This window comes from Mytilus californianus, unplaced genomic scaffold (genome assembly GCF_021869535.1).
Source record: "Mytilus californianus isolate M0D057914Y unplaced genomic scaffold, xbMytCali1.0.p SCAF_22, whole genome shotgun sequence".
NCBI classification, from domain to species: Eukaryota; Metazoa; Mollusca; class Bivalvia; order Mytilida; family Mytilidae; genus Mytilus; species Mytilus californianus.
The window spans coordinates 1,901,889-2,046,067 of NW_026262671.1; the positions used below are offsets into that span (position 1 = coordinate 1,901,889).

The 144,179-nt window shown below is 32.8% G+C and overlaps 4 protein-coding genes and 1 long non-coding RNA gene across 6 annotated transcripts in view; 3 read left to right on the top strand and 2 right to left on the bottom strand.

Annotated features, from left to right (window-relative positions):
• Window positions 1-3,831: 3,831 nt before the first annotated feature.
• On the top strand, window positions 3,832-43,607 carry LOC127732087 (uncharacterized). The gene is made up of 14 exons (XM_052241140.1): window positions 3,832-3,917; window positions 5,154-5,231; window positions 5,682-5,762; window positions 6,438-6,491; window positions 7,662-7,718; window positions 9,416-9,507; window positions 12,438-12,468; window positions 13,111-13,416; window positions 14,000-14,134; window positions 14,529-16,768; window positions 17,446-17,670; window positions 19,698-19,894; window positions 20,507-20,728; window positions 42,581-43,607. The coding sequence occupies exons 1-14, from the start codon at window positions 3,845-3,847 to the stop codon at window positions 43,206-43,208; spliced, it is 4,419 nt and encodes a 1,472-aa protein (XP_052097100.1). The 5' UTR covers window positions 3,832-3,844; the 3' UTR covers window positions 43,209-43,607.
• Window positions 43,608-47,012: 3,405 nt separating this feature from the next.
• On the bottom strand, window positions 47,013-66,138 carry LOC127732088 (ankyrin repeat and protein kinase domain-containing protein 1-like). 2 transcript variants are annotated; one of them, XM_052241141.1, is made up of 4 exons: window positions 66,069-66,138; window positions 55,534-55,674; window positions 49,655-49,753; window positions 47,013-48,864 (listed from the first exon to the last, which is right to left on the bottom strand). In XM_052241141.1, exons 2-4 carry the CDS (start codon window positions 55,664-55,666, stop codon window positions 47,741-47,743), a joined length of 1,356 nt encoding a protein of 451 aa, XP_052097101.1. In that variant the 5' UTR covers window positions 55,667-55,674; window positions 66,069-66,138; the 3' UTR covers window positions 47,013-47,740. The 2 variants fall into 2 exon arrangements, with proteins under 2 accessions (XP_052097101.1, XP_052097102.1); XM_052241142.1 differs by lacking the exons at window positions 47,013-48,864; window positions 49,655-49,753 and adding an exon at window positions 52,091-53,717.
• Window positions 66,139-66,217: 79 nt separating this feature from the next.
• On the top strand, window positions 66,218-98,603 carry LOC127732095 (tubulin epsilon chain-like). Its single transcript, XM_052241148.1, has 12 exons — window positions 66,218-66,328; window positions 69,693-69,766; window positions 70,916-71,035; window positions 72,387-72,502; window positions 74,786-74,907; window positions 87,209-87,275; window positions 88,662-88,782; window positions 90,914-91,110; window positions 92,407-92,547; window positions 94,404-94,544; window positions 96,694-96,868; window positions 98,369-98,603. The coding sequence occupies exons 1-12, from the start codon at window positions 66,304-66,306 to the stop codon at window positions 98,525-98,527; spliced, it is 1,458 nt and encodes a 485-aa protein (XP_052097108.1). The 5' UTR covers window positions 66,218-66,303; the 3' UTR covers window positions 98,528-98,603.
• On the bottom strand, window positions 80,651-85,178 carry LOC127732097 (tripartite motif-containing protein 2-like). The gene has a single exon (XM_052241151.1). It carries the CDS (start codon window positions 84,975-84,977, stop codon window positions 83,688-83,690), a length of 1,290 nt encoding a protein of 429 aa, XP_052097111.1. The 5' UTR covers window positions 84,978-85,178; the 3' UTR covers window positions 80,651-83,687.
• Window positions 98,604-129,418: 30,815 nt separating the features above from the next.
• LOC127732107 (uncharacterized) overlaps window positions 129,419-144,179 on the top strand; it is an 18,040-nt gene continuing 3,279 nt past the window's right edge. The window contains exon 1 of the long non-coding RNA XR_007996059.1: window positions 129,419-129,480. This is a non-coding gene — a long non-coding RNA (uncharacterized LOC127732107). The remainder of the gene's footprint in view (window positions 129,481-144,179) is intronic.

The following is a 144,179-nucleotide window of genomic DNA, read 5'->3' on the forward strand; positions in this document are numbered from 1 at the left end:
ATATGCTTGTTTACAATTTGACTAGTATATTTTGTAATCTCCGTTCCTATTATTATATACTTTGAACCTTTTAGATTCCTATGAAATCGGTTTATCAGATTCCTTTCAAAATTGTTAAATTATCGGAGCCTTTAGTAGCGATGTGCTTTCCCCGTCAATAGTACTGACTTGCTTCTACATGTTCTACTTAAATGTTCTTACCCATACAAGAGCCAAGTAGAAATAAAATGTTCACCTCCGAATTCATACATGCCGAATATTAACATAATATTCATACTACAATTTTCTGGTGAACGGGGCAGTTTTGTTTTCCTGTTGTTATTTGCTTTCAATGTCAGTTTTTCTTAAACAGCTTTTTTGAAAGTGTGCATTCCTCCGTATGTTTGATATGTCCGTGTTATTAGTCACGCTTTGGATTTCAATAAACATACGAAGGCCAAATTGTCCCTGATTCAAATATTCCAAACTGCTTGTGAATTATAAAATCAAATGATTAATTGATGTACTGTAATAAAATATAGAAATTTCCGGAACAATTTTATTGTGTTACGTCACTTTATTGGCAAAACGTCATTTTGGACGACGATTATGGTTGATTTAGTATAACCTTCCTAGTATTGACCCTTTTAGAAATTACTCTTATCAACAAGGCATCCAATATCTTCACATTTTGACAACTTTTCTTCAGAAGCTTTAACAGGTTGATTTTATATTGATCAATAATGGTGTCATACATTTCGTTTTTTTTTTCTGATAATTTACTTTGCCAACTAAATATGAAAGTGTGTCTTCTTCTTTATTACAAAACAGAGATGAATTGTATAAGAATGATTCGATCGGTTGAAATTGATTAAAAGTGGCAAGTCGCATCAACTTCTTTATGATCGAATTATTTCATTAACGTATCAACATTTACAAAATTGTTTCATCTCTTTCTCCTTGGCTTGATAGTTTTTTAAAAAATTGATAATTAATACTAAAAATCAAAATTTAGTATGGACTTTTTCGTTGCGTTTAATGATCCACACACTAGAAGTTCTTATCTGAACTACATGTCACGTGTCATTAACGTGTATTAAGTATAGCGGTCGAGGTTCTAAGATACTTAAAATCAGAAAACTAAGTGTAAGGCTATAAAGGGTAGAAAGTCAACCTTTTCAAAATAGATCCATTTTTCTTTTTTTCTTTTCTTTTTTTCTTTTTTTACTTGTATTACGTTTATCATCTGAGTGCTGATATAAGTTAGCTGAATGACCTATTACCATATATCTTGATACAGTGCATGTACAGAAGTACAAAACACTGCATTAAAAGTATGTCACTCCCACTTACGTGAAATGCTTATTTCAGATGTCAACTATGTCATGAAATAAATTTTATAAATTTGTGTAAGAATACACACAGGAGAGTGTGACATTATTCTTCAAATTGTATCTGTTTTCAATACATTCTAGACATTTCAAATAGATTTACCTTAAATTTGTATTCGATGTTTTTCATCATATAAGTGTCAATCAGCAATGTTTTACGACGAAGATATATATGTAGAAAAGCCTTTGAAATGTAGAATTTTCTGATCAATGCAATTCCATGCATTAATTCATTTTCAGTTGAGTGTTCAATTTATAAATTGACAAATGCGTAAGTATTTTGTCTACCAGTCTAGTGTTTATTGAGCCAACATATGGTTGAACTGACATTGTAATCATTAGTACCCTATTGTTAATGGGATGCGTGGGGATGCAACAATACCGTATCAATGTTCGAATCTCATTATAAATCCAGGCCTACATGTTTATTTTATTATTGCTGTTGTTTTGTTGTGATTGATGAAATTTAATTAAGATGGAGGTTCCAGATACTTAACAAATTCTGAATTTCGTCAATCGTGTCATCAATGTGTAAATATAATTGATAAATAGATAAGATGATATGATATGACTTAGCAGAAAGTTCAAAACAGTAGTGCTGTCATTATAACGCCAAATTCATATATTTAAGGGAAATTGACCATTTCCACTTTGTATTGTGTGGGGCCAGATATGAGTTGCAGCCTTAAACAAAACAAAACAAAAACATAGTTTACCTGTATCAATATCATTTTACAAAACATCCACAAGCTTAACCATTTCGTTTTGGGAGGCTTTGGCTTTCATCTTAATTACAAGGTATAATGACTGCTTTGATATCTATATCTATATCATTAACGGAAAGCTTAATACTAAAATATATGATAAAAGAGATGATTTTTCATTTCCTATCGTTAATTATCCATTTTTAGATGGTGACGTTCCCTTGTCACCATCTTACGGTGTTTATATATCTCAACTTGTACGATTCGCTCGTGTATTTAATAATGTTTTAGATTTTAACGAGAGAAATTTATGTATTACTGAAAAATTATTACACCAGGGTTTTCGATATCACAAACTAGTCAAAACATTTACTAAATTTTATCATCGGTATAAGGACATCATTCGTAAATATAGCTCAACATGCAGACTGCTTATACGTTCAGGTATTTCACATCCATTTTTTTTATGGAAATATTTTTTACAAAGCACAAAAATGTCAGTATTCACCTCTGAAGCTAACAAAACCTTTAAATAGACTTATTAAGAAGGGATATAGTTACGATACTGTTGTCAGGTCATTAAAGATTGCATATTTTGGCGTTAATATTGATTCACTTATAGGGTCTTTGCATCGGCACTAAACACATTTATTTAAAAACCAGTTGTTGGCATGACACGGGTTATGTTCTTCTCATATATGTTATGATGGTATGATACTAAACCATTAACAGGAGGGATTGTGCCTGATATTCATATGATGAAGACATAATCTTTCAATCAGTTTAATTGAAGTCTGGAGCTGGCATGTCAGTTAACTGCTAGTAGTCTGTTGTTATTTATGTATTATTGTCATTTTGTTTATTTTCTTTGGTTACATCTTCTGACATCAGACTCGGACTTCTCTTGAACTGAATTTTAATGTGCGTATTGTTATGCGTTTACTTTTCTACATTGGCTAGAGGTATAGGGGGAGGGTTGAGATCTCATAAACATGTTTAACCCCGCCGCATTTTTTGCGCCTGTCCCAAGTCAGGAGCCTCTAGCCTTTGTTAGTCTTGTATTATTTTTAATTTTAGTTTTTTGTGTACAATTTGGAGTTTAGTATGGCGTTCATTATCACTGAACTAGTATATATATTTGTTTAGGGGCCAGCTGAAGGACGCCTCCGGGTGCGGGAATTTCTCGCTGCATTGAAGACCTGTTGGTGACCTTCTGCTGTTGTCTGTTCATTGGTCGGGTTGTTGTCTCTTTGACACATTCCCCATTTCCATTCTCAATTTTATTTGGTAGGTTCACTGCTAACAAATAGCATTGTGAAGTCGTAAACAAAAAAGTGCCTTCTGATCATACATTTTTAAAGTAATAATACATTATTGTCTTTAAAAGTTTGTGTTTAAGCGTTTCCGGTGGAATCAATTTCTGAAAAGCGCTTCGGGTGTAACATATTTCTTAAGATTTTCGGGTTAATTCTGTAAATGGTAAACTAAGGGTCATCCAAAGATATCATATGTCTTAGGTCCTTTTTGGTCGTGAAGCTTTTCAACTGTTTCGGTTCTTATACATCATTGGCTTCCAAATATTCGGCTTTGACCGTTCCTGGTGGAGGTTAACCAATAAAACAGCCTCGGACGCAAGTGATTTGATAAAAGTGTTGTTTTCATTTTTTAACTTAGTAGACAATTCTTTTAAAACTAGAAAAATAATTCTATAATTTGTAACATTATCCGGCGAAAAAAATGTGAACTACGAAGAAACTGACTACTGAAGTAATGAACAAATTGGAAGACATTAGTCGAACAATGCAACTTAAATGTGAATCAAGGTCATGGAAAGAACTTAAAGGTAATATACATATAATATCCATATACTTGAAAATCTTATATTAAAATATCTTGTAGAAAGTAAACCAATAAGTTAAAAAACATTCAATAATCTTTAAAAATTTTGTTAGAATGTCTACGTTTATTTCATTTCAAGTTACCCGGAATCTGCTTTTATGTTTGCAATCAATCCCTATTTTGACCGTTGGTTAATAATATTATTTTGAAATAATGCTATATTATGTCAATTCATTTTCATCAGCGCCTGTGTCAAAGTCTTCGTGCTTCTGATCTCTTAAAAGTGTTTGATATTACAAACAGATATAAGTAAAAGAAACTCTGCAATGTTTAGGTTCAAATAGTAGACAATTTCATAAATCATTGTATATTGGCGGAAATCTATGCATTATTGCATTAGTTGTGTACATGTAATATATATAATCGTTTATAAACAGAAGGCAATATTTTTCAAAATATAGAAAAAGCTTCATTTACTTTTTCTGGGTTTTATAACAGACCAATATGCGACAAGAATTAAATCAATTTAATAAAGAAAATTACATGCAAAACAATTTGTTGTATGCATTGAAATTAGTAGCGCTAGTTTAATGCTTTAATCTGTAAAAAAAAACATCGTCAGTAGATAATTTTTAGTCCTCATTGTTCATATTACTCAATGACTCGTACATTATAAAGCTCATAGTTCTACTTCCATTTCTTATATGAACGGTCCTGTGCTTATATGTACCATTTTGGATTTATGCTTTCATCATGCGCACTGAAAAATGTATCGTAGACATGCAATATTAACTCTCAATTCGGGCTTCTGTTTTCAGTTCCCGGGTTTTCCATCGACAATGTAGCTAATATATCAATAAAGGCAACAATATAATCATACATGTTTTACTTTGAATTTTATTTATCCAATTACATAAACTCAAAGTTGCAACTAAGAAAAACGTCCTCAGAGGTTTGTATTGAATTTTCCTTTATTGTTTTCGCCTCTTCTTACTTGACTCGGATATCAACTGATTCTCGAGATACATTTCTCATGAACGCTTAAATCAGATACATACGCTGTATTTGGCAAAACGTTTAGGAATTTTTGTTCCTCAATGCTCTTCAACTTCGTACTTAATTTTTTTATTCGAGCGTCACTGATGAGTCTTTTTAGACGGAAAGCGCGTCTGGCGCAAATACAAAATTTCAATCATGTTATATATGATGAGTTTATTTATATGAACTGATTTATTTACAGGTAATGGATTCCAGGTCAAAGTTACTGCAAACGAGTCAAAGACCAACATCGATTCGTCAGTTTTGTATTTTATTAAAGGTATGTATCTACTAATAAGGAATGTAAATGTGGATTTCTCAGTTTGTTTCCCTTTACCTGTTTCATAGGTCGTCTATTGCGCAATCATGTAACTATAACTTCCATGTATTTTTCGTTGTAACTTTCAAAGTATTTACCTAGACATATGTGCATTATCATCAAACTAATTATACTTGACACATTGTAATTGTCCGAAGCGCTTTTCTGTATTAAGCTTAATTCATTCGATAAAGATGACACTGAAGTTCTATCCATAGAAAAAATACAATGTCCATTGTTATCTGGTGAATGCAGTAAAAGTTTAGCTACCAACGGCTTTTGTGAAGGGTTATGTATAATACATAAAACAGCATTCTTTATTACTAAAAACATTTGAAAAGAGTTTTGCCAATGATACTTAAAGGCAATGATATCATCATTTGTTCTATTCGGTTATTGTACATGTTGTAGATATACCTCGCCGAATCAACATGTCATATTTACACATGAAGGAAAAGTTTTATGAATGTTTCAAAAACATAAGTAGCTCAGGTTAGTATAGGTATCCTAACATTTTACTATTCTCACACAGTATAAATGTAGCTTGTAATCAAGTAAGTGTACTCGGATCATACATGTAACACTTTAGTTATGTAAGAAAAATCACAATGTGCTCTTTATCGTTCTAGTAATACTTTCATATAATTATGTCTATGATAAATATGATAAATATGTTCCGTATTACATTAATACGTTACAGGGTTCTTATAAAAAAATCGAAATATAATCGAAAGTAGCACGATGTACGTATGTATAACTATACTGCTTTAAAATATTGTTAACAGCAATTTACCGATGATCAAACCTTTCAAAATCGATTTAAAAGACAGATCAAGGTAACAAACAAAGATAAAGGAATCTCCAGAAGGAGCAAGATTGGGTGCGTCGTCATTTTAAGAGTCTCAGACATCGATCATACTGTGCAGTAGTCCAATATTATTTATTATACATTGACTTTCTTTTAAGGACAGCAACTTAGAAAGACTGTTAGTTATCGCCTTATGCATGTTATATATAAAGATACATTCAAATTGCTATATATCATGACAATGTTACTGCTTCATAAACAAGCATGTAAGTTTGAAATATATTTTATTGTATCAATCCCTGAAACTATAAGTATCGTATGTACTATAAAGTACTTTTGAATATGCAATATATTTGTAGATTATGAGGACTGCCATCAAAGTATCATCGATGTGGAAGAAGGCATTCTGGCAGGTCTATATAACACCAATGATAGTCTTACTATATTTTAGTATACAACACAAAAGGAGTAGGTCCGGTGAGGACCGATTTTGGCCTCAAAATTCAAGTACATTTGATGAAAGATTTTGGACACTTTTTAAACACTTAAGTGTCTACTTCAGTCGATTCAATCAGTTTATGTGAAAGATTTGAACTAATTTAGTCATTAAAGACGCTCAAATTCAAGCTTAAATATGAACAATCTATCAAATATGCCATAATATGTCACTTTTCAGATGGTTTTTGTCAAAAATTAAAGTGGCCGCATCGGTGTTCATTCTCAACCTTTATATATGTTATGTATTATCATCAAATACAATATACATTTAAATATTAAGAATGAACACAAATGCGGCCACTTCCATTTCAGACGTAAACCGTCTAAAAATTAACCACAATGCTAAAATTACGAAGATTTCAGTAATTTAGCATGACTTAATGATGCTAGTACCCGATACATGTGCATTGTATTGTCAACAACAGCCCATATTTATGTAACAGAAGTATTCTTCTTTCCTATAAATAGCTAAAAATGTACATTTTAACAATTTTGTAAAACTGCTATATTGTGGGGCCAAAAAGGGGTCTTACTTGGCCTACTCTTTTATACGAATACTTCGAGACTTCACAGATATAACACTCCGATAAAAATGTGCTACGGTTACGAGTTCCATGAAGATATGTAGTTTTGAAACTACATTCGTAATTGCAATATTTGGTTGGCTGAAGTAATCCACCATCGGCTCCAATACATAAAAAGACACTGTTGTCAGAAACCGTATTTTAAAACAAAAGCTTCTTTCCAATGAAAGTTAAATCAATGAAAGTATATTTTTGTAGGTGTCTAAATTAAAAGTTATCTCAAAATGGTAAATGGTTAGACGACACAAAAATATATAAATTCAAATAGATCTTAAATTGGTAATCTATGCAAATTTCTTTGACACATTCCCCATATCCATTCTCAATTTTAAATGGCAAAAGAATGTTTTATGTCACTAAATATTATGTAAAATTTGTTGAAAATAACCTGTGTGTAATGTAACAACCGTGAGATAAGCATTTGTACATTACGCATGACGTTAAACGTTTGTTCTTAATATATGAAGGCTTAGTTTTGTGTTTTTAATGTTTTGATTGTAGATGATGATACGTCAACACATGAAAATGAAGGAGTTGAAGAAGATTCTTCAGATTCAGGTTCAGCTTTTAACTTTTAATTAAAATCTTGAAAATCGCCATTAAAAACAGACGTCTACTCTCACTATACATTTTTAGCTCACCTGGCCCACAGGTCCAAGTCAGCTTTTCTCATCACTGTGCGTCCGTCGTCGTCGTCTGTCGTCGTCCGTTAATTTTTACAACAATCTTCTCCTCTAAAACTACTATGCCAAAGTTAACTAAACTTGACCACAACCATCATTTGGGTTAATAGTTTAAAAAATGTGTCCGACGACCCGGCCAGCCAACAAAATTGGTCGCCTTGGCTAAAAATAGAATATACGGGTAAAATGTAGATTTTGGAATATATCTCTGAAAAAAAAGCATTAAGAGGAAATCTGACAGAATAGAATTCATCAGGTCAATGTCTATCTGCCCTGAAATTTTCAGACAAATCAGAGAGCCCGTTGTTGGGTTGCTGCCCCTGAATCGGTAATTTTAAGGAAATTTTGCAGTTTTTGGAAATAATCTTGAATATTATTATAGATAGAGATAAACTGTAAACAGCAATAATGTTCAGCAATTAAGATCTACAAATAAGTTAACACTATCAAAATTGTCAATTGACCCCTTAAGGAGTTATTGCCCTTTATAGCCACATTTTAACAATTTTACGTAAATTTTTGTGATCTTTTACAAAAATTTTCTCCTCTGACACTATTGGGCCAAAAAGAATCAAACTTGGTTACAATCATCATTAGGTATAAGTTTAAAAGTTTAAGTATAAAAAGAGGAAATCTGAAAAGGGTAAAATTGTTCAGAATGTTGAGCTCCACCAGTTACCCATATACGTCAAAACTGTCAGACGATTTCCTGTAGGAGTTATTGCCCTTAAATGGCAAATTTTACCACTTTTTTTCTAATTTTTGCCTATTATCCTGAAAACTATAAAAGATAGAGAGAAACTTTAAATTGCAAAAATGATCAGAAGGACAAGTTCTACAAATAAGTCTTACGGTTGAAATCATCAGTTTACTCCTTATTAGAGTTATTGCCCTTTAAAACCGATTTGTACATTTTTTGCGTTTTATGATTTTTACCTTTTTATTTGCGTTTTGCCTTATATGATAAAAATTAATAATAGATAGATAGAAACTTAAATAATCAAAAATGATAAGCAAGACAAGACCTGTTAACAAGTTAGATTTTGCTGATATAATTAGTAGACTGTTACTCTTTCTAGGAGTTTTTTTACGCTCTTTGGATCAACAGTTAAATAATATCATGCAGATAGATAGAAACTAAAAAGACTTCAATGATCAGCAATGTAGGTTACAAAAAAAACAAAACAAAAAAAACAGAGATTTTGTCATTAATTCTATTCTTGTCTACAATGTTGGAGAGTGTCCTTTGTTGAATATGCATAAAGACCAAGGTGTGCGACACAGGCTCTTGAGAGCCTCTAGTTATTTACTCTCAGTTAATTCAGTTAATGATACACTCAGTTTTTTATAATTTGTACTACTACACTTTATGTTCCTTTATATGTATATTTCGACTAATGAATCTTACAATAAAGCGCTAAGTAAGCGTAAATGTGTTTTTTTTCCTCAGAAGAATCATCCGACACTCAAATCAAAATTATTTTGAAAAGTTTAAAAAAAACTCAAGGAATGTCTGTTATTACTGAGGTCAACATCGGTGTTGTCTTCTTGATCTCTTTTTTTCCATTGTAGATGATGTAGATAATGATCTGTTACGCTGTGGCAATTGTGGTGAAGAGTTCAAATCGTTGAAACGATTTAAACACCATAAAAAGTCTCACAGGGTGAGTTTCTGTTTTAACTTAAATTTCGTATATGCCTTGCAAACTTATTTGTATAAAAGTCAAGAATGTTAGGCTTAAAATAAAGGCAACAGTAGTATACCGCTGTTCGAAACTCATAAATCGATAGAGATAAAAACAAATCCGGGTTACAAACTAAAACTGAGAGAAACGCATCAAATATAAGAGAAGAACAACGACACAACAAAAACACAACATAAAAAATGTAACACACACAGAAACGAACTAAAATATAACAATGGCCATTTTCCTGACTTGGTACAGGACATTTTAAGAAAACAATGGTGGTTTTGTGGCATGCCAAACCTCCCGTTTTAATGGCAACGTCAAACACAACACCAAAACGACAACATCACATGACAGGACCACAATACAAATAAATGGGAGAACATATAGGACAAAGAAACACACGAATAATAGCTAACAAAAGGTACTAGGCTTAAAATTCAATACGCCAGACGTGCGTCTCGTCCACACAAGACCATCCAGTGACGCTCAGATGAAAAAAAGCTTAAAAGCTAAAACAAGTACAAAGCCAAAGAGCACCGAGGACCAAAACTTCCAAAAAGTTGCGCCAGGGTTTTCTGCCAGGGACAAGAATATCCTTATTATTTAGAATAATTTATAATTTTGCAAACAGTAAATTTTATAAAATGACTATATAATAGATATACATGATTAAACCGAAGTGAGGACTAACTACAGAATAAAAACGGATACATTACACAAAACAACTTAATCCAACATATAAAAATACACAGCCGAGTTAGCCAAAGCATCAACGCACAAAATGACGTCACATTTGAAATTCTAAAAAAACACACAAAGTGACGTCACATTTGAATTTGTAAAAATATTTCCCAAAAAATAAGATAGGATTAGGATTGATTCAAGATAAGATTTGTAATACTGACATTACATTTATTAATAACAATGAAAATTACAATACTTATTAATATCAAATTGTGGTAGTAATTAGATAATTATTTGTATTATCTAGCTATGTCGGTGTTTCTTCTGAATCAAACTGTAAACCAAATATATCGTACAAATTTCGTTGAACCAAACTAAAATCTAATAAATGAAGGGGGTGATTAATTATCTTTACCATAACACACGAATATAACAGAAAAGACGTTAAGACATTTGACAAAATCCGACGAGAATAACAAATATAACATAAAAATTAAATACATGAATTTGGGATAGAAAGGTACCGTGACACGTCTTATAGCAATGCGGTTTCACACTCAGCAAAACAGTCACAATCGGGAATAAGTCACGTTCGGTAATTAAAAGATCAGACGACGTAATGACAAACCACAATCTAACACGTGGTAAAAATGTCCTTAGTTAGTTTGGACAAAGACACATCGTATGGACTAACCAATTCGTGATGGTGTCCGTAAAATTTACGGAGTGTCATTTTTAATCTGTCCTCCTCATAACTTTGTTGGAGCAGTTTCTGTGTAAGGAGCACACTCCTGTATATGAAGTCCGTATAGTGTGAACAAGCACGAGTATAACGTATCAATTGAGATATGTAAACATCATACGAAGGGGCAGAGGGTATGTTACTGCTGAGAAATGGGAAATTGATAATTGGGAAGTTGAAATCGTCCCGTTTATCATAGATTTTCGTGTGAAGTCGTCCATCTGTGTCAATATTGATGAAAAGATCAAGGTATGAAGCAGTCCTTCTAGTATCAGTAGTATCCTTAATTTCAAGTTCACGGGGATATATGATATGTAAGTATTGGCTGATATATGGGTTATTACAAAACAAATATAATATAGAACAGCCATCTTATAAATTTCATGCACCCTTCTTAAAAAGACTTGAATTCACTTACAATGCTTACATTTATTTCAAGTCGGCACATTTCTTTCCGGTTGTTTCCGATACACTATTGGGGTGATATAAAAAAACATACTTGGTCTATGCAAACATTTTTTGTTTGTTTTCGACATCAATATTCATATTCAAAATTAAGAAAGTGTATTAATGGAGAACGAACTTAACAGTATTTCTAAACTAAATAGGTAGGATGCATATACTCTTGTAAATACTAATAACCTCATCTTTTTAACTAAATACTGTACGACCTCCCTTGTCTTTAAATACGTGTCACAGCATTTGTCTGTATTCCCTTTCTAACACTTATCTTACAAGTGCAAACACTTACAACAAATCGTGAATTTATTGTATCAGTTTTATCTTGTGCTGTACGACTCAATGCTGAAATGAGTACAAAGTAGACACTTTGTTTTGGAGGGTTTTGATTATGAAATCTAAGAGTATTAATTGATGTGATCTTAATGGTTCAAAGGTATGCTGTATACCTCTTCTATTTTCATATGAGTCGGAGTTCCTTCAGACACTTGTCAAAAACAAAAGGATCGAAGAAGTCAGATTATCTAATTTCACATTCAGATATGTTGATGATGTTCTTAGATGCTACTAAGACTTTATAAAATATCACCAGTATCTGAACAGCAAGTTTATGAACCAGGTATATGTCAAAGAATGTCTTGACCTTTTTCTCAAAAAGTTCATCGGAAGATACTGAAACGTTGTTGATAAATATTCCGTATCAGCTTCACAAATAAAACAATTATGGTCTTGAAGTATAGATTTTAGGTACTGACGTTGTTTATAATCTTAATGACGTAGTATAGTGTTTTTATTTATTTTATCGTTTCGTTTAGGCTGGCAGACAACAGACACGATGGTTTTAATGCAAAATTCACAATAACAAAAACTATTACAACATCAAAACAATGCATAAGAATATTCAAAACATATTCTATTAATTTTTTTCTATGTCAAAAAGTATATTTTTAGACTATTTAAGCTAAAACTACTCTAGGACTTACACAATTATCTTTTTCTGTTGCGGTGTATATTTTAGATAAGAGACCGGGATATGAGACGCCAAAAAGGTAAGTGCTTTAACAAAGAGTTTAACATGTATTGAATATTTGCTTATGTTACTTTAATGAGATTTCAATAGGAAATGCTAATTTAAAAATGATAGCATTCCACAGATTTATTCTAACGTATACATGGTATAGATATCCCAAAATCAGTAATGCGTACCTTTTAGTAAGTATTCGATGATATCGATTAATTGTATTCATTGAATCGACAAAAACATGTGTTTTTATTCATCAATTGTTAAAATTTTATGATCTATGACTATCGATAGTATTACAAATAGCATCTGGATAACTTCAAATTTTCTTTATCATATATAAAAAGATGTTCTGAGAAAGAAAGCTAAAAACTTTGATTTATTACGATAAGAGGAACATTAAATATTTGTTTTAATTACAACACACTAGAGTAATGACCTAATTAAACTACATTAGTCGATAATGATCATTTGTTTTAAATGATCTTCCATCTTCTTTCAAAAAATACAAATGTGTTTAAATTTTCAGTTCTATTACCGCCTATTAAATGTCATGAATGCTATCAAATCTCAGTAAATAAATGTATTTTATATTGAATCAATCTGAAACAGCTCTAAATACATCTGCAATGATTGTCCTATCAACATATAGTATTTCTTTTATTTTAAGCCGTAAATACCACTATAACCATAAAGGGAATGCCAAAAAACGTGGAAGAGGATATTGTTAGATTTGGTGATAAAATGCCATCATCTAGAACAAGAGATAGATCAACAGCAGAAATACAAATTATTGACGAGACTCGGGGTAGTTTGGTCATTTGGACAAAAATTTCTGTTGCTGTTTTTAAATCAAAGGACATATTTTTTAGAGCTCTAAAAGAATTTTTAGATAAAACGTTTTCCTACATTCCTTTTGAAAATGACAACGATATTGAAATGACAGTTTCTATTCAAATAGAAGAAGGACAGGATGGTAAGTCATTTCTTCGTATCAACATACATTATATCTTACCATGAATTCGATAAGTTTTGCGATGTCACATGCTAAATGTGTATATTTAATACACGGTGTGTACTAGATTTTATCGTTATTAACATTGACCTCTGTTTCATATTAAAGTTATTGATAAACATTAGGGTTTTTGTCATGCACAAGATATTTCTTATGATATCCATATTATAAATTCTACCTGTGACCTTTTCTGTAAAAGTAAAAGACGAACTTAAGTTTGATGTTTCTTCATTTAAATATGTATTTAAATTTTAAATAGAATTTTGTAACTATACATTTTAACATTGCTGTTTCAACATATTATGCAAATGATAGTTACATATGAAAAATTCAGTCTTGATACATTGCTTCTAATTTCCTAGTGTATGTTTTATGATGTATATCATCTTTTGTGTTGAACAATAGTTGAATTTATACTTTTTTACAACCTCAAAAACGTTTCTTTCTATATAGTGATTTGTTGGTCCCTGTGTGATTTTTTTTCAATTTAATTGCAAACTTCCTGTCCATATACATCAATTTAAAATGGTATTCTCATTTACAGAGGACGATATGGGTGACTTTTTCCGATGTGGAACATGTTCAAAAGAATTCTTTGCCTTAGCAGCATTTGAGTACCATAAGAAGAAAGTATGCGGACGAGAAGCTTCTGGAAGACAACTAGAATTTTCTGCCGCAGGTAAATTGTAACGAAATAGCTTGTACTTTACATTGAAAATACGTTTTGAATGTTTATGCAACAGTATTAGAAATAATTAGAACATGCCACTGATGTATAATTATCTAATTTTCGTTTCCCCTATCATTCAAAGAAATGTTATTTACTTTGATTATAATTGCTATGTGAATTTTATAGAAATGGTAGCTAATAACATTAACGTAACCAATTCTCTTGCGTCAGAAGCACATTTTAACAATTAATGTCTTTTCGGTGATGTAAGATTCCAAAACCTAATACAAATATTCAAGTGCTGTAAATGTAACAACTAAGTTCAATTCATTTTCGCTTTTGAATAATTGCAAGTTACGATATAATTAATATGACTTTATTCTTGTTGGATGTTTTACTATAGGTTTAAATGTAGTTAATGAAAATGGCGGAAACAAGGGTCTAGAGCGAAAATCAATTTCATGTAAAACAAAGGACGAGCAAAATCACCATAGACCAAAGGGTTTTACAGATAATAAGAGGAGCAACGCAGCAAGCAGTTCAGAGACGGATTATGGTTTGCATAAAGTTCCATCATCCAAAGAACTATTAGGAAACATGAGGCATGACACAGGTTTCCGGGAAGTAAACCAAACAGTTGCTGATCTTTGGTTATGTGATGACAAAGGAGAACATACAGAAGGGGAAGCGATTCTAAAATCAGATAAAATTGAGGTTGACAATACCGTAATTAGTTTCAGGGAACAGTCATACCTGCAACACGTAGCTGAAAATAGAGATGATGCTACTGGTGTACAATTGGAAACCAGACTATTGATATCGCCGGAATCGACTGCAACCAAAAATAGAAACCCGATAGAGTTAGATAAAAAAGCAAACAAAAACGATAGCAGAGCTATACATACACAACATGCTAATGACGACATCAATGTCGACATTGATGGCAGCGACTTACCAGATGTCAACGTGACAGATGTGTTACAATTCTTGATCAGAACTTTCAGTGGTGGATGTACATTTGACGAGTTTATGAGAAAGTGTAACCTCTTTCCTATGGACGCGAATATTTGTGGTTGGTTTGGAAACCATGAAAATAGTTTCAACATTTTTTGGGATGAAGAGGATATCGTATTCATTCATCCATACTTCCCAAAAATACAAATTTGTAATCAATGGAATAGCACACAATCCGCAACGCGGTGTGGCAATTCTGGCTGTCAATGTTTCCATATCTGTCGTCGCTTTGTCAGTAGCACATGTGCAGATAAAAATTGTCAATGGTCACACTCTTTCAGCGGCTCACACAATATTCAGTTGAAGGATAAACTCGGTATTTCTGATTACAGCGAAAATGATATCAAATTAATATTAAATTGTGCCTCCCCTTCAGTGTGTTTTGATTATATGTACACCAGTGGCTGCAAGGTAGTAGACTCAGAGACGAAATGTCCACAACTACACCTATGCGCACACAAATTACGTGGACATTGCCCAAACCCGTGTAAATTCAATAAATACCACTCTACGGAGGATTTACATAATAAATGGGTTTTGAAATCATGTCACATGAGTGAGTGGCCAGAAGAACTAGTATTTCAAACTATACACGTTCCTTCAGGAGATCCCATAGATGATGACGAACACTCAAATAGCTCTGATTGTAGCCAAGACGAACCTGATACTTATGATGTAGATGCCAACATATGTGAAAGTAATACAGATACTGGTTTCAAATACGGAATTCAGCATGACTCATTTAACATCGGACCAGATTTTAGCCATGACGAAGGTGATATTGATGATGCAGATGATTATACCTGTGACAGTAGTTTTCATCGTAAAGTATATTCTGGTGAAACTGCATCAAGGCAACCGAGGGATTCTGACCTTCTTCAAGGTGAAACTGATACTGATAATGCAAGTGTATCTAGTGTTGATCGTCTTTTTGGTTTAAAAGAACGCCAATCTCTTGTTTCATTACGGGATGATACTCCCTTGAGCCAAGACGAACTTGCTATTGAAGAGAACTTTAATAATAGTAACAATGACGAACTTAGTAGTGAACAACTTGCGATTTCTCTATCAATGGACGATAATTCATATGAAAGTATGATTGGCTTGGACGCTGAAACCAGGACTATTGGTGATGAAAAGGAGACAAAGAAATTGCATCATCCATTTAACATGACTGAAATGTCCAAAAACATCCTTCAATCTACCATTAGTGATTTCTTAGATCTTTCAGAAACCGAAACTAAATCTCACCCAAGCAACTCTGCTCATGACAAAGAATGTCCTCCAACGCCATTAAAACAGGAACAACACAATCTTAGTCTACCAACAAACGTTTCAGACTCATTGGTTAAACCGACCCCTAAGTCACAGTATGTAGATCCTTCTAAACCCTATTATCAAGAGAGGCGTTTGTACTTAGTAAAAGATCAATCTGACAAAACTTATATCTGTGAATTCGTCACAAAAGACAAATGCACGAGAAGATATTGCAGATATCATCATATTCCGAGTGGAATGCCTTACCTTTGGCAAATCAATATGTATGGAAGGTGGTTGTCGTTTGCTGTGGCAGAGAATGAGACAATAGAAAAGGCATTCTGTGATTTACAGGACGTTTTTGCAACTACAGTAAGCATGTTATTTTACCTAGGTTATGTGCAAATACTTAACTGCAATGCTGCGATAATTATCAAAACAATGGATCTATTTTTTTGTTTTTATTGTCAAGTATCAAAATATGCTCAGAAAAATAATAAATAAAACTTTACAGAGTAAGAAGTAAATACACTTTTGTTCAATTTTTAACTAAAACATTTAATACTTATTCAAATATTCACATATAAGCACATATTTGTAACACTACATCATTTAAACGTGTATTCCTCGTAAAATCATATTAAGGGAGTTCGCTTCTCAGTTTCAAAATAATAAGCTTTTCAAAACGCTAGTTTATATTGATAGGGGATAAATAAAGGAATCAAAAGAGCAAAGAAAATATAAAGGTAATGTGCTTTTTTTCGAGATATAAGCCATTGAAATTTTGGCGGGAAAATGTTCTCTCTTGACCTTTCATAGCTTTATCATTTACAAATTTAAGATCTCAAAAACTATTAAAAAATAAGTAAAGACTTTTACAGATGGCTTATCATTATACATGTTAAAGATTTATAAAAAGAAAAATGGGGGTCAATGGGCAAATTTTTTTAAGGTATTCAAATGGATAAAACCAGAGGATTCCGAAAATGACAAAAATTCCAAAACATGACAAGCGAACATCCTTAAATAGAAGCGTACATCTTTTTCAGGTGAGATACTACCGTAACAAATACAGTTGTCACATCCGGTTTAACCAAATGTATGCTATCATCTATGAAGTTGAGGGTCAGGCAGCAGATAATGAAGAACAGTGTAAGATACGACGTTTAAGTACAGCATCATTTGTTGAAAGGGACCCGGATGTTAGCTCCTTTCTTACAAATTGGAGGTGGTACTGGAAAAATGATGAAGGTCAATGGAATAATTACGAAAGGGTAAGAATTTGTCTTAATCAAATGTTCCGAAAACAGATTTTTACTTTGATTTACATAATTGATATTTGCGCGATGGATTATATATCACGTTGAAGGAAGATAATGGAGATGCAAAGGACCTAAAGACGGGTTGTTGTCACTATCATACCTTCCCAATTTCAATTCTCAATTTTACCAATAAATCAGACAAAACATAGCCAGGAATAAATAATACGAATGATTAAACAACATCAAAACATAAAATTGAAAACGAACGATTTAGCAACACGAAACCAACCAAATATCGTGGATGACATAAGTTACTCCAAGAGGGATATCTGCCATTGTTTTCCATTTTTTTTTTTATCTATTTTATTGAGATAACTCTCTATCAAACACGATACAAGCACGGAAGAATCAACAAACATATCATCAGCACTACATTAGGTCACACATTCACGAATTTGACACCGTATTAGCTACCGATACGAACCGGCATCATTCGTGGCAATCTGTATTGGTCCGTAGATTTCCGTATTGTAGCCGTAGTCATACGTAGTAGTGCTTGTATATCCGGGACAATTTTTGAGCATGCGTAAAATTTGACCACGGATCAAACAACCGTAGTATATTCTTACTAAACCGTATTTGAACGTACTGATCCGTTTTAGTCCTTACTAAAACCGTATTAATCCGTACTTATTCGTAGGCTCGAAGTATTTCTACGGTCTGTTCGGGAGAGCTGCGTACTAGTACGGTTGCACCACGTATTTGTCAAGGATACGCTACCATCGGTTACGACTTTGTCACGGATTGTCACGATTTCAATACGTTGCAATACAGATAGCTAGAGGTCACTAAGGGTTCTTAAAGTGGGTTTTTTACGGTTTTCTACGTTACAACACGACACACTACGGAATATTACTGCCCACGACAAACTGGCATCAGACTTCTGTATAAAAACCCTACTTCTAGGGCCCCACGTTGTCTGTGTCTTGCCGTAGAGGTATACATAACATTATCCAACATAACAATCAACAACTGATGCTTGCAATTAATAAACTGGAAATGAATATTGAAAAGGCACAAAATGCCAGGGCAGTGGTCGATCTACTTGATGACAGACGTATAGTTAACCGGCGGCAGAGGAGATGGTGGACTGGGGACAGGCTTCTCCGAACACTTAAACCTGGCCAATATTAAGCACTCATGACTGCACTTTGCGCGGAAAATCAAGCTGCATTTAAGAATTTTATAAGAAAAGACCCACATATGATTCAAGAACTGACAAATGCCGTTGGTCTAACGATAACGAAAAACACCACCTGATACAGACAGACCGATAAATGATTTAATGAAACAAAACAAAAAATCATCGATTCACTGCCATAACGAAACTATAAATCACAAGAAATGATTGACGGCTTAGAAAATATGGCGATTCATCCTATTCCGTATCCGACTGTTTTGCTCGTACTTATCCTTACTTATACCGTAGCAAACCTCTGTTTATCCGCAGTACATACGCCCCGACACGTGCTGTTGCGTATTAAACCGTGTCATTTCCGTATTAAAACGTGTCGTACCGTACGAATCCGTATCACTCATGTCGCCAAATGACCCCTTTCCCACTTCACCTGTGTTAGATACGTGTAGCCCGTAGTCACACCGTTATGCATCCGTATTGGATCCGTATCAGACTACGGAAACTTCATTTCCGGGATCATCCGCGAGATTTAATACGTAGTGGAACCGGCGAGGTGATCCGTGAATGTGTGACCTCACCATTATACCATTGTCTCAACAAGTTGTAAAAACAGAATCCATTTTTTGCTTCTGCTTTTGTTTATTGCAAACCACACAAAAGAAGTACAAAGAGTGGATACGATCGTCACAAGTTTTTTTGTAATCCTTCACTCGTAAACAAATGTTTGATAGGGAAACCCTGCTCCATCAAAAATGTGCACAGACATAAATCGTCATATGAAAAAAAAACAGCATTATTGTACAATCGATTGGTAAATTAAGTTTGTTCTTTTTTTTACTAGGATGCTTTCTTGTTTACTCTGGAAAAGAAGTATCTCACAGAACAGAAGACATATATATTCTTCAGAAAAAATTTTTCATCAAAGTTTAAAATAGACTTCCTGAAAATGATTCAAGTTAACCTTGATACAGACAAAGTTAGAGACATCATTCGACGCCCACTGTTCGTATCAAAATATGATGTGCAAAATATGAAGTTGTAAGTAGCGCAATGTGTTCATAGTCTCCTACATTTAAATAATTTACATGTGTGTTCAAAGAAATTAAAAAACCCAATCAGTGATTGCCTTTAGTGAATTTGATGTTAATAGTTCCAATGGCACGTGTACATTGAAGAAAAAAAAATCTAAATAATGTCCTTAAAATATACTAGTACATAAATACAGAATCTCTATAATAAAAATGAATGTCATAATTATGAAAAAAACCTTATCATTTCATGTGAGACTTATTTGAATAGCATTATATATCCTTTGTTAGGTCTAGAAATATAGCCACCTGGACTTTCCTCACAGTAACCCACTTTGGTAGTTCATGATGTACAAATAAACAAGCATGTACGTCGGAAAGGGGACTTCCAAGTCGACCCCTATATATCTTGGCTTGTTCTACTTTTTTTAATTGGATAATCACTGATGAGTCAATTGTAGACGAAATGCACATTTGTTTCCTCGTCCTGACCATGCATGAAATTTTTGCCACTGGGCGTCAAAAAAATACCAATTAATCAATTACACTCCCATTTAATATGTATCATTCAGTCTTTATAATAACGTATTGCATCCTAAAACGACTACATTTTAATTTTCAGTCCAGAAAATATTCCACTTCCTACTGTAATTAATGCACCAAAACCACCCCATTTCTACAGTTGGGACTATTCAAATGACTTTGAGTTCGTAGAACTTGACATGAAGGAGGAAGAATACAGTGAGGTGTTTAACTCATTGCAGGAGTCGATGAGTACTTCCCGGTTTGAGTTCAGCATAATATATAGAATTCAGAATAGGAAATTATGGAGTGAATTTGAGACGTAAGTTTAACTTGCAAGAAGATGATCACTTAAGAAAAAATATCAATCGGCAAACATCGCGACAAGTCTCGCCTGCATACATTTTACGTTTTTAATTTTTTTTTATATAATAAATAAAACTAAGACAGTCCAAAATAAAAAAGGAAAATCCAAGAATGTCCTTTTTAGAGGTAAAAATTTGCTGTTATCGTGAAAATGCCTAATTTTTCAAATTCGTATGCTAATATTCTGCTTTTGTTTGGTATTTTCTGTAGAAAATCGGTGTTGGAAGAAATTTCTTCTCTGGTAAATGGAATAAATTGACAAAAAAACACCATTAACATGACAATTTTTTTGAGTATATATGTTAAAATTACATTTCAAATTTTACACAACAGGTATATCACAATTAAATGAAGAAACAGCTATCTATGAATTAATAAATCGGAATGCAAAGTTTTCAAAACAAGTAGTTCACTACATTTTGTTCATAAAAAGATTCCGTCCTCCTTGGAAGAAATTTCTTCCTATAATCAAGAAAATGTTATTAACTTTCAAATAGGTACACAATTATTGATAATAAAAGCATCTTGTTCACTTCATGTTGTATCCTCTCTCAAATTGGAAGAAATTTCTTCCAAGTACTATAAATCAAGTTAAAATCTCTTCCAATAGATATAGATTCATAAATACTTGACTATATATTGAACGCAAATAGTTAAATTCGTTTCTATTCCTCCTTGGAAGACATTTCTTCCAACTACTTTTTAACAGTAAATCATTTTCTTTTAAACAAAAAGTTAAATTATCGCTTTCCACAGCAGGAGATTTGCTCAGGATAAAATAGGTGTAATTTCCTTTTCTCAGAACCTCTCTGGCTTCACCCATACCGGTGTCGTTATATTTTGTGTTGCCAATATAAAATGAGCTGTAGAAGGTTTCTAAAAAAATGATTTGGGGGTAAATGTAAAACTTAATTTATTTTAACCAAATCGTGTTGAAAAAGTGCAGGTGAGATGTTTAATTTTCTATTTGACATAATTGAGAGATAAGGATAAATAACAATTCTAAGGCTAAATGTTCTTTCAAAAGCAGAAATTTCTTCCCATAAACATCCTTGGTTAAATTAATTAAATAATTCATTTTAAGTTGCCCCAACCCCCCATAATTCCCTGTAGCAGTTTATAAATACTCCAGTGTATTGTCCAAGCGTCTAATTTTCCTGTAGCGGTCTATGAATTCTCCATGCAGTTTATTCCCCTAACACTCATAGTTCCCTGTTGCAACATAGGCGGGTCCAGTCATTTTTAACAGCAGGTTCCCAACCCTGGAGAAAACTGGGGGGGGGGGGGGGGGGGGGGGGGGGGGTCCAACCATATGTCCCTATTCAAATGCATTGATAGTCTAAAAAGGGGGTTTCATCCCCTGAAATCCCCCTTCCCCTGCTGGGATCCGCCACTGTGCAGTATGTGAACCTCCAGTATATTGTCCAACCCTCCTTGTTTCCTGTTGCAGTATATGAACTTTAAGTCTATTGTCCCACACTCCTAGATTCCTGTTGCAGTATATGAACTTTAAGTCTATTGTCCCACACTCCTAGATTCCTGTTGCAGGTTATGAATCATCCAGTTAATTGCCCAAACGGCTTATTTCCTGTAGAAGTCTATGAATCCTCCATTGCTGTTCAATTCACCAACCCTCCTAGTTCCCTGTTGCAGTATATGAACTTTAAGTCTATTGTCCCACACTCCTAGATTCCTATTGCAGGTTATGAATCCTCCAGTTAATTGCCCAAACGGCTTATTTCCTGTAGAAGTCTATGAATCCTCCATTGCTGTTCATTGCCCCAACCATCCTAGTTCCCTGTTGCAGTACATGACACTACTAAACGGCTCCAAATCCTAGCTATCGTCTTCCAATTATACTTGTCCTAATTTCTGAAGAAAACACATATAATCATTTTTTGTTTGTTATTGCACATAATAATAATTTTTATCCCGTTTTTCTCGGTCGATAGTTGTTTCATTGGCAATCATACCACATCTCCTTATTTGTTTTATATTAACTTAATATCCTCTTCGGCATTAAGCTGTAACTTGAAGGGGCAGGATCCTATGGATTATCATACAATATTTGTTATACAAGAAAACGGTATAGTTTTTCGAGCAGATATAAATATTTTAATCGTATTGTTGTCCGTAATGAAAACACGAATAACTTAATAAATAATAATTGTAGACAAAATTTGCATTGCAGGTTGACAAGTAAACAATTTATTTATTCGTTCCTTTCCCTTTTTCAAAATCATTTGATTGCTAAATAAGTTATCAGGCCAAAATATTGCAATAACACATATGCAAAGCATATCGTTAATATATATATATATATATATATAAAGTATGTGTTGATGTTTAGTATGGAAAAACGGCATTATTGACCCCTTGGAGGATCCTAATCGCCATAAAATTATTCTTTTCTTTAAATCAAAAATTGAACAACTTATTTCAATATTACTTAAATTATGTGTGTATACATACCTTTACATGTCTCGAAAAATCCTTTAAACATCGTATAATGCTATCTTCAGACTTTTCATCTATTACGCATTTTATTCCTTCAATTTTCCATACAACAATTTTCAAGTTGTTCCGAGCATGGAAGTAATATTACTTCCATGTTCCGAGTTATCAAATAAAGTAAAAGACAAAATTAATTATTCATAACACCAAATCCGGTGGCCATCCCGCAGATATATCACTCATCACAGCTTTACTCCTAGATTGCACAATTTACGACATGTCAATATGCGACTTTGATGTACATGTTCTTATGATGGATGTGAAAACAGATTTTATACACCTATGTTCTAATTGAAACAGTATGGAGATCAGTAAAGTAAAAAGATAAAATACAATAAAATAATTGCGAGGTTTCGGGGTTTTGCATTTGCATTTTGAATGTTGGAAATTATAGTATTATAGTGCAAGGACTTGAAAGCAACGAAAATGTTCCCTTTTTATAATAAGTACCTTACACACATGTATAACTTTCACTTTACACGAGAGAGAGAGAGAGAGAGAGAGAGAGAGAGAGAGAGAGAGAGAGAGAGCATGTGGCAAATGAGAACTATAAAACCTGTACCAAATCTGTCGTGACTAAAGATAATTTTAATACCGTTTTATAAACACAAGACTGAAAACACATGAATATATAGCGGATTTACGTTTTGATTTATTCAGTATTGTTTGTATATGTTCAGTGGCAAATATTTTATGAATATCCCATCAAAGATTTGTCGCAAGTGTTATCTAACATGCAGATAGCGTTAATTTATCGTGAATGCGCTCTGTTCTGTTATAATAGACAGATTGAAAATGAACAATGAAAAATGCAGGATAATGCAGGAAATAGTTATGAATCAGAGTGAAAATAAATTAGCTGGTGAAACTTTTTATTTCATCCTCAAATAAAATCCTCATGCCCTCTCCCCCTAAAAAATCAAATAGTTGTCTCCAGAGGTCATCGAACGACATTCAACAATGAGCGAAACCCATACCGTATAGAAATCTATATTAATATAAATAGTCCGACATGACGAAAACAATATTGTATATTTTATAACACTGCAACTTATATTGATGATTTTTTATAGATTGTTATTCGGAGAGGACTACATAAATACGATCATTTTGTGCTCAATTCATTATTTGAATTTGTTTTATTTTTTTAATACATTCATGACAAGAGAACCGGAATTCGTTTAGAATGTTGATACATCTATCATGAGATCTATAAGATAACTTTAAGAAAATGTGGCATGAGTGCTAGTGCCAATGAGACTATTCTCTCATCCAAGTCACAATTGGTAAAACTAAACCATTATAGGTCAAAGTACAGCAAGCTATAAAGGTCCCCATAAATGACTAGTGTAAAACCATTCAAACAGGAAAAAAACGGTCTAATTTATATAAAAAAACGGTCTAATTTATATAAAAAAAACGAGAAACGAGAAACACTTATGAAACACATCAACAACGACAACCACATATAAAAGTATGTTAACGTATATCCGCAATTTTCCTTAAATCAATGAAAGAAATTTCCTATATGATGTGTCTCCTATTGTCATTTCTTATCTTGTCTACTTAACCGGAAACTACAAATTAAGCAATGTAAATTTTAATGGTTTTATGGAAGTTTTAAATAGTGACTTAATAAAAGTATATTATTATTGCTGTTATTTCTGTCATAATACTGGTATAAATGGTACTTATGGATTTCTAAAGTATGACCAGGAATGTGGAAGCGGTGCATATATACTTATTTACGATGCTACTATTTTTTTTATTACATAAACTGAACTAACGTGTTAATTGAACCGAAGTCTTATCATCAAACACGTCACACTGGGTGGACAACATGCGTCCTAGCTGTGTTTCAATCAATAGGCGGGTGATACGGAACAGACGAATTTGTAAGCAATTAACACATTTTTATACATACATGTATATGTAGTTTTTGAACAGCAGTGTTCGAAATTCGTGCAAACATCGGATGCTGTATTTTTCCATTGAGGAGTTATATTGATATAATGAAATTTCTTTGTCTGCGTATTCTCAAATGGTAGCACTAAGTCTTGTGATTGCATCATATATACTAACTTGGTGAGTAAAAATTTCACTTTTGATATGAATATTTAAATTAAATTTCACCCTTGTTTGTTGACGTAACTTTTGTCACATTTGAATTTGATATGGATATCAATTGAAGAGGGCAAGACATTTATTAGTTTACCCTTTCAAAACATTAAATATCAAAAGATGAAGTATCCCGATAAAAAAGTAAAATTTACGGAAACGGTCGCATGCGCTGTCCACAACTTTTAAAAATGAGTAATAAAAATATGTATGAGGCATATATTTCTTAAAAATGAATAGTAGGCATGAGCTTTTGTCAAATTTTTCCAAAAATGTGGACAAATAAAACAAAATATTAATTATTTGATTTTACTGGTGTGAATTTAAGCCTGGATGCAATTTAGGTACTCCCGTTTCCGATTTCATTTTACGGTCACATGATGGCATGCACGAGGATAAAAGCTTATGTGAACGGTTACTGCCAGTCACCACTTATAAAAAAGTAGTGCAGGATATACCTACGCGTATTATCATATACAATATTATAGGTGCCTGCAGGTCACGCCATAATTTATCTGTATCAAATGTGCCTGCAGGTCACACCAAACTTCATCTGTACCATAGGTGCCTGCATATCACATCACTTAAGATCTGTAACATAGCCTATCATTTGAGTCTGCAGGTCACACTGCTAATGATCTGTACCATAGCCTATAATATGTGCCTGCAGGTCACATCTCCATAGATCTGCACCATACGATATTAAAGGTGCCTGCAGGTTACACTTTCATTATATATCTATATGGTATGTATGTCAGGGCACATTGCTATAGATTTGCACCATATATATAAAAGGAAGATGTGGTATGATTGCTAATGAGACAACTCTCCAAAATAGACACAATGACACAAAAATTAAGAATTATAGGTCCCGTAAAGGCCTTTAACAATGAGCAAAGCGCATACCGCATAGTCAGCTATACTAACGGCCTAATTTAAGTACAAACTAATAAACGAAAAACAAATATGTAACACAGCAACAAATGACAACCACTGAACTACCGTTTCCAGACTTAGGACAGGCACATACAGAATGTGGCGGGGTTAAACTAGTTTGAAGGACCAACCTTATCCTAACCTGAGACAGTGGTGAAACAGTAGAACATAAGAACAAAATATAAAAACCAGTTGAAAAAGTCTTTAACTCGTCAAATGGATACCAATAGAAACACATCTTACAAAACACAAAGTATGGATTGGTACTTATACATGCGAATAACAAAAAAGAAGTACAGATCTGAGAGTACTCGCAGTTATCATAGGTGCCTGTAGGTTATTTCACTTAAAATCTGCACCATTGCCTATAATAGGACCTGCAGGTCACACTGCTATTTATCAGTACAATAGCCTTTCATAAAAGCATGTAGGTCACATCTCCATAGATCAAAGCCTATCATGGGTGACTGCAGGTCTTACAGCTTTTTATCTGTACCATAGCCCATCATAGGTGCCTGCAGGTCACATCACCCTTTATCTGCACTATAGTCTATCATGGGTGCCTGCAGGTCACACTGCTTATTTATCTGTACCATAGACTATAATAGGTGCCTGCAGGTCACATCACCACAGATCTGCACTATAACCTATTATGGGCGTCTGTAAGTCACACTGCTATTTATATGTACCTTAGCCTATTATAGGTGCCTACAGGTTACATCACCATAGATCTGCACCATAGTCTATCATAGGTGCCTGTCGGTCACTTCACTACAGATCTGCACTATAGCCTATCATAGGTGCCTGTAGGTCACTTCACTACAGATCTGCACTATAGCCTATCATAGGTGCCTGTAGGTCATACAACTTTTTATCTGCACCATAGCCAATCATAGGCGTCTGTAAGTCACACTGCTATTTATATGTACCTTAGCCTATTATAGGTGCCTACAGGTTACATCACAATAGATCTGCACCATAGTCTATAATAGGTGCCTGTAGGTCATACAACTTTTTATCTGCACCATAGCCAATCATAGGTGCCTGTAGGTCACACTGCTATTTATATGTACCATAGTCTGTAGGTGACTGCAGGTCATACAAGTTTTTATGTGTAAGATAGACTATCAAAGATGCCTGCAATTCACACTGATATCTATCTGTTATATAGTCTTTCTTAGGTGCATGCTTTATGTACCGTATTCTATCATCGTGCCTGCAGGTTTATTTTAGGTGCCTGTAGTTCACACCGCTTTTTTATGTTCCATATCCTATTTGCACCATAGATCTGCACCATAGTCTATCATAGATGCCTGTCGGTCACTTCACTACAGATCTGCACCATAGTCTATCAAAGGTGCTTGTAGGTCACACTGCTATTTATCTGTACCATAGCCTATTATGGGTGCCTGCTGGTCACATCACCATATGTATGCACCAAATCCTATCATAGGTGCCTGCAGGTCCCACAGCGTTTTATCTGTACCATAGTCTATAGGTGACTGCAGGTCATACAACTTTTTATGTGTACCATAGACTATCATAGATGCCTGCAGTTCACACTGATATCTATTTGTTATATAGTCTTTCTTAGGAGCATGTAGGCCACACTACAATAGATCCGTAACATAGTCTATCATAGGTGCCTGCAGTTCAAACCACTATAGATCTGCACCATAGCCTTTCATAGGTGCCTGAAAGCCATACAACATTTTATCTGTACCATAGTCTAGCATATGTGCCTTCAGGTCACATCACCATAAATCTGTACCATAGTCTATCATGGGTCTATCATATGTGCCTGTATGTCACATCACTATAGATCTGCAACCATAGCCTATCATAGGTGCCTACAGGTCACATCGCCATATGTCTGAACCTAAGCCTTTCATAGGAGCCTGCAGGTCACAATGCTATTTATTTATACCACATCCTATCAAAAGTGCATGTAGGTCACACAGCTTTATGTACCATATCTTATCATAGGTGCCTGTAGGTCACAGCGCTTTTATCAGTACCATAGTCTACAGGTGCCTGCATGTCTTATAACTTTTTATCTGTGCCATAGCCTATCATAGGTGCCTGCAGGTCTCACGGATATTTACTTGTTCTATAGTGTATCTTAGTCAATCTGAGTGCCTGCAGGTCACTTTACTATAACTCTGCACTATAGCCTATCATAGGTGCCAACAGGTCAAATCGCCATATGTCTACATAAGCCTTTCATAAGAGCCTACAGGTCATACTGCTATTTATTTGTACCATAGCCTATTATAGGTGCCTGTAGGTCACACAGATTTTTTATTTACCAACATCCATCATAGGTGACTGCAGGTTTATCATAAGTGCCTGTATGTCACACAGCTTTTTGTATGTACCAAATAAAAGCAGAGGTGCCTGTACATATGTCATACCACTTCTTTATGTACCGTATTCTATCATAGTGCCTGCACGTTTATTATAGGTGCCTGTAGGTCACACCGCTTTTTTATGTTCCATATCCTATCATAGGTGCCTGCAGGTCATAACAAAATTTATCTGTACCACCATTGCCTTCAGGTCACACTTTTATTCATATGTAACATTAGCCTTTTGTAACTACCTGCAGGTCACACTGATATGTATCTGTACCATAGCTCATCATATAAGCCTGCAGGTCACTTCACCATAGATCTGTATCATAGGTGCCAACAGGTCAAATCACCATATGTCTGTACATAAGCCTTTCATAAGAGCCTACATGTCATACTGCTATTTATTTGTACCATATCCTATTATAGATGCCTGTAGGTCACGCAGCTTTTTTTATTTACCATAATCCATCATAGGTGACTGCAGGTTTATCATAAGTGCCTGTATGTCACACAGCTTTTTGTATGTACCAAATAAAAGCAGAGGTGCCTGTACATATGTCATACCACTTCCTTATGTACCGTATCCTATCATAGTGCCTGCAGGTCATAACAAAATTTATATGTACCACCATTGCCTTCAGGTCACACTTTTATTCATATGTAACATTAGCCTTTTGTAACTACCTGCAGGTCATACTGATATGTATCTGTACCATAGCTCATCATATCAGCCTGCAGGTCACGTCATCATAGATCTGTATCATAGGTGCATGCAGGTTTTATCCTCATAGATCTTTACCAGAGCCCACCATAGTAGCCTGCTGGTCACACTGATATGTATATGTAACATAGCCTATAATCGGTGCCTGTAGGTCACAAAGCTTTTTTTCTACACCATAGCCTATCATATGTGCCTGCAGGTCACACTGATATTTATTTATACTTTTGTGCATTATAGGAGCACTGTTACTTTGACCCGAATTTATCAAGACATCTTCCGGTTTGCTGATGAAACAAAGAAAACACTTGTTTCTATCATGAAAAGTACGCAAATACAACTCGATAAATCGACTATCTGGTTGTCTGCATATTGGTATTGTAAATCATTATGCAGGCAACCTGATAATCGGTACTTATCGTCCTTCCCTACACCTACATCACCCTGCTTAGTCGCTCCGTAATTCTCGTATCACGGCTTTGAGACCAGAGCAGACATTATCAGCGACGTCACAATGTCTGAGGAGAAGTTATCAGCGACGTCACAATGTCTGAGGAGAAGTTATCAGCGACGTCACAATGTCTGAGGAGAAGTTATCAGCGACGTCACAGTGTGTGAGAACACGTTATCAAGCTTGCTTTCGTCAAGCGTAAAATTGTCTTAGGGAGGGGAAAAAAGACCAGTAATATAACGATAAACAGATAATCGGGTTTTCTTCGTATAGATATCGTAAAAAATGTTGTGACTCGCGATAGGTGCATGAAGGTTGGATCCTTTAATACTATATGAATAAATACCATGGTGAGTTACAGGCACCTATGATAGGAAAAAGAAATAACAGGGTGACCTACAGACACCTATAATATGATATGTAAAATAACATGGTGATCTACAGGCACCTATGAAAGGAAATGTAAAATGATCTTGAATAACAAGTTGACTTACAGGCCCCTATAATATGATATGGATAAATATCATGGTGACCTACAGGCACCAATGATAGGATATGTAAAATAACCGGGTGACCTACAGGCACCTCAGATAATTATGGTACATATCAATAACAGGGTGAATTACAGGCACCTCAGATAATTATGGTACATATCAGTTAACAGGGTGAATTACAGGTACATGGGATGTTTTCAAAATTGCAACGACAGAAATTTCTTGGCATGACTTCTTATCTACCTGAAAGAACATTGATGCCACCAATGAATTCCACACGCGAACACATACATGTCCTGCTTTTAAATGAAACTACTGTGAGTTAGAAAAAGATCTTCTATGTATAAGTACCGAAATGGATATTACCAAATATAGACCAGTGGCGGATTCAGGAATTTTCATAAGAGGAGACTCACTGACTGCCTAAGAGAAAGCTCGCTCCAGTCATGCTTCAGTGATTTCCTATATTATCAACCAATGTTTTTCCCTCAAAAGGGGGAGGTAGGGTGCCCCCCCCCCCCCCTAAATCCGCCTTTGTAGACTAAAAAGTAAAAGTACTAATTTGCAAAGACAAATCAAAGAATACTATAACACGTTATTATTAATAAGATGAAATACAACGTCAGTACCTAGAATCTATACTTCAAAACCATCGTGTATTATTTGTGAAGTTGATACGGAATATTTATCAACAAGATCTTGGTATCTTCCGATGAATTTTTTTAGAAAAAGGACGAGACTTTCTGCTCAGACACTGGTGACTTTTAACAAAGTTTGAGAAGCATCTGTGTAATGTTTTCAAAATTGCAACGACAGAAATTTCTTGGCATGACTACTTATCCACCGGAAAGAATATTGATGTCACCAATGAATTCCACACGTGAACACATACATGTCCTGCTTTTAAATGAAACTAATGCGGGTTAGAAAAAGATCTTCTGTGTGGAGTAAAATAACATTTAATTAGATTTTAAAGTCCTTTAACACGACGCCACTCTTTGACATCATGATTTACCAAAAAAGGGAAAAAAACACTGCAGTTAAAACTTCGCATTCATGTTTTTTTTTTATTATAATGAAGTGTTATCTAATTGAGAATACTTTTAAGATTTGGTACATAGAGTACCCGCTTATAATAAATAAATGCCCGTGCAAATACGTTAATGAACTAATATATAAAGAAAGAAATATCATAAATATTTATTAAAAATAATCATTACATAGAAAATGATTCCAAATTGTACGTCGCAAGAGATGCAAATATTAAATGACGAAATGGAGAATAAATTAAATCTTTACTATTTAGAAGATTAAACGACAGAACAAACAGTGCCAAAAAGAGAGCAAGAAAGGCTGCATGCAGAAACGGATTTTGTAGGAGAGCAAAATATATAGTTCATGTATAGACTTTTAGCATATATACCACTCCATACGATGCCTAGTTTGTGCCCCCTTTTTTCAAAATCCTGGATCTGCATGTTGCATAAGTAAAAAAAAAAAATGCGGGATGTAACATTTATGACAATCATAAGACCATCATAAGTCATGTCATGAGGTGTATTAAGTGTACGATAAAATTTATAAATATCATGACTTGAGACCTTTTCGAATACATATCTTATGACATGTCCTTAAACCATCGTAATACTCTGTACATGTCTTATTCATAAGATACTTTCGAAATCAATGCTCATGTCTTGCTTATCAATTTCCTCCTTGTCCCTCATATAAAAAATTGAAATTCATGATAACCTGCGTGAGCAGATCTACAACATTTTAAAAGTTGGTGCTATGTAAATGTGACCTGCAGTCACCTATCATTTTGCCTGCTATGACTGTAAATGGTATTTTAAAAATTTCCAATAAACAGTAATTTTCAACGTAATTCGAAGAGGATAATCAAAAGATAAAAACGGAAAATCTAAAATTAAAGGAGAAAAGATACATATTATAGAGACTGACAGACTTTAATTATGAAGTTAAGCACCAACTGAGTCACTTGGCATATAATAACATCGTCGATTTTAATCTCAATTTTTTGGCGGAATTAATATTACTTGTAAATCACAGGCTATACTACAAATGTATTGATAATCAAGAAACCTTGCACTTCAATGCAATGAATTTATTGCAAATTGCTCAATTATGTTTCCTTTAAGATGTTTAGATCTATGTTTTTGGTTGGGACTACATTAACTTGCGCATACAATTTTCGTAGTGCAACGTTTTTGACGTTGGGTGACTGGCAGTAACCCTTCACATAAGCTTTTATCCTCGTGCTGATGGCATCGATATCAAAACCCTCTAATCATTTGGTGTCATCATTGGGGTGATGGAATTAATATAGAAAGGTATGGGCGAATTTCTCTTAAAGAAATCTATTTAAGGTTCAGATTTCTCTTTAAGAAATCTATTAAGATTTATTCTGAACCTTAAATAGATTTCCTTAAGAGAAATTCGACCATACCTTTCTAAGGGTCTTGATAGGAGACAGTCATATTCTGTAATTGTTCAGGTAATTTTTCCCTATTCTTTATATTTTTTGACAATTTTTTTCTATTCTTTTATTTTTAGGTAAATTTTACTGTAGATTTGGTCCATTAGTCTGTTTTTTGTATACCCCATCCATACCCTCTTTTACATCTAGCGGACTCGGAGACAAATTTCTCGGGTGGAACCTATAGCCGTATTAGTCCAAATAATTATGACGTCTTTTAAAAAAAGCTATTTTATTTTTTTGCTCTGACTAGCATTTCAAGACGTCATAATTATTCAAAAGGAATAGAAACGCGGCTCGAGATCAATCGGGACTCCCGTGGAGCTATAATCTATATGACTCGGTCGGAAGTTAGTATGATTAATAATATAAAGATTCATGACGGAGGTCCATTCCCTGTCATATATGTCGGTCATCTAAATTCACTTGCTTGAGAAGACAACAAGGAGAGAAAAAAACCAAGTCAAGTAAGAACTATTATACCATGTAAAAGCTAAGGCCTTAGGTATCCTTTTGATTACTCTTCTGACATATGTTAAATTTGCAATAAATTCTTATGAAAAGCTTTATTAAAATAGACCTCGGTTTGAAATTTGCGAGAGTTTCATCCGGATTATAAAAAAAAAAATGCAGTGTTTTGATTTTTTTCTGAAGGCTCGACAACCATGAAAGGCAAAACAAAATAGTTGATATCATTATGAAGCTGGGACTTTTTTTAAAACGTTGGCTATTTTTTATGTTTCTTGCAAAATTTCTGAATTTTCTACGATTTTCAAAAACTTTAGATTGGAATTTCATTATTCTGGCAAAACGTGTCTTTCAATCTGGCAGCGTAATAAGATTGTTTTTCAAATGTTGAAAAGTAGAAAGAACAAAGTGACATCCTGAGATATCATTTTAAAGAAGAAACATTTTCCTACAATTTGGTTTAAATAACGAATGCTTAATTTAATTAGTATATTGTAAATGATTCTATTTCGAAACATACTGAAAATTTTAAGTAGTGTGTAAAAAAAATACACCAACACACAAAAAAAAAAACTCCGTGAAATAGACATGACATTGAAATACAATTCAAAAGCTTAATCTTTTTTGTATACCATGGTGTTGGTTTTATGAAAATGGTGCTAGAAACGAATTTTTCTATGATTTTCAAAATCCCTTGTTTATAGTTTACATTGACGCCATTTTGTTTAGTCAAGTTCCAGACCAAACGAAGTCTGAAAGTACAGACAACAAATGTATAGACTTCCACTTTGAAATCAACTGTCGTTTTAAATACGATTTAATTCATTTTTTTTTTCAAATACTACTTTATTTGATATTGCAGTTTGCCATAACTAAGCGTTGTCGCAAATTACCATAAGACAGCATATCAGTTCTTTCTTTTTCTCTCCCAGAGCAGTATATATAAAAAAGAAGATGTGGTATGATAGCCATTGAGAAAACTCTCCAAAAGAGACCAAATGAAACAGAGAAATTAACAACTATAGGTCACCGTTACGGCCTTCAACAATGAGCAAAAAACGGGGTTAAACATGTTAGCGGGATTCCATACCCTCCCCCTAACCTGGGACAGTGGCGCAACAGTATAACATAAGAACGAACTATAAAAAATAGTTAGGCTTAACTCATCAGATGGATACAAATACAAATACAACACAGAGTGGACGTGGCCGGGAACTTGTACAATGTATATCTCAACAACAAAAAGACACTAAGTACAGATCTGAGAGTACTCGCAGTTACTGACAGCTAGTTCAAAGCCACTGGTAACATCTAATAAAAAAATCATGCATCTAAGAGTATAGTCTAGAAGTCGCAAAATATGCATAAGTGTTAAAAATACCAACAAATATGTGGATGTTGGAAAGTGTTTACTGTTTCTAATCAAAAAATTAATTGCACTGCGACATCATTTGGCATATGTGCTAGGCGTGATTCGTTGTTAACATCTTAAATATATACGACAAAAGTTAGCGTATCAATGATACCTGCAATTGGATATCCCATTCCGGTTTTTATTAAACACCTCTAATCTATGTTCTTATATCTAGATAAAATACTACATTTGTTCACGTACGTCTTCCCTTATACTTTTCTACACCAGTCATATTCCAAAATAGAAAAAAATATTTTTTTCACTTTTTGCATGACCTTTCTTTTTAAAAACTCCTATAATGTCGGTTTTCATCTATTTGTTCAAAACTTCATGAAATATCAAGACGAGGATAAGGATGTTTTGTTATATTGTTGTATTTTTTTTGTATATATATAAAGGAATTGTATATTTTAATTGTATATTTTAAATCATGATTAAATGACCAAGTTCGATAACTACTGCTAGATAAGTTATGAGCCAGTTAGAGCGACGGGATGTAATTAACGCACCGTCCGAGACAGAGATGCATCATAAAATATATCCTTTAAGTCGGCCGCGTTTCCATTCCTTTTAAATATACAATTCCTTGATGAAACTATAAAATATATTTAAGTAATCTTTTTAGTTAAATAGAAATAATCACAAACTACATGTACATTGTAGTTAGTTTTAATAGGAACAGATCATTTGGGGTTCTTGATGGTTCATTTGCGTTAATTTGATAGAAAAACAATTCTCCAGAAAGATAAAAGATTGATCTTGTTAGAGCATGAATGTGCATACACTCCTTCCCTGGTAAAGATAACGATCTTGAAAATGGGTACTGATCTTAATTGTGAAGAAAAAGTCCGTTACATTTATAGATATAAGCTGTAAACAACAAAAATTTTAAGCAAAAAGAGAATTGATATTTCTAGTCTTTAATGTTGGAGAGTGGTCATTGATTAAGATGCACAGAGATTTATGCTGATACATATATCTTTAGAACCTTTCGTTTGTATATATACATCAGGGGCGGATCCAGGATTTTGGAAAAGGGGGGGGGGGGGGGGGGGGGGGGGGGCGCGGAGTATGTAAAGTTCGCCGAGCGGAGCGAAGCGAAAAAAAATTTGGACCTATTTTTGGATAAAAAACATAAAATAAGTGTAAAATGCACTTTTTTAACGGTTTCTGACGTGGGGCATGTATATTTTATAGTTAAAGTGTAAGGGTTGGACATTTTTGATGCCGTATTCTCCCCGTTAATTGTCTATTATAAAATGATTGGATGGATGCAAAGCTATGTACTGATATATTTGATGTGGGATTTGTCAGTCAGAAATGGACATGGAAAATTCACATTTGTTGTAAGGTTAGTTAGTATAACCCCACAGATTTCTTGTTGAAAACAAGATATACGGCCATTCAATGAAATTTACAATACGACAGACAGGAACAAAGACAAACTAGCAATTTTTATCCAAATGTTTGGTTGAAATGTTTCACCCAACAAGGGAAGTGAGGGGTTCCAAATCAACCAAAGGCTACGAATGAGTCTGAAATGACAACGAAGTTGTGAATGACGGTCGACAAATGGAGACATAGAGGCCACACCGAGCAGGCAGGATGCATTCCGGCCTTGAAAAAAGTATTCAGCATATCAGTTCGGCGAAATAGACATTCCGGTCAGATATGGGATTTACAACATGCAAACCCCCGGCCCCAAAAAAATTACGCCCGTTTTTCATTCATCATGTTCCTTTAATGCTCAATAATTCTGTGGGAAATCTTTGTTTCTAATAGCAAAAAAGTGGACAAGATAACCAGTATTGTTTTCAATCCAGATACGGCCAGAATTTTTGTTTAAGGCAAAAATCAGGGTCAGAATTTTTTCTCTAAAAATATCTCAGACTGCTCCCTCAAATCAAATGGTCCGTACCTTAGATTTTAAATCTACCTAGAGCTTACTGACTGGGGATTATTATTCAGCAATGTTATTAATGGGCTGGGGCGTGTGGGGTTAAACATGTTTTCGTAGGTCATTGCTGTGGAACTTTTTTTTCATGAGAGTGTAATAGAGTATTACTTTCTGTTTGGTTGAATTGTAAAATAGAAGTCAATACGTTCTTGCTCGATCCTTTGTCGCTTTGAAGGTGTCATGCTTGTCATCCTCAGCCTAAGCAATGTGTTACTGTAATTTGAATTTCAAAATGACTGAGTGACGTTTTTTCGACGCACTGGTCAACTCCACCGTAGCGAATCACATGACTTTGACATAATCAGTAATATATTACAGGAAATACGAGAGAAAAATATCTTTATAAGTAAAAAATTGTCGCATAAAAATTAAATACACAGGAAATGGCAAAGTTCACGAAGTCAAGTCTGATTAATCATTTTACAAAAAAAAAAAAAAAAAAGTGCAAGCAAAAGGGGGGGGGGGGGCGTACGCCCTCTACGCCCCCCCCCCCCCCTCTGGATCCGCCACTGTACATGTTATTAGTTTTTGTCTCCTCTATGACAAAAGTCTCAGTATACGAGACATACATTTAGTTATTACTATCCGGCAGCGGCGGCGTAAACTATTTGTATTAAGCTTTATATTTCAGAAGGTAGAAGACCTCGATGCTTCATATCTTGTATGCAGATACCTTATGACACGAAGTTTCTGTCAATCATATGTCCAATCTCCTTGTTCTCATTTGAAATATTCAGCGACTGCTTGAAAAACAAGTTGAGTGTTTTTGTCATGTAAATTTCTCACTTATTATGAGTCATAGGACAACTATATTTGATTGATTGATTGTTGGTTAACGTCCAGTGGCAAATATTTCATGCATGTTCAAGACAACTATATTTGGTATATGGGTTCCTTGCAACATCTACATGTCCGTCAGACAGGGTTCACATGACCTCGACCTCATTTCATGGATCAGTGAACAAGGTTGAAGTTACATGGTTAGGTCTGTTTCTCAAATAATTAGAGCAGTAGGACAACTATGTGTGGTGTATGGAATGACTGTAATTATTTGGTTTATTTTGACTTAGACCTCAATTTCATGGTTCATTGGTCGACGTTAAGTTTTTGTGTTTTCAAATTGATAAAGTTTTTTTTTTTCAAGTACTATAAGCAGTAGGTCAACTTTACTTGTTGTATGGAATGACTGTAATGGGTACCTGTCAGTCTGGCAGGTTTATTTTGACCTTGACCTCATTTTCATGGTTCATTGGTCGATGTTAAGTTTTTGTGTGTTGGTCTGTTTTTCGAGTACTACAAGCAATAAGTCAATTATATTTGGTTTATGGAATGATTGTTAGGTGTTTATGTCTGTCTGGCAGGTTTCATCTAACCTTGACCTCACTTTCATGGATCTTTGGGCAATGTTAAGTTTTTTGTGTTTTGGTCTGTTTTTCAAGTACTATAAGCAATATGTCAACTGTATTTGATGTATGGAATCATTGTAAGGTGTATACATCTGTTTAGCAGGTATCATCCGACCTAATCAAGTTTCTGTGATGCTTTAAGTAAATCCTTTATCTTTAAAACTTTTAACATAAAATCAATGCTCAGTAAAGCAGGCGACACATTTCAGCGTGTGCACTCTTGTTTAATTAACAGACATAAAAAATTTTAGTTTTTTAAATTTACAGAATTGATAAAGTATGATGATAAAATGAATTTTAAAATAATAATGTTTGGTTATACAGGACGAACTGCATAAAGAATGGAAATGGTGAGCTAAGAAAATCATTAATATTGCAGACTTAAAACTCCATAGAAGGGGATTTGGAAACATCATTGATGCTCGATAGGTCAGTTGAATGTTAAGATCATCACTACAATACCTTATTCAAGACTTGAATGTTACATTTGTTGATGAAATAGAAGATTGTCTAAGAGTATCTTAGAAGGAACAGTTTCCACAAAAGTAATGGTAAGAAACCTAAATTTGGACATGGAAAGCTTTAAAAAGTTTTTTCGTGGATTTTTTAACTGTAAAAGAGGCACGTAAATAACGTTGACTGCTACATGAAATACAGCTAAGTAAATTTATCAATTATGGACTTTTGACCAGGTTAAGACGTTATATGTGGACCTGTTCAAATTATATTGACCTAGGACGAAGTCATTTCTGTTTATGGATGACTTTTTCTATATATAGAGAAAAAAAATACCTGATTAAAAAATGAGTGTTCTCATGTATTTGGTGGAAGTATTTGACTTAATGGTTTGTCAAGGTCTGCATAAAAACCTAAAAATAATTGGCAGTTATATTTCAACGAGCCAAAGTTGTATGAAAATAATTAGCAAAATATGTGACATAGCCCATTTACTGTAACGTGACCTTAACATGTTTAAGTGGTGTACCATGCAATACTTTGAAATTTTTGTCTCTAGTTTTTTACAGATTATATAAGTTTTAAAAATTTAATTTCTGATGGTAAATACTAGTAGATTATTTTACGCAGATGCTTTTGATAATCTTTATGTTTGAATCAGATAACATAATTCTGTGGTACTTTATTTTTTCAGATAAGAAAGAAAAGGCAAAAAGTAAACAGAAAAATAGAACATTCAGATGTTTACTGTTAGCAGAAAACTGTAGGAAGAGACACACTCAGAAATTTTTCACTGCTACTTTAGATTTTGAAATTTATTATTTTCTCATCACTTGGAGTCCATCTTCCGTCGTCGTCTGTTTACTTTTACACAAATCTTCTACTCTGAAAAAAACTGGTTTAAAGTTAACTTAACTTGGCCACAACCATCATTTGGGTTTCTAGTTTCGAAAATGTGTTCGATGACCACGCCTGCCAACCAAGATGACCGACATGGCTAAAAAAGAACATAGGGATAAATTGCATTTTTTCTCTATTACTTTGAAAACCATTATAAATAGAGAAAATCCGACACAGCAGAAATGTTCAGACTGTTGTGCCCTACCAATTGTCTACATACGCCAAAACTGTCAGACGACTTTTTTCAGGAGTTATTGTACTTGAAGAACAAATTTTACCGTTTTTTTTTTTCATTTTTGCCTATCATCTTGAAAACTTTAATAGATAGAGAGAAACTTTAAACTCTAAAAAAATATCAGCAAGACAAGTTCTACATTTTAAAAGTTACATAGTCAAAATCGTCAGTCGACTCCTTATTAGAGTTAATACCTTTTGATGACGATATTTACCAATGTTTTACTTTATCAAGCAAACATTATCAGCCAGACAAGAGCTACAATTAAGTTTTATAAAGGAAATCATCCGATGACTCCTTATTAGGGTTATTCTCCTTTATATATGATTTTTACATATTTTTTTTTTTTGCATATTGCCTTATATGATAAAAAAAATATATATAATATATAAATAAAAAAAAATAATATATACATAGACACTTTAAATCACAAAAATGTCATCAAGGCTAGATCTATTAACTAGTCAAATTTTGTAGATATAGTTATTAGACTGTCACTCTCTTCAGGAGTGATTGCCCTTAAATAAAGATTGTTTACCATCTTTTGTGTTATGAGCAAAAACTGAAGAAGATAGAGAGAAACTAAACAGACTAAATGATCAGCAATACAAATCAACAAAACAGAGATTTTTGTCATGAATTCTATGCTCGTCTACAATGTTGGAGTGTGTCCTTTATTGAATATGCACATAGACCAAGGTGAGCGACACAAGCTCTTAAGAGCCTCTAGTTTTTAATGGTTATAGTACTGCAATACATTAATCTGTAGTAGATTGTTATCTGTATTCAATGAATTGTTCAGATTGCATCTTAAAATGACAGTACATATTCACATGTATTGTTATTGTCGGAGACGTTATTGTCTGGTTTCAAATTCGTGACAGAACATTATTTCAACAAAATGAAGTGACATATTTGTTACTCTTGTAAAAGTTCTTGGAAGAAATTACTTCTTATCAGTGACAGAAATTTATTTGAACAAAATCAATTTTTTTTATGGCTGTCAATACATTTGGAAGAAATTTCTTCCAACCAGTGACAGAAATTTATTTTAACAACATGAACAAAAACAAACTCATTGCTGTAAATGCACTTGGAAGAAATTTCTTCCAAGAAGTGGTGGGTTCTTTATATGGGATGAAATGAACCGTTTCATACTGCTGTAAAAGCACTTGGAAGACATTTCTTCCAAAACGTTTTTGAAATGAAATAACTTTTTTGTTTTGCTATACATATACCTGATTGTAAATGTATTAATATAAAGGAAGAAACCATTATATAGGAACAAATAAAATGAATAATTTTAGTTGAATAATTTTTGAGCAATTTTTTTTTGCTAAATTTAATTGAAGAGATTTCCGCTGTAGAAAGAAATAATTCAATTCAAAAAAAAAATTACTGTAATGTTGTAAAAGTACTTGGAAGAAATTTCTTCCAAGGAGAAACAGAAATTTCATATTTCTATATGTATTTGTAGTGATTTTAACTGGTTTAATAGCACTTGGAAGAAATTTCTTCCAACTGGAGAGAAGATACAAAATGACGTGATCAAGTTGAATTTATTAACCATAATTGTGATTTTTTTTTAAAATTAATTACTTTTTCTAAATCAAGTCAAGAACAAAATGTAGTGCACGTTTTTTTGTATACTTTGCATTCAATTTTATCAATTTATAGGTACCTGTTTCTTCACTTAATTGTGATATTTCTGTTGTTAAAAAATTAAAATGTGATTTTAACACATATACCCAATAAAATTGTCATGGTAATGGTGTATTTTTGTCAATTTATTCCATTTACCAGAGAAGAAATTTCTTCCAACACCGATTTTCTACAGAAAATACCAAACAAAAGGAGAATATTAGCATACGAGTTTGAAAAATTAGGCATTTTCGCGATATCAGCAAATTTTTACCTCTAAAAAGGACATTCTTGGATTTTCCTTTTTTATTTTGGACTGTCTTTATTCTAGTTTGTTAATAACGAGCCATCAGAGGAGCATAATTTAAATAATACAACTTTGAGTTACTACCTATTATGTAAATACATTTCAATACTGCATACCAACACTTTGGAATTAAAATGCGCTGTAAATCATGCAAATGCCAACACACTAGTACTGGCTGATAGTGTTCTTTGTAAACTGTATAATGAATACAAGAACTGCTTATATTTTACAATGAGATTATTTAAAAGAAATGAAGAAAGCGTTGCTTTTAGCGTATTTTTTTGTTCAGGAAGGATACCCCATACACTTTCTTTTCTTTTTTTCAAAAAACTTCATTATTTCAATATATGATATTTCGAGTAAACAAAAACAAAATATATCAGTGAGAATCAAATTTCCTTATCATGCAATTAATAGAGAAGCATATTATAGTACCTCGCTAAAATAAAAATAGATAATCTGGACAGATGTAGACAGACTACATTACAATAAGATTTTTTTAAGAACATTTGTCAACGAAACAGCAACCCGACCAAATGCCACCAATGTGTCTTCAACATAGCTTCATCTGGCTCCTTAACTAAATGTGTACTAGTTCAGTAAAAATTGACGTCACATTAAACTCCGAAACATATAAATGAACGAAATTTAAAAAGACAAACAAAGGCAAGAGACCCCTGACCTTGTACAGACATACAAATACGGCGGATTTTTAACAATTTTTGTGAGATTGAGATTAACATACATTTACTAGGATTATATTCTAGATAATATTTCATGATTTGCCCAAATGTTTTACCAATATTGAGTTGGACATTCATGAAATACTAATAAAACATTCCCTTTATATGTGACTTGGATGGAGAGTTGTCTCATTGGCACTCAAACCATATCTTATTGTATCTATCTCTCCTTATAGAATGAATTTTGTATATTTCATAGAAAGAAGAAGCTTATGTTAGCTGACGTTGAACAAGATGGTAAAAGTCGTGATATTGGTGAAAGACATTTATTCCATGGTACTGATTCATTGGAAACCTGTTATGGTATCTGCACAAATAATTTTGACTTCAGAACCAGTGGTCGCAATGCAACCATGTACGGTCAAGGCTCCTATTTTGCCGTCCATGCCAAATATAGCCATAGCTACACAAAAGTAAATACATCTTCGGATAATCGTATCATGTTTAGATCCAAAGTTCTTGTCGGTCAATTCACAAAAGGTAACCCTTCCCTACGCCGGCCTCCTGAAATTCCGGGACAGTTTCATAAATTATATGATTCATGCGTAGATGATGTACAAAATCCACAGATTTTCGTAGTGTTCGACAGGAACCAATGTTATCCGGAGTATCTCATCATGTACAAAGACAGAGAAACAATAAGTAAAAAAAGCGGCCATTCCATGACTTATGCACTTTCTGAAGAAACGGTGTCTACATTTCCATTACAAGAAGGCGATTCAAGAGAGGGTCAATCTATTCCAGGAGGTAAAAGCTCTTTAGAAAAATCAAAAACTGCCTTAAGGAAACCAAAATCGGTATTAAAAGCGCCTTTAAATCAGCCTTGAAAAGGAAAATGAGAGATAATATACAACTTGTTATACAATAGATGTTAAAGTGCATACTACAACTTACACTGTGTGACTGTGTGAAATGTTACATTATATTGTATATTGTAAAATTGATGTTTTTTCTATAACTACTGTACATAGCGTAAACGTGTTTATACTTGCATTCTCAACAAATATAACTAACTTTGAAAAATTCATAGTCCAGGAAATCTTAGTTCTATAAGTTTGATATACCTTGATTATTTAATCTATAATAACTGTGTTACTAGTACTTTGAAAGAGAACAGGTTCTGAAATGTTTTATCAATATAAAATTACTGTATCAGCCTTATGTTAATAGTTGACACAAATGTAGATTTATTTTACGCGGTCAATCCAGATAAATGTAATCTCCTTTCAAGTATTACAGTTTAACTATGTAAATAGTAGTGGAAACAATGTGAGCGCTTTCAAGACTACACTACTTGACACATTTTTATTCAATTTCGATTTTAGATGTATATAAGCAATATAAAATGTTCCATAAAACTTTCATTTCAAAGTGATACAACTCCTTTTAAAAAAATTATCAGCACTTATTTTTAACGTATCTAAGTACATGTATTTTAAATGAAAAGTTTATGGAACATTGCATTGCAAACTCTCTCATTACTATATTTATTGTCAGATTTTCATTAGATCTATATAAAAATAAGTAAATGTGATGTGATTGCAAATGAGCCAACTATATGTATGACAGTTTTCTATCAACTTGTCTCGGGTAAGTTCGTAAATCATTACCGGTCAATAATTGTTTACACGAAATATGTTTCTTTGAAATGAACATTCTATGAACAATAATATTGTATTGCACTATGATGCTTACATTCAGTTTTTTTATAACAAAGATTGTTATCACAATGCCATGGAAGAATTCTATATTCAGTTCAGATCAAATATTTTAACAGGAGTTAGGCCGCTGGAAGAACTAGTAGATCAAATATGGGAAATTGCATCATAAGTGATTTAATGCCTACATTTTTCGTAGTATAAGTATGCAAAGAAACAAACACAATACAATATTCACCAAGTCTATTCGCCTGTGCGTTCTATATTTATATGCCTCAACACTTTTCTCGAGTTTTACTGTCTGAATATTTGATAGGCAGCTTGATAAGTGGAGAAGTGTAAGCAGTTTTAGGATCTGTCGGACGCATACTTTCTATATGTCAATATTTTGAATTAATTTTATTTTACACATCCGCTAGTACTACTGAACATAATGACCTGTCATTTAGTCAACTGCTGTGCAGTTATGAGTTGTAGCGTGAGAGCGTTTGTTTTTTTTTATTTGCCAAACATTTACTTCTTGTTGTTCCAAAATTTGAGTAACTGTTACAAGTTTGATAGGATTAGTAGAGTAACACGTGTATTTTTGTTGAAATGACTACCCTTCGACATATATAATTACCATGTGCACCTTCAGAAACATAAGAAAGCTGTTCTATTACTACAATGGTATATCTGATCATTGGTTGAGAGAATGAACGTGTATAAGTAATTGATCGGTCATTCATTTTATCACCGTATCAGATATAAATAAAAATCATTAGAATGGCCATTTCAAATAGAAATATAACGATTTTTGTGTGTTTGTTTAAGCCTCGAATTAAAAACCTACAAACATGTGACATCCGCTATTATATGGAGGTTTACAGCTCTTCACTTTGCACTTGCTTTAGAAGTGATATATCTCAACAACGCAACAAAAACAACGTTTATTGACAACATTCTTATGTAATCCTTTCGATCCAAAACGGAGACTCATGACTTGCGTAAATGGAGATATTGGGTATGAATCAAGGAGATAGCAACCAAAGTACTTTTAGTTTTTTAAGCCTATCGAGGTCCAAAAGAAAACAATAATTTGAAGTTTGCTAGAATTATTTGAATGGTGCAAATACTCCGTGCATATTGAGAACAACCAATCAGTGAGCAATTAATAAAAGAAGTTAACTAAACTAAACAAAGTTGGTAAACTTACATGGTAAGTAACAGGGAATATGGTCTGCAGGTTGAAAAGTCGTATGCGCAAAACAAACGACGTCGTATAATATTATAACGCATATAATCAAGAAGAATCTGGCGGACACAATGTTTTTACAGACCAATTCAATATTTCATACAGCAACTGTGAATGCACATATTTCTATTTTTACGACAGAAAATAAAACACAAATAAAAATACAAGACATAACTGGCAGTGAGTACATATGTGGCCGCAGGACAATACAATATGTATCGTTACTAGTCTTTATGTATTTTTTCTGGTTTTTTGTTGTTGTTTTGTTTACATGCGTGCATTTTTATCTGATTCATCTGTTCGTTTTGGGAAAGCTACGTTTGAATTGTTTAATTTATTGTCGCTCTTTTTGATTTAAAACATACAATCTTTCTGATTATTACTAATTAAACATGATGAATCAGAATTAAAACTTTAAAATAATTTGGTGGAACCACCAAAAATAATTGAAAATGGAAACGGGGAATGTTTCAAAGAGACAACAACCCGACCAAAAGAGCAGAAAACAACCAAAGGCCACCAATGGGTCTTAAACACAGCGAGATAATCCCATACCGGAGACTAACAAAGGCCAAAGGCTCCTGACTTGGGACAGTCGCACAAAATGCGGCCATGTTAAACATGTGAGATATCAGCCCTCCCCTATACCTCTAGTCGATGTAGAATAAAAAAAAATAACATAGCACTACGCACAATAAAACTCAAGTCCGATTTTAGAATAGGTATAACAGAAGAAAGTAAGAAAAATGACAATGCTGCATACACGAACAAAGAACTTTTTGCAGTCACTGACATGCCATTTCAGACCTCTGCCTTCATCATATTCGTCTTGGTGACCAGATGTTAGGTCATTCACAACGAACATGCCAATGGGTTTTTTGTGGAATTCCGGTGTTGCTCTATATCTTTTTCCGATCGCTGTTACAAAGACTTTTATGTTCTTGATCGATTGTTTGTTGGGTGTTTAACGTCCATCGGCAAGTATTTCATGGATGTTCAGGACGAAAACAATTACAAAAATATATAATAAGTTGGACCTTAGTACAGGCCGTCCGGTATAAAGGTTAAGAAAATGTTGGCTGCCACTGGAAAATTAGGCAATATTGGAAAGGGACAGACATTTTGCCTTGCAACAGGCCACCTACGAACCCCTCGAAGAGTTGTTGTAAGGGTTTTAAACGTGCAGAGAGCATGACATTCTCTCTACAAGAAGCATCGGATTTGACGTCCCCATTCTGACTGGACGTGTATGCGTACTTGTCCATCCCGAACAGCAAAACGGACGCCCAACCTCGACAAGGGTTTTACAGACGGTCATATCTAGAATAAGACCAAGAGTAACCCTATTGCGATCCGTGACAAAGGGTCAAAATCGTGTAGTACACGCCTAAATCGTGAAAGTTGGCAGGTATGAATAATCCCTGTCACCTATTATTGTTCGTGTTAAACCTTTGGTATATCATTACATGAGCAATACACAGAATGCTTAACTTGAAATAGTTTGATACTTTTACATTAATCATTGAATATGTTATAGAGGGTACTTACTATACAGAGTAATAATAATCGCCACTGTTGTATTCTGTTTAATAATTCTGTCATACACAGGTCGACAAAATAAGACAAGAACTTTAACTTAATGAGCACTTTCAAGACTTATGTAGAGATGTTTTATATTGCTTTGGAGGAGTCAATATCATAACAAATAGTTGGAACTCACAAAAAACAAACTAAACATTTATATTTTTAATCAAACCACGCAACATTGTAGTGCAGTTACATAAAATGGCATCACAAAAAAATCCAAACGGTTAACAAATAAAACACAGATTGTGCAAGGAAGATTTCGTCCTAGCTTTTGAGATCTATTCACTACAGGGTGTCACATGCACTTTAAATTCTACACAGAAAATTTTGATTTATTACTAATCATCAAATTGAAATCTCATGAAGTAAGTTGATTTACAGATCTGAAAAAAAAGTGTTGAGAAGACGCAAAATGCAGCTAGTTAATGAAATAAAGAGAGAAGAAAACAGAATTTACCGCAATATACGAAAACGAAAGGGGGTCATAATGTGTTCGTCAATTTGATTCCAATATATTGAAGAGAATTCAAATCACATACGGAGAAAATGTTTTGCAATATATATATAATAAAATTGATGATTATGAATGTGCAAAATTGCAGTTGCCACAAAACAAAAATAATGTGTAAACAGCGGAAGATCTTGACAATTATGTTCTAAGCTAATATAACTGTTACATATAATTCGCACAAGTCTTTTTTTTTAATTTTGGTCCGAAACTGGGGACTGGATGAATTTTCTCCTTTTCTGAATAACTACAATGATGAGAACCTTTTTTCATACAATAAAGATAAACTCAAATCGAAATGATAATTTCAATTGAAAATCTTATTGATAATGTAGCAAGCATTAAATTGTTGAGGATGTCACTGATGTGTCTTCATCGAAGAAAGGATTTAATTCCCGGGGGTAAAGGGAGATTTTCTATTCCGATATCAATGTTGTAACATCGTTTCGCCAGTGTTTTTCTAATGGTCCTTTTGCATTGCCTTAGTAAAGTAAATTGCAACAAATATTGAGCTGTTATCCAGTCTATAAGTTGTGTCATTTTATGACCTAATTGTACATCAGGAGAGAACAGAAACCAGTCCTGAGGAATCCATGCGCTAGCATTGATTAACAGGTATACAGTATCGGAATTGTTACCATAGGCGGCAGCAGTGATTGGCCGAAATTCATGACCGTCAACATTTGCACCGGCGTTTATAAGTTTCACGACGGTTTGCAATAATTCTCTTTGTTCTCTTGATCTTTGCAAGAGACTAAGATATCTCCCTTGAAGAAAATCTATTGTTCGACCGTCATAACTAAATTGTGTAGCTCTGACAATATCGACATTACTTCTGCTCAAATAATCGCAAGCAATAGTCAATGGAGTTTTATTATTGGTATCATAATAATCTAAGGAGCAGTTATTGTCTACTAGAAGGTTGACGATATTTTGATGATCCAATGCCACTGCCATATGTAATGGCGTCCATCCTTTAATGTCGCTTGCATCTATATCAGCCTTGTGTTTTAATAACACTGAAGTCACTTCTATTGATCCAACTTCTACGGCACGGTGTAATGGGGTCCTATAACAGCTGTCCCTAAAGTTTATATTACAACCAGATAGAATAAGCAATTCAGCTACTTCTACATGTCCGTAGTGACTTGCAATTGTTAACGGTGACATCTGATCGGCATCCATCACATTCGGATCAACCTCGTTTTCGATTAGCTTCCTGATTACGTTTGGCAAACCTTCCCTTGCAGCTAGATGAATTGGTTGAGGATACGGAAATTCATCAACCGGTAAATATAGGTCGCAACCATTGTCTATTAATTGTATTGCGATGTTTTCGTGTCTAAGTTCTATAGCATGCGTCAGTGGTGTCCTGGTAAATATGATTTCAGCATCAATATTAACTCCATCCTGAATCAGTTGTTGAAGTTTTTCACTGTCTTGCTTTTCTATGGCACCAACCATGGCAAACTGTTTGGCTTTTTGTTTCATTTTCTCTGTAAGGAAAAGAGTATTCTATTCTATATATACTTGTCCAATAACATATTCTTTCAATTTAAGTTTTTTATGATAATAAACTATGAGTTAAAAATAAACTCCTTGAAACTTATATGTTCATCTTAAGAGCATACACTCATAGTCAAAATAAATAACACTGCATTCGCACACAAATGTTTCAAATCACACACAAACAATGAGCAAATTATGACATACTTTTCCCGCATATTACATCAGGGTATGGTTGAGTAGTATATCATAATTTAAAAAAACGACGGTGTGAAAAACATTTGTTTTACACTGGTGGTGACTCTTTCAATGAACTAATCTTAAATGGAATCAAGAAAATTTTACAACCAGTTGTATGATAAGCTCTACTTATAGACATTAGCATGGCTTCACTTAAAAAAATCATGCCGGAAACAGGTTTTTTTTTGGAATTTCTGTAAAATTGAACATATATGGTTTAAATCTCCGGACGTGACTGGACGATTCAATTTTTGGAAGAATTTATGCCAATTGTTTTTTTTTTTATTTTCCATATCAAAAGCACGTCCTTTATGCCCTTATCTATTAAAAATTTCAACAATATAGTGCAACATAAAATAGCAATTTACTCTGAGAAAAGCACGAACGTGTATCCTCAAAAGATTATTTTAATTCATAACTTTTTCTGCAGACATGTACTGCTCATGCTGACCATGTAACATGATTCCTCAATGCAATTGTCATTTGCATTTACTATAATTTTATGTGTTTCTCTTTAAGTAAAATTTAGCAATTGTTAACCTTCTTGTTTCCGATCTCTTTGAGCTCTCAGCACAGCGATGATGTCATCTTGGTCTGAGTTCTGTTGTACTTCCGGTACAGCTGGTGCAGGTGGTAGGTCTTGAATGGTAACATATAAAATTAAAAAAATAAATAAACAGTTTGTGTGTTAGAATAAACTAATGAAAAACGATTGAAAAAATATTTTGGATAAAACAAAGAAAATGAAACACATATAAATGAAACAAAGCAAAGAAAAAAGCAAAACAAAACCAACAATAATATGTCCATAGTAAACGGATGCCCCACTCGCACTATTATTGTCTATGCTCAGTTGACCGTAAAATTGCTCTGTGTTCATATGCACCAAATTAATAATATGCTATTTTAATTTGTAAGGCTAAACAAAAAAGGTGCGTGCTTCGTTAAGTAGTTTGGTTTTCTTGAAGAAGAAAAACAGGGTAGCTAGATAGGAATTATTTTGCATTTTTGTTAAGGGAGCTACCATTTGATTTTTATGGGGGGGGGGGGGGGGGGGGGGGGGGGGGGGGGGGGGGGGGGGCTAGGATGAAAAATGTTGTCCTGGATTTTTTTTAGCTGTAATTTCTATCCTGCCTTTTTATTTTTCACTCTATTCAGTCCTGCCTTTTTTATTTTAGTTTATCCTGACTTTTTTTTACCTAAATTGTCGTCCTGACTTTTTTTTTGCAAGTGTCTCATCCTGCCTTTTTTTTTTACTCAAAACTCCTGTCCTGCCTATTTTTTTCAAATTTCATCCTAGCCCCCCTCCCCATAAAAATCAAATGGTAGCTCCCTAACCTTCAGTTGACATTGAAACCTGTAAATATTTAATAACAACTGGAAGTGCCCATAGCAACTTACGAGTATGTAGTAAACACACTTGAGACACTAATTTGCAATATTTTAGGTTTTCCCTCAGCTTGCTTGTGTTAAAATTGGTGATGTATTACAAGATTAATATCGAAATAAGGATAACATAATTTAAAGAAATGAATGAATATGGCAAGCCGTTTTACAATTTATTCGAATTTCAAGATATCTCCTATAATATATAAGATATCTCCTTTAATATATAAGATATCTTATATAATTTTATTTTCATAAGATATCTTATATATTATATGAGATATCTTATATATTATATAAGATATTTTTAATGTTATATAAGATATCTTATAAAGAAAATTATATGAGATATCTTATAAACTATATAAGATATCTCATAAACTATATAAGATATCTCATAAACTATATAAGATGTCTCATAAACTATATATGATATCTTATAAACTATATAAGATATCTTATAAAGTTTGAGATATCTTGAAGTAAGAATAAGTAGCAAAACGGCTTGCCTTTTTTCGATGTCGTCGCGAATACATGACCAACAAGAATATGTACACGGATGCCCATCTCGCACTATCATTTTCTATGTTCAATGGACCGTGTAATTAGGGTCAAAACTCTAATTTGACATTAAAATTGGATAGGTCATATGATAGCTGGAACATGTGTACTAAGTTTAAAGTTCATTGGACTTCAAATTCATCAAAAACTACCCTGACCAAAAACTTTAACATTAAGCGGGCTAGACCGAGATTGAGATTGAAAAACATAATGCCCAAACTTAGCCTAGGGGCATAAAAATAGGACGTCCCTCTACAAAATTGTGGATGTACTCAAGCAAGAACAAACAGTCCACATCAGACGAAAGCCGAACATTGGTAAAAAGTCGCCATTAAAGAGCAATAGATTCAATATCCAATTCATTGAAGAATTCAACTATTAGACTATTTTGTAGATCTTGTCTGGTTGGTCCCTTATGCTGTTCAAACTTTGTATCTATCTGTTGTAGTTTTAAAGATTAAAGGCAAATACGCAAAAAATGGTAAAAATTATCATTAAAGGGCAATAACTATGATAAGGAGTCAATTGATGATTCCGCTTTGTTTGACTCATTGTAAGATCATATATTGCTGATTTGTTTTGCTGTTTAAAAGTTTCTCTCTATCTATTATAATAGTTTTCAAGGTAATAGGCAAAATGAAAAAAAAACATGGTAGTAAAACTCGTCATTTTAGGGCAATAACTCTAATAAGAAATTGTCTGAACATTTCTGTCCCCGTCAGATTTTCTCTATTCATAGCGATTTTCAAAATAATAGACAAAACTTACATTTTACCCGTATGCTCTATTTGTAGCCATGGCAGCCATCATTGTTGGCGGGCAGAGTTATCAGACAAATTTTTCAAAACTATATACCCCAATGATAATTATGACCAAGTTTGGTTAAATGTGACAAAGCAGTTAAACAGAAGATGGTCTTTGTAAAAGTTAAGGGACGACGATGACAGACGAAGGACGCCAAAAGACCTTCGGGCCATGTGACCTAAAAATAAGAGTAAATATTTTAGTGATAAAATTTATTCAAATCACCAATACCACTTGAGCAAGCCACTTGAATTACTACACGTGCAAATGGTATTGAAAACAGGCAGACATATTGATAATGCATTCAGCTAGTTATATAAATCAAAATCAAATATTGTTTACCCCGCTTTAAAATGGTACATGGCAATAAACAGCTATGCAAATCACTCAAATATTGCGAGAACACTAGTAAAATAAAATCGGAACATATCTTAAGATACACTGGCATGTAAATTATTTGTTTCTTTCAAAAGGTAAAAAGACATGGAAGATGAAATATATGTCAACGACCAAACAAACAAAACAAAAAACAATTTGAAATTTCGCTCTGTCAGAAAATAATTGTCAACGGCTTTTTTAAATTATAATAAAACCAAAAACCATTGGTCAGAAAGATTTTGATTAAAACGAGGTCGACCAATCACAATGTTTTATTGTACACATGTTCACAATGTTACCAATATTATGAATAATAAGGAATCTCTTCATCGTAAGAACATCTTCAGGGCAGGAGGCAGGGACAGTTTACTGATAGCGTTATCTATATCGTCACATGTTGTTGCAAACAACTTTCTTATTGTCCGTTTACATTGCCAACTTAATGTTAGCTGAACAACACTTTGAAATTCAATCCATTCTGACAACTGATGCATTTCAAATCCGAGTTGGACTGATGAAACTGGTTGCCAGTTTTGTGGAATCCATGCTCCTGAATTTATCAACATCTGTACAGTGCCTGTATGATCTGCCATTGCAGCTACGGTGATAGGAAGGCTCTGGTGTCCATCGGAATTTGAAAGACTTTGACTTCCATCAATGTTAGCACCTTTATTAATAAGGGTCGTAACCATGGAAAGAGTTTCTCTGTCTTCCTTTGGACGTTGCAACAGACTTAAATATCTACCTTGCATAAAGTCCCTTTTCCTTGCTTCATAGCTGAATTGTGTTGCTCTAATAATGTCATAGTTTTTCCTGCTTAAAAAGTCACATGCTATACAGAGTGGTGTTCTCCCATTCACGTCAGAAGTTTCAAGCTTACACTTGTTTTCCAATAAAATATTTACAATTTCTTGAAAGTTCAAAGCAAGTGCTAAATGTAACGGTGTCCATCCTTTGTGGTCGATTATATTCATATCGGCCTTATTTCTAATTAAAATTTTTACCACCTCGATTGATTCACTTTCGACTGCACGATGGAGCGATGTTCTGCCACAACTATCTTGAAAGTTAATATCTGAGTCGTATTTTATCAGTTGATTAACTACATTGGTTCGACAATAATAACTCGCCAGAATTAAAGGTGTCATTTTGTCCGTGTCACAAATATCAAGATCAACATCCATTTCGATCAATTTCTCAGCAACCTCGGACAAATCTTCCCTTGCTGCGAGGTGGATTGGTTGAAAGTAAGGAAAATGATTTACGGTAAGTTTAGGATCACATCCATTTTCAAGTAAAAGTATCGCTATATCCCCGTGTTTTAATTCAATTGAGTGTGTCAGTGGGGTTTTCGTGTACATTATCTGAGCATCAATATTAACTCCTTCGACGATCAATTGTTTGACCTTTTGACTGTCTCGTCTCTCGATTGCGCCAACTAGAGCAAACTGCATGGCCTTTTGTCTCATCCTCTCTACAGAAGTAAAATAAGTCGAGTGTATTACAGAAGTTCTGAATTATTTGTTTTCTTTTATATTTCTTAATGCAATTTAGCTCTATTCTTATTTTTGGGGTCCATTTGTCACTATTCTTTGTCTTTAAGCACTTCATTATTCTTTTTTTTTTTTATTAAAAACATTTTCTCTTTCTTTATTTTTTCATCCTATTATTCTATATTATATAAACCCCCCAACAAGACCCTCATACAGTACACACAAAGTAATTTAGTAAAATATTGGTGATTGTGGGTGAGCATCTACAAGAATTATTCTCTGTATATATTACATATAGATAATACATGACATGTGTTATCCCCGTAAATAACCAGCATTTGCTCTGACTCATAGTGAATTGCTCAACACCATCATGATTGTTAACTGAATCGCATTATGAGTACTGTAATTTACATGGAAATGATAAAAACGCCTATCTTAAAACTAAAATCAGTGGTCACCAAGAGACACAAAAAACAAAAAGAGGCGTGTACAGTAAAAACTTAGAACTGAAGTTTTGGATAAACATATTATATAAATTCTGGGTAATTCATATTTTTAACAATTCCGAGTATTACAAATTCCTATCAATTCTGAGAATTACAAATTCCTATCGATTTTAGGTATTACAAATTCTTGTCGATTCTGAATATTACAAATTCCTATCGATTCTGAGTATTGCAAATTCCTATCGATTTTGAGTATTGCAAATTCCTCTCGATTCTGAGTATTACAAATTCCTATGAATTCTGAGTATTACAAATTCCTATCGATTTTAGGTATTACAAATTCTTACCGAATTTTGAGTATTACAAATTCCTAACGATTCTGAGTATTACAAATTCCTATCGATTCTGAGTATTGCAAAATTCCTTTCGATTCTGAGTATTACAAATTCCTATCGATTCTGAGTATTACAAATTCCTAACGATTCTGAGTATTACAAATTCCTATCGATTCTGAGTATTACAAATTCCTATCTATTCTGAGTATTACAAATTCCTATCGATTCTGAGTATTACAAATTCCTATCGATTCTGAGTATTAAAAATTCCTATCGATTCTGAGTATTACAAATTCCTATTGATTTTTGGAAATGCCAATTCCTATGAATTTTGGGTAATACGACCTTCTTTTGTTCATCCTATCAAAACCGGTGGCCTCTTGCGTTCTGGAAATAACAGTTTCTCCTGTTTCGCCAGCTCATATCTAGTTCCTACACAAATTGTTTTAAAAACCCATTTTCAATCAGAAAAGTGATTCTAGAGTGATGACATTGCATTCAAAATATATTACACGACATGGCATACAATAGTTTTAAAATACACTCCTGATGATGTTGCAACGGAAAATTAGTAGTTTATTACAAATATCCCGGTATATTAAGCTCGTTCAAGGAATTACTGAAAATCCTAGCTATAGATATTTTTGCATGAACACATCGATCGTTTCTTTTATCAGAAAAGTACATCTAATAATAGTAACAAAAGTCAACACAATCCCAAACATAACAAATAGAACTGCAAGCAACATGAAAAAAAAAACAAATATCCATGAAAAGCAAAAAATAAAAATAAAAAAGCAAATTGTTTTTGCAATATAATTCGTGACATGCTTTATACAAAAATAAGAAAATATGGTATGGTTGCGACAACATTCCACCAGAGACCAAATGACGCAGAAGATTATACGCTGTTCAAATATTGATAAGGAGATGTGGTGCAGCAGTGAGACAGGAACCCAACATTACAAAACATATATGTTCGCTAGTTCAATTAGTTATTTGTCTTAGTTTACCTTCTTGTACAGGATCGACTCTGGCTTCTAACATAGCCATGATGTCTTCTTCGTCCTCTCTTTGTCGTAAAGCAGGGACAGCTGGTGCCGGTGGAAGATCGGTTGTGTTGTTATTGGCTTGGTTGTCCATCATAGTGATAACTGGAATGATAAAAAAAAATGTTCAAATTCAAGAAGATATAATGGTAAATCGTGAAGCTATATCATCATTCATATTAAGTAACACTCACATTTTAATTTTACATAAATCGATTTCGACAAACAGGCCGTTTTTTTAGAATATGTATTTCACATTTGCCGCCGTGTCGGCCATGTTGCATCTTTAATGTGACCTGATTACTTTTAGGAACGGTCAATTGTATGATACACGTAATAATCCAGTCAGTGAAACGGTTTCAAATAAGCTTTTCACACATTTCCTTATTGTTTCATACAAAACAGATGTGTCCTTGTAACATGTTCTAACGACAATCCTTACATGCATTTTACAACAAAATAGTGGCATGTAGGTTGAAAGGAGAACCGGGCTGAAGTACGTTCACTATTCACTATTCACTTTTCACTATTCAAAATTCATGAATAGTGAACTGTGTTTTTTTTGCACTATTCACTATTCAAGTTTATTAAATTGTCATGAATAACTGTAGTATCTACTTGTATATACAAAAATTAGAAAAAATTGGTATGATTGACAATGACACAGACATTACATGCTTTAGGTCACCGTACGGCCTTCAGCAATGTGCAAATCCCATACCGCATAAATCATAAATGTAAAAGGAATTCAAAAGATAAAAAACTAACGGGATAATTGTTATTCTTCTAAACGATTGCAAAAATATCCATGATTTTTTACTTATATTATATATATATATTTCTAACGACACAATATTTTCATGTTATCAATCTATATCATAAAATAAAATATTTTTATGAGTAATCATTTAATAAATAAATATTATTTTGCAAACGATAATTTAGATAGGTTTGCAGTCAAAAACGAAAGTAACGTAAGTAGAAATCTCTATTGAATTATATAGTATTAAGGTATAAAGAGAAAAGATATTTGTTAGGCCTATCCCTTTTTAATATTTAGACTGAATTATTTATTTTTTACGTAACATTACATTTGATCATGCATCTAAAACCCACTTATGCATATATCTAGAAGTTTACGGTACAATTGTCGCACTCAGTTTGTTACGTATATTTCTAGGGGTGGGGTCTACTTTTATTCATAAAGCATTAAAGTGAGCATTCGTTTCAGACTCATTTCACTATCAAGATGTCCACACTTAACGTATTTTTTTTCACTCCCCTGACACAAGGTGTACCGTTCAGTCCGTAGATTACGTCTTTGAGTGCCAATAATTCTTTTCAAATTCTCAAAAATTTACACATTTATATTTAAAAAATATTATCAATATGAAAAGTCTAGAAGTGGTAATATACACAAGTAATGAAAGTTTCGTATAAAAAACTAGGGGTGTTTCCCTAAAGAAAAATCTAATAATAGCACTAATAGGAGATCTATGTTATACTACGCCCGAATACCAAAAACATCTCAAACAACGACGAACCGAACCTAAGAAAAAATACACCACAGATCACGTTACGATCGAGTTTTGAACCCCCGTATCCCCTAATTACAGGTATATCCTATATATCACAAGAAAGGTAATAAAATGAGGAACAAAAGCTATATAGTGAATATGTGGCACAGATGCAATTTAAGGGGTAACGAGCGACCGAAAACCGAAAACGGCCGAACCTAAGAAAAAATACACCACAGATCACGTTACGATCGAGTTTTGAACCCCCGTATCCCCTAATTACAGGTATATCCTATATATCACAAGAAAGGTAATAAAATGAGGAACAAAAGCTATATAGTGAATATGTGGCACAGATGCAATTTAAGGGGTAACGAGCGACCGAAAACCGAAAACGGCCGAACCTAAGAAAAAAAAACAACACAAAACTCGGTATTCGGGCGCTTCATTATCCCTTACACTGAATACATGTATGTGCCCTATATTCACTATATAGCTTTTGTTCCTCATTTTATAAGCTTTCTTATGGTATATAGGATATACCTGTTATTAGGGGATTCGGGGGTTCAAAACTCGATCGTAACGTGATTTGTGCTGTATTTTTTCTAAGGTTCGGCCGTTTTCGATATTCGGGCGCTTCATTATCCCTTAAACCGGATCTGTGCCCTATATTCACTATATAGCTTTTGTTCCTCATTTTATAAGCTTTCTGATGGTATATAGGATATACCTGTAATTAGGGGATTCGGGGGTTCAAAACTCGATCGTAATGTGATTTGTGTTATATTTTTTCTGAGGTTCGGCCGTTTTCGATATTCGGGTGCTTCATTATCCCTTAAACCGGATCTGTGCCCTATATTCACTATATAGCTTTTGTTCCTCATTTTATAAGCTTTCTTATGGTATATAGGATATACCTGTAATTAGGGGATTCGGGGGTTCAAAACTCGATCGTAACGTGATTTGTGTTGTATTTTTTCTAAGGTTCTGCCGTTTTCGATATTCGGGTGCTTCATTATCCCTTAAACCGGATCTGTGCCCTATATTCACTATATAGCTTTTGTTCCTCATTTCATAAGCTTTCTTATGGTATATAGGATATACCTGTAATTAGGGGATTCGGGGGTTCAAAACTCGATCGTAATGTGATTTGTGTTGTATTTTTTCTAAGGTTCGGCCGTTTTCGATATTCGGGCGCTTCATTACCCCTTAAACCGGATCTGTGCCCTATATTCACTATATAGCTTTTGTTCCTCATTTTATAAGCTTTCTTATGGTATATAGGATATACCTGTAATTAGGGGATTCGGGGGTTCAAAACTCGATCGTAACGTGATTTGTGTTGTATTTTTTCTAAGGTTCGGCCGTTTTCGATATTCGGGCGCTTCATTATCCCTTAAACCGGATCTGTGCCCTATATTCACTATATAGCTTTTGTTCCTCATTTTATAAGCTTTCTTATGGTATATAGGATATACCTGTAATTTGTGTCGGTTCGGCGTTGTTTTTGGTTTTTTTTTGGTATTCGGGCGTTCCATAACACAGATCTCCTATTTTTTAGTGCTATTATATTATATTCTTCTTGAGGAAAACACCCCTAGTTTTTTATACGAACCTTTCATTACTTGTATATATTACCTCTTATAGCCTTTTCATATTTTTCTATGTTTTTTTATATATAAATGTGAAAATATGTGAGTACAGGTATTTTTAATTGGAAAATGAGATTTTGAAAAGAATTATTGGCACTTTGAGACAGAATAATTCTTTTGCCCTCCCCTAACACAAGGTGTACCGTTTAGTCGCGGATTTCATTTAGTGTGGACATCCCGATAGAGAAATGATGCCGGAAACGAATGCTCACTTTAATGCGTTATGAATAAAAGTGGACACCACCCCTAAAAATATATGTAACAAACTAAGTGCGACAATTGTACCGTAAGCTTCTAGATATGCATAAGTGGATTTGAGATGCATGATCAAATGCAATTTTACGTAAAAATAAATAATTCTAGATAAAAGGGATAGGCCTAACAAATATCCTATCTCTTTATACCTTAGTACTATATAATACTAGTCCTCGACGTTTTAAGCTGATAGTATTTTAATCGAATTATAGCAATTCATTACACAAAACAAACCAACTTATCGATTTTTTAAATAAAATTATTCTAAAAGGTTACCAATCCAATGCTGTCATTAATTCTTTGAATATTGTTTATATTGGTATTAATATTGTTTTTATCAGTAAATCAAATTCCATTGATCTACAATCTGTCGATTCCTGTATCTTGTCATTGCACAATGTCATGTTTTTCTCTGATCTTAACACTAAATCCATGTTGGATGTGCACTGATTGATAATTTAGTCTTAGATGCATTTTTTTATTAGTTGTTATTTGCTTTGAACTATCTGTTAGTAATTATGAGTACACTCAGATCTGCACTAAGAGTCCTTTTTTGTTGTTGGGATGTTCAAGTACCCGTCCACGTTTACTCTATGTTTTTGTTAATATGTATTTCTATTTGTATCCATCTGATGAGTTAAGCCTTTTACAACTGATTTTTACATCGCAATGACCGTGAGGGCATTCCGATGTATTGTTGCAACAGAGATTTCTACTTACGTAACTTTCGTGGTTGACTTGTAACCGATATATAAATACGCGGACATTATCGAGTGCAAAATAACATTCCTTATCGCCTGTTATAAATTCATTTCTTTTAAATATTTTATTTTATAACATAAATTAATAATATGAAAATGTTTTGTCGTTAGAAATATATATATAAGTAAAAAATCATTAATATCTTTTCACTCGTTTAGATGAATTGTGTTAACGCATGCGGAAGAATATCTCAAGAATGGTTTGCGGAAAATTATGAAAGCCTTTTCAATCCAATCTATTAGAAAAATCGAATTATTACAGAAGAGTGTCCACCATGCACTTGCAATGCACTATTATTAGAATAGAAGAATAGAATAATATACAAATGGATGAAAATGATATATACATGTAACTGTTATATACAAATATTAATATAATATATAACAACAAACCAGAGTATACTGATTTGTTTCACTAAAATCAGAGACATATATACTAGATATTAAGATGTATCTGTTACAATATAATAGATTCATCATCCACGCACGAACTTGTTTCAGAAAAAAATATATCTCTGTACATTAACCTCACTTTCACAAGTGCTTGTGACCATCCACAAGAATTTGCGGTCATCCGATGTTCAGTACTTCAGTACTATGATTATAGTTGGTTCTTATGTGGATCTGTTATACTACTGTCCCAGGTTAGGGGAGGGTTGGGATCCCGCTAGCATGTTTTTATATATAAATTACATATTTGTTTTTTGTTCATTTTTTTGTACAATAATTAGGGCGTTAGTTTTCTCGTTTGGATTCTTTTTACATTAGTGATTTCTGGGCCTTTTATAGCTGACTATGCGGTATGGGCTTTGTACATTGTTGAAGGTCGTATGGTGACCTATAGCTGTTAATGTCTGTGTCATTTGGTCTCTTGTAGAGAGTTGTCTTATTGGCAATCATACCACATCTTTTTTTTAATTTTTATATATACAAGTAAATATTAAAGTTATTCAATTTGAATAAACTTGAATAGTGAATAGTGCAAAAAAACACAGTTCACTATTCATGAATTTTGAATAGTGAAAAGTGAATAGTGAATAGTGAACGTACTTCAGCCCGGTGAAAGGAGATACATGTATATGTATAAGAAATCACTAAGACAACAGCCAATGTGTTTGGGTTTAAATCTGATCCAAATTTCTAATGTTTTATTAAATTCGCCCTGGAATTAACATTATCACAGCTTTCCATGTGTACTTTATATGTGTACTATATATCATGTGTGGTAGGGGTGAGTCCCTGAAATAGTTAACTTTTCCATCTTCATAATAAGTGATTAGGTCGAAAAATTAAGATGAAATATATGACAAGGTTGCTGATTAAATCATGAGTATCTGAATTTAATTAAATATAGATTTTTTTTTCACAGATGCCGTTGAAGCCATGGTCGTAAATGCATCAGTATTTTTTGTCAACTTTATGTATCTCTCAATGAAATAGCATAAGCATAATAGCTATATATGCACCTCGAGCAACCGATTCCCCGGGAAATAAACCCATACAAAACTGCAAAATCAAACCAAAATAAACAACACGTGGTCCAGATAGCCTGATTGAAAATACACAAGTAGTGTGGACCTGCTATGGCATACGTTTCTCAAACTGTATATGGTGTCCTTACGATAAATCCGTTAGATGTGCACTGATTGATAATTAAGTTTGGGAGAACATGTTTTATAAATTAGTTGTAATTAGCTTTGTACTAGCTTTCAGAATGCGATTACTCTTAAATTGGTGATTTGTGTCTATTGTTTTTTTATTAGTCTGTTTTTAATCGTTTCGTATCGATCTATTGACTCAATGCAAAGTTATTCATTTTAAAAAGCATCCTCCCCTCCCCCGAAAAGAAAATCGAAATGGCCTTATATATATTTTTATATTTAACCAGTTTTAAGTGCGCAAATATCTCCATCTTTGCCTTTCTTGACCATATGTCGTAAAACTTATCATAAAACACATACTTGAACAAGGACAACAAACAACAAACGGCACATAAGTTGGACTACCCAACACCTCCTCATTTTAATGTGAATGTCAAAATTTCATGTCGCCCTTTATCGTAGTCGATTCACTTTGAAAAATCGGCATAGCGTATCCGTTGTTTATTTGTTCTCGTCCTATATAGGTAATAAACAACAAATAATCCGGCGGGTGCCACAAGTGGAGCGGGAACTGCTTGTGATTTCAGGGCCGGATCCAGGATTTGTGAAATGGTGATTAATCCCATAAAACGGATTACTTGGACGATTTTATGCCAAAATTCATATAAATCGTGAAAACATGACATAATAATTGTTTTGGCTACCACCCTCCGGCCTTTTGGATCAGCCACTGCATTTTGGTGTACCTAAGTTAACCACCGGAATGTGTTGTGGTTTATATTTCTCACACTCTATTCTTTTATGGGTAGTAGTTTGTGGGCTGTTGTTGTTTTTCCGTCTTTTTCCTGTTTGACCATTGTGTTGACTGTTTTCATTCTGCTTAATGTGCTCTGACATCAGCGTTTAACGCATTAAAGTACAGTATTCGACAATCGATCGATACAATTACAGTTTGCTTTTTTTAATTGATCGTAACGATATAATCGATTTATAATGATAGAACAGCAATCCTGAAGTCTATTTAAAATAAATGTGGAATTTGTCCATGAGACACAGATGATGCCCTCGCTTGCATATAACATTATAAAAGGATATAACTCAAGAACTGTAAAAGTGAAGCTATCCAAATTTGTACTTGATCTCAGTTTTGTGGTAACAAGTATTGTGCATAAGTTTCATAACATTTGGTTGAGGCAAACTGAAGTTAGAGAACAGAAACAAATATTTCAGGAATTTTTCCACTTGTAAAGGGGCATAACTCTAGAACGGTAAAAGTGACGCCACCAAAATTCAAACTTCATCTGCGTTTTGTGGTAATAAGCATTGTGTATAAGTTTCATAACATTTGGTTGAGGCAAACTAAAGAGAGAGAACGGAAACAAAAATTTCAGCAATTTTTCCATTTGTAAATGGGCATAACTCTAGAACGGTAAAAGTGACGCTACCAAAATTCTAACTTCATCTGTGTTTTGTGATAATAAGCATTGTGTATAAGTTTCATAAAATTTGGTTGAGGCAGACTAAAGTTAAAGAACGGAAACGAAAAAATAGCAATTTTTCCATTTGTAAAGGGGCATAACTCTAGAACGGTAAAAGTGACGCCACAAAAATTCAAACTTGATCTATGTTTTGTGGTAATAAGCATTGTGTGTAAGTTTCATAACATTTGGTTGAGGCAAACTAAAGTTAGAGAACGGAAACCAATTTTGGGACGTACGGACGTACATACGTACAGACGGACAAGGGTAAAACTTAATGCCCCTTCCGCGGTTTCATTAAAAATAACTGCCTATTGTAACTATTGATTACTTTGTCATTTATTGAACAACACATTTCTACTTAATTAACTCAATAAAACATCACGAGACGTCTATTATAACGTTTGACACGATCGTTGATCATAATTGATAATTCCGGTGGTCAACTAAATCCTGATACTTGAAAACCAGATGAGACTGTTGATTAAATTGATCAACTCTTAAACGATCGTAACGATTGAATACGATCGATACGATAGCGAGTCTAGAAAGCAAGAAGAGACACTTGATCTCATTGATCAACTCTTAAACCAACTCTAAGAATACAAGGTTGATTGAATAGATTAAGTGATTTCATGCGCGGATTCAGCCCTCTAAGAACAAAAAAAATGTAATTTACAGCCGGTAACCGCATTACTGACACCATTTTTTTTGTCAAACTGAATATGGTCCTCTAACACTCTAACTCTAAGGATCTCTCCAACCCCCTCCCCACACACACACACGTCAAATCCTGGATCCGCGCCTGGAATTGAATGAACATAGGATTTACTAAACAATAGATAGTTATAACTGTAAAAAGTCTATTAATTTTACAATAGTGCACAATTTCCGACGTTAGTTCAGAAATATGAAAATATGCGTACAGAAACGGATATCTTTCATCAGAGATTATTAAAAATCTCAAAGGGATGACACCATCACGTGGGTGACACGAATCCGGGTCCGTTCGCCCCGAGGTTCACGTTAGCCCTAGGAGCCCCATAGTACCTGTTCGCCCTGATTTTTATTTCATTTTGTTGTTGTATGTATAATCCATTAAATTATTAGAATAGAATATGTTAAGGGGTGGGTTGATAACTCACTTTTTCCCTTCTTTTTCACAGATCCCACTTTCTTTTACCCCTCAGTATTAATGGCGAATCCAAGGGGGTCCGGGGGTTGGAACCCACCTTTTTTTTTGACGATCAATGCAATTGAATGGGGACATACGGTTGGAACACACCCCCCCCCCCCCCTCCTCCTTAAAAATTGCTGGATCCGCCCCTGCCCGCTATATCCCACATCCCTATTTTTAACCCCTATGTCCCAAATCCCCGCTTTGTTTAACTCCTATTTCCCACATCCCCTATTTTTTGTCCCCTATATCACACATCCCCACTTGGTTTATTCCCTATATGCAACGGCCCATTTTTTTAACCCCCTATATGGGCGCTTTTCAATAAAAGTGCGAATTTCAGACCTAAAAATGGAAAATCAACTTGTTTAAAATTTTATTTTAAGAGTTATTTTGAATACCTCTATTATAGACCTGTTTGTAAATGAAAAGTGCAATCTTAAATACACTTCAAAATGATATTTTTTTCATAATTTATGTACTGTTTCAAAGTGGACATTTGTCCACTACGAAACTGCTTCTAAACGCTATCTTATGGCATTTTAATGTCTCCTATTGACAGTCTAGTTTGATTTATTTTATATACTAGGAAGATCTCATTTTTACTGAATTGGATAACCATTTTTTATCGAGAAAGATTAGACAGTACTTCACATATGAAGGTATAACTCCATTACGAAACGCATCATGGCGAAATGTCCACTACGTAACATACGTAATGGACATTTTGATGAGTTTCGTAGTTGACAAAAACCGTTTCGTAGTGGACAAAAAGTTTCGTAGTTGACATCAACCCTATTCTATGTTGATAAAAACATATTGAAAATTACATGAAACTAACCCTTGTTATTTTTTTTTTGCACGAATATAATTGAAAAAAGAGTAAAAAACGACTGCATGGTAGTGGTAGTGTCCACTACGAAACGTTTTTCTCCCATACTTGTTTCGTAGTTGACCGTTACGTAGTGAACATATTCACATGTTTTATTTTTTCCCCACAATCCCTATATTGCAATAGTAACAACAATGATTATATTCATCAAAGCACATACTAAGCTGTACACTGATATTTTGTTCATAATTTTAAAACCAGATACTGAAGGAGATTTGACCCGTTTCGTAGTGGACATTAGAAAAAATACGGTATCACTCTGGTCCATTTGATGCGCTCTATATTTTTTGCCAACAATTTAACTGCCGTTATAAAAGCATCACTTCTATTGTAAGACCCTAATGTTTATATCCAGTCCATTTCTTGCAAACATTGATTATATAAAAATGTTCATTCGCAAATTTAATGACTTCGTTTCGTAGTGAACATTTTGTCAGGGACACACCTGCTAAAATTAAAAATCATTTGTCAAAAGCTGTTTATTAAAATATGTTGGCTCTAAACATACTTTTGAATAATTATAGAACTTATATTAAGTAAAAATAACATTAATGTCTACCCTTTTTACAATATTTTAGAGTGTGAATGTTGAGTTGGAGACTTAGGGACATGCCATTTTGGTTGTTTTTAACCATTCACGAATGCATATCTTATTAATCTCTCTAAAATAGTATGTTTCTTTGCTTAAAAATGTTAAATGTAATTAAATGTACTGACTGCACAAAAAATGACTTGTAAAGATCAAAAATATTTTTTTTAAAGTGGCTGGGACAAGAGTTCTCGTTTTTATTGAAAAACGCCCATATATCCTAAATCCCAAAATCGTATCATCTCCCTCATCTTAGACTTCATGCAGTATACAATAAGAATTTAAAACCCTGTAAATAACATGTTGAAATTTGTGAATTTCCATAAAAATAAATCACCAACAATACTTAAGTGTAAAACCCAGCGAAGAAGAAAATATCTCTGTCTGAAGACATTCGCATGAAAGCAGAAAATCGATTAGCGTACTGTTTCCATTGGATTTTTTGACATTTCCTTGTTTGGTTTTCCTGATAGATGATCCGTGTATGCTCGTATGAAATAATTTTGGAAAGAGTTTCAATTAGTGAAACATTAAACACAAATATTATTTATCAATTCTATATAATTAGCTAACAAACCTTAAATAACACCCTGAAGCGACTGCACCCTTGGTTTCTGTTCCGGAGAGAAATATCATAGCATTGTCCGTTTTTATTTTTATTTTATTTTATACTTTTTTATCATATGAACGTTTAATATCAATGTTGGTGTGCATTTTGTATTAAGCTGCAAATTAACCAATAAAGCTTCTTTGGCGATGAAAAATATTTTAAAACAATCAAGTTTTTTGCAGTTTTATAGACATGAATCACAATGACACAATCTATTGTTGTTCAAGGTGAAATAATTTACCAATTTTGAAACTCACAAAAAGTTAGATGACAAATGTACCAATCTTACTATCTCACAAAAGAAAAATAACTACAGTCTACAGGCATAATCACATCATTCACAACCACATTCTAGAATCAGGAACATCTGCAAAAAATCTCGGAATAATTCAATTACACAACAATCTAATCTAAAATGGAACACACATATTGACAACATAGTATCAAATGGGAATAAATCACTTAATCACGAAATTCAAAAATTGCAAACACTGAAATAAAATCAATCTCTAGCAAATCAGGCACTAGTACGACCCAAACTAGAATATACATGTCCCACATATGAAAGACCAACAGCTAAAACTTGAAAAGGTACAGCTAACAACAGCTGTTCTCTTCAGCTTCAAATAAACACATTCAAACCAAAACATTTACCTATAACAGTCAGGGGACTTACTTAAAATTAAATGAGTGATTTTCTAAATCACTGATTCAAGTAACATTATGTCCATAAAGGTTGGAAGTAAGAGTTGTCTTTCTTTAATAATCACCTATTTAAGTAGAACAAATTAATCACTAGACTAAGTGATTTAATTTTATTGTAGCTTTCCTGATCCTGATCCTAAGGTCAAAAATTGACACGACTTGTCTCTCTTGTACAGAATATTCCTCATACGGTGCACCATTTCTCCTGGTAATTTCTCATGTAGTACTTTGAAAAGTTAGTTTAGACGCAGGATCGGGTATCCGGACTTGCTAGTTCTTGAAAACGCCCTGATTTAGATATATATTCCCCTATAATTTGTGCAGTTTTCATATATGTTTCTCTCTTTGATGGTGAAAGTAGTGATTGAATGTCCAGTGGAATGTTAACTATTTCCAGTTGTCTTTTTAAGTCCTCTTTTTCTTGGTGGTATCTCAGACAGTATATCAAATAGTGTTCACAACAGTGTTGTTTCTTCTTCTCCACATTCACAATATGGCGTGAGGGATTGACCTAATTGGTTTCTGTATTTGTTTAGTCTGTTGTAGCCTGTTCTTAATTCGCATAGTATTTTTCCAATTTGAGTGTTGTGGAGGTCTAGTTGAACTATTTTTCCAACAATAGGTACCAGATCATATAGGTGTCTTTAAATATAGAATACTTATGATCCAGGGACTAATTATGTTGCTAAAATTATCACAACCAACATCTGTGTTGATAGGATGACTGTGTCATGTCAGGTGATGACCTTGTACTAAATCTAGGATAATGACATACATGACATACAAATCACTTGTATAAGTATCATACCTCAATTTCCTTCCAAAAAATCACTTCTTTAAGTATCTTTATTTTAATAACCCCCACTAATTTCAACACCCCCGAACAGTGAAATTTTGATCGCGAACAGTAGAATTTTATTACATAATCTAAAAGATGAAACCTTGAATTTTACAGGAAAAATACTCCCACTGCGGGGAAAAATCTGTTAAGAAAGTATCAGTTCATTATGTAAAGCCATTTTTATAGCATTTTTTCAACTAAAATAGAATTTGCAGCTAAATGATTGCATCAAAGGTATAAACCTTGCTGCTTAAAAGAAGCAAAAAGTTCATTTTTTTCAATTTTACTAATGAAAAGATATTATCTAAACCTATGTGTTTAAAATTTTGGTAAAACTACAAAATCACAATTTGTGACAAAACTTGGAATTTGCTACTTAAATAAGTGATTTAAAAATCACTTATTTCAATAAGTCCCCTGACTGTATAAGTTATTATTTTTTAATCACACTCTGTGTATTCAAACACTTAAATTGTTATTAAATTATTATGAATTTGTATAAATTTTCGTCATTCCTTGCATGCGAAACTACATGTATTCTTCAATTGTAATTGTTTTCGAGACGTTTCACCCCACACAACCAGTTCGTCCACAATACCAGTTCGTCCACAGTCGTTTCGGCCAGACTTTTTCATATTGTTCTTACATATTTATATATGCATAAATTTTTTTGACAGAAGTCTGTTTAGAAAAGGAATACTACTTGACAAAAATTTATGATTTAAAAGGCATTAACTTAACGTTTCCATTTGACACTGCTGCTTGGACATGTTGGATGGTATATATTGTTTTATAACAGAGAATAGAAAATGATAATATGCATGATATGTCATTCGTGAAAGAAAGAAAGAAAACCAATTAGAAGAATCAAATCAATTATCATGTAATATTTTTTTCCATTATAACAAACATAAGTATGAGAAACAAAGACACCAATGACTGCATAAAATCCCCAAAACCATCACTTTATAGTGCAAACTGACTATGACTGTTTGGATGTGATTATTTAATTTTTTTGGAATCAAGCATTTTGGGTACCATTTACTCCCCAAGGTCGAAACTTTAAAGGGCTACTCAAGCAGCATATATTGTTTCACGGAATATATTCACCAACAGAAAGTTGGTATACGCTTCAACTAAACTAGGGTTCTCCTTTTTATAGTTATCTTGACAAAGCATAATTAAAACATTAGATATATACATGTATCAACATAGAATGTATTTTCCAATTTGTTACTTAAGTCTTAACGTCTGCTTCTAATAAACAATTACATTTCCTTCCCTTTATAACAATAAAAACCATTTTCTTTGCAATAACTTATAAACCATTCAACCAATCCTTTTCAAATTTTAATATGTTGTTACATTAGACATGTAAGAATACTTCAATTTCAATTGGATTACATGTAGCTACAGCTGCCCTACATGCCCTAAAAATGGTTAGGTCAAATAAAAAGTATGTGTGTACTGTACCCTGACTGAACATAATTTTTTAGAGCCTACCCTAACTGTTTTCACTAAAAAAATCAGCAAATTATTTTTTCACTGGAACAGCAGTATAATTTTTTTGTTCAATCACTAATTAATTCTGAAAATTGTCCACAAGTATTGTGTAAAACCATGTGAAAACATATCAGTCAGACTGACAAAAACGACTTAACAAATGGTCGCTAAACAGAAATATAGGTAAATGCAATATGGGCTCCAATTCAGGAACAGATATTCTGGGTTTGTTGATCAAAAAAAAAAAAAAAAAAAAAAAAAAGAAAACATACAGAATAAAAATCTGGTTTAATGAAATTTAAAAATTTTGACACCAAGATATTAAAAATTCAATTTTATGTCAGAAAGATGGTGTTGGTATAGTTGATACTCCTTTTTTTTGTTTTTGGCAATACATTGCAAGCTCCTATTAAAAGTGGAATCCAAAAAAAGTCTACCTGAGTTGTTGTGTTCATCTGCCATCCAACTGGCAATCAGATAATTTACTTTAATGGTACATGTATTTTAAATATGATCAACATAAATATTTTTCTATTTTTCAGTTGGACAGTGTGGAAATCAGATTGGTTGTAGATTCTGGGATCTTGCATTAAGAGAGCATGCAGCTGTTAACAAGGTCTCATTCTTTTATGCCCCACCTAGGGGCATTATGTTTTTGGGTCTGTGCGTCTGTTTGTTTGTTCGTCCATCCGTCCATTCGTCGGTCTGTCCCGCTTCAGGTTAAAGTTTTTGGTCAAGGGTTTTTGATGAAGTTGAAGTCCAATCAACTTGAAACTTAGTACACATATTCCCTACGATATGATCTTCCAATTTCTTGGTCCACTGAACATAGAAAATGATAGTATAAAAAAGAAGATGTGGTATGATTGCCAATGAGACAACTCTCCACAAGAGACCAAAGATAGTGCCTGCTTCAGGTTAAAGTTTTTGGTCAAGGTAGTTTTTGATGAAATTGAAGTCCAATCAACTTGAAACTTAGTACACATGTTCCGAATGATATGATCTTTCTAATTTTAATGCCAAATTAGAGTGTTGACCCCAATTTCACGGTCCACTGAACATAGAAAATGATAGTGCGAGTGGGGCATCCGTGTACTATAGACACATTCTTGTTTATTAAATGCATTGTATCTGGATGAACAACAAAAGTGAATTAAAGCACAGATTTTACTACTGCTAATAGGATGAACACTGCTACTATTAAAATTTGCATATGAATTTCTCTGTAGTATATGTAATACAAAACAATACCAATTTTTGTGGACTAGGAAAAGATTCTATGGTCATGGCTACATGACACAATTGTGTCTTGTTTTAATTCATTTTTATAGTTCTGCATATGAAATTTGTATTTTGTTGAACACTTAAATTGGATGTTCAATGTTCATGTACATTATAAAGTAAGAAGATGTGGTATGATTGTCAATGAGACACTCTCCACCAGAGACCAAATGATGTAGAAGTTAGCATGCGCAACTAGAGGTCACTGAACAGCATTCAACAGTAAGCAAAACCCATATCTCATATAACAATCAATAAAAGGCACAGACATAACAAATGTAAAACAATTCAAACTAGAAAAACTAATGGCCTGATTTATGAACAAAACAATAAACAAAAAAACAAATATGATATACAGCAACTAAGGACAAACTGATGAAATCCATGGAAAAGAGTACCCCCAAGTCACAAATAAACATGAAGCCGTGGTATTTTATTACAAAATGTACAGGAATCTCAATGAATCTAATTTTGTTTTTTGTAGAGTGGTAATTATGATGAATCACTAAGCAGCTTTTTCAGAAATGTTGATTCCCGATATGATGATCCAGCCAACATACCAATGGGTAGTGGTAAAGGAAAGATTAAAGCACTCAAAGCTAGAGTTTGTATACAATTTAAGTTTTTATTTTATAAATATTGCTGATTCACAAACCACCCCTCTTTTGGAGAGAAACTTAATATTCATAGATATAGGGTTTTGTTTGCCGACTGGTTCCCAGATATGATCTCTGTGTTTAACCTCATAGAGACACAACTTGGGAATTTTACCAGTTTAAATACAGTTGGATAGCTGTCAAATTGTATTTTCAGAAAGACTCAAACAAAAAGGGAGGAGTAGAACAGAATTTTGTATAAGCTTAAACTTTGAAAAAGTCAAGGCATATAAATGTTAAACAAATTTTGTACAACCCTTCATTTTGTCCTTTGCAAAAAATAGTAGCGCATGTGACCTTTCCTTTACAGGATATAATTTTTTATGAAATTTCATAGTAAAAGTGGCACAGTTCTAAGCATGAAAAGAGTTCCTATGAGAAATTGCATCAATATGTCTATATTTACAGATGTGTAACCTTTACTGCCTCTTATTCATTTTCAGTAACAAGAGTTGTCTCCAATTGTGTAAGGTTCGTTGATCTTGGATAGGTACATGTATTCCCTTTTATTGGAGGAACTCATGTTTTTATTGTTGTTTTATAAAGTGGTATTTTTGTAAAATGCACATCATATATCTCTTAAAATTAAAAATCGAAGGATACTTTGTGCACCAAAACAGTCTTGTGTAGAGTGTTTGATGTAACTATAAATTGCTGTGTATGTTGTAGAAGGTCCCAAACAATTGATGTACCAAAAATATGAGTTATTGGGTAAAAAGAAATCAACAGGAAATGCTCATCAATTTTCTATGGTCTTTAATTGTATAACCTCATAGGTATATTGAGAAGACATTTTACAGACAGATCACCACCAGTTTTTGGTGGGGTTCGTGTTGCTTAGTCTTTAGTTTTCTATGTTGTGTTTTGTGTACTATTGTTTGTCTTTTAGTCTTTTTCTTTTTTAGCCATGGCGTTGTCAGTTTATTTTCGATTTATGAGTTTGAATGTCCCTCTGGTATCTTTCACTCCTCTTTTAAGTTATTTTCAATAATGCATTTTTAAAACAACATTTATCATGTTTATTTGTATAAGACCTTATATCTATTTGACTAAAAAGATAACAGAAAATCAAACTCACAAATAGTTTTTATTTACTTCAATACAGACTGTTTTTGCTTGCTACATATGATGTGCTAAAACTGCAAAAATTATGGTCATAAAATTTGATTTAGTAACTATCATTTTGACTCTTACAAATTGTATTGTTTAACATGATCATGATGATAGATGCTATGTTCATAATATGACACCTGTGATACAAATGATGTTTGAAATAACCAATTATTATGTCTATTACAGGCTGTTTTAGTTGATATGGAAGAGGGCGTTGTCAGTGAAATGATGAAGGGACCATTAAGAGAAGTGTTTGACTTTCAGCAGTTGATAACTGATGTGTCTGGTTGTGGAAATAATTGGTAAAATTATTAACCATCTTCTATGTAGTATGCTAGCAGCATTTGGAGACAGTTGTAGTATGCTGTATTGGGATAAAATATTGTCATTAGCTCTTGGCCAATCAGTCTGATTAAAATACAAATCCTGTGTCCAAGCTTTGCTTCATACAAGGATCTGACAAGATTCTGTTTTACTTTCTGTTCTGGTAATTATTACATCAGTCAATGAAATTCCAGCTTTCAGTTTTTTGAAGGTGTGAATTAATCTGACAAAACCAGATGATCATGAAAGGTTATAACAAAAAGTTATACAGAGCATTTTCAGATCCTTGTACGCAAAGTTTGGACACAGGATTTGTTTATTAATCAGATTCAGCCAACCATTCTAGTTTTGTATGTGTAAATCTCCTAAATAGCATGTCTTTCAGTGATCTAAGCTGACCATGACAGCATTTTAAAATGAAGTTGGCATTATGTTATGCACGATGTAAAATTCATTTAATGAAAATCTGTTCGATATTGAATTTTAATCATGATCATGGATAAATATTGCAAATCTATACATGCTTTAACTAGAAAAATTCTCTACAACGAACAACTGTCATATTTGTTTTTTGTAAATTGTTTTGTTATAAATTAGGCCATTAGTTTTCTCTATTGAATTGTTCATACTTTTCATGTTGGGGCCTTTTATAGCAGACTAATTGGTATGGGTTTTTCTCATTGTTGAAGGCCATACGGTTGCCTATAATTGCTTACCTCCACTTCATTTTAACTTTGGTGGATAGTTGTCTCATTGGCAATCATACCACATCTCCTTATTTTTATAATATTGCAAGAAAAGTTAATGGAACTCCTAATAATAGTACTGTTAAAACAATTGAAGTATATTTTATGCAGTAATTATTTTATTTCATAATTTCACATCTTTTGAACAATGGTATTTTTTTTAAATTCAAAATAATTCCATTAAAATATTTAACAAAGAATGTCTTCAAATATATTGCCAAACCAAGGGAGTTAACTATTTAAAAAAATATATATAAATTTTAAGAATGTAATAATTATTGTTTGATTAAATGTTATTACTTTTACCATAATATTCATTAAAAAGTTAGGAAAATTGACAATATTCATTAAAAAGTTAGGAAAATTGACAATATTGATTAAAAAGTTAGGGAAATTGACAATATTTTAGGAAAATTGACAATATTCATTAAAAAGTTAGGACAATTGACAATATTTTAGGAAAATTGACAATATTCATTAAAAAGTTAGGAAAATTGACAATATTCATTAAAAAGTTAGGGAAATTGACAATTACAAATCACTAAAATTCCATGAGATATATAATTGCTTTATTTGAATCTGCTTCAAAACTATGGGAGATAACTCTATTCTTGTTGTTAAATACATGTCACACATAGTTAGATACATCTTTTTTTAGCAAATATTAAAAGTGCATGAATACCAGATCCATTTTTAAAAAAAAAATATACTATTAAGAGAGAGATGGATGGTAAGGTAGGATTTACTATAACTAGTATCTTTGTTTTAATACTATGTTCTGTGTATTGCTACTTGCAGAACTTCTGAAGCCATAAGGGATGACTTGTTAATGTAATCTAGGCATAATTTATGATAGTTATACAGAAAAAGATAACTTAAACAAAGAGTGTTTGGAAGGTATTGTTCAGATTTCCCTAAAAATCAGTTGTTTTAACGTCGCTTTTTCTCCTTGAGTGTTGATAGTTGTACAATTTAACATGGGGTTGATTCACCAAACTGGCCAGAACAAGAGAATATAGAATTACTAAATGATGTTTGCAATAAAACAGCACCCTACACTAGTAATATTTTTCATCTCAAAGTTCGAACAAATCTTGGGACACATCATGTCACACACCCCTAACCTTGTGATAAAGCTCATGTACGTATGTGAAATCAGGTACATTTTAATTTTTTTTATTTTTTATAAATTCAGAAATTATTGCGATGTTTTTTTAATGCAAAAATGCGACAGTATCAGATTCGAAATAATAAAACCTCACATTCATAATTTCGGTATTGATTTTCCTTCATAAAATTTTTGCAATCACATTAGATTTCACATTTCCCCCCATAGTCAAAGATTTGCAATGGTTTCTAAATTTATAGTATTATATAAACAAATAGATTTTTACAAAATAAGTAGTTTTGATTCAAAATGATACAGGTTGATTGTACAGTGATCTACAGTTGTAAATACAAAAACTATTATAGTTTAAATCAAAGGTTTTGATTTTTATATTTAATTTTATTTAGGGCTGTTGGACATAAGATGTATGGTACACAGTATAAAGAACAGTTATCTGATGTTATTAGGAGAGCTGCCGAGTTCTGTGACTGTCTACAGTGTTTCTTTATATTACATTCTATGGGAGGAGGTAAAATTGTTAACTTAAGACAACAAATTACGGTACATACACAACAAATTGTACAATACACAACAGACACTGTGGATTCATTTATTTTCCTGGGTACCAATTTTCGTGGATTGAGGAAAATATTTTCACGGATATTTGGTTTCATGGTTTTGCTAAATTCTGCATACAAGCTTATACAAAATTTATAATTCATTGAAAATTTAACATCCATGTGAATTAGTATCCTACGAATAATAATGAATCCACAGTTATTTAATTTAAATGTGCACAGTGATTGCTTCCTCCACCATGATATAGCCAAAAGTGTGGAAAGTAACTTTTAAACACAGACAAATCAATCAATCAATCACAGAGAATGCTAGTATATTCCTTATATGATAAATGACAGTGTCTTAAGTCTCCCTTCAATTACTGTGGAATCATTATTATTTGTGGAATACCAATGTTGGTGGATTTAAATGTTCAACGAAGTACACATTTTCTACAGACTTTGGCGAATACTGTGGATTCATTATTATTCGTTGGATACCAATTTTCGTGGATTTTGTGGGTACAGGTGAACCACAAATTCAAATGTTCAACGATTTTCTTTAGGGTTGTATGCAGATTTTGGTAAAACCACGAAATTAAATATCCACGAAAATGCATGTTTTTATCAATCCACGAAAATTGGTACCCACGAAAATAAATGAATCCACAGTATCCACTAAAACAATTTTTCCCTTATCCACGAAAATTTGTTCCCCCGAAAATAAATGAATCCACAGTACCAGCAACCACCTCTTTTACAGCAAATCACATAACACCAGCAAAAGTAATTTTTGGCTGAATCACCTTTGTGTGGTGTAAATCTGTAAGAAATTCATGTTTTGATTGTCTCCCTTTTTCCACAAAAAATCTTGATCAATACTTTCACATCCTTGCTGTACACAGCAGTTACTTTATTTTTTGTCATATTTGGGGCCATTACTTATTCATAGCAGTATACTTAAACATTAGGTTATTTCTAATTTCTTGTCATTTAGGCTAAAGGGGACCACAGGTTTGGACACTAGTATTGTCCATTTGTATTCAGTTTAGAGAAACTTCTCCTTTGTTTAAACAGTTTTTAACCTGTGAACTGTTTGCCTTTTACAATTGAATCGTATAATGGTAATGTATTCTGGCAATTTATTTTTACTTCCAGACAGAGAATCAGTCATTTTGTGGATAATTTTTGACATTTTAATCAAATTGTTTTAGCAGAAATCTATATATTTATAATTTTTAAACATTTCTTCATTGAGAATGTTCTTTTTCTAAGTTTAATAAATAATCCAGGATTTTGCAGTTATTTTCAGAATGAATAAAAGCTATAAGGGTACTGTTTTATTTTCTGTCCGAAATCTAATAATGCAATAGATTTGAAATTACCATCTGTGATTTGAATATGCTCTCACTGTGGAAAACAAAAGTTAATCTTCTAAAATGCCTCAATCATGTCAATTGTTGCAATATTGCTTATTTGAAGGACAATGAAATTAACCTGTTTGATGTATTTATACATAAATTAATATTGTTAACTTATCATGTATAATTTCTGAGATACATGAAATATGAATATTTATTAAAATCTTTGTGTTTTTGTTGTGCCGATATGACATGTCAAACTTTTCCAGTTATTTCTAATGTTGTGCTGTTACACCACTGTCCAAGTTTTCAGGGAGAGTTGAGCACCCACAAACATGTTTAACCCCACCACATTCTTTATTTGTCTGTCCCAAATCAAGAGCCTGTAATTCAGTGGTTTCCTTGGATGCTGTTTTCCATATTTTTTGTTTACTGTTTTTAGCATTAATCAGGCTATTCAAGTATTGGTTTTGCCTTTTGAATTGTTTCACATTTTTCCATGCTAGGGTTTATAGCTTTCTAATTAAACCTTCATTGTTGAAGGCCATACGGTGACCTATAGTAAGTTTGTTTACATTCTCGACTTTAGGACTCTGTTGGATTGGATAGTTGTCTCATTGGCAATCATATAACATCTCTTTTATATAATAACATTGAACCTGTCCATTGCATTATGAAAATAGATTCAGACCATATGCAAAATGAACCTATTCACTTCACAACAAATTCACAAGCATATATCAAATTATGTGACCCAACATTGAATTGTTCATCATTTGGTCATGTCAGGGCCTTATTAGCTTACTATATGGTTTGGGTTATGTTCATTGTTGAAGGCCATACAGTTGTTTGAATTGTTATACATTTGTCATGTCGGGGCTTTTTATATATTAATATACCATATTGGTTTTGCTCATTGTTGAAGGCAGTACGAATGGGGAGTTGTTTACTTCCTCTTCCTTTGGTGTCAGGTGAATAGTTGCCTCATTGTGCAATTGGCAAACATACTACATCTCCTTATTTTTATATTAAATTGTCCATTGCATTATAAAAATGGGTTAAACTCCATACAACTAATCCACAAACATGTACCGAATTTAGATAACAGTTCATTGACTCAACAAACCTAATCCTGAAAAACTTAACCCAACCACTGGAGTGTAAAAATTTGGTCAGTGATATATTACAGTCTGAAATATACTATACTTTTTACAACAAATTTACATACCAAATATTGGTGACCTGTCTAGAGTACAAGAGACCCTGTTTGAACTAGGGTCATAATGGGAAAAATGCATCATAGGACATATTACATAAAGATATTTGCTTTTTGAGGTAAAATTTTCCGCAAAAAAGCAGCAATTGTAAGCTCATGTATAGCACCTGATGTATAGACTGATTCTAAAAAATAAACCTGAGTGTGAAAATGACATGGACTAGTGAACAAAACCTAATATATTCATGTCTGACAAGGTATCAACATAAAAACTTCAGAGATTTTGGCATGTAGAACAGCAATAAGTTTTGTTCCGTTTTTTTGTTTTTAGAAAAAGCATGTTAAGAGTTAATTGACACGAATCAATTCACCGTATCCTGTCTTTTTCTTGCACTGTAAGCATACTAATCCTGGTTCCCTAAATATAAAGTTGTGATGAGAAAAAAAGATATATATTCATAAATTTGTAAAATTATACCTGTGGCTGCCTCAGGAAAAGTAATTCTCAGATTGAGATTCCATTACATTAATGGCAGACAAGAGTTTTGTTTTTTTTCAATTCCAAAAGACACACATCTATTATTATCGAGCTTCCGACATTTATGTCGCAAAAGCAAGACATAGCGATCCTATATTCTGTCAGAGGTGTCAACATTTAGGTTCAGTCTATAGTTAAAGTCAAAGTGTTTAAAGGAATTTGGACAGAAGCTTGTTTATGACCAAAAGACAGTATCCAGGGCAAAATTTTGAAAATATTTATTTTCATTTTTCAGTATTTTACAGATAAATGGACTTAAGTTTTTTTTACATTTAACAAATAGGTACAGTCGGGGGTCAATTACTTTATCAAACATTTTATGAAACTTTGCAGAAGCCAGAAGCTTTATGTGTATTTTTTTTTTCGTTTTCAGTATTTTTCTAATAAACGGACTTAGTTTTTTACGGTTAACATTTACAGACAGTCGTGGATTCAACTTTTTTGACATGATAAATTTGTAAACCTTCATGGATTGTTATGAAACTTGGACAGAAGCTAATCCTCAAGACCATGAAATAGCATCTCAAGAAAAAGTTTGAATTTTTCTTAAATTCTGTATTTTGCTGATGAATGGACTCACTTTTTAAGGCAACATTACACTTTTCCACTGACAGCAGCAATCGCAGGCGGGACACAGGGTTCTGTGGAACCCCTTCCGAAATTTTTATTAAATCCAACCTTAATACAGTTGTTTTACATTTGTCATTTCGTGGCGATTTATGGCTTGCCCTGCTGTATGGGTTTTGCTCATTGTTGAAGGCTATAAGGTGACCTAAAGTTGTATATCTCTACGTCATTTGGTCTCTGGTGGAGATTTGTCTCATTGGCAATCTTACCTTATCTTCTTAATTTCATGAGTGATCCTTTATACATGTATGTTTAGTCATGGTTTAAACATATTAAATGAAGTCAGGGTTGTCTTTTGTTGCTGGCTGCCATAATCAGCAGTAATCAGGCCATTGGTTTTCTCTTTTTAATTGTTTCACATTTTATCATGTTAGGCCTTTTATTGCTGACTACTATATATTCAGAAATTGTTGTGTGCATTTATTATTGCGATCTTTTATGAAAAGACACAAATGCAAGATTAATTATTGTGATTTCAGAAAAAGCTGCATTCAGATACATGTTTTATGATATCAGATTGCGAGTTCTTATTATTGCATTACTTATCCAGTCTTATTATTGCATTACTTATCCAGTCTTATTATTGCATTACTTATTCAGTCTTATTATTGCATTACTTATCAGTATTATTATTGCATTACTTATCCAGTCTTATTATTGCATTACTTATCAGTATTATTATTGCATTACTTATCCAGTCTTATTATTTGCATTTATTTCTGAATTTACAGTATCTGGTATGGGTTTTTTTTTTTTTTTTTTTATTATCGAAGACCTTAGGGTGACCTACATGTATACTTGATTACATCCACATCATTTAGACTCAGATGGATAGTTGTCCCATTGCCATTGTGAAATATACCACATTTCCTTTTTGTGTAAGGCATACATGGTATATATGGAATGAAACAGCAGCCCAATGACACAAAAACGGAGACTTTTAAGATGATGTCATAGTTCCATCTACATTAAGATGTCTATATTTATTGAGCTCTTAATCTAGGAAAAGTGTAGAACAGCTCTAGGTGCACGGTCATCAATACAATGAATCTTCATCATCGTTATTTTGACTGCCTCAGTTGTTTAGTGGTAGAGGGCTTGTCAAGAGTGCAGGAGACTGTGGATTTGATCCAAGGGGGTGTCAAAACAAGGACTTGAAAATTGGCTCATATTCACACTACATTAGCATGTTCTTGTTCTGATATATATGTACATATATTATTTGCCATTGGACTCTAAAACACTGATCTATCATCATATTTTGCATTAAAATGATGACACTGTTGTCATGATACAAATGTAATATTGTTTCATATTTTTCATGTCAGGGCCTTTTATTGCCGACTATTCAGTATGGGTTTTTCTCATTGTTGAAGGCAGGATGGTTGCCTATATTGCTCACATCCACTTCATTTGAACTTTGGTTGTCTCATTGGCACTCATACCACATCTCCTCATTTTTATACAAATCTTTCTAGTTAACATAAGGATGTTCGCTCCTCTTGTTTTAGAAATTTTGCCAGATTTTTGGAATCCTCTGGTTTTATCCATGTTTTGCCATAAAAAAATTATGTCCACTAACCCCTACTTTTCTTTCTATAAATTTATTACATATAGTTTTAAAAGCCATATTTGAAAATCTTACAAAATCCTTGTTATTTTTTCATAGTTTTTAAAAGAGAAAAGCGGACAATGTTAAAAGTATGAAAAATCTAGAGAGAGAATCATTTCCCGCCAAATTTTCAAAGGCTTATATGTCGAAAACAAGCACACTGACCCATCATTTTTTTCTTATTTTTTAGTTCCTTTATTCATATTGTATCAATAAATAACAGTCTTTCAAAAAGCTTGTTATTTTGAAACAGAGTAGCGAACATCCTTAATATAAAAAGATTACCTATTAGTCTTCCAGCAAGATCAATCTACGCTGGTGTAGTTGTTTCTACAACCCAATGACACAAAAACAAAAGACATTTAGATTGCATTTAATTTTAATCGAGAGAAAAACTTACTGTTACCATACAACATATACACTGTATATGAAGGCACATGTTACAAATACAAAAAAAACAGTTTGTAAGAAAAAAATGTTAGAAAATATATATCACATTGTACTTCAAAGGCACCAAAAGTTAGGGAAAAATTGTACATAATATCACAGATATACTATTTCAGTTCATGCACAAATGTACAGTAGAAATGAATGCCACAAATGAATGCCTATTTCATTTCCAAATGATATGCACTGAAATAAACCTATTAACAATGTTTAGGTTCCACAAACATGACAAAAGTAAAAATCTAAAACAAGGCATTTATCAGCATGTTTAATCAACTGAACATGTACATTTGTACATGTACAAAAAACTCATGCCTGTACTTTTAAAACTTCAAAGAGTACAGTGTCCTGTTATGAAAATTCATTCAGAAATATATATTAAATATTCATGGCTACAATGCTACATGTAGCTATGGTATAGAAATATTTTTGAAATTGATAGCGAGGAAGAATTCAAAATACATGTATTCAACATTACTCAATTAACTATCTTTAAAGTTATTTTTTGTTTCTGCTCATGTACATGTTTATTGGTAAATATGTTCAATGAAAAGACTATACAATATCCAAATAGATCCCTTCTTAACATGCTTAAGGAAACTCGGGTAATTCAGTAAAACTTCATATCATCTTTCAACAATTATGTTTTTAAAAAAGATTGAATGCAAGGCAGATGTCAAACAATGACAGTATTATACACATGAAAACATGTCAAACAGTCAAAAAATATTACACTAACAAGACATTTATATGTACTTTGGCTTCTTACTCAAAGTACTCATCAATAAAATATCCAACCTGGGATTTTAATACTTATAAGCACAACATTAACATAATTTGCACAACATTAACATAATTTGTAAACTCCCAACAAAAATTGTTGCAGTAATGATTAATTGTGTATATTATAGCTTTCTCATCAGCTTTCATGGCTTTATAAGGAAAAGGTAAATCAATTCATCATGTTCATAAATCAATGACATTTTTTGTGTAGATCATGTAGATGGCAAATGAAAGCAAAATATACATGTATACATTACAAATATGTGATACATGTACAATGGCTCAGTAACAATATTTAATGCTCATGTCAAATTATGAAATATTGTTATTTACATCTATCTACAATGTATAAGTTACAGTAATTATTTATGTTTGATCAATAAATATTTAAAATTCAACCAATAATAAGCTCTTTGGATATATTTGGTACAAATTAACCTCCACTCAAGTTACTGTGTAGGATGTTAAATATAAACACTACTTATCTTCTTGTTATAAAGAGTTTAATTGTCTGTTTTTACTTAGTATTCTGATATAAATTATATTTCAATCATGGAGAATCAAAATTTCATTCTGATACCTGGATACTGTAAATTTATAAATTATTAATATTGCGTGCATTTATTATTGCGATTTTTGAAGAATGGACAAAAAAGCGAGATTAATTGTTGCGATTTACAGAAAATCTGCATACAGATATATGTATCAGATATCAGAATGCGGGTTCTTATTATTGAGATAATCACGATAGCCAAGTCCCATTATTGGCATATTGGCATTAATAAAAAAAAATATATAAATTTCTGAATTTACAGTACATGTATTTAAGAAATACTTATAACATATATATATATATATAAATATGTGCACAGTAGATTTCTTTGTTTAGTCATTGAGCATGTTGAGATAAAACTCTTAAGCAAATTATAAAGAAAAAAAATTTTGAGGCATGTTTTAATGTCCCCCAAAAGCCTTGAAAATTTTAAGAGTTGTAAAAAAATATACTTGTTGAGGTAAAGTTTTTGAGAAGCATATATATACAATATAAGCAATGAAAATGATGGAATGGGGAGATTTTTCAACATTGAAAATAAAATTTAAATTTGACATATTAACTCTTACATATATTTCTTACATCTTCAAGTTTATTTAACTTGTATCAGTATTACATGTGTCCCTTGACTGCATATTAAAACTCAGCTTGTACAAAACAGTGATTTCCAGGCTAAGGATGACAAAATACAAGAAAAACAATATCAAAGGGTTTGCATAGTTTAAAGTTTGTGTATTTGAACATTTTTTATTTTTATTTTAAAACAAATCTGAAAATCATGAAAACAGAAACATATTACTTTGAGTACAACTTCATTTCAAGCAAAGAAAAATATATATTGTGTTGCTTGTACATGTGTTGTATCAACCTTAAAATAGACCTGTATATTCTATGAAAGTGTTCATTTTCTTTAACATGTTTAATGCTCTTGACTACTTTCATTTGACTTTGGTAAATATGCATTTATCCTGTAATTCTATTACAGTTTGCAGAAAAAAAAGTTTAAGATAATGTTTTCCTTCAAATTTTCGTTTACATGTAATTTTTAAAAGTCAGATAATCAGAAATAAAAACTTGTTTTATTTAAGCCTTAGTTATGTTAGTGAACACTTTGATGCTAAATGTGTTGAATTTAAATAAGGTTGCCAAATACATGCTCTTCTCATGAAAACTTTGTATGGTCCTTTGTACTATCATCACAAACAATAGTATTTAGTATAAAGTACTATACTTATACAAAATAAGCGTGGTTGTTGAAAATCAGATGTGAACACCTCCATGCTACATGTATGTTTGTAAACTATGACATGGTTTAGGCCTACCTAGGATGTTTTCTATTTGTGTTATATTGTAGTAAATATGGTAAACATCAATACTGATTCTTTTAAATGGTGTAACTCCATTTGTAAGAGTTTATACCTTCTCTCATATATACTGTAATAATTTACAATGTAATGTTTAACAAATGCATACATGTACAAGTATACTTTTATTTGTAACATTATGCATGTTTATTATTAATACTATTTAATTTAATACATTTATTTCTGATTCATTAAAGTTAAAGATTGTCAGTTGTCAAAATAAATCTATAAAATATTATCAAGTATATATTTCAGCCATTCCATCTAAAAACTCTGACTTCAGCAAACTGTTCACCGACAAGCAAAACGGCAATGTCTCCTTTATGGGTCACTGCTACATTTAATGGCTTTGCTTCATTTCCTATCAAGTCTGTATCTTCAACAAGGCACTTGATATGTTTGCCCTTTTTGTCGAAAATTTCTACTCGGAAATTTCCGGCATCAGCCACTATAATGTTATTGTGACTATCAGTTGCAACTCCCATCGGACAGGAGAGTTGACCGTGACCTTCACCCGTGCTCCCGAATTTATGTTTTAATTCACCTGTACTGTCAAACACTTGAATGCAATTATTTCCACAATCAGAAACGACAATGTGATTTTTCTGATTAATAGCAATGAAATTTGCGGAAAGAAACCTTTTCTCCCCAGAACCTTTACTTCCAAATTTGGTGGACAATTTTCTCTTGTCTGTGAAAATCATTATTGTGTGACTTTCTAAGTCAGAAATAACTATTTGATGACTACTATTTATACCTATTCCACTCGGTTTAGCGAATCTATAAAATTCTCCGATGTCTTCCAAAAGTTTCCCGTCCATATTATAAACTCTCATAATTGATGAACCAGCATTTGCAACGGCTACAAGAATATTTCCATCTCGCATAAATGTGAGTCCACTTATCTTGCAATTCATACAAGTGATTCGGCTTAGTAATATTCCGGTATTTGAAAAGACTAGTATTCTTGAGCCACTTCTGTCAGATATTGCATATTGGCCAGTTTGGCCAATAGCTAAATCGTATGGCTTATGAAAGTCTGTCAAGGTTCCACCAAACTGTCCAAATTTAAGTATCATTTCATCCCCTCCTACAAAGACATATTCTTTTTTCTCGCTATCAGAGCGTTGAAGTGATGGGTATAAATTCGGATCACCACTTGCCCCCCTTTGGTCTGTAAACTGATTGCTATTAGGTTCAGCATTTGGGTTTGTCATTGATCTAGGAGGGGCGGGACGTGCCGGAGTTGAAAGAGCATCCAACAAACTTTTGATATGAAAGTTATCGGGGAAAGATTCAACACCTCCCGCGGGAATCTGTATGATTTGCTTACATTCGGGGCATGGAAAATTGCCAACTTTGTCAAAATTTCTGCCGAATATGTAGCCCCTGATGCAATTTTCACAGAAAGTATGCAAGCATGATAGTGCTTTCGGATGATCATAATTTCCTAAACAGATGGCACACGTTAAATGATCGTCTTTTATCTTTGAACGTAAAGTTTTCTGTGGAACAGTTTGTCCCTGGCTGGAAGATGCCATGTTGTTTATTTTCGGATATGCGCTTCAACTTCCGCCGTAACTTTAACCTCCCTTTCAGAGGAAGCCCTTTTCGTCTTTGACTATTGGCGTTGTTATAGTCTAGTTAACTCAACTTTTAATTATTTTGAACAGTGAACACGTGTAAATATGATTTTCTATTGACCAACATGCCAAAGAAATAAAATCAAAAAGAAATTAAGGGAGGTAAACAGATTTTTTTACCGTTACAATATGACTAAAACCCAACATGTTCAATCGGAACTACTCGGCCTTTCTGGTTGCACGAAGAAATTATTGTATTGCATAGCGAGAATGGCCGAGTAGTTACGATTGCCAACATGTTATGACTGTAAAGGTATAGCTGAAGACCGACACTGATAAACAAACTATAGAATATCATCACGTACCTCATTATGAATTTATATGTTAATATTTTTCACTAAAGTAGCTTCAAAGAATTGCAAAGAAATCAATTACTTTCCAAATCATGAAAATATCATAAAAACATTTTATTAGGCTGATGATATGGTATCACACAACACAATAGTTCAATTCAATAAACAATTTTAAGAATTATCAAGGTAGAAATTCTAAAAATGTAATTGCATAGAGTTAACCCTAAACTAGTAGATCATAATATAACACACTATTATATTTAGGGAACGGGTGGGCAGGTTAAAATTTTTCACTTAAATCTATCTAAATTGTTGATCGACGCTTCAACTCGAAATCAAATACATTGTATATAAAAGAACTAAGTGTGTACCATGTGAAAACCAATCTTGAAGTGAATATTGCAGATATGTTGAGTAGATTTCAACTGATGTTTCAATTAGAAAATTTATAACAACATTTTGGTAAATAGTTTTGAAATGTTCGGTGAAGTAGAAAATCTTGCAAGAATGTACAATTCTTTCTCAGTAATTAATCATTTTGATTAGAATAAAAATTTCCAACTTCTGACTGAAAGACCTAGCGCTGTAGTGTAGTGCTGATAATCATACTATTGAATAATTCATTTATTATTGTTTGCCTTATATCAAGGATTTGTATAGTGATTTGTGTCACTATACAAATCCTTGCTTATATGATCTAATATACAGTGGCAAATATTTCTTTAAAACACTATGGACCCAAATAAAATTGAACTATATATATGAATCCAGTAGTTTCTTAAATTGGATCAATCGGGATGAATGAAAAAGATATGTGGAGAGCTGCAAGAAGAAAAGGGTACAATGGAAAATGGCAGACCCACAACAAGTCATAGATAAACACTGTAGAATTATAGGAAAGTTCCAGGATTAATGTTGTTTCAACATGGATGAAAAAGTTGTATCACATGACATTTTTCGATCGTCAGCCTAGTTTTTTACACAAGTGAAATAGTAAATAGGATGATTTAAATACATTTTTTACATTGGTCGCCATGAATTACCTTGATTTCTCAGTGAAATAACAACTGATAATTTCACATGTGAAATAAACTCGGTTATTTCACTCCTCTGAGGTCATCGACAATAGGTGTTGTCAAGACGTTGTTGAAGACATCTCATCAAAACAAATTGTGAATGTGTAGAAAAAGATATAGTTCCTTACATTTTCTACTTTAATTCCATTAAAAAGCCCATTGTCAATGTAATAAAAAGAATAACTAATCAAAGAATTCAAATATCAAAAAATATTTGATTCATGACCGAACAACACTGACAATTAACTCATGCGCTATGCGCATTTGTGAATTAATGTGTTGTTCGGTCACTCGTTGAATATTTTTCTATATTTGAATTCATTGATTAGCTATTCTTTAATTCAACTTTAAAAAGTACACCACACTTATCTATTTTGACCCCCACAGCATGACTAAAACCTATCTTATGGTGACATGACCAATACATAGATGTTGTCATGCAAAAAGCATTCATATTTATTTCAACATTATAGATTTCTGATGTTATCTTATGGGTCTTATTTGTAAAATGAAATTGGACAAGGTAAAACTGACTAATCTCATAACTAAATAAAGTAGTGATGCAAAGGTTCCTTAAGGTGAAGAGGGCATTGGATAATCACAGATACCTTACATTAATAAGTGATAATTATATATATATATACCAAGGAAACAAACTGATTAAATATCAATTGTATCTTGGTAAAAAATGACATTTTTTATTTAATTTGTGTTGCATTTATTAATAAAGCTATCACATGTTTTCATTATGTTTTTGTAGGTACAGGATCTGGTGTTGGTACATTTATATTGAATTTGTTGGAAGAGGAATATCCAGATGTATATAGGTAAGGACTATAAGATTAACCAGGTATTTTATATATTTGGTTTTTGTTTTGTTAGGTTGTTGTCTTATTTACTTATCTGTCTCGGTCAGCTCCAGTTGTTTCGGATCAGTGACTTACCAACTGTATTCAACCAATGTTTTTCAAAATACTCATGGAATGTCTATGGGTTTTATTTAGTTTAAAACAATATTTCACTTTACAAAAGTATACAAATTACTATTATACAATAGAAATACAGGGATTTGGAAACGAGGAAAACTTATAGATCCATCTGCCTTAATGTTAGAGAACTTACTTTAGATACAGCATACAAGGTACAAAGCATAATAAATGCAGATTAAATTGTCCTTCCTATTAAGACTTTGATTCAACATTTTGCTTATTCCTAATGTGGTAGAGTGTTTTACATTAATATTTATTTTCTTTCAGAATAATTTATATTAATAAGTAGTTTTATTAAGTGTATTTTAAGAGTTCATCAATTCTTCTATTCTCTTATGCAATCTTATTTTCTTGGTATGTTATATCTTCTTAGTACTGTAGTTCTACTCTATTTTTCTGGTTCATTAGTCAGTCAGTCATGTGTCATATTATCTTGTCTTCTATTGGTCATAGTCACTGAGTTAAAAGTTTTACCACACTTTTTGAATACCTTGAGAGAAAGCTATACAATACAGCAGCCATATTTAAATAAGTTATATACATTATATTCTGGATACTAATTCCACATTAATCAGGACCAGAATATCTCTATGTTATTGTGATCTGGTGATGCTTCAAAATAGGAGATAGACCTTTGTACCATATACATGGTAAGATCAGTGTTTTCAATGTATTTTTAGTTTACTGTATTGTCCGTGTTTGTCTAGTTAATTTAAGTTCAGTAAATGTATTGTTTGTGTCTTGTGAATAGTAGTTACCTGTATGTCAATAATTACATGTAAACATTATAGTATCAAATAGTTCATTCATAAAGCAATGAATGATTAACGTAAGATTATTGGACATAATGTAGCACTTAATCCTGACTTGGTTTACAATTAAGTTTGATTGAATTTATATATTTATAACATATACACTTTACTAGTATTGGTTGTATTCTTATAGAAAAGAGCCAGTTTATCGTATTTTATACATGTACTTTCCGTTATAAGAATTAGAGTTATATCCCTTCGTACACCGTATTGTCTATGTATTTATGTTTTGTTATTTGTGTACTTTCAGGGTTATTTATATATGTCGTATAAATAAACATCTTAAACATCTAGACGAATCATTTTATTCCGTCCAAGAACCCTGTTACACTAACATATGAAATAGTTATAATGTTAATTCTGCAAAATGAATGATTGATCCTATAATGCAGTAAATATTACTTTTTGGCAGATTTGTGACAGCAGTTTATCCCTCAGCAGAAGATGATGTTGTTACCTCCCCTTACAACAGTGTTTTAGCCATGCATCAATTGACAGAGAAAGCTGATTGTGTTTTGCCTGTGGAAAATCAGGTTTCAGATTTAATTCTATAATATTAACATCCAATTTTTAGGCCCCTGCTGTGGCAGAGGGGCTAAGTGTTACCCTGGTCTGTCTGTACGTCCCAAAATAAGTTTCTGTTCTCTAACTTTAGTTTGCCTCAATTAAATGTTATGAAACTTATACACAATGCTTATATAACCGCAAAACACAGATCAAGTTTGAATTTCGGAGGCATAATTTTGACTGTTCTAGAGTTATGCCCTTTACAAAAGGAAAAATTGCTGATTTTTTTGTTTCCATTCTGTAACTTAAGCTTGCCTCAGCCAAATGTTGTGAAAATTATATACTATGCTAATTACCACAAAACACAGATGAAGTTTGAATTTTGGTGGCGTCACTTTTACCATTCTGGAGTTATGTCCCTTCATATATTGAAAAATTGCTTAAATTTTCTTTTCCGTTCTCTAACTTTAGGTTGCCTCAACCAAATTTATGAAACTTATAAACAATGCTTGTTACCATAAATAAAAACACATAGAAGAATTTTGAATTTGGGTGGTGCCACTTTTATAATTCTCTAGTCATGTCCCATTATAAAGTTTTATGCAAGCAGGGGCATCATCTGTGTCCCATGGACACATTCTCCATTTATTTTTTAATGTGTGGTACTGACCAACAATCTTTTGGAGGGCAATCTTTGGTAAGGGCATGTTTTTTTTTTTAATTTAATTAAGATTGTTAGATTCTAAATTTCTTAAGAATAATCACAGTGGAAGTGAATAGAATTAGTTTGTTTCCAAAGAAAATAAGGGAAAGGTAAATAAATATCAAATTGAGTTTAATTTTTTTTTTTTTATTTCTGTATGTTTTTGAAAAAAAAATAGTTTGTTTTTAAATGGAGTTAAAAAAAAATGTTTCTCAAAGTTAAAATATCCATACCATAACAAAAGATGACTGATTGGTGCCTAATATGATACAAATTATTTCCTGTGGGAATTACAGTCAACATATCTCTGGAATAACCTTCATCAGTTATGGTGTAGACCAAAAAGTTGAAAAGTAAAAAATAAATGTATATAATGTTTAAGAGCACACAAAGCTCAAACAGAACAGCAAAACCGTATAAAGTCAATCTTGCATCAGCAACTGAGATCCCATTATTTATTTAGAACCAATGTAGACAAATATTTAGAATAAGGAGATGTGGTATGATTGCCAATGAGACACCTATCCACAAGACATGTATACAACTACATTTCGTACAGCCTTCAACAATTAACAAAACTCATAGCATACATAGAATCTCCAAAGTTGATAGTTGTCTCATTGGCAATTATACCACATCTTCTTATTTTTATAATATAGTACTGTTGCCATTCCATATTTTGAAAAAGGGGGGGCCGAAACTAGACAATGTTTGGAAAGGAACAGGCAAAATGTCTGAATTAACCATAAATGTAGCTCCATAAGAGGGGGCCTGGGCACCCTGCCCCCTAAATCAGCCTCTGTAGTAAGCTATGAAAGCATTTGAAATTGCTTATTAATCATGTTAATGCAAAAGGTTGACCGTCAGTTACATTTACTGAGGAGATCAGAATGGTAAACATATATTACTTTGGTTATTTATTTACCATGTTTACAACTATCAGACACTCTTGTTGCAATATAAATGATAAATATAAATCCATACCAGAGGCCGATTTAGGGGGGCGGGCCCCCCTTTTGTGGGAAAAATTTGATTGATTATATAGGGAATCACTGAAGCATGACTGGAGCTGGCCCCCTCTTAGGCAGTCAGTGGGCCCCCACTTATGAAAATTTCTGGATCTGCCACTGCATACTTTATACTGTTAAAGTTTTATTGTTCATGGGATAGCAATTTTGGGGATTTCTTGGTTCCCTCTAACTACTTAAATTGATTTAGTACCAACTGAAATACTTATTTTCTATTTAGCCTTAAAATCTTACAATCATGAAACAGCTGTATTTTCACAAACCAGCAACATTTATAGTCCAAGGAAAAAACTATCACAGAATTCTATTGGTTAAATTTGTTTCTGATTAGTGGTATGCTTAAAAATCACATACAAAGCTGAAAAAATAATCATGAATTTAAACTATTTCAGTTGATTTAAATGTATATTTTGTCTCTCTTTTCAGGCATTAATGGATATTGTGAACAAAATAGGTCAGGCCATACCCTCAGCTAGAACCGGTAAAAAGACATTCTTTCCTACAGATGTGAAGGCAGGAAGTGCTATACATACGGGAGATGGTGGACTGACTAAGACATCAGAGGAAAAGCCATTTGATAGCATGAATAATATTGTTGCTAATCTTCTCTTGAATATGACAAGGTATTGTTTTGATTGCTTGATTGTAGGTGTTTAATGTCACTTTCAATCATAGACTTTTAATGGTGGTTAGCTTTATTTATTTGTGGAGGAAGCCAGAGTTCCAATTGAGAAACACCTACCCTTTGCTGAAAAAACTGTCAATTCAGGTTGAATGCACCGTCACCATTAGAAATTCAAAGTATTTTAAAGTGATGTGAACTATAAATGACCGCAAGAAAAAAAAAAAAAAAACATACAGCAGGATAATTATTTGCTTCAGATTTTCCTAAAAGATTAAAGAATGACATGATTTGTTAATTCCATTAAAATGTTTATTTATCACTTTTCAATAAAAGGATATGTTAGTTTGCCTTTAGCACTTTCTAGGCCCTGGTGGTGATTTATTATTAAAAGTTGATTACTTGTTGATGTATTGATATAGGACAAAACCCATGTTTGCAATACAGGTGACAAATCACTACTTGTGAAAGTCACTTTAATATAGAATAAACCTCATAAAATTTGTTTGGTGTACATTGATACTGTGGTATGGAGCAAAATCCTTGCAATTCCCATGTTCCTCTTTAATCATGATGATTTGAAATTTCTTTAAATGTTTCTTTTATGATGGTGCATGAAAATTTAGCAATATTTAATATAAAATATGTCTTTGTTATGGTGTAAGGGAAATAACTCTTGATTTATAGAAAAGTCTCTGTTCTGTTGAATGAAATAATCTTTTCTCCTTGTAAATTGTAATTCTTAAATTTGTTTTAATATTGAAATTGATATGTTAAAGTATATGTTGGCACATTACATCATATAGTTATTGAGAACATTACCCACATAAATGTGTGTAGTACTACTCATGTAAGTATTCATAAGTAAAAAACATTTTAAATATTTCTTTTTGTAGGGGAATCTTTAGTATTAAATATTATTCAAAAACAATCAATAGTCATGATAGTTTGAACTGTAAATTGTCTATATATATATATTATATTTGTTGACACATGTAATCTATTGGTAAAGGGTATACAGTAAATTCAGAAATTATTGCGAGATTTTTGCTAAATTATAAATGCGAAAAATGCGACTGAGTGAGAATCGCTTTTATAAAAAACTTGCAGTCTGATATCTGATACATAGTTATATTTGTATGCAGATTTTACTGAAATCACAATAATTAGTCTAGAATTTTTGTCTTTTCTTCAAAATTCGCAATAATAAACACACACACTTATTTCTAAATTTACTTTACATCATCGTCATTTTCACAGTTAAATAAGAAAATTCATTAGTTCTATTTTATTGTAGTTCTGCAAGATTTGAAGGTTCATTGAATGTGGATTTGAATGAAATTACCATGAATTTAGTGCCATTTCCAAAATTACATTATTTAGTGGCAAGTCAGAGTCCCCTTTATACATCTGCAGATGTCCACCTGCCGCCCAGAAAGTAAGTAATTTACTGTGGATTCATTTTTATTTGTGGTATACCAATTTTTGTGGGTTTTGTGGGTCACAGCGAACCACGAATTTAAGAATTCAACGAAGAATAATCCCGAGAAATGTGTATGGAGTCGGATGTTTATTTCCGGTTATGTTATGCAGTTCTAGTATAGTGTTGAATAGCGATAAACATTGTAACATAACACGTTTTTTTATTGAAAGAAGATACAAATATTTTGATTAAATCAATAATAAATATATCGAATATCAGTGATAATTTAATTACTTTTTAAAATTGATTAAAACTGTTCATGGAAAAGAACTGCAAGTTGTTAATTATCGTGTCATAGTTTGGTTTACTGGTGATTAAAAATCAATAGGATTAAGTATGGGGATATTGCCCGTAGGTAATATTGTTTATGACATGTACATTTATTTTCACACCTTTTACTTATATGACTGTTTATTATATGGTGATTAGGGAAACAAGCTTTCAATCATAGAGCTTTGAATGCCTTATAAAATTCCGACAAGAATTTATAAATTGTAAAACAAACAAACAATTAGTTGTCTCTGTCCATTATTGTAATAGAAGTTATCAATAAACACTTTAACCTAGAATGACCAAGCGAGGATTTTGACAATTCCAAACTTTTTCAATGAATTCCTTCTTTTTTGTTTGTTTTATTATTGATCAAACCAAGGAGGCTATATGATCTCCTAAATCAAAAAGAAATCCACGAATTACGTATTTGATTTTTTTTTTGTAATCAGCAATCCACGAATTTATGTATACCACGAAACTTCTTTTTTTCTCTATCCACGAAAAATTGATACCCACGAAAATAAATGAATGCACAGTATATGGAGATATGTCAGATAGAAACCGATTAATGAAATTGAGAATGGAAATGGGGAATGTGTCAAAGAGACAACAACCCGACCAAAGAGCAGAAAACAGTCGAAGGCCACCAATGGGTCTTCAAAATCCAGTGTCTGGAGGCATGCTTCAGGTGGCCCCCAAACAAAAATATGCACTAGTTCAGTGATAATGGACGTCATACTAAACTCCGAAATATAATAATGCATAAATATGAATATGTCTGTTATCCTATTTGGAGTTGAAAAAATCTTAATGCAAAGTCTGTAACTGATAGAAAATTGTGCTCTTTGAAGAACTCCCAGACAGATGAAAATCATTTTTATTTCGTATTTGAAAATTGTTAAAAATTTACTATAAAGGGCAATAACTCCTTAAGGGGTCAATTGATCATTTTGGTCATGTTGACTTATTTGTAGATCTTACTTTGCTGTACATTATTGCTGTGTACAGATTATCTCTATCTATAATAATATTGAAGAAAATTACCAAAAACTGCAAAATTTTCTTAAAATTACCAATTCAGGGGTTGCCTGATTTGTCTGAAAATATCAGGACAAAGAGATCTTGACCTAATGAACAATTTTACCCTGTCAGATTTGCTCTAAAAGCTTTGGTTTCAGAGATATGAGCCAAAAACTGCATTTTACCCCTATGTACTATTTTTAGTCATGTCCGCCATCTTGGTTAGCAGGCAGAGTCATCGGACACATTTTTTAAACAAGTTTGGTTAAATTTGTCTCAGTAGTTTCAGAGGATAAGATTTTTGTAAAAGATTACAAAAATTTACGAAAAATTGTTAAAAATTGACTATTAAGGTCAATAACTCCTTAACATGCTTAAGGGGTGAACTTACAATTTTGGTCATGTTGACTTATTTGTGGATCTTACTTTGCTGAACATTATTGCTGTTTACAGTTTATCTCTATATATAATAATATTCAAGATAATAACCAAAAACTGCATATTTTTTTATTTTGTAGATTAGATCAAATGTTCTCAGATGCATTTTCAAGAGATCATCAATTACTACGGGCAGATCCTAAACATAGCCTTTATTTAGCATGTGCCTTGATGGTACGGGGCAATGTTGAGATCTCAGATGTAAGGAGAAATATTGAAAGGTACGACTAATACGATGGCAATTCACCGTTTCATAATCAAAAGGATTGTGGATAATTTCATTGTTTGTACCCCAAAATTTAAATAATGTAATGCCATTGGTTGAATTTCCATTGTTTAGAATATTCTTAGCCAATCAAAACGTGTTGGTGTGCACTTTAGAAAATAATTCCTAGAATCCGTTAGATTCTGGAAAGGCGAATTATGATAAATTTTTACTAGTCATATGTTGATTTGTTGACTTCTTTAATTGTTACATTGTTGTGAATTTCATTTTTATTTGAAAATTATATAGTAAATTTATGCAGAGATAAAAAAAAAGAAATGTCTTGAAAAATTAAAATACAGGGGTGGGTCCAGGTGAGGGCGTAATGGGCGTATGCCCCCCCCCCCCCTTTTCCCCAAAAAAAAACCTATCGTAATCTACTGATATTGTTTTGAATATAGCAATTTATCATGTTCATTAATTAAACACATACTCTGATTTCAAAATGGTTCTAATGAATCCACTCTAGTCTAACCATTCATTGAAAATGAGAGTCTGTCAGTATTTCTGTGTTCATTTTAGGTTTTGCGTTAAGGTACATTTAGTAAAATGTATATTTGGTATAGCATTTTTACTTCCCATCTGGATAGCCTTTGGTAATATTATATTGATTCAATATCCATTAGTGAGTAACTAAGTTACATCGACCTACATTTTACCATGAAGTTGAAGCACTATATTTATTTATGTACCATATACCATATAGGAATTGGTTATGTTTTTTTATTTAATTGATTGAATGCATCATTTCTGCAAAAGCTTAAACAGGCTTTCTCCAATTCTAAGCTCATTTATCTTTCCCCTGACAGGTTGATAATTAATTCAATTACCGATGAAGTTACAGGGGCTATAGGTTTGCACTCTGTCCATCTGTCAGTCCTGCATATCAGTTTTCTACACTTTTTTCTTTGTGCTTAAAGATATTGATTTGATATTTGGTGTATTGTTTTCACCATTCCAAGTTACAGATCAAGTTCAAATGTTAGTCGGGTCTTATGATTTTTTTCCGGGGTTATGGTCCTTGAACTTTACTCAGTTTTCTTCACTTTTTTCAACATGCTTGTAGATATTGATTTGGTAATTGGTATATAGTTTACACTGTGACAAGTTATAGATAGAGTTAGCATTTTATTCCAATCAATGAATTTTTAACCGCTAGGTAACTATTGTTTTGCCAGGCAATACTCACAGAATGCTTGTGTTTGTTCAACTCATTGTGAGGTTTGATCTCAACTACTCAGTGGTAAAAATTAAATCAAGAAAATTCTCTTCATATCCTCTAAATATGTTATTGTGACATTGTGAAAAAAAGAGTACCATGCATGGCATGCCTAATGATGTCACATGAAAGAACATATCTTTTGCAGATCTAGATCATTGAGAAAGAATGTTTTCCTACACATGACAAAAAATCATTAGACACAAAAAATTGATTGCTTTAAATCGTGCATTACAATATTTCTCCACTCTCAATAATTATACATTTTTAAAATTGCTGCCCTTCCTATAGTTGCTAACTTCTACTTCCTTTGGTCTTTGGTGGAGAGTTGTATCAATAGCTATCATACCACATCCTCCTATTTGTATGTATGTCTTAATTGGAGAAATATAAAAAAAAATCAATTGATTGGTAAAAACTGAATGTAGCTAGTCATATGATATGACACATGAATGTTATAGAGGGCAGCAGAAAATAGCAGTAAGATACTTTGACAAAAGTACAAAAGTAAAATTATGAAATTATATGGGATCTATAAATATTCCATGGCGTTTATTTCAGTATATAACTACATATCTTGATGATGACATTAGTACTAGATGTAGATACACAAATTTATGATGATTAGGCTAATAACAATAATGCTTTAAAATTTGGATATCTTCGCAAATTGATTGTCATACTCTTAAGCTTACATTAGTTAATCTGATTTGTTAATTTGGATCTGGCCATAAAATATAAGATATAATGTAAACAAAATTCACAATAAAAAGTAAAAATGCATAATTATAACGGTGCAAATCACCTAATTAAAGAACATATTACACAAAGAGGATGAACACAGTATTTTGAAACGATATACTTACACAATTTATGAATTTTTCAGACTTAAACCGAACTTAAAGTTTATCCACTGGAACCAAGAAGGTTGGAAAACAGGACTGTGTGCAGTGCCTCCTGTTGGCCAATCTCATTCCTTACTGACATTAGCTAATAATACATGTATACAACATTCCTTTACTGATCTCAGGGATCGATTCGTTAAATTATATAAACGTAAAGTAAGTATTTTGTTGAATATATTTTAGAAGATAGATACTGTAAATTTGTAAATTCAGAAATTATTGCAAGGTTTTTATTACAAAAATGTATTGGGAAAATTTATGTACTAACTCAATTTGATATCATCAAACTTCTTATTGATGCTGCTAATTTTCATGTATAATACTGTTATATTACAATAATACACAAACAACGAAAAAACCCCAATATAAACCATGTATACAGGAGTAAGCACAACTTAAACGCTCAGTTTTCAAAATTCTGTTTAAAAAGTAAAAAATAATTGTATCGGATTGGATAAAAGCAATGTTTGCATTATTTGTGATATGTAAAAATAGTAATAAACTATTTCTGAATTCAATATTATTGTCTGAGAGCCATGTAATTTTTGTCGAGCCTCCGACTTTTGTCGAAAAAGCGAGACATAACGATCCTACATTCCTTCGTCCGCATTGCCGTCGTCATCGTTGGCGGCCACAAATTTTCACTCTGTGGTTAAAGTTTTTTGAAATTTTAATAACTTTCTTGAACTATCCTGGATTTCTACTAAACTTGGACAGAAGCTTGTTTATGATCATAAGATAGTATCCAGGAGTAAATTTTGTAAAAACAATATTCTGTTTTTTCGTATTATACTTATAAATGGACTTAGTTTTTCTGCCAGGAAACATTACATTCACTCTGTGGTTAAAGTTTTTAAAACTTTAATATTTTTCTTAAACTATCCTTGATTTCTACCAAACTTTGACAGAAGCTTGTTTATGATCATATGATAGTATCCAGAAGTAAAAATGTAAAAAAACAAAATTCCATTTTTTCCGTATTTAACTTATAAATGGACCTAGTTTTTCTGCCAGGAAACATTACATTCACTCTGTGGTTAAAGTTTTTAAAATTTTAATAACTTTCTTAAACTATCCTGGATTTGTAACAAACTTGGTCAGAAGCTTGTTTATGATCAAAAGCTAGTATCTAGAAGGACATTTTGTTAAAATTTTGTACCTGTTTATCCGTATTTTACTTATAAATGGACTTAGTTTTTCTTCCAGTTAACATTACATACAGTCTGCAGTTAAAGATTTAAAACATTTATTAGACTCATAAACTATCCTAGATTTTTACCAAACTTGGACAGAAGCTTCTTACAATCAAAAGATAGTATCGAAAGAAATATTGTTATTATTTTTTTTCCTCATTTTTGTTGAGCCTGCGATTTACAGCAAAATAGGCGAGACACTGGGTTCCGGTGAACCCTTACAAATATTTTTGGTAAACATATACTTCATAATTTACTTTGCTTCATATATTTTCTTGTCATAATTTTTTATAAACTACTTTTCTAAGATTCACAGTGGGTTTTTGTATGGCTTTTGATTATAGTTGTAGATTGTACAGGCACTTATATTTACTTTCATCGTATCTTAATATTTTATATTAAAGTGTATATTTTATCACAGATACATAAGCTTCTTCATATATCCTTTCTATTTTTTTTCCAGGCTCATGTCCATCATTATACACATATAGAAGGAATGGAAGTATCTGACTTTAACCAGAGCTTTGAATCTCTAAATACTCTGATAGATGAATATCAGGCACTGGAAAAACAAATGCATAACCCACCACCACCAGAACCAAGGCTGCAGATACTGACGTGACAGTGAAATAAATTGTTAATTTTATATTTTGTTATGTGAATCATTGTTAAAGATAAAACTTGAATGGCCTTTGTTACATATATAGGAGTTGCAATTTCTTTAAAAATGAAAATAACAGTACCATAAGCAGATCACTACTTTAATCCTGGCATTCATGAGAAATAAAACAGCATGCAAAATTATATCAACTGAACTTTATTTGTACATTGTATTTATATACATATATTTTTTTTTTAAAAGGTCTTTCCACTCAAATAAACTTAAGATAAGACAATTTTGACAAAAAACAATATGTCCAGGCTTTAATGATAGCTTATCACACACTGATTTTGAAAATACAATGTTTGAGGAACTTTTTTCATCAATTAAGGGAGATAATAATCCACATCTGGTTAAACCAAAGTTACTTATGGTGTTAAATAATAGCTTACTTTACTCTGATTCTAAAAATATATAGTTTCCTTATACTTTTGCTTGAAATAAGGGAGATAAATTGGTACTTCCGGTTTTAAAGAGGTCACTTCTGGTTGATATTTTCAATGTTATATGTCTACTTACCTAATGCAAAAGATCCAAGGCTTTATCATGTATAGATATGAATCTACAGCAAAGGTCAAAATCTAGAACATCAATTTTACATTTGACCTTGAACTGAATTCCAAGGTCATAAACCAAGGACATCAAATCAAAAGACCTTAGGTTAATGAGTTATTTTACTATTGCTGATAATTCTAAATAAACGAGTGGCTAAAACTCCCATGTTATTTCTACCACAATTTCAACCAAAATGTATGTGTTAAGACATGTCACAACTAACAATTTAGTTAAAATTATTTGTCGATATCTTATATGGTTTCTGAAAATAAGCCGAAATCCAAATTTATAACATGACCTTGACCTTTGAATTTGACCTTATTTTCTTTGTTTTGGACCAAAGATCTCAAATCAAAAGAACCTAGGTTTCAATCACTTATGGTGTACCAGTTACAATTACATTTTTCTTATTAAAAATAGAAAAGGGGAAATAACTCTCATATGGAGACTCCAGATCACTTTGGTCAAAATTATTCTTAAGATCCTGAGGATATAAGGAGCAAATTGGTGAAAAAAATTTGTCTTAATCTTTTACGGTTGTGAAGGAGATGCACACACAAGAAAACAGTGTTAGGGGAGATAACTCTTACAATAAAAAGTGTTCTGCTAAACCGGGTCCGTTTATCAAAGGTAAATAAATGGCAATAACTGTTCGATATCATATGCAAAAAACTAAGCAACATTTTGCGAAAGCACTGGAAGAAAAAATGTGGCAGAAGAAGAACAAAATAATAATCAGAACAGAATTAATAGGTCATTCCACAGAAAAGTGGAAAGACCTATTAACGATCAACTGGTGCTAAATGGTTGTTGTTACAAAATAGTGTTAAAAAGATGACAAAGTACTGGCTGCTTTTAGAGCAAATGGGGTGCGTTATGTGTTCGATGGTAAATCATTAAAAAAGAGAGAAGATCAAATCAGATACCACGATGACAAAAAAAAAAGAAAGAAAATCGACGAAAAAACAGAAAACTAAAAACAGCAAAACCAACAAAAAACCTCATATCCTTTGGAATGAAGACTTTACTGGTCCTCGAGTCGCATTCGATAATTTCACAGTAGAGGAGAACAGAATGATACTGTGGCTAGTACAAATTAAACGTTAGTGGTAATATGTGACAGTCAACCAAATCTTGAAAGCGGCCGATAATGTTACAAGGAGATGACTTCAACTTTACCATTTAAAGCCTTGGCTTTTATAGCTTCATTGTCAGCAGCAAACTTCTGTCAAGAAAATCATATAATAGGCGACTCGGAAATATTTACTACATATGCATTTGTTGAATGCTGCAGCAAGTAAACGAATGAAAGCCCAGGAGACCCTTGAAGTCAAAAATGAAGGCCAAGATATGTAAGCGATAAGGAGAGCAAAGTTGCTAACAGTGTGTTGAAGTGAGTCTAGCTGTTTTGTTCTTTATTATTTCTAAGGAAAAACCCAGTATTTGTGTTTTGAACTTTTATTATTTCTTCTTAGTATTCAGTAACTTTAATATCTATGATAACAATTTGCAGATAAATGTGCATCTTTCTTGAGGTGTAACTACCAGGCCATCGTTTCACAAAAAATCGTACGACAATCTTAGATCTTACGTCGGTCGTACGTCAAATCGTAAGTTTTTGACCGTTTCATAAACAATCGTAAGTAGAATTTTATCGTAAGTTTGATCGTAAACTTACGAGTGTTAACAGGCAGTCGTAAGTCAAATCGTAGTGATTTAACCTGTTGGCATTTGGTTAAAATCAACAACATCAAATTTTCTTACAGAAAATTAAGTTCTATTAGTTAACCAGAATACATGTATTCATATTATTTTGTCCCAATCATAAGTAACTGAATTTGTATAATTTCTGAAATAATCGTAAAACCATTTCTACATTTGAGTTTCTTTTCATTTAAATTAAACGATCGAGCACCTTGTCCTTGCTTCCAAAAGTCCAAATAATTGACCATTAAAACTTATAAGTGATTGAGCTAGCACAGCACTATACAGCCAGGGATACATGTATGTGCTTTCAGTTTTAATAACTCATGAAGGGATACGTCGTGCAAGCACATAACACTGTACTACAATTTGTACAAAATATTCTCACACAACAAAATTAAAAACGCTTATTTACTAGTTCTCAAATCTATGTCATACTATCACTCACGTTTTACACGGAGTTTATATGAAGTTAACAATAAATATTTATGCTAAGCTAAAATTGCCATCATTCCCTATCTATTGTAGTCCTGTGGTTATACACTATTTCCGCGGTTGACGGTGCCCTTTATTGAATAGAAATTTTTGTAAATACATTACAATTATTTAAAACAAATAACAGTTTAGAAATTGAGAAAACAATAATTGAATACATGAATGTAATGGTATGAATCCATAGTTTCAATGTAAATACACCAGTTGCCATGCGCTCTATCAGGTTCGCGTTTTTTTAAAAGGTATAAAATGTATGCTGCAACCCCGTACTCAATACCTGTTAGGTTCTTTCTGATTAAATACATTTCTATAATTCTAGTTTTAATTGAAAAGTATGATCGTTCACTTTGCCATAATGTGATTGCTTTTGTTTATACATATAAAATTTTATTTTCAAATTAAGAATGTTGTAGGCATGAAAATCCGATTTTTTAAAATCCTAAATCTGTTTTTTTTTTGTTTTTTTTTTTTTTGTTAAGGTGACGAGATTCTTATTTTTAAGCATTCAAGTGGATGGAAGGAAACATTGGAATTTCTCTATTTTTTCTAGTTCCCACCTTGATGAAAGAAAATAAATTCAAGTCCCCACTTTCAAAGACATAAAAATTCACCCCTCCTCATCAAGTTCTCAATACTAATTATTATTATTATTATTCACTCTTCAGTTACAAATGACCAGCCCCCAATCAAAATGAAGCAACTTGATAATTTACCAAGGCAGCCCCTAATTTCCCTCTCTTTGTAATTATATAGTAGTTATATAACAGCTCGAACTAATTTTCATTTCGCTATTGCTGTATGTTTTCCGTTATTCAACATGATGTTCCTCTCGATTTATCCTTTTCACTGTTCCTATACATAAAAATATGGTTGTCTTTGTCAAAAATGTTTTCGACAATTTCATTACAATTTTAAGACAGTCCCTAACATCGTCGATAATTGTTCTTCTATGTATAAAAAACACATTGATGGGAACGCCAACAAATAACAAACAAAGATATTAACAAATAATCCCGTAAATTGCATCAACATATTTTGTTATATTATTTGGCAGGAAATTGTACAATGGCAAAATTTCATGCATACGGGAAAAATGTCAATTTTGCACGGTATATTGGCAAGTATAAATGCATTTCTTTAAAAGATCACATATTGGATAGGGCAAAAAAATTGCCTTGCATTCTGCCACCGACAGACCCTTATTATTTAATACCAAAGAATCTTAACTGTTCAGAGAGTGTGAAATTTGTATGCACTGTGTGACGGGGCATCGTTTTCCATATTAAGCAGACATGACTGCGTATGTATACATCCACCACATCCGAACTGACGACCACTTCGGCGAGGGATTTACTTCCTGACGAGAGAGGATCAGGCAGTACAATCTTTATCTACACCGGCAGTCGATTCATTGTGGGTTGACAGACAAAACGTATATTAGTTCATACATTTTTCATATACGACAATTGTTACGACAGAAATGTAAAAGTATACTCCTAATGCAAGAAAAAAATCATTTTATGGACTCTACCTATAGCACGAGACAAAATGTGTAAATATCATTTAAAGAATTTAGATATGGCGTAGATGTATGAGATTATGAAACAAATATAATGATGAATTATTTCTCAATAAACGAAAGGATATATATCGCATTCCATAAGAGATTCTTGATGTTCGTTACGTTATATTGAGATTGATTTATTTGATGATTAACGCCACTTTTATTTCTCTGTGCGAATCCAGGTCAATTGAGGTCAAAATACAGCCACAAGCAGTCTTGAAGGGCTCAGAGTGAACATTGTAGTTGAACTACTTAAACAACTTGTCCATCTAGGCCCCTATTACGTTACAAAATTCTCTTGAATACTACGAGATTTTGTGTATCTTTGACATTTTCCTTCGAGTTTGATTCGAAAAAATAATTAGAATATAAAAACAATTTCCAAAAAGTATACACTTAAGTTTGTGTAATACTTAAAAAGTACATGTCCTATTCGCCTTTATCACCCCTACCCCCATTATACATCTGGCTACAAACAGAATACCGTTTCCATTCTCAATTTTATATAAAATAAATACAAGAGTGTCACGATTTCCCGACGGTTACAACATGAAAAATTAAATGAAAATTGCGACGGGTCTAAAAAAAAACCTTATCGCCACTTGTCCTTATGGATTGACCAAGATTTCAATTGACAGTTTTTTTTTACAATAAAATGTCAGTTAAAGCGTGTGTGAGGTCAAATTTTGGGTTTAAGTTACTATGAGATCACATCAAAACGAAACTCATGATGCAGATAACTGTTTAACAAAATATGCAAATTTAACATGGATATGTGTAGTGCGAATGGGGGGATTGGTGTTCTATGGACACACATTCATGCACCATTTCTTGTTAATGCATCGATTTATTTATTTCATATGAATGATTAGCAACAAACTGCTGACTGGTTCTGTAATTAAAAAAGAGTTATAGAGGGTCTGAATGGATTTTATAGAATAGAGAATATAAGGGGCTAACATTACAGAAAATGGATTAAGAAAATAAAGAAACGAGAAAAATAGGCCAAAATAATAAGGACAGAGAATAATGTACAGAATTAAGAATAATGTGCAAAATTTAAAAAGAATATAGAAAAAAATAAAAAAAATAAAACAGATGAGAAGGAAACCCCTCGAAGACCCTTTTATATTCTTGATATCTCTTTTTATAGTTACATTGAATTATGGCCATAGCACAATCGTAAAGTAATTAAGGCAAACGGGTGTGCATCAGCAGGAGTTAAGATTCGCCCTTTATAGATACACAAATTAAAAAAATCAATTAACATGACTCGAATGAATAAAAATTCTTGGAAAACTACAACCCCCAGATAGAAAAAAAAAAATTAATAAAAAATACGTAGACATTTAGGGACTTGTCATTTTTTTACCTGGGAAGGGGGGGGGGGGGGGGGGGCTGGTCAAAATGTAGGGGGGATCAAGTTTTTTCTGTAAGTGGAAAAGGGGGGTTCAATTATTTTTTTTATAAATTTAAAGCGGGAGGATCATTTTTTGGCACATAAATAAATAGTTTACATAATTCAAGGGGGTTCAAAATATATTTTAAGTAAAGAAGGGCATTACAAATGAAAATATGTTTTACCACCATTTAACAAATTTATGTTCTGTATATGTAACTCAAAAAATCAAGTTCACTGACAGTGCTGCATCAAGTGGAGGGTTCTGGGGATTGGAACTCCCCTTTTTTCTGACAATCAATGCATTTGAATGAGGACATATAGTTGGAACCCCCCTTTAGCCTGGGTTATGACCCCCACACACTTTTTATAAATGGCTGGATCCGCCCCTGACTGATCACACATTAACATAATCCTCAGGACCTAGCTGAATTAACTATCCGTTATAAAAGTTTATCGACTCCATCGTCATTGGAGGTTTCAATAAGCCTTTTAGGCCTAATCTATATCTTGTGTTTAATCAGAGTCCAAGAGAGGAACATATAATAGATCCTTTTAGTAAATAATGTGTTGTTACTGTTTCAAAAAACGTTTACTTTTTAATGTATATTTTTTTACAGAATTACTTAGGAACAATGTTTCTTTTATAGAACAATATAGGAAATAATAAAAATAAAAATAAAATGCTTTACCAAACGCTTTAATTTTTTTTCTTTCTGATGACCATATTTTTGGATGACACAGTAGCAAATGCATAGCATTATAATAGATGAAATGAAAACATGCAGATACTTTTTACATGTACAGGTCTTAATGTTGTCTTGTCAGTAGGTTCCTCTTTTAAAAGAGGCTAGACATGCAATAGAATCACAAGGCTTAACGAATTTTGTACCAGTTCATTTATTATTAACATTTGAAGATACTTATAATTTCGTGTTAACAATTTAGAAATTCATATTGATTTGGATTCAAGAAATTTCGAAGTCCTAATGAATTTGTCTGGGTTTTTTTTATGACTTCATCATTCTTCAACAACATCAAAAACAGACGCTCGGCTTGAAAAAAACACCACCAGCCATTTTTTTCTAATAAAACCAAAGCAAAAAACATCTTTAAACTAGACGGGATACTTACCATGTTTACCTCACAAAACCTATTTACCATACAAACAAACCATTTCAAACTACGATGATATGAATTTTCTTCCTGGTTTTGAAAGAACGATTCTTTTTTTAGACATGAACGCGGCTGTCAAAGAAAGCACCCATTTTTCATTGTAATCGTAAGTTTACGTTACGTTTACAATCACCTTTGTGAAACACTCGTAGGTAAAATCTTACGCTTAACGTAAGTTTAATCGTAAACGTAAATCGTACGATTCTTTGTGAAACGCTGGCCAGGACGTCAATTGTGACCTTTGTGGTTTAGACAATAATTCTTTAAATGAAATAATAAAAATGAAATCTGAAAAAATGTGGCTTTTCAAATGGAGCTAACAGACAAAAACTGAGGGAATTGCATGAACTCAAAAAGGTTCCGAGACAGGTGCAACGACTGGGTATGCGTCTCGTGTTATGCATGCATCATACAACATTCGAAATCACACCCAGTACTCACAACTGGAAATAGGACACATTTGGTAAAACTACAGATCAAATGACTATTCTGATATCTCTATATCTGAATATGCGAAAACATGTCGCTAGTGAGTTGAGACACATATATATATATCGTTTCAGTGAATTTAATCGTGGTGGTGACCGAACAAATTATATGTAGGATCGATTTCAGTCATTCATCCTCATAAATCTGTTGGAGTAGTTTTTGTGTTCGGCTAACAACCTATTAATGAAGGCAGTATTGTATGAGCATACACGAGCGTAACGTAATCATTGGGATATGTACATGTAAACGACATATGGTAGAATGAAGGGTATGTTACGGCCGAGGAATTTTAAGTTGACCATTGGAACGATGAATCATCTCATTTCTCTTGGTTATAATTATGGGTTATTAAGTTACAGGAAATCATCAATATATCTGAAAGCAAAATGAAAGAATTTTGCAAGATGCTTCTTTCTTTTTATGATATCATCCTCAGTGTATTTGATTTTGAAATCAGTGTGGTTCTTAAGAAAGTATGATTTTTAATTGTCTCGCTTGACGGAGTAAAAAAGTGAGACATAGATCATGGTGTATTGACTTTGAAACTTTTGCTTAGCTTTCATGTATAAATTTGTGATTAGGTCGGTTTATGGGGAACCACTAGTGGTAAGTCAATGATATTTGGTATACAGTTGTATTATTAGTTTAAACAGTATTTTATTCAAATAAATTGAATTAGATTGAGCAACAGGCATAGCCTATGTAAGCCCTCTCCACAATACAGTTGTATTATCATTGGCACATCTCATTACCATGGAGATTATTTGACCACACCCCTCAGTTATGGTTTATTTACTTTGACAGTTTGCTCAGTTTACATGTATTAGTTTGTGTTTAGGAGATTGTTTAGCCATGTACCTTCAAATATGGTTCATTGACTGAATATTTCCAAAACTTGCATGTTAAAGTGTTGCTATTTTAATTTCAACATTTGCATTATCGAAATTACCAAAAAGCGAGACGTATCTATGTGATAACAGTTTATGATCTAAACAAAAACAAAAACATGAATATTCGACAATCTTTCTGTGATTATCGTTTCGGTATGGTTCAATATTTTTCAGCATTGGCTTTTCATTCAATTTATTGTCACTATATATCACCAACTTTGCATGATGTCTATATTAACGACTTGCTGTCATTTTATACAAAAGCCGTTAGGTAATCATATTCGCACGAAACTTAAAAAATAAAAATATTTTTTAATTTTTTCCTTTGCCAACAAAGGGTTGGATGGCGTTAACGCGGCAATATCCTTCAGCATAAATTAGTTCAATCGATAATACTTCACTATTTCAAAGATCAGTCTGTACCAATCATTTCTTATACATATATTAAACCAATTGCAACTAAAATTTTCAATTACAAACACGTTTTGCAGGATCTCAATATTGACGAGTTCAAGTCTAAACCTCCTGATTGCACCTGCGCTAGTTCCCAATTCACATATAATCCGGCTGACCATGTTATTACCGGTGACTTCAACATGGCCAATAACATTTCCCTGCGAGATGTGTTATCTAAAGGTCCGAAATATTGTGAGCCTAAATCAATCAATTGGAAACATAACTTTGAAATACTGATGGATTCAGTTGCGGATTATACCAGGCAATGAGGTAACGCAAAAAAAGTGGACGTAGATACTCTTTCCGAATTGATTAAGGATGCGAGGTCGTTCATAAAAATATACAAATTAGAATTAAGAAACTGAATGAGTAAATAACCATTCTACGTCAATCGTTAAAGACCCAAATGTTGCAAAACACTTGTCCTACCTCCATGACATATTTGTTGGTGTCCCCGCAGATAAATCCCAAGAACACATCGGTTTTTGTGTAAATCTCATTACATAAATTGCTGAATAAATGGATTAGGTATTGAAAATTCACTTGCAAACTCAACATATACACCCATGACACTTACCAAAGAGTTCATCCTGGATAATCATGTCTGTTTTATGTTCCTTTGGAATTTCAATCGAGGATGAAGAACTGGATCTTCCATCACTGTATTGGATACATAAACTAATAAACTACATAAGTTTCCTCACAAACAACGGTATATTGATGGATTTTCCAAGTGCTCCACGAAACCTCTTTCTAAATTATAAACATCGATTTTATCAGCAATCAAAGCCGGGTTTCAATGTTACTGTGAAACTGCCTTTCTAGAGGTGGCGTAAACCAGATGCGAATACTGAAAAATTTCGAAGATCTTTTAGAGTACAAGCATTCTTAAACTCGTTCAACTTGCTATAGTATGAAAACATTTGCCCTTTCTACACTTTACACCAGTATTCCCTATTCCAAACTAAAAGACAAATTGAAAGAATTAGTATTGCTTTAATTGTTTCATAAAAAATAAGAATGGGCAACGTAGGTACAAATATCTTGTCCTAGACATGTAAAGAGGGAAAAAATCCTAATTTGTACAAAATCACTCTGATTTAAACAATACATTCTCTTAAACTGACATTATCAAGATGCTTGATTTCGTGTTTGACAACATATTTGTTACGTTTGGGGAACATGTTTTTCAACAAACTATCGGCATTCACATGGGAAACATTTGTGCCCTCTCCTTGTCGACTTTTTCCTTTATTCTTATGAGGCTGTCTTCATACAGGAACTTCTTAGGAAGAAAAAAAAAGAAGTTAGCACTATACTTTAAGTTTACTTTCAGCTATATAGATGATGTTCTCTCACTAAACAATTCAAAATTTGGTTACTATGTTGCACGCATTTATCCAATCGAACTAAAAATAAAGGATGAAACAGATGCAGTTAAGTCAGCATCATATATCTAGACTTACATCTAGAAATTGACAACGAGGGTTGGTTTAAACAAAACTTTACGACAAAAGAGAAGGTGTCAGTTTCCCAATTGCAATTATCAAATTTCAATTTTTATGTAGCAACATTCAAGCAGCGCCTGCATACGGAGTATATATCACCCAATTGATAAGATATTCCCGGGCTTGTATGTCCTATCATGATTTCCTAGATAGAGGGTTACTGCTCACAAGGAAGCTATCAAACAAAGAGTTCCAAATGGTGAAGTTGAAATCATTCCTTCGTAAACTTTACGGACGCCATCACGAGTTGGTTGACCGTTATGAAATAATCGTTTTTACAGATAATATTGGATATGTTCCTTATGTTGTAACTACAATCCGTTTCCTTTTCACAAAGATAATCTACCGAATTTAACCATTTACCGGGTTTCAATTATGTTTGGAAACCACTTTTACAAACCCTCATTTAAACCAATACAAACTTACAGCTATCATTTTGTTGATAACAACACTGCGACGGCTACATGTGGAGTTGAATCAGATTTCCTGTCATGAACACCTTAGATCACCCCCAGTTTTTGGTGGGGTTGGTGTTGCTTAGTCTTTTTTTTCTATGTTGTTTTTTGTGTACTATTATTTGTATGTTTGTCCTTGTCTTTTTCGCCATGGCATTGTCAGTTTATTTTCGATCTCTTCATTTGCATGTTCCTCTTTTCCATCTGTTTAGGAGACCACCAGTTGTAAGCAGTAACCTGTTGGTTGTTAAACAATTAATTTCTTCTGTAGTGTGTTTCATGTACATTGATCATGTAATAAAATACCACCTGTCTTATTAAATCACCTTTTCCTCTCTTTTGAGTGGTCATTTCAACTAGATATCATTGTATTTTCTCATTATAATTATAATATTTCAATAAGAAAATAAGAAACAACAGTATATTCCTTTGATATATTTCCATGTTACCTGTTTGTCTATTAAACCTGAAACCCTAAAGCTACAAATAAACATAAAAGAACAGCTATTATATTTTGCTTGAAAGGGAAACCTACATTTGCGCGAATTTGAATTTAATGAAATGTTATACGTTTGCACGAACAAACGGTATCACGTTTGCGCGATTGAAAGTGGCTCTTTGTTTGGTACCTGTATTATTTATTTGAGACTGACCTTAACTTTCCCTTTATAACAAATCACCGTGTCATTTATGAAATATGTATGTATAATAAAATTAGCTTCAATTAAAAAAAAAGCAAATCATTTCTATAATCCTGAAACAATTAATTTAAAACAAAGTCTTGAAATACATGTACTGTTCACGATTCACAAGAAATTATGTCTAAATTCTTTACTCGCAGACCAAAATAGAATTGAAATATGATGAAAATGTTTCGCGGCAGTTTTGATTTCGCTATTTTTACGTTAAGAATTGAAAAACGGAATATAACCTTTTGCATGCATTTATTATTGCAATGGTTGACCAATTAATAACAATATAGGACACATTTGCATACAGACACTGGTTTATGTATTTTAAAAAAATGCAAGGGATTTTGTATGTGACCTGTATACTATCTCAAGTATTTAAATGACAAAAAAAAAACAATTTAAAGTGTGATGACTTTACAGTACTTATTCGTGGTTAAGGATTTTTTTAGTTAACTGATCAAAACATTTCCCAGAATGATGTGACATCCATTTTGCTGAACTAGTATACTTTTTTGTGTAAGGATCAGATGAAGTCCTCCTCATGTTGCAATAATTTCTTCCTGCCTCTAAGACCCATTTGTGTCCTTGGCCTTTTTAGTTTCTTTGGAAGAGTTTTTGTCTCTTTGACACATTCCTTGTTTCATTCTATATTCTGAAAGGGTTTATTTGTAATTGAATAAAAATGAAACTGTACTGGGCTCTTTGGCATTATTGTCTGAGTGATCTATGTAGTTTCTGCAAATACAGTAACTGCTGAAGCAACAAACATAATTAAATAATGGAAAAGAAGAAACACATTAGATGTGTCAATTCATTACACACAATATGCTCAAAACCAAAGCAAAGGATCAGTACATTGACATGATTTAGGCCTTTAAAAGAATTCCAACTCCAGTTAAGTAATACTGGCTGAATACAATGAAAAATTCGAACAATTCATAGATATAAAAAATGTAGTATGTCAGAATGCCAATAAAACAACTCATCAACTAAGTCACTATTTGTAAAAAGAAAGCGATTAAAAGGTCAAAGTACTGTCTTCAACACGGGGCCATAGCTAACACATGTACTTGTGTTCAGTTAAATACAAAGAAGGAGATGTGTTACGTTATATGGAGTAAACATTTGGTTATAAGTCACATTCGATAAAGGCTGATTGAATGCTACAACACAGACATACAAGAAATGCGCAATTGTCAATTTCTAAATGAAGATCAGTATATCTAAGCAATAAACTGTGAGACTCCTTCACAGCATTTTTAATGTTTTAACATCGCCAGTTTTTTATTTAGATTAGACCGTTCGTTTTTCCGTTTGATTGGTTTTACACTAGTAATTTTTTGGGGCCCTGTATAGCTTGCTTTTCGGTGTGAGCCAGGGCTCCGTGTTGAAGACCGTACCTTGAACTATGATGGTATACTTTTATAAATTGTGACTTGGATGGAGAGTTGTCTCATTGGCACACATACCACATCTTCCTATATCTAATTAGTTTCAAATTTGAAATACGTATGCTTATCAATCAAATGCTTTCCATAAATTACGAAACGACATGCATAAAACTCTTCCTTGAGATTATGAGGCACAAAATGGTTACACATAAATCTACTCTAAGGATTAAAATGGTATACGTTTAAATATTCTTTTATAAACGAAAGTATAAAAATATTTCATGGGGTATGATATGGAAAGGATACAAAATGTTTTTTGAAGGAACGAATATGATTATAGTTCATGTGATGTTGTTTTCTTTGCATCCGGTGGCAAATATATCATCAATGACAATATTTGTACAATGTGAAAATTAGCATGATTAGGTTCTTTAGAAGAATATAAAGAAATACTGGTAGATATATATTACGAAATAAAACTATACACTTATGCTTTATTTGTATCTCGAATGATGTAAATAGAGTTTAAACTCTCCCATTTTGTTGTCATAATAAAGTTAGAAAATGAAACGAATCAAATTTTAAGAAACTGAAAAAAGTGTGTTTTTCATCATTGTTACAGTTGTGACGTTGGAGGGTCGCCTAATGGTTTCCGCTGCGATTCAGTAACAGCCTTCCAAAAGAGGACTTCGCCTAAACCTTTCAGATACATTAAAGGGCTTGCGCTATCTAAGAGTGTTCGTAGTCGCCTTGTCATATGTTTAGAATCTATACTTTCTAACATAATAAGCAAGACAACATCTCGACCATGTCTTCGGCGTCTTTCCTGAACCACGTCAACTTCCCATTGGCACCATTCAATTTTCGCAAATTCATTCGATATGATGATTACAACTTTCCAAGATCTTTCTAAATATTTGTCAATATTTTCGGTAATGGATTCGCCAACATCAAAATCTCTATGATGAACGCATAACTTGACACCCTCTTCTTGCTCCATTTTTCAAAGAAATATTTCGTGGACCCAGGAACGATCTGCGTCACAATACACTACAAATGCGTGATACTCAAAATCGTCTGCTTCCGGTAAAGGGATATAACCTTTTTTTCTACTGCTATAGACTCGCCATAGATATATATAGTTTTTGATATTTGTTTGACATTTCAGTCCTAACACAATTAACGTCACCAATATTATCCCAGAGCAAGCTAAACATATGGCCATCGTGAACAACGGATTCCAGGGCGGGCATCTTTTCTTGGATTCAACAAATCGAATCAACAAAGCTCCTACTATATCTGACGGTTGGTTACATCTATATGCTAACGGGTACCGGAGGAATTTAGTTAGTTTACTCTTCAAAAAATCACTGAACCATAAAAGGTCACAGTCACATATAAACGGATTATTATTTAGGTCAATCCCTTCTACTGAATGTAGCAAGTTGATTGGAAATGATGTTTTATTTACGATTTTAATCAGATTATTTGATAGATCAAGTCTTTTAAGCGATGTCATATTTTGAAAGATGACGGCACCTTCGCCCCAGCTTCTAATTTTGTTGGCATCTAAACTCAGAACCTCCAAGTACTTGAAATTGGTGAAAACGTATCTAGGAAGAATTGAGAGACTAGCTGATGTTAGTATAAGCTTCTTCAATTTAACCAAGGGTGAAAACATTTTCGAAAAGATTGTTTCATTGTTCGGAAGATAGTTATTAGTCAAACTGAGATATTCAAGATTAGGCGATGATGCAAATATTGTTTGTGGGTTGAACCTATCTTTATTGAAATGAAAGTTAGTATGTTCCATCGTAAGCGATATCAAAGATGAGCTATTAAATGCGTAGTCTTCAATCTTTTTTAATAGAGGACTTCCTATATTTGAAAGTGTTAAGGTTTCCAACATTTTCATAGAGGCAAATATATTGCTTCTTATTTTCCCAATATTGATACCATCCAAGTTAAGTACTCTAACTCTTGGGAGGCATAAACATGCATTTTTACCAATATCAGTGATGCTGTTTGAACTTAGCTCTAGAACTCGTAGATCTGGCAAGGCACGTGATAATATGTGATGATCTTTACAACAATTAGGAACTCGAGGCAGCAAATTGTTGTTCAGGTATATCTCCATGATAGTTTTTGGTATACCGTTAATATAGATTCGTGATATTGAATTGCCAGGTAAGTATAGCTTTTTAAGTTTTTTCAAAGGTGCAAATATGGAACAATTCATACCATACAATGTATTACCTTCCATCCATAATGTCTTAAGGGAGTTTTTTGTGAATTGCGTAAACATGTCTTGCGGAAAAGATTTCCATTCATTATATCGAAAATGAAGAAACTTGAGATGATTTTTTGGCATATTACCAATGGCAGCTTTGAGGATATTCACATTGAGTCTAGTTTCATAACGTACGTACAAGGTTTTCAGATATAACATTCCATTAAAGGCATTAGGATGTATGTACGAAATAAAAGTATTTTCAAACTCTATTTTTTTTAAAACATGATATGTAAGATTGACCAATCCATTTTCCCCGATGTGACTTAGATTTGTCCCGTTAATTACAACCACTTGCGTTCCGTTCGGCATTCTGCGAATATAATTTAAATCTCGACCTGAACAAATAACGACATGTTTACTTAAACACTGACAATCATTGGCACAATCGGTAATCTCTGTCCTATATTCGAGTATCAAATAAAACTTGAGCCAAAACCAGATAGCAATGTCTGTTGGTCTCATTCTGGAGCTAAATCTGAAAGATATAGCAACATATTAAATACACATGTGAAGATCTATGCACATCGATTGACGTCTAGATGGGCAATTCAATGAAACTTAAAAGAAGGACATATTTTTTCATATATTTACTTCATCACATTAACATATTTATAATAATACCTTCTGAAAACTTTATGCCTTAAGACCGAAAAAAGAACAAAAGAGAATATATCAACGAAAAGCCATAATTGTATCCCAAAAGATTCATAATTATAAAAAAAAAAGTAAAATCACAAAAATACTGAACTCCGAAGAAAGTTCAAAAAGGAAAGTCCCTAATTAACTGACAAAATCAAAAGCTCAAACACATCAAACAAATGAATAACAACTGCGATATTCCTGAATTGGTACAGGCATTTTCTTATGTAGAAAAAGGTGGATTAAACCTTGGTTTAAAGCTAGCTAAACCTCTCACTTGTATGACTGTCGCATAAAATTCCATTATATTGAAAACGATGTGCGAACAAATTTGCAAATTCTTGAAATCATGTTAGTTTGAATATTGATAAACGAATTTGATAATAATATATGGACACTTAACAATTTAAATGTCATCTAAAACTTGAGCTAAACAATTAATGACGTCATAGTGACCTCTAAATTCTCTAAATTTTCTAAATCAAATATGTTATACATTTAATAAATAATTCATAATTCTGTGATTTGCGCAATGTAAAGATAAATTGCATGCCAAACTTTATTTGTCTAATAGTATGATAATAAATTTGGTACATCAAAACACAATAAGGTTTGTATCCCCCCGCCGCAAGGGGTAGGGGTCATTCAGTGTTACCCTTGGCCGTCCGTCCTTTCATCTTTCCGTCTTTTGGTCCGTCCCATTTTTGTTTGAAAAGCAATCTTGAGCGGAGGCATTCATGTCATCAGACACATTCTTTTATTTAGTGAACTGTTGTTAAAGCGTGCATTCCTTTCCGACAAAAGAAAATTTAATACTCACTCTTTATATACAATTCATCTCAGTTTGTAAGTATGAATCGAAAATTATTTGTTTTTGTTAAAGATAGTGTCAAGTCTGGTGATAAACCGGCAATTGCTTCCTTATATATTGATAATATTATTTTCAAAACAAAGTTCAAATCGTTGATTTATTTGATATATGAGATAACGGTACCCATGATTTAACAATTCTGAATAACATACATGTATTTAATGATCTATAATTTAAATCATATGAAGACGACAACAGATTTTAAACCTTTACAAATAAAGTGATATGTTTGTAAATAGTACTTGTTGAAATCATACCTAAACATAAACTTGATAAAAGACTGAGCGATGTGTAAGGAGAGGAAAGTGGCTAATCAATACGGTAGAGGGAGTCTTGATTTTTAGTCCTTTATTATTACTAAGGAAAAATCAACTTATTTGCGTTTAAAAAATTGATTAGTTCTTCTAAGTATTCAGTAACTTTGAAATCTATGCAGATACCTGTCAATGGTGAATTTCTGAAATATGAATCAATTCTACAAATTTTTAAGTAAAATAAATTTGAAAAACTGGTTCTTTATTATAGGGCAACATACAAAACTGAGGGAATTGCATGAATTTAAAAGGACGGAAGACATGTTCATCAACAGGATATGCGTCTCGTGCTTTTTTTGCACCATATGCCAACTAAATCTACACTCTGTCAAAATATCACAACCGGAAAATGGTCGGTAAAACTACAGGTCGGACGACTATTCTGGTAGCTAAAGTTTCCATTCTACATTGTTTTTGGAAGGTTCCATGATAATTAACTCTATATTCTTTCACCGAAATAAGACTCGATAAAGCAATAATTTACATGGATTCTAGTAAGGTTGCTGAAGTTGTTAGATTGACACTTCTATTTACGTTAATATAAAAATAAGTTGTGGTACAATTGCCAATGAGATAACTCTTCACAAGAGACCACATCATTCACTGGAGAAGGGAAATTTTAGAACACTTTAGAAGTTTGAAAAACGCATAGTCGATTATGGTCATTCGTGAATCGCTATATAAGTCAAATAGAAAGTTCTATTTATTCCATCAGTATCGTTGATTCCAGTGTTTTCGAAACCGAACAATTAAAACAGTATTTCGTAAAGAACTATGTAAACATCTTATACTGCCACACTATACAAATTAGGCCAAGATGAATAATTATAAAATGTACAATTTCATAGCGAGGAACGTAATCATTGGGATATGTAAAAGCCACACGATGGGTAGGAGGGTTTGTTGTTGCTGAAAAATTGGAAGATGACTATTGGAAATGTGTTAACTGTATGTTAATTTCTGATAATTGTATTGTTTTTCACTATTTTTTTCGATATATAGTGTCTTTTTGTTTATTGTTGTATAAATACCATCCCACGCCCGGTTTGTGGTTTTGTTACTTGTTTTTCTGCTCTATATCGATATGATGAGTTTATATGAAAATAAGGAGATGTGGCATGATTGCCAATGAAACAACTATCCACCAAAGTTTAAATGAAGTCAATTTAAGTAATTATAGGCAACCGTACGGCCGTCAACAATGAGAATAACCCATACCGTATGGTAAGCTATTAAGGACCCCGACATGAAAATTATGAAACAATTTAATTGAGGAAAATAATGGCCTAATTTATAATAAAAGAATGTGGCGGGATAGAAGATGTCCCTTTCAACTGATTTTTATATTTTGTTCACATGTTGTACTGTTATATCACTGTCTCAGGCTAGGAAGAATGGCGTCCGCTAACAAGTTCTACCCCACCACATCCAGTATATATCTGTCACAAGTCAGAAGCCTGTAATTCAGAAGTTGTCGTTTACTCTGTTGCTGTATATTTCTTTTTAATTCAGTTATGTTTTTGTCATAAATCAGGTCGTTAGTTTTCTTGTTTAAATTGATTTACATTTGTCATTTATTGGTTTTGTATACCTTACTATGCAGAATGTGTTTTGCTCGTTCTTGAAGGCCTATATAGAAATAACTAGATTTTAACTTTCCCTGGCTGCTATGGACACTTGATTCAGGTGTGCAATTTTCATCTAACATATCTTTCATATCCATATTCATAAGTTTTTCTATGTAAGTGACTTAAAGACATAATATGTTCTTATGTTAACTATTAAGAATTGTTTTCTATTCTTTTTTCTCAAAGGGTATAACATTAAACATGTAATACTTACTGCATTTACATGTTTTATCAATTGATAATAGATATAAAATGATCTTCCCAATCAATTGAGAATTGTGTTTTTTGCATGGTGGTCTTACTTGTCTTTGGCTCCATAGTTTGTTCGTCCATGTTTACAACATAACATAAAACAGATAACAACCACTTTCTATAGGAAGGGAAAGTAAGCAGTTCCTGTCGTCCTAACTATCTTCTAATCAAATGCCAGTACATAAAAATTAAAATTCCACTGTGAAGTTACTGTCATTGATATTACAAACATGACAAATGAGGATCGAATGATGGATTTGTGTATGCGACAATATTGACAAATCGATATTCATCTAGTTATAACATTTTATTCATGTTAATGTTGTATCGTCAAGTATTTTTGTAAGTGGGTAATTCAACATTGATGGTTAGTTTCTGTAACCTTTATTACATTTGGATATTATTATAATGTATAGACATCGGTCTTATATCTAATATAACAGGTTGCCATTAGTATAGATTTCTGCCGCTTTGAGGTATAGTTCACAGCATATGCTATTAATGTGGTATTATCATTTATCCACTTAACTTCAGATAGCATTTAACTGTTCTTAAAAAATTACAAATTCAAATGATATCTGAAATTTCATAAATGTTGACAACATGATAATATAAAATTGATGTTAAGTTAAATGTCACGTAAATAATTTTAACTAATTTTAGCAGAGCAATATAAATTGTCTGGTATCGGCACCCTTTGGAATAGAAACAGTCAACAAGACCAACATTCATAAACTATCATTATTTTTAACTTATTTTGTAACTTAACTAATGCTCCTCCGACTAATAGTATCAATTTTTAATTCTTTTTTTAATTTCAATTAGTACAGCCTTAGGTATCGCCAAAGCTGGACATGGAATCAGAGCATTGGACGAGGAATATATATTCCTTAGTTTGAGATATTTTCTAAAACATTTTGACAGCATGAATTCTTTTTGACCTATATAACTTTTAAAGAAATCATCAGAAACACGAGTGCTAACTTTATATTCGGCTTGTTATCATCGATGTCAATGGAAAAAGGAATACAGTTCAAATCAATTACTGTTGAAACACAAATACCATGTTTGTCCTTGATATGAATATATGAAAAAGTGTCATTTCAGAATTAAATTCGAAGCACTTTATCCCTCTACCTCTCAATACGTATACAGTTTGAACTTCTACTTTTCTGTGACAAAATTGTCAAAATTAAAGCTTCATAACTTACAAAGATAAAGAAACATATTTGTTTCAGAGCATATTTTCAACTAAAAATTTGCATGCTATTTGAATTGTCAATATTATTGATTTCGTTATCTCTTAGTCAAGATTTTTTCAAAATTGCATATTTAAGTATCTAAAAAATAGTATCCAAATATAAGGAAACAATTACTGATTTTATCACTGCACATTATTTGCATTCAATGATGTATGTGCGCGTTATATTAAAATAACAAAGACCAAGACAATACGAAGAATGAGTAAATAAATTACATTTTCTATTCATTTGGAAAGGCGTCTTACAAAGTGTAACATAATGCTTTAGCTCTTTGATGTAGCTAGCAGTTTGTTTTTAAGGTAAGTAAACAGATAGGGACAATTTCCTTGTTCTTGGTTCACAGTTTTGTCAAATTTTCCTTCAAGGGTATGTCTCTACCTAAAATAAATTTGTATTCGCAGGGTTGCTTATGATGTTACTTCCTACAAAATGTTCAGTTTTCGTTAAGTATGTCCGGTTTGCTTTTTTTTTTATAAAAAGTTAACATTTTCCATAAAGAATTTTTGTAATTGAAAGGCTCTTGATGATTTGTCATCTGTTTCGAAACATAAGCCATAATAATGCAAATGCATTTTGCAATGTAACAAACTGATGGAATACACATGCAGCTATGCAACCGTACATTTGGATTAAAATAAACAGAATGTTTTGACAGTGTCCTTCCCTATCAGATTTATCATAACTTTTTCACTGTTAGACACACATATTGTTTTGTGCAGTGAACTCTCGTGCGGAAAGATCCATTTGTTTAATGGGTTAAACGGCTGTTATATATCATGTATATACAATGTACAAGATATTAAAGCACACCATTGAATTTTCGTTATATATATATAAAAAAAAGTGTGTAATATCTTAAATATGGTATATACAGTTATATTTAAGTTAGTGTGCATGTTGATATTTATATTTAAGTTGGTGTGCATGTTGATATTTATATTTAAGTTGGTGTTCATGTTGATATTTATATTTAAATTGGTGTGCATGTTGATATTTATATTTAAGTTGGTGTTCATGTTGATATTTATATTTAAGGTGGTGTGATTGTTCATATTTATATTTAAGTTGGTGTGCATGTTTATATTTATATTTAAGTTGGTGTGCATGTTGATATTCATATTTAAGTCGGTGTGCATGTTGATATTTATATTTAAATTGGTGTTCATGTTGATATTTTCAGTTGTTTTTACATTGACTTTTAAACCAAAAGCGCAAATTAATTTATACTGTCGTACCTCCTTTAAATTTCAAGGAAAATCATTGCTCCAAAGCGACCGCGCGGAGACTCTGTTTATAGAACATAGGGTTAGTAGGCTTGCTTATTTTAAATCACGGTTGGCAGGGGTGTTACATCTCTTTATACAAACAACACGGCGTTTAGGAAACACCCGAAACGTTTCATACTGACAACATATGAAGAAATTGATAATTACCGATTTACATAAATGCAAAAAACACACTAAAAGCTAACAAAATTATACTGTAAGCATTTTGTTGTTGTATAGGCCAATTAAAGTTTGTGCTTGTAATTGAAGACTTGATAACATTTATAGGTCACTAGTTTGAATTCCACATGTTAATATAGTTAGTTAGATAAATTCGTTAAACATGTTGCTATTGAACTATATGCGGTCAGTAGATTCAAGAGGAAGTTCGAGCTGTGATCTCATCCCCTATGATAATTACTGGCTCAATTATATTGTGATAGGTCTCTAGGAAACTGTGTAACAAACATTACTGGACCAGTAATGTCTAGCACAATGCATGCCTTCCAAGCTCTATTAATGATGTAACACGACGTCTTCTTTTTTGGAAATAGCAAAAATACAGTTTATAAGGTCTTGCAACAATACCCATACAGGTCATCCCAGTTTTTCAAAACGAGCTGTTTTTGATTTTGCAGTTGGAAGGTAATCTATTGTTGATCTATTTAAACATTGACTTCAATCAGGATATAGTATTTGTTTTAACTTTTTGTTACCAGGTAATAGTGATCACAATAAATAGTTAATTTAGCCCTATATATTTGAGCTTCCGTAGAGAGACCCTTCCTCAGAGGCATAATTCAGACAACACATTCGTGAGTTTCAATTCACGTATACGTCTGAATGAATGCTCATGTCACAAAAATACCATCCAGATCACTCCTAGAATATGAAGAATTTGGGACACAGTTTTATAGTTCTAGTAAAATCTGAAGGTTCAATATCTTTTGACCAATTACAGGACATGGTTTGTACAGGCAAAAGCAAAACTATTTGTAGCGAATCTTGCGTTCGCTACAAACTAAATTTGTTGTCGACAATCATTTGTTGCTGTCAGGGCAGTACTGGTTATAGAAACCATCATACTCACTTGTGAGAGGATTGCTACGATTAGGATGATGATTAAGGTATTAATAAAAATGCCCAATATTTCATGTTATTTTCTGCTGGTGGCCTACGACATGACGTGGTTTGGGAGGTCTACACAAATTATACCTATCCAGTTTTATTTCTTTCCATTGAGCGATGAAGCGGTTAACTTTGCAGTACTCATTTGACCAATGCTCGTATAGCATGTTCAAAAAACTTTTCTGAAAAAATACTACATATCATGCATGTAGTAATGTTATACTATGTTTTCAAACAAAAGAGGGCACCTTGCCACGAAGAATAAAAAGTTATTCAACATTGAAGTCAAAACTTTCTTTTTCTACTTTCTGTTTGCTGTTTGCATCAGACCGCACCACTTCTAATAATCACGAGATCAGTCTACCTTCCTGGTTTATTTTCTGAAAAAAAGATGCAATATCTGGAAATGGATTCTTCAAAATATTTGCACAGAAAAATCAAAAGTAATTTTTTTCCACCACAGTTAATGTTTGATAATTAAGGATTAAGATAATTAAAGTAATCATGTAAATAAAAGTTTCGTGACAAAAGATAACTTGGCAAATATAGATAAATGATATCAATTGACAATGACTAAATGGTATATTTGTCGGGTAGCATATTTAGTGTACATTAAAAAGATAAAATATTTAAAACAAATAAAGATTTTAGATATCTGATTTAGCTTTTATATATTGGAGTATTTGAGTTAAATTACATCAACAAGGATGATTATTTAATTTCAGAGTCTAACAGGTATTTATAATCATATTTATATATTGTAGGTAGAAATATATTGAAATAATATACGAAGATATATCAAGTACAACATGATACGAAAAATATTACGAAAGAGATCAAATGAATAGGTACACCAAATAGCGATAAAATCAAGTAGTTGTGAATGTTGAGCACCAGACAATATTTTCACAATTGGTCCAAATCCTGTCTCTAACAATAGGCAATACGTTGGTATATATTGTGCTGGTCTTGATTTGTAACCTTCGTATATGCAACGCATAAAATAAAAAGAACGATATATCAGAGAGAATTACCTACATTTATTTATGGTCCGCTAAAGTCAAAATAAAAACTAACACATGTTATGATGATGCAGGCCACAGATGTGACAGTTTATGTTTCAAAATCAATCATATCAAAAGATACATGTATAAAATTTGCATACACTACATTTATAAGTACCAATTGTGAATTTAAATATACAATACTTTCATTACAATCTGAACCAATGAGCATATTATGTAATAAGTGAAAAGACAAATGTCATCAATTATTAAAATTGAAATTTTTGAAAAGTCAATCAATTTAGAGTTATCTCCCCTTGACTATAAATTTGTTAATAATAGTGTCACATCTCAACTTTGGGGAGCAGATACCGCCATGACGTATGAAGCTCTTATGGAGCTGAAAACGCTGCCCTAAAGTAAACCTGCATCAACCATCATCCTTCTTATGCAAATGATGAAACTTGCGATTCTATGTACTGTTTATAAACAAGTAAAAAATTATGCAACAAATGTATATACTAAAAAATACACAATATACAGACATTGAGTCCCACGAATGTCCTTTATCCTAAAAGACACAATTTACAGACATTGTGTCCTACCTACGTATCTACTTTATACAACCAATCATAAACTAAAGAGACACAATTTACGGACATTGTGTGTTATCAATGTATCTACTTGAAAAAAACCAAAATATACTAAAAAGACACATTTTACAGACATTGTGTTCTATCAATATATCTACTTGATACAAACTAGAATATACTTAAAAGACACAATTTACAGACATTGTATCTATCAATGTATCTACTTGATACAAACCAATCATATACTAAACAGACACAATTTACAGACATTGTGTCTTATCAATGTATCTACTTGATAAAAACTAAAATATATTAAAAAGGACACAATTTACAGACAATGTGTCTTATCAATGTATCTACTTGATACAAACCAAAATATACTAAACAGACACAATTTACAGACATTGTGTCCTATCAATGTATCTACTTGATACAAACCAAAATATACTAAACAGACACAATTTACAGACATTTTGTCTTATCAATGTATCTACTTGATAAAACTAAAATATACTAAAAAGACACAATTTACAGACATTGTGTCAAACAAATATTTTTACTTGATGCAATAACAGACCAAGTTTGTTTACTATTGACTAAATTCTTACAGCAAAAACATGCATTCAATAATTGTGTTAATACCTATTTTCCCTTTCAGATAACTGTATTTCCTTATATAAGTTATAAGTTTACTGATTACTATTACTACATGTAAATGGGAGATTTTAAGATTCAAGTGCTGGCAAGCTGTTTTCTGCCAATTACTTCCTAGTAAAATTTGGTCAATTCAATAGTAAACGGATGAATTCCTGGTTTTAGGTTGTCCTTGTATCAGCTTGAATAAGCGTCATAATTCACCTTTCCCAATTGTTCACTGTTTCCATATAATATGAACTGTTATTCTGTATGTGATATGTAATGAGCTGTGACCCACAAGCCCAGTACAAAATATAAAATAATAAACGGCAGTAACTCATTCACAAATTACGCCATTTCATGATCAGTTGTGAGACAGATAAACATGACTAAAGGTTAGAAATTTGACCTGATTGTCTAATATACAATTTGAATGCATCAGATTTCCATCTACCTAAATTTCTTATGGTTTCTGTGGACAATCCTTTTGCATTTGCGTCGGTAGCAAAGCCTATCCTGAAACTATTAGGTTTTTAATATACTCTGCTGAGCCCTCAAAAGTTCAAAGCACCATTCAGAGCATGTTGGAATAATTGTCTAGAAACAGCTTCTCCACTTGAGTTGAGGAATAGTGGACCTGTTGTGTTTGTTCTCAAAGTTAAGTAACTAGTAAGTGCCGTTACTGCACAAATATTGTTATTTTTATTCTTAGCTATTTCTAAATGGAATTGTTTTCCATTTGAATGTTTGAAGTCCATGAAACTGATACTTAATTTTTCGTGTAACACAACAGTTTGACTTAAACTAATTACATGATTGTAATTTTTGTTGTTAACTGTCATCTCACCAATTCTTAAAAGAGAACGGTATTCTAGGGTGAACATTGCTTTGAATAGAATTTGATCATACCTATTAGATATTGTCTGTTTTAATGCATCTATTAATTGATTCAAAATCGTACTAGTAATTGGAAGTCTCATATCTTGATTTCTTCCCTTATGCACTGATTTCAGTACCTTATCAATAATGAATGAATCAGTTGGATCAGGCCAATTATTAATTTTGTGTGTAAAACCAATTGCTGATATGTATGTTGAGATAGAACTTGATGCAAGATCTTTGTTTTTCAAATGTGCTATAAATAGTACGAGATCTGAACTAGTAAGTGGTAAATGAAATCTAATGCCATATTCTTCAGCAAAACTCGTATAGTGGATAATTGCTCTTCTATAAGTTTTGTGAGGATTCAGATAAGATGTTGTTAAAAATTTCATTTAAGGGTTTCTGTAGCTTTGCACATCTGGTAGATTGGGAACTGGTTTTGGAACAGTGTCTGCCCATGGTGCTAACCGATGAAAGTTCTGTACCTGTTGACGAGACGATGCATCTGCCAATACATATTTTGAACCATATATGTGTTTTGCCTTAAAGTTTCACAAGCAGTGTAGAACTAGTCTCCTTATTAGGAACATAATTAACGCATCTTTTGATGTTTGTTTATTAATTACAGACACTAAAGCTATATTGTCTGTATGAAAATATATGCACTGGTTTTCCAAACGGTGGCCCCATATTTCAACTGCCAATACTATGGGATATAGCTCTAAAAAGGCAATATTTTATTTTTGCCATTTTGTGTCCCATTTGCCTAAGAACCACTGTGAACCAAACAAAGCACTATAATCGTATGTACCAGAGGCATCTGTAAACAAATGTAGCTGATCAGATGTTAACCAACGTTCTGATAAAATCAATGACTTCCCATTAAAATTCTTTAAAAAATTTTGCCATGTATTTAGATCTTGCTTAACTGATTTTGTCATTCGTATTGTATGAAAGGATTTTTTTACCCCAATTGTTAAGTCTATTAGTCTTTTCAGAAATGCCCTTCCTTGGATGACAACTGCACAAGCAAAGTTGAGTGTACCAAAGATAGATAGAAATTCCCTCAATGTAATTTTTTCTTTTTGTAACACTACGGTTAAAAGATTGTGACATTTATCAAGCTTATCAATGGAAAGTCTAACTTCCATCAACCTAGTGTCTATTTCGTAACCAACAAAACTCATAACCTGATGTCTGGAATGTCTTTTCCTTAGAAATTGGTATACCCATATCTTTACAAATTGCAAGAAAACGTTCTAATTTTTTCTTACACCCATCTTCGGTTTTGTCTTCTATCATAAAATCATCTAAAATATGCACTATGTTTGGAATACGTACTTTATTTTTTGCGATCCATTCAATGGCTGTGCTAAAATTTTCAAAAAATTTGACAACTAGAACTTCAACCCATTTGCAGATTTTTATCGTAATAGTATTTCCCCTCCCACATGAAGCCAAATAGTTTGTATTGTGATTCTTTTATGTATGTTTATAATTCGAAATGCACTGGATATGTCGGTTTTTGCACAAAAACGTGTTCTTCCTACGGACTTAATCAGTTCTATTGCCTCTTGGATGGAAGCATACTGTACACTGGATTTGTCTTGTGGTATGTTGTCATTGATTGATGATCCTTCAGGGAAAGATAAGTGGTGGACCATTCTATATGTCCCAGGCATTTTCTTTTCTGCTAGTCCCAAAGGGGATAATTGCATTTCTGTAAAAGGTTTTGAATCAAAAGGGCCAACAAATCTATTTGCATTAATTTCATTTTGAATTTTTTGTCTAACAATATCAGGTTTAGTCTTTGCTGATAATAAATTATCGACTGTATTATGATGAACAGAACCTCTGAATCCCACATCGAACCCATATTTAAACCCGTTAACTAAGTAATTGTACATTTCAATATTATATCCTTTTAACCAATATCCAAGCCTATCAACTTTAACCGGTGTATTGCTATTAGAAATATAGTTAACATCATTTTCTGGTTGGGACAGTTTGTTATGTCCTTCGGGAAGAGGTGTCGTCTCTGTTAATAGATAGGGAGGGTCCCCGAAAGGGCTGGTTATTCCCGCCTTGTATCTTTTTTGAGTTATTACTGGTTTGTGTGAACTTATAAGGGAGCCGAACTGGTTTTTTGCATGTTGAGAATGAGTGGTTGAAACCGCAATTGAAACATCTGTGTTGAAATTTGCATTTATCACCAAACTTACAACCTAAACCCTTATGAGATAAAAAAACATACTCCAACTGGCCAGCGAGTATTGCCACCTTTTTTGTTGTCATTCCCAGATTTAACATTAGCTTGCAATTTTGCTCTGAGATAGTTCCAGGTCTGTACTCCCCCATTGTGCTTCTCCTCTTCCTAGTAGTTTCCTAAGTTCGATACCGTAAAATTGCCAGTTCCCCCCTTCTCTTGACATTTCCAGGATTATTTCCATATGGTGGGGGATTACAGGCCCTAATTCAGGGTTTTAGTACAAATTATTGCTGTAAATTTATTCCAGGCTGATAGCCATTGGTTTAAGGTTAATGTTTTCTTGTTACGCTCTTCTGTAATGGACAGTTCGGGTTGTCGGTCCCTTGAACAAGTTGTAATCTGTATTTGGTCTCGTCATTTTGAAAGAGGGAATGAAAGTCGATGTACTTTCCCGCCCATATTTGTTGTTTTATTTTATCCGGTATATTTCCCCCTGTTTTGAGGGAGCAACTGACAAAGGCTGATTGCCCCCCAACAATTTGTTTATCAACAGTTGGTTGTACAGCCAGAACCTCTGGGCTGACAACCACATCGTTATTGTCATGGTTTTGCTCTCCATTACATGTACCTTGGATGTTTCTGTTCAGAGTGTTCACGTGATGTTGGACCTCAGCCTCCTGAACATCTGAATTGCCATTATTTCCTTTTGAAGTTATCTTGTCAAAAATTTCCTCCATCCTCCTTTCCATTCAGCTAGCTACCCTTTCGGTTACCCTATTGGTCAACTCCTCAATGACATCTTGATATAACTTTTGCATTATTTGGGGGATGGAAGGCCTACTTGGTATAGCGGTTGATATTTTCTTCCTCGTGGTGGCCGTCTTCATTTTCTTTATGGCACCTGCCACTCCATACAAGGATTGTCTTTTTTGGAGGCATTGTCTGAAATATACTAATGCAAACTAAATACAGTACTTTCAATTATAATAATTTTTAATTAGGACTATTTGTTTTATTGAATTTGTTTTTCTTTGTATTTAACCTTGATTATTCATGTTCACCTTATTTGAATAATTTAATCTGGACGATCCTCAACCATTAAAATTGTTTTGTTTGTGTTCATTATTATTTGAAATATTACCAGTTTCTGCCGTAAAATTTTACCTTTTGGTAACTAAATATTTTGTTTTAGCAACAACGTTCAGTTCAAACCTACGCAATGTATCGTTACTGTTTACATGACCTACATAAGTCATTAGTATAAAAGTCAAGTACGATAATAATGTGATATTTAATATGATATCGATCGACAAACAGTAACATAGGGGTACCTACTACTTGAACCATGATTATTCTTCTTAATCCCAATAATTTTGATTGTCATTCTGTTGCGATTATCCACCGGAAGTTTTCCAAAGATTACAAAATTTATGAGAACGGTTTAGATACGTGTTATTTTCCGTTTTCTAAGTTGATCTCTTTGCAGGCATTGATAACTGCTCCTCGTATTGACTTGTATAAATGTTATTGACCTTTCGTATTTAGATGTACTCCATCGGAAATAAATTTATCTTTGCATGAATTTTTGTTTGTGGTGTCAAAAGAAAATTGTTTGTTATGATCCCAAAAGATAAATTTCGATGATTTTTCAACCTCGTTTTTTATTATTTTAATTATTTCTTGTGCTTTTTCGAAATACATATTCTTGTATGCCCTATCTCGGACACTTGTACTGTCCCGATTGTATCCATCTTTCTTAAGTCTGAAATTATCCCGTGGGAAGCGTGGCATGATGGCACATAATACTACTCGTCGAACTCCATACGTATTTGTAAGTATCGAACAGAAACTTATCAGTTTATATGCCACTTCCTCAACAGACGTGTCTTCTACAATATCGTTACCACCAGCTATGAGAATAACACATTCGGGTTTTTTAATTTTAACTATGCCCATGTCGAACTTTATCATTTTATGAATAGTTCTTCCTCCTACGCCATGCCACTCGACGGTGTGAAGTTTTTGCAAAATTGAAGTCTAATTGGTGTCTACGATCTTTTTCTGATTTCAGGTAATTGTGAAGCCGATGGCAAATGGAATGACCTAGTATAAGTGTGTTTAAAGGCATGCATAGATTAAAATATTTTATTAAATTGAGTGTCACCAAATTTCTGTACGTGTTCTTCCTTCGGCAGCTATTTGAAAAAGAGGCTGCATATTAAAACATGTGCTTGAAGTAGCGCCCCCATATCAATTACCAAATTCCAAAGAGTTTCAAGTCAGATCAGCACCTATGTACTGTACAAAACTATTTTCTACATATTTCTAACATTTACAAAACATGATATCAAAAGACTTAATACAATTAAAAGTTAAAAGATCTTTCATTGTACCATAAAGTCACTTATGCTGCACATAAGTGTATTTACGTGGACAAATTATTACCACGTGTGATTGATAACTGAATCTACTTTTGAGTACTGCACTCTTTAATAAGAACTTTTCAAATCGCATACAGTTTTAAAGGTGGTGATTAAACGTGTCACTGAATATGCATATGCATCACCCGCAATTAAATGCGACTGTCATACATGTGAGAGGTTTAGCTATCTATAAAACCAGGTTCAATCCACCATTTTCTACATAAGAAAATGTCTACAGTTACAAAGTCAGGAATATGACAGTTGTTATTCATTCGTTTGATGTGTTTGAGCTTTTGATTTTGCCAATTGATTAGGGACTTTCATTCAGTTCAGTATTTTTGTGATTTTACTTTTTAGTACTTAATTCCATTTTTCCTGACAAAACAATCTAAGACATCATTGGACATTTATTAACTGGCCATGAGGAGAAATTGATAATTCTATACAGAGAGTAAGGGAAAACAGTTGCTTCCGATTAATAGTTTTAATTAACGGGATACGCATTGAATTTTAGGAAACTATTCAGACAAATTCTCAAATTCGTAAACATTTAATCGTCTATATTTCTATAAAGATGATACTTACTATATGGGTTATCTGTCGACTAGTGTACAAAACACTATTGTGAATGTTCAATTGTGCGTGATAAAGATTTTACACATCTGACAAAGCCTTTATATATTTAGATATTTGAGGTAAATGTACATTTAAGGAGTGAGCATTTAACTTCTATTTTAGCAGGTATTTATATTTTCTATATGTATATTGAGAGTATTTTTCAATCATATGAAGTTGATTCTGTATATCCGAAGATGAAGAAAAGGAAGAAGAAGAAGGTAGATTTCTACTTAATAAATATAGAAATATATCAAATTGTTATACATAAATTTAAATAGAACACAATTTTTCTATATGCATATTTGTACAATCAAGTAGTTGTGTTAAGCTTTCTAAATGCATATATGTGGTATCTGCATGCTAAATATAATTTATTTCTGCTTTCGATTTCGTTATCATTTTTTTTTATATCAGTTCATCGTATTTAATGTAAGAACACACAGCTTGGATCGAAGTTTGATACATATATCATGTATATGTTTAGAACTAATTATGATATTGCGATTTTCTTTTGCTTTATTTATAACTATTAGAATATTCTTTAAAATTTTGTATTGGTCAAAATGAAATTTTCTAAAAACACTTAAATCAGGTTACTTAATGTGTAAAGTTAACCTATTATTTATGAAATGAAGTAATGTAGTTAATTGAATTTCCGAAAATTGGTATTCACGCGGTTTTTTAAAAAGGATTTAAAAAAATATCGTAAAATAGATCAACCTTAAGTTGTAAAACTAAAGTAGGATGTTATATATTTGTATCAATTTCTTAAAAATGAAGTAATACGAAATCAGTGGTAGGTATTTTTTTATACAGCTCTGTTAACTAATGTGACAATCCTATGTATGACACTCCTATGTATCTGCAAGTCAATAGATCGGGTTACATATACCAATAAAGATACATTATCATACCTTGTAGATAAAAATTATAAAATCATTATCATAATGTTAAAAGAGATAATCGCTTTTCCAAGCAACTTGTATTTGATTTTGTTGGTGCTATACTGATTGCCGAGGGTGAATAAATACTTAGCACATATGTGGAACTATGTGAGTGACCACCATCAAGTTAACTCTCTTCCAATCCAGTGCGACAGTACATATTTTTAACTGATATCGATGAACAAGTGTTTTTATGTTCAGTAGTTGTCGTTTGTAAGATGCGGTTCATTAGTGTTTCTCGTTTTTTTATATAGATTAGACTGTTGGATTTCCCGTTTGAATGGTTTTACACTAGTAACGTTTTAGGGCCCCTTATAGGTTGCTGTTCGGTGTGAACCAAGGCTTATTGTTGAAGACCGAACCTTGACCTATAATGGTTTACTTTATAAATTGTGACTTGGATGGAGAGTTGTCTCATTGGCACTCATACCACATCTTCCTTTATCTATATAGTTGATTCCTGATAGCAAAGTAATTTCATTTTAAGGCGATCATATACCTGTCATGATCACCGGTTTGTTCTTATTCATAAGATTACAATGCACACATATTCCAATTTGAAAATCACCCAGCTCTGTTCAAATGCAACTGTATGTAGAATTGTGAATTAATTTGATTGGAATATTGGATTATTCGAAGTTCTGAAAAAGCTTCTGCATAGCATTATTGTTCATTAAATGTATTTATGAATGACCCAAAAGCAGAGACAATTACACCAATTCGCGAGTACGTTAAGGCAGTTTTTCGATTTTTTTCCCGGAGTTTTTACCAAGCGCAGATAACTCTATTTTCCTCATTATTATTCGTGACGTCATCAGATAAATTTTGGCGTCACAAGGCTACATTTGTTAGTAGCACTTATTTAGATGCCCAATTGTAAATAAAAATATTGAAATATGATGCAATTATATCATAATGACTCATATTTAACCTCATATTCAAAGATTTACGTAAAGTGTATTAAATTTAGCCGTTTTTTTATCGCGGATTAGGCCCCGCCTACTTTTATTAAACGACCAATCAAAATGTTGTCGGGGTCGTAAAGATGCTTGCAGTATGAATGAGTCGAGCACCTGTCTGGGTTTTCAACAGAAAGGAATGTTCATGTCTAAACGTGAAATTTGCTGTAGTTTTGTAGTTTATCTGGCAGACAAGTCAGTGTGGAAAGCAAGAATGATCATTTTCAATAGGTAAGTTGTAATTCAAGCAACAAATACTCGTATTTACTTAGAATTAGTCGCAGAATGTCAATTTTAACGGGCAACCACGTGTGAATTACCATGCTGTCGCCAGATTAATCATCCGGCGACAAACTGTCTCTTAGATATGATTGATTCCAATGAATAAGTAGTATTATTGAGCGTGAAGTATTTGAGAGACCCCTTCTTGTGGCATTAGTCCCGGACTTCGATGGCGATGGCGATGACATGTGTTATGTCTCAGTGGCGGATCCAGAAATTTTCATAAGTGGGGGCCTACTGACTGCCTAAGAGGGGGCCCGCTCCGGTCATGCTTCAGTGATTCTGTATATAATCACCCAAATTTTATTCAGAAAAGAGGGCCCCCTGCCCCCCTCCCCCCCTAAATCCCCCTCTGTGTCTTATGATCTGTTATGTGATGTTTAGAAAACATGCACTTGTTTCTGTCAATTGGGGGTTTAACTATCCACACTCGTACGAAAAATCACTAAATCTCGGACGAGTGTGGATAGAAACCCCTCCCCATTGACAGAAAACAAGTGCCTGATACATAAAACGATATGTGATATGTCCACATGACTTGAACATGTATATTGTTGAATGAAAATCAATGCATACTTCTCATTTTTTTACAAGTTTTCTAACCAGTAAATAACTACCATTACCATATAGTCTGCTTTGTACACGGTGATTGAATTTTCCGCTGGAATAGGCAGTCTGCACTAAAAACTTCTCCGACTAGTAAGGAGTAAGAAGACCAGTATTGCCACATTTTTGTTATGTGTCTAAGCAAAGGTTTTCAAAAATTTACTAGTCCGAATGAAATTTTACTATATTCTAGGGCATCGGACTAGTGGCTAACGGTCCAGACTAAATAGGTGTGGAAAACTATCAGAAATATATATGAATTAAGGTCATTATAGTTCCAATTACTTGTACATGTATATATATGAAAAGCCCTGTCATTTTTCTCAGCCAAAAGTCTCGCTGTAAGTAATCATTACTGCAGAATCTTAGCCCTAAATATTCCACTCGAAGGCTGGTGTAACAGAATCTCAGCGGCACACCTCATCAATTAAGTATTGTAGTGGTCGCCTCGAGGGAAAAGATGGGTTTTTCTTATTATTGACTTATGAAGGCCATGCGGTGAGAGATATTTGCCTCATTGGCGGTCATACACCATCTCCTTATTTTTCCATATAGTCTAATTGCTACCTTTTTTTATATGATATAATATATTATCTGTTCTGTAAATAAGGAAGGGTGCTTATCGCTACAATCCATCAAAGTACATGTAGCTTAAGACATGTAAGAGAGGAAATTATTGCACATGCTGATAAAAAGTAGTACATTCCCCAGTGATCAAGCAGCTTTTGAGCAATCTCTTTGTCTGCTAACAGATTCTCCCTGTTCTCCTTTCCATCATCTTGTGTAGTCTCTTCTTTCAGGGCAAAATAACTCTTGCTGACCTCAATCTGTAGCTTAGAGAAAGATTGATCAAAAGCCGATATAAAGGACTTATGACCAGGGTGTTTTAGCTTCAATTCCCTGTACTTAAGACAGTCATCCACATTTGATGATGGGCCAAGTAGTTGGACAACCATGTCTAGTGTTGATTTCTTTCTACATGATGATGAAGCATAAAACAAGTATGTATTTAGCATATTATAAAGAGTTTTCCCCATCATTTGGTCTCACTGGCAGTTTTAGATTATTTTTTTCTTCAATTCCTTCAAACTTAAAAAAATAGCTACATTGAAAACTATGTTTTGTTCCAAAAATATCTGATGCTGCATACAGTCATGACTGATTGATTTAAAACTATAATAAAAATAATCTTTGAAAATTTCATATAAACATTTGATTTATGACACTTCTGAAATTTCATTTCACATCTTTATATGCTCTATTAAACTTGTAATAATATATACTTATCATTCTAATACTCACCAATTTCTTGTTTGGAAACTTCAGACGCGAATAGTTTCCTCTTGCATGCAAGTGGTTTCTTTGCCCTGTTAGCTGAAATCGAAAGTTTTGTTTTGAAAAAGGAGTTGTGAACAGCAAAATAACAACAAAAAGAAGAAAAAAATTATCCTCTTTAAATTCCGCCAATATTAAGAATGAGAATCTGAAGATTCTGTAAATACCTGGTAATTTGTTTGGTTTGTTGAACAGACTCTCATGGACATCAATTTTGCTACATGTAGGTTGTACAGTCCATCTTGAAACTGGAAAAAAAAAACAGATGATCATCTGAATAATGTCAGTTAATTTCTTTTTTACTCCCTGCTAAAACATTTTAATAAATCTGTAGCTTGCATGAATCATTTCGTAAATTACCGCTAGAAAAAATGTGATTAATTCTTTTAATTCTCAAACCCAAAATTTCCCATTTCTAATTTACATGTTTTTCTCGTAAGCTACCGTCAAATCCAAGGTTGACATTTCGTACATAAAGAGCTGCCATGTTGACTTGCTGAAATTAGTAAATATGCGAATAATGCAACAGAATAGAAAATAAAACAACCCCTACCCCAAAAATTCATTTTTAATATAATATTATACGAATTTCGATGCTTCGCGTAACTGAAAAACCTTCAGCTTTAACGTTTTCATTTGTATGACGTCATGTTTTTAAAATGACTTAAACGCGTCAAAAGCATTAATGGACTTTCGCGGAATTTTAGATATTCTGATTTTGTAGATTTCTCCGAGCTCTTGTGCATAAATTCTTTTTGTTATGCATCCGAATAAGAATAAAAGTTCAGTTCTTTGTTTTCAATTACAACTTTTAAAACAATAAAATCGGCACATCGTTTGCAAATAGGTTCCGATACATGTGGATTTACGTGGGAGGTATATTGTAACATCCATTATTATGTATATCTCTGAGCCTGCGCTAAGTACAGATATATCCATAATTTTATCACGGTGTTGCTTACAAAGCGAAAGAAGCACGTCCTATTAGAATTACCTTTAATGTACGATTTGTACTTTTCCTTGTTTTCCTTGTCTTCCAGGTGTTTTCTCCCTTGGTCTATTGCTGGTACTTCTGGTGGTTCTGTTACGAGAAAATGAGATGTTCATTTATTTATGTATTTACACATATACTTGCCATGAGATGTATTCTTAACAGACATGTAAGATGTACATATTTCTCGCAAAAACTATTCACTAGTTAACCAATAATTGAAACGTGAATAAGAAATTGAAGGTTTGTGAAAAAGTACTTAGATACTTTTTATACCTGAATTTGCTATCTATTAAGGTTACAAACTTATATCCCATTTATGTGGTTAGAGATACCAATAAAGACTTCATGGACAGAAAATAACCTGTATATTTGGCAAATATATAATAAAAATAAAATTGAAATACAACAAAATGAAATTTCACATTTTTTCACAAATAATTTGAACTGCACAATTTACATTACCTTGCACAATGGGAATGTTCGGGATGTAATCTTCTGTGGACTCAGAGTAATCATCTGGAATAAAGTTAATGGGATTTAATAATGCAAGTTCATTTGAAACTATGGTAGAGTGAGAAAAAATTATCAAAAAATAACTGATGTAAATTTCAATACATGTATATTGTATAAATTCAGTATGAATGTGATGAATGAGAACCTATTGTATAGTATATTATATTATATTATATTATTTTAAAATTATATAATTTCAGAACATTCTGGTGGCTTTACAAAGTGACACAGATGCATGTCAAACACATGTAATTATTAATGTTTTATGGTGTGTATAACTATAAAATAGTATTAGCTATTTATAATTCTTGTCTTTTCAACTTACCTAAAATTTACATTTAAAAATCAATGTACATTTATATAATTAATAGTAAGAAAATGCATCGTTACCGAACAGTCGTAAAAAAAACGGGCCCCTTATTTTGTTACATAATTTTTTTTCGTTAGAAGTTCCTTAATTATATACCAACGCTCAATATGAGTTTACCTTGATTTGTCTCTTTCTGTGCTGTTTCCTCAAGATTATCATTTGTTTCATTCTCACTGATTTTTTTTGTAGGACTGGACACATGTTTCATGACTGTAAAACACATGAATTCAAATATATTTCCATAAAAAAAAAAACATCAATAAACATTTAAAAACACAAGCATGTATTAAATGAATGTTTTATATATTGGTTTCATTTTCTTGATCTATTGTATTCTAAGATATCTTTTTGCCTCCATTTTCAAAATGTTGTGTTTGTTTATGTGTCTTACACTGAAATTTATAGGGGTTTTAACTTCTTGTATGGCAGTTTGTATAATAAATTTCGGGATCCTCTGGTTTTGTCAAAATTAAATACAACTGAAAAGGCTGATTTGTCATTGACATTGGCTGATGTAGTAATAATAATAACCAGAACAGAAAGTGGAACTTTTTCACATAATCGTAACCAATGTGTTCAATCAGGATCTGTTTTAAGTCAGATTGACATGTATCGTTCATTTCATTCAAATTGCAACATATATATATCATGTATATTGTATAACGTACCTGACTTAAGATTTGTTCTTTTGTAGATCAATTTTCCATCTTCCTTTGTTTTGACATGCAATAATGGAAGGACAAGTTCAGATGATGCAGCCTTGTCCAAACTGGTTTGCCAAATGTCGTCAATGATAGTTCGTTCTTTTTTCAAAGATGTTGATCTGAAGTTTGCAGTATCAGGACCTTGCATTCGGAATTCAGGATCATCCACAGAGTCGTGAAAAACTATTTCAGTGCCATTGTAGTGCCACCATATATTATATCCTGGAAGCAAAAAGTCAGTGCGCTCAAGGTGTGACTGGAAAAGTGATGACTTCATTCCAAAAGTCTCTTTAGGAAAGATGGTGTTTTCCCGCTTAGAAAGTAATTTTGATTGTTGACTTATAACCGAGTTCTGTTTTGAGGAGGAGCATATGCTGTTTTCAGTTTGTTGGCAGTTAAATCTTAAAATGGTGTTGTCTACGATCCAACCAGGTTTTCGGTTTGTTGTACCTTCCGCGAGACGTCTTAGTGGTCCAAAAGTGCGTTCTTCCTGCTCTGCAAGGATAGATTTTGTATTTATAATCCTATAAATCTCAGGCAGATGCACAACCAAGCTATGGAAATGACTGCCGTACAACTTTCTTGGTGTCATCTTGACTGGAATTCCTATGATTGATTTGGACAAAACAGCGAAAAGGAAAGTTTGATTATACAACCTTAAAATTTGTCTGGGAGTTCTTCTTTCAACAGAGCTGTAAGCTATATCAATAATTTCTACTAGAGAATTAATAAGTTGTGAAATAACTGACGAAATTTTTCCATCCAATTGTAAATTTTCTATGAACTTTGACAATTTATGGCATAAAGTCGCGCGTCAGATCCTTTAATTTGATTTTTGTCTCCGATGGTGTTGTTATAAAATTTTTCCAACTCCAATTTTGTAGACTTTTGTATAACATGATGTGGCAATTCTTTTATTATGTTTTGGACTACATTTGAAATGTCGTGTAGTGGCTCACACGGGAGTACCTCATAACAGCTGATGTTACTCTCTGTCAAGGATTTTTCCGGATAATGTAGGAGAAGGGCAGGTGGGCAAGATATTCCATGGAGCAAATCTGACATTTCTTCCTGAAGTCTTGCTTTTGTCTTAAGCCTAAACGTATCAAAACCTCTACATTCAAGTTCTTCAATTAATTCATCCTTAGTTAGATTTTGGAATGGGTTGATATTTACCTGCTTTATTTTTACCAGACTTCCCCCTATCAAAAATACTGCCCTGCGGTCTTCCAAATCAGACGGTGTTTGCTTAAAACAGCATTCCAAATTCATGTGCTCTTTACTGTGAACACCGCATAAGCAAGAAAAATTCCCCCCTCTCTGCTGACCAGCCTCAAACTGTCGTGCTGGTATATCTCCGCTGAAAAATCTCAGTTGAAAAGTATACGGTATTCCATCAACAATTATTTCTTTCCTCAGTTCCTCTAGATCTTCAGTTCTGGCAGGTGTGTACGATACTTTTCTGTGTCCTTTGAGCCTGCAAAAAAAATTAAAAACAGTCGCTAGTCGCAAGTAATAAAGAAAATTCTAGAATTACAATTTTCAAAATTACTAAGTTTACATAAAACTTGCAGAACTTTAACATGTCTAACCAAAATTGTATAGACTTTTACAGTGCTTGTTTAAAATATTTATGATATAGTTGGAGTAGGACCAAATACATATATACATGATGTAGGGAAACTAGAAAATAAACTTCATTTTGTAGGCCTTAATATTTTATTTTTATGAAAACACTAAGTCACTTCACCAAGGATTTTAAGTATGTGCGAAAAATTGTCCAAAAAAAAAAAAAATCATAGTTATTCATGTTATTGCCAGCACATCAATTTGAGTCTAGTCAGCAAATTGGGGGATATTTATGGTTGTGTAGGATATTTAGAAGTCCTTGGTTGTTATAAGTAATTGTATAGATTTAATAATATGGTTGGGTCCTCTTGACCTCATTTCCATGCTTCACTGGTCATGTTGATTTATTATGATTGTTTAAATCTTTAATGCAGTAAGCAAAAAGTCTTAATTTATTTGGTAAAGGAATGATTTAAAGATGTACATGTATATCAGATTGGGTTCATTGATTTGACCTCGACATCCTTTATAGTTCATCTGGCCGAAAGGGTTACTTTTTACACAAAAAAAAAATAATAAACCCTTCATTTATTTCTCCTTTTTATATCATTAATTATATATACCAAAAGTTTACAACACTTTTTGAAAGTTTGGTTATTTTGAAACAGTAACGAAAATCAAAAATATCAGAATGTTTACTTTCTCTGTTTCAGAAATCGTTGTTGATATTACTAATGTTTATGTGATACATGTACCTGTAGTAGAAGCTTTAATACATCGTCAGATATTTCAGTGTGTGAACATTTGTTATAATGTTGCATACAGCTTTTGTTATAAATATTGTTAATATCTTCATACATGTGCAATAACCACTTTTAAAAGAAAATGAAAAGTTTTAGTGAGTATGTGCTTATCCTAGGTACTACATGCATGTATATAGATAAAATCACATCAAATTATATTGTGTGTATAATTTACAGGTGAACTTTTGTACAATATTTTATTCATACATTTAATTTTTGATCATGTTGATGTACATGTATATATGATATAGTTTTGTCCAGCTATATTCAAGTGGCAGATTTTTTTTTTGAAATGTTTATATCAAGTGACGAAAGCTCCCTGTAATGTTAATTTCTTTCTTATTATGAGTAATAGGATAACTATATTTTGTATGTGTGTACCTTGCAAGGTCCTTGACCTTATGCCCACCAGACAGTTTTTATACGCCTGTTTACGGGACAAATTATGGTTAATATTTGACCTCGACCTCATTTCATGGATCAGTGAACAAGGTTCAGTTTTGGTGGTCAAGATACTATAAGCAATAGGCCTTCTATAGAATGATTGTAAGGTGTACTTGTCCAACTGGCAGGTGTCATCTGACCTCATTTTCATGGTTTAGTGGTCAAATTTAAGTTTTTGAGTTATGGTCTTTTTTCTAAAACTATATGCAATAGGTCAACTATTTTTGGTGTATGGAAATATTTTATGATGTACATGTCAGACTTGCATGTTTTATTTGACCTTGACCTCATTTTCATGGTTCATTGCTCAGTGTGTTTGATCTGTTGTTCTTAAACTATAAGCAATAGGTCAACTATATTTGTTGTATGGAATGATTGTAAGGTGTATATGTCTGTCTGGCAGGTATCACTTGACCTTCAGGCTTCACCTAGTTTTAATGGTTCATTGGTCAATGTTAAGTTTTCATGGTTAAGTTTGTTTCTCAGATACTATAAGCAATAGGTCAACTATATTTAATGTATGGACTGATTGTAAGGTGCACATGTCTGTCTGGCATGGTTCTGCCTTTGACCTCATTTTCATGGTTCATTGGTCAATGTTTAGTTTTCTTGGTTAAGTCTATTTCATAGAAACTATAGGAAATAATCACAATAGGTCAACTATATTTGGTGTATTGAATGATTGTAAGGTGCAAATGTATTTCTTGTTTGGTTTATCTGACCTTAACCTCATTTTCTTGGATTATGTTAAGTTTATGTGATACTTGTAGTAAAGCTTTAAAATTTATATTTAGGACTATCAACATAAATCAATAGTTAATAAAGTAGGCCAGACATTTCAGCGAGTGCACTCTTATTTAATGATAAAGAGATTATGTCGGAAGCAAACTTGATTTTTTTTTTTAAATTTCAATATTTTACTGACAGGTTGATTATTTACAGTTGATATTTACAGACTGTCTGGAATTTAACTTTTTTTGACATTATAGATTTTTAAACCTCCATAGATTGTTTTGAAACTTAGACAGTATTATTTATCTTCAAGATCATGAAATATCATCTGAAAAAGGGTTTAATTTTTTGTATTTTACTGAAAAATAACATGTGCATTAGTAGCCATTACCTGATTGTCCAAAAATGTACAGGTTTGGTCTCTCTACTACAGCTTGAACATCTACAGGCTTCTTCTTTGGATAGGTTTCCCTAAATTCTTCATTGGTCAGGAAGTTTGCATGGTCATAGATGAGGCTGACCATAAAGCTTATATATGTATGGTTAAGGATATCTGAATGGTCATGCCAGATTGTAAGGTTTACTTGTCTCTCCATGGTCATTAATCGGTTAATTTCTGATGCTAAAGTGCTGTCTGTTTCAGTGGACTTGGTTGAAGATGAAATTTGTTTTAACCTATTATAGACAGCCTCCTTTGATAGTGATTGGTAGTGCTCGTCACTCCTAGATATTAAGATGCCAGATTTTGTAAGCCGTTGAATTTCTTTCAGCATTATATCTTTAAGGGGAATTTTTCGGCCATATATTTGAATTGATGTTTCTTGAATATTACCTGAAGAATCAATGGTGTTCATTCGGATTTCCTTTGGGGCAATTTTTAGGCCAATGTCGTAAATTTTTGTTCCAATTTGTGCTGAATGATCGATTTGAGGTTTTTAGCTGTTCTTTTATTTGGAATAGCAAGTTTTCCCCTGAAGACTCGCTTTTTTGACCTCCTAATTCTTTGAAGATGGTCCATTCCACTTATCCTTAAATGTGGATTAATTCGGTGGACGTCATTATTGTTGTCCTTTGCAAATTGCTTAAGGATTTGCCCCCATTGCCAGCAAGCTTTCCGTTTAACGTAACGTTGTATTTGATAGCCATTCTGGTCCAATTCATGATGGTTGATTTACAATTTTTTACTTCCTCGAGAAATTCCTGTTGATCAAAATTATAATTGGCGTATTTGCCTATGTGTGTCTTTGGCTTTTTACCTGAGGCAAGTTTGGTCTGTAGGTCGTCAGCTTGTCTTTCAGCTTGGTCAGTTGTTACGTAACATGTCTGAAGTCGCTCCCTTTCATACTGTAGAAAAGACTTCCCACTGGCAAGCAAATTTTGAATGTCGACATCATTTTCAGTCATTGATTCTGCTATTTGTTGGGTTGTCTCTCGAATTGATGTCATAATTTTGTTGTTTTTTTCAACGACCGATTCTCTAGGTGACATGTTCATAACTTCCGCTAACTTTTTCTTAAAATTAATGTTATATTGAGTTTCAATAATTGGTTTTAAAACTTTAATAACATTTTGAACTGTTTTTTTCCCAATTGATGAAGACGGTGACACAATAATCTCATTGATGTTGTTTACAAGGTCTTTACATGGCTGTACTAATGATGAAGCATGATAATATGACTTGTGCAGAGATGATATGCTGCCATGGGTGGTCAAACAGGTGGAGCAATCTTGCAATTTGTGGCTTTGCTTTTCATTTTCTGGAAGTTTAAGCCAGTTGAATAGAGAGAAGTTATCAGTGAACCTCATTTTTTCACCAGCTTTGCCATTATGCACAAAATATTTGCTGTTTGTTACATAATTTTGAAGTTTAGGGAGCTGGTTTTTGAATATGTCATATGATGGTATCTGTAGATTTCTGTATTTTGTCATAAAAATGTTGTAGTTTTCATGTCTTTGATGAATTGATACACTATTTATATAATTTGCTTTTACAAAATTTGATGTAGTTTTGGAATTATCGTAATTATTAAAAAAATCAATTGCTGCACTGTCTTTTGTTGATCTGGCCAAAATAACCTTTGCAAAGTTGTAGTAGTTCATGTTTCTAAGTGTGTCATTGATGGAAATAAAATATAGAAGAGTGGAATACGCATTAACTGTTATTGTGGTAAGTTGGGACAGAATTTAACCAAATTTGACTCCTGTAATCAGTATGGCTGCTGTGTCCTTGAATGATCCCTAATTAGTGCAAAGGCCCCTTCCTACACGGAAAAAAATATATACCCCAAAACGGCAAAAGACGCAGGGAAAATTGGTGGAAAAAATATACATAATCATTAAAAAATACAAGTGAGATTTACATCATTTTATTGCAATGATAAATGGTGGGGATATATTTTCCTCGACTGTATATGGGACATTATACATGTACATGTATGCCAAATTGTTAATTCATGTATACACATTAACACCCTTCAAAAGAAGAAAATAGCATTTCAACAATATTTCACTCAAAGGCACCCAATAAAAATGTTGTCTCTTGTTTTTGAGGGTTTATGTTAGTGTTTATCAGATAATAATAGGGACATCAGATTGGCTTATCATCAGTTAGTTCATAGTTTACTCTATATTTATAGTAAAGTTATATCATAAATTATTTATATATGCATACAAAATTTTATTCTTAACACATATGACACTTAAATATAGACGTTTTAGAAATCTTTCAAATAGATGGTCAACTTGTTTAGATTTCACATTCCTTGAAAATTGTTGTAAGAAAGTTGACAATTCCAACTCCTCTCCAAGAACAAACTAGAGCTAATTATTTTAATTATCACCAGCTCGTAGCCTGTACAGGGGAAGATAAGGGATATTCTCTTCAGGTTTGGTCTTTTCCTCAGTTGTCCGAGATAGTTCATTTAGATTGTAGATATTTTCTAGATATCATGAGTATTAAACGTAAACTACATCTGTGAAAACTGTTTCAAACACTTGATGGAATTGCAAAAGAATACTATAAAGTATATAAATCAACATAAAGGTAAGTTATTTTAATGAATGCAAACAATAATGCAAGAAATGATGATTACAATCGCGTGTCATATTGTTTTTGAGGTTTCGTTTTTACATTTCCCGCATCTTTGCAGAGTTGCGTCCCTTTCTGTTTTGTTGACGTCTCTTGAACGTTTGACGGTAACCGGTGATATATTTACCTTTGTTGATAAACACAAAGAATCCTAAAGTACAAGTTGTTCCATATGTTATAATAACGCGATGTCTATATCATCTTTTTCAGAATTTTTTTCTGCTTTTACAATTTGCTACTCGCATTTTAAGAAATTACGATTAATGTACATAATTAGTCTTTTTTGACGCAATTTAACAACAACGGACCTATTTACAGAATACATTTTTTTATTTTAAATAATACTTGAGGTAGCCGGGTCTGCGAGTATCATTTTTTCTAAAATGTGTAGATTTCTGAAGTGATGTGTAAAACAAATCCCAATTTAATGGTGAGGAACAACTTGTGCTTTTCCTATTTGTAAGTGTCACTAGAAATACCACAATCACGTGATATGAAAATACAGGTGTGTGTAAACATGAACCGGTGTTCTAAATTTTTTTTATTACATCAGTGTGATTATTTGTCTTTATAATTGAGGTAAAGAAATATGGCTAGATGAAATACAAAAATCTGATTAAATGATTATGGGCGATTTTATGGAAAAAAACGTCCAAAAGTGCCTTAACCTACCTACGTTATCAAAGTTTAATATTGTGAGTCAATTTTGAATATTATGGTAAAACCGAAAAATGACGTACTTGCCCCCAAACACCACAAAGAAAACTAACGATCCGAACAATCATCTTCTGCTTTGTATCCAAACTATAAAAAACGGATATTATATTGAATGGAACAAGGTCGGTTGATAGACATAAAATGAACAATATACGACAGTTATGGTATATTAAGACTAAAGCACAACACCACTTGTCTTTCTCCAGTTGTAAGGGCCAATATTTTACTAATATCATAACCATTAAACTTGTATTGAGTAAGGTCGTTCTTTCTTTTAAATCTGCTGCAACAGTTAGCGTTTTTAAAGCACGTTCCTGTTAAGACATACACTACTGACTTTCTAGTTAAAAGATCTGACGAATAGTCTGCAATCGTCCCTTTATCTTAAGAAAACATATCTGGCCTAGAAACAGTTTGTAAGTACAAACGGCACTATCAGTTTTTTTAAAACTATGCGAAATATTTCTAATACAATGAAATTGATCCACTGTTTAGGCAAAACAGTTAATGTGATTCCGTCAATATCAAAACTGCAAAGACAATGTCATTGTCGTTTTTTTTTGTTTCAAAAGCGAAACTGTTTATTATAACTAGAGATGTCAACTCAATGAAGATTTACTAATCGATTACTCGTTGGATTTACAGAGCGGTACTTGAGTACTCGCTCGGTAAAGCATTTACAAAATGGAAGCACAGAATAATAGGTCGTTGTTTTATGTACGTAAATCCCTATTATTACTTAGGACTAGATAATAGTCCAAT

Bases quoted from the DNA above. Each gene is read 5' to 3' on its own strand.
- LOC127732087 (XM_052241140.1), top strand. From the start codon at position 3,845: ATGAACAAATTGGAAGACATTAGTCGAACAATGCAACTTAAATGTGAA. The intron at 6,492-7,661 runs GTCTATATAACA...TTTTGATTGTAG, and splicing joins GGAAGAAGGCATTCTGGCAG to ATGATGATACGTCAACACAT. The intron at 16,769-17,445 runs GTAAGCATGTTA...CATCTTTTTCAG, and splicing joins AGGACGTTTTTGCAACTACA to GTGAGATACTACCGTAACAA.
- LOC127732088 (XM_052241141.1), bottom strand. From the start codon at position 55,666: ATGATGGACAACCAAGCCAATAACAACACAACCGATCTTCCACCGGCA. The intron at 49,754-55,533 runs GTAAACTAAGAC...TTACCATTCAAG, and splicing joins AGTCGATCCTGTACAAGAAG to ACCTACCACCTGCACCAGCT. The intron at 48,865-49,654 runs GTTAACAATTGC...TTTTCCTTACAG, and splicing joins AAGAGATCGGAAACAAGAAG to AGAAAATGAAACAAAAAGCC.
- LOC127732095 (XM_052241148.1), top strand. From the start codon at position 66,304: ATGACACAATCTATTGTTGTTCAAG. The intron at 92,548-94,403 runs GTAAGTAATTTA...TTTATTTTGTAG, and splicing joins GTCCACCTGCCGCCCAGAAA to ATTAGATCAAATGTTCTCAG. The intron at 96,869-98,368 runs GTAAGTATTTTG...TTTTTTTTCCAG, and splicing joins TTAAATTATATAAACGTAAA to GCTCATGTCCATCATTATAC.
- LOC127732097 (XM_052241151.1), bottom strand. From the start codon at position 84,977: ATGGCATCTTCCAGCCAGGGACAAACTGTTCCACAGAAAACTTTACGT.